At 41.2% G+C, this 103,084-nt stretch overlaps 3 protein-coding genes across 3 annotated transcripts; 2 read left to right on the plus strand and 1 right to left on the minus strand.

Moving 5' to 3' along the window:
* Window positions 1-1,999: 1,999 nt before the first annotated feature.
* On the plus strand, window positions 2,000-46,044 carry igdcc3 (immunoglobulin superfamily, DCC subclass, member 3). Its single transcript, XM_028402252.1, has 14 exons — window positions 2,000-2,066; window positions 6,355-6,660; window positions 29,057-29,201; window positions 29,286-29,416; window positions 29,891-30,028; window positions 32,387-32,545; window positions 36,060-36,225; window positions 43,104-43,351; window positions 44,122-44,286; window positions 44,535-44,723; window positions 44,839-44,943; window positions 45,227-45,362; window positions 45,456-45,666; window positions 45,903-46,044. Exons 1-14 carry the CDS (start codon window positions 2,000-2,002, stop codon window positions 46,026-46,028), a joined length of 2,292 nt encoding a protein of 763 aa, XP_028258053.1. The 3' UTR covers window positions 46,029-46,044.
* Window positions 46,045-78,797: 32,753 nt separating this feature from the next.
* On the plus strand, window positions 78,798-85,405 carry cilp (cartilage intermediate layer protein, nucleotide pyrophosphohydrolase). The gene is made up of 9 exons (XM_028401680.1): window positions 78,798-78,917; window positions 79,539-79,708; window positions 80,297-80,350; window positions 80,492-80,761; window positions 80,889-81,068; window positions 81,161-81,466; window positions 81,551-81,659; window positions 81,746-81,894; window positions 82,025-85,405. The coding sequence occupies exons 2-9, from the start codon at window positions 79,642-79,644 to the stop codon at window positions 84,382-84,384; spliced, it is 3,495 nt and encodes a 1,164-aa protein (XP_028257481.1). The 5' UTR covers window positions 78,798-78,917; window positions 79,539-79,641; the 3' UTR covers window positions 84,385-85,405.
* Window positions 84,637-89,066, minus strand: eif3jb (eukaryotic translation initiation factor 3, subunit Jb). The gene is made up of 8 exons (XM_028401681.1): window positions 88,940-89,066; window positions 88,704-88,792; window positions 87,110-87,167; window positions 86,924-87,030; window positions 86,724-86,820; window positions 86,188-86,358; window positions 86,014-86,087; window positions 84,637-85,829 (listed from the first exon to the last, which is right to left on the minus strand). Exons 1-8 carry the CDS (start codon window positions 88,950-88,952, stop codon window positions 85,701-85,703), a joined length of 738 nt encoding a protein of 245 aa, XP_028257482.1. The 5' UTR covers window positions 88,953-89,066; the 3' UTR covers window positions 84,637-85,700.
* Between the last annotated feature and the right edge of the window lie 14,018 nt (window positions 89,067-103,084).

The following is a 103,084-nucleotide window of genomic DNA, read 5'->3' on the forward strand; positions in this document are numbered from 1 at the left end:
ACTTTATTATGCAGAAAAATGTTTATTTAGATTCTCCCAGGCATTACAGTTAAAACTCTTGGGTGTTTTAATAGTTTGTGTACAATCAGAATCAGGATGCTTCTAAAACCTTCATTGGTCAATAAACCTGGAGGGTTGTTAAGTCTGTTGTTATCAGGGCTTTGTAGTCTCTTAGGTAGAACTGCTAACAACACACAATGATGTATTCACAAACTCACTCCACATCATCACATGACATCCAGTGGTTTTAATGTAAAGAGGTAATATTATACACTTGCACTAAGGTGTCAAAACGATCAGAAATATGTGGAGAAAAATGTTATAAACACTCAAAGCTGCACTTAAACATGCACTTGTAGTTCTTAAGTAGAGCAGTGTACCTCTAGCTCGCATCACAGCTTTTATATAATGTCTCATCAATCTGCTATTTGCTTCAGATACATTGTTTTTTTTTCAAAGGCTCACTAGTAACAATAAGACCAGTCATGCTAACTGACTCCTGACCTCATATCTGCAAAGGAGGATGCTCATTGATTAGGATTCTTACCCCCATCATCCTGTAACATTTTCTGTTTGTAACTAGTTGTTAATTTAGATTTAAAAAAAAAAACATCCTAGTATGATGTAGGATAAAATACCGGCACAACAGCATGTTTCAAAACAAACAATTATAGGTAAATGTCTGACTATTTTAAAAGTGAAATGTGTTTATTGTGGGTTTCCCTTTATTAAGGTGTCCAAGCAGCAATTTTAATGAAATAATATCATCGCACAATCCTGAGACTGGTCATGATGATAAAAAAAACATACAATAGATTACGGTACTCATTATTGGTTGTGACTGAAGTATATCTTAACCCACTGGGGGGAGCTCGAGTACAGCTAGACTATCAAATATCAAGGCAGAGAATTAATTAAGACAAATATGATAATAACATGGCATTAATTAATACAAAGCTGGTGCAATACATAATCGATGTAGCTTATAGGTGTGAAAAGAAAAAAAAGAGGATGTTACTTAATATTACAGAAGCCCCTGTAATACAGTTCACAATAGTCCAACAATATACATATGTTCCAGTAGGGGGCGATCGAGTACAACTAAAGCTCCAGCTCTTTATTGTAATTGTGTGTTAGAGGTCCTTCTTGTTTATTTATCATATCAGGTTCACTTGTGCTGAACTATAAGCTTTAAATAAAACGAATCCAGCAGGCACAGTATCATGTCCTTTACGTCGAGCCTGTAAATAAACTGCTGCCATGTGTTCAGTATATGGACAGAATGCTTTGTTTATGTTTACTATTTTTAATATTTAGTTCATCATAACGCCTCTTTTGTCAACTTTTGTTGAATCAAAGACAGGAAAGACCTCTAGTGTGAGTTTTTTTGTTTATTTTAACACTCTGAATTTGGGGTTAATAACCCAGTTTCGCTAACCATTACATCACAGTTGTGGCACTGATATTGATATCGCTTTTATTTAGTATTCTGATGACGATTGTTGTTCTAAACAGTGATGTTACTCACTAACCTATAGCTGTAGACGCAGTGATAGTATAGGGGCTGATTTTCCACTGACTTGCTGAAATCATGCGCTTTTTGCAGGTTTCTCATGCGTTGAGAGCGGAACAGTCAGCAGTCGGCTCTTTTGTTCCGAGAGCGCATACCGTGTGTGTGTGTGTGTGTGTGTGTGTGAGAGAGAGAGAGAGAGAGAGAGAGAGAGAGAGAGCGACAGGGAGAGAGAGAGAGGGGAGAAAGAGGGGGCAGTCTTTAGGATACAGCAGAGTGACTGTGGAGGAGAGAGAGTGGGATGCTGACAGATTCCTGATAGATGGTTTAAAATGGCGAAAGCTTGTTCGACCCCACCGAGCCACCAAACTGTAGCACCGTAGGTCGGAACATGTAGGAGCTGAGGCTGGATTTTCGCTTTTTTTTAAACCCCCTGTCTGTACACCTCACGTTGTCTTCTGCAAGTGCTGGAATATTTTCGGTGTTTAAATGGCATCCACAAGGCGCCGCCGCCTTGGTCCGTGCTTTTTGGGAATACTCCTGAATGCTTTAATAGGTAAGTGGCATTATCTTCTCATAACCGGCGTTTCAGTAGCTTCTTCGGGGTAGGATGCCTTTATAGAGGCACGGTCTCTGTCAGCTTGCGGTCTCCGGAGCATAGTGCATGCTGCAGGCAGCAGTGAGCGTGTTACTGGCCACTAACCCTGAACTTGGCCCCTCTATGCTGTCCGTTTGTGTTTGGGCAGTAAATGCCAGTGTGAGGAGCAGGAGCTGGAGCCCTGTGCACTGCGGAATCTGTTCCTGTGGGTTACACTCTGATACTGAACTGTGCTAAGTTGTGTTTTGTGTAAGTTGGAAGTGCTGTGAACTCTTTGTGCACAGTATGTTCTGGCTATGAGCCACTGGATGTGCATGATAACCACGTGCAAAGCAGGCAGCAACACTTTAGCAATGTTTTCATATTTGTTTTGATAGGATCCAGAAGAGTCAGAAGAATGCAAAGAATGCGCTACGGAAAGGTGTCCAGTTAGTGCCTAGAAAGTCACATTGTTGTACAGGAAAAAAAGAAAACTCTTCCACCTATTGACCTGCTTCAATATCAAAACAGAGATTTCGTTTCGTTTAAAGGACTGCTTCTAAAGTATATTTAGTTCCTGACTGGTCGGTCCTTAGAGCACACCCCTGCTGTGGCTGGGTAAAATGACAGTGGTTATTGCTCTGAGAATAGATTAAAAGACTGTGGTTATTGCCTGCTGGGGAGAATATTTGTACAGATTAAATGTCAAGACTGTCTCTCTCCTCCTTTTCAAATTTTCTTTTACATCCTTTTGTTCACAATGACAGACAGTTTTTCTCTCTCTCTATGTGGGGCCCCTTAATTCAAAGGCAGGAGAGAGTATTGAGTATTTGCAAAGCATACCACACAGGGACCCACAAAGGCCCCGCTGGAATCATAAAGGCTAGTACACAGTGGTTCATAACATTGTATAGTCAGGGGAGTGGGAACAACCGCTCTGTGATGGATGTAATACCAATCTATCCATCACATTAAAGAGCCGGAGCTCTTTCAAGTGCTTGGCTGCCTCAGAGATTAGATTCACATTAGATACTTTTTATGATATTTTAAAGCACTGTCGATAAGAGTGAAAGAAGCATTATGATGAATATCTGACATCTTTACAGATCAAGAGCGTAGAAGATATTCTAACATTCTAAAGATCTCACGATGAGCAACTTTGTGCTTGCCAAAGATATTATTATAATAGTTTGAGTTAGGTTGTGTGCTCCAAGCTCCAGAAAAAGGAAATTAACCCATCTTGTTCTGTTGAAGTTCTACACACACATTTCCCCATAACCTCATTTCTTCTAATCCAGAGTACATCTGTTTTTTTTATTATATTCATTATATTCACTTACAGAACTGGAAGATTGTGCAGCTTTACACCTACCATACTCGTGCACTATTGCCAAACATTGTTGTGTTGCACTCTTGCTGCTGTAACCTGCATTGCTAAGTACTGGGATACTCTTTAATGAGCACAAGCATTAAGGTGGCTAGAAAACAAGGGTATTGATTAATAATTTATCAAGTAGAAGCCTACAGGCAGGAATGCATATATCAATGCTGCATGCAGAGTCTCCCCCCTGGAAATTGAGCAAATATTGCTTTTTTAACTCAGAAATTATAGCCTTAATAAAAAGAAAGGGCTATTTTGTAGTTGCTCACTTTAATGGCTTATGTAGACTGAGGGCTCTCCGGTGTTACGTCCATGCAACACACTTGATCTAAGGACTTTTTTTTTTTAAGTCTATTTTATTTAGTCCTATTTATGGAGAACATATTGGTGGCATGCATCCTTTTCTTTGAAGACAACAACAACTCAACAACACACAACACACAAAATGATATTCCAAGCTCAGTCTAATTCACTCCACTTCTGACATAATATAAGTATAGGCTTTTTATTGTTGTGGTGATCCAAGAGAAAAAGAAAGTAACTAAGACTATTTTAAAATCTCTTTGTACTGTTTTTTCAAGGATATATTTTATTTATTGTACCACTCGGTATAATAAATCTGCCAACAATATTATAGAGAGCCATACATGTGATATGATACAAAGCGGATGTGTCAGTATCTCATTATATCCTCACCCCTCTACTTGCTAGAAGCAAGTGATGTGTTCTAAGCTCCTTTAACTCTGTCAGTGGAGTTCATGCCTGCTAACTACATCTGTCTGTCACTAGCATAGTGTGTCATCTTCACTTTACTGTTGCAGCAATAAAACTTAGTGCCAGCTCACCACACATATCTGTCAATAGTTGGTAAGCCCAGAGCATGAGCCAATGAGCCACTTTTAGCCCACACTGGTCCCTAGTCTTACAGGGTAATCCTACGTGTAAGTGTCCATATTGTCTGCGTGAAAGAAGCATAAAGTTGTGTGTGTGTGTGTGTGTCCTCTTTTGACCATGAAAAATCCACACAAGTGCAGATTCATGTGTTCCTCTGGCACTGCTTTCTCCAGCTGTGCTCTGCCCTTCTCATGCTGGATGCTGCAGCATTCACAGATGACCTTAACTGGAACAACAGAAAGTACAAAATCTTAAGTCTCTTATCAACACAACAATAATTTATGGATCCATTTAGAAGGATCATCATTTATTGTGTTCAAAAATATTATTCCTATAATTATCCCATATATTTCTCACTCTTTTTTATTACTTTCAAATTAGCACTAACCTATTATACTAACTACATGCTTTATTACCATTATTCACACTAATGGAAGAAACTTTACCTGAACACAAAATCTTTAAAGTTGTTGAATCCACTTCTAGACAATGACGTCCCAACACAATCAAAAACCTGCTATTATCCTGTTTGGTAAAAGGCTTGATAACATTGATTGATTCGTCAGCTGTGAAAGCTGAAAATTAAAACACACACAGGTCTATAAGGTGCAAAGTGCAAAAGACTTTATGCTTTTCATTCATTTTTTCTGAATGCTTTTAGATATATCAATGTTTGTACTAGACATCTGGCTACTCTGGTTTTAAATCTGATGTCTGCTTCTTGTTTGAAAACATGATCTTTATTGGAGCTCTGTGGCCAACATCATTTTAGATAGCAGCAACAGCAGCAGCTCTGGCAGCAGGATCACCATCTGCCAGCTAAGGGTTAAATATTTCTCCAACAACCCCCCCTTGTTTTTCACAAGTGGTAGCACTGATGTCTCTTTGGTCTCATGGCCATTTCACTTACCATGCTGGTTGAGTGTAAAAAGGGGAGGTGGAGGGGGGCTTGTAAGGAAAGGATAAAGAGAAAGAGGAAATGTTTCTTAGCATTAGACTCCATTTGTGATCTTCATGGAGGAGTGTGTCAGTGAATTCCTTGTATGCTCCTGAGGGGAAGTATTTCTCTCCTGGAATTTGAGGGATGAAGCCAGAGGTTCTCTGTTTTGACCCTTGTGCTTTGCACCCCTCCCTCAACTGCCCTCTCCGAGCACCCTCCCACCAGATTCCAGGGCCTGGGGCAGAGACTGGTAGTGCTTAGTCCATCAGCAGCTGAAACATGATACCATGAACCCTTGCTAAGCTCCTCTTTTATACTACCAAGTCAGGTCAGGCTGTTTACATCTTTTATTTATTGTTCTCCCACTCCCCCGGTCATTACTTTCAGGAACCACAAATACTGAAAATTAGATCTCAATCATTAAAGATTGGAAATTACGCACAAATACAAATCATCAATTTAATTAAGGCATCATTTGCAATGCATGATGATTTACATCATCAATTAAATCATCGTGTATTGATGGATAAATGATTGATAATGTTGAGTTTGCTTTCAGTTAACTGTGCTTATAGTACAAGAGTACATGTGCTCTGGGTGCAGCCCATTATGAATCCCCTGGTGACTGTTACCTGCGGGTATCTCGATCATGGCTTTTTATACAGGCATAACGCTTGGTAAGCAGCTATCAAGACATAACGTACAGCAAGGAGCAGCCATGATTTTAGATCAGTTTTTTGTTTTTTTGATCAGTTTTAGCTGCTGAAGTTGTGTTCCCTCATGACCTGAGTAGGTATCAGAATGAAGGACACCTAAAGAGATAGAGTGAGATAGATATACCATTTACCTGCCTACACACCTCTTGCAATTACAAGGACACTTCACTAAGAATTTGAAAAACACAATAGTGTTATAGTTTGGATTAAAAATTACCATTTACAATGCTTCTCATTGACAGGAACATTTTATGTAATAGAGTTAAACCATGACAGCTGAGCAGACTCCATCTGCTCTTCTGTTTTTTAAACTGTCATTTGTTTGTGTCTCTTCAGGTGTGATGTGCGAAGCAGAGCTCTCCTTTACCCTAGAGCCAAGTGATGTCACCGCCGTACAGGAGCAGCCCCTCATGCTCCACTGCCAAGTGGATGGCATCCCCCCAATTTTGACACAGTGGAGGCATAATGGCCTACTGTTAACTCAGGACCAGCATCATACCACCTTTATCAACGGCTCACTGTTGATCGCTCACTTCCAGAAGACCAAATCTGACGGCTCAACAGACGAGGGCGACTACGAGTGCATGGCCCAGAATTCTTTTGGGTTGGTGGTGAGCCGGAAGGCTCGCATTCAGGCAGCCAGTAAGTACTCAATTAATTAAATTGTCTCAGATAAACAGTTGCCAAAAAATCTGTTTTGCACCATCAAAATTCTGGTAAATCAAAACGTGCACAGCCAAGAAGCCATGATTGGCTCAAGATGCAGTCAATAGACACATGACATAAATTCCTGGCTGATGTGCTGAGCTGTGTAAAAAAATACTTGGATTATAAAACATAATGCCCATAATATGACTAATAATTAATTGAAAATTAAATAGCCAAATTTGACAAAGATACAATTACTTAATTACACTAAATGTTGGTATGCTACTTTGTATTGTCAGTAGTTGTGTGTGGTCTTGTCTACAGGTATAGATATATTTTATTCTTGGTGCCTGACTTACCAGAATGCACAGAAATCATGTTTAAACATTGCACACAAGGTTAATCACAACCACTTAAGTTGTGATTAAGTTGTGTTCCAAATGTAAGCTCTATAATTGAAATAGAGACTTAAGTAATCACAGTTTAGTCCAGCCCTAGTCTTCGGAGCACTGCACTGCATGTAAATGTACTTAATATATCCCCGGCTGATGAGTCATCTGAATATTTTACTAGAAGTCTTTGAGTGTAATGAACTTTCTGATGCTCATCCACAGTGCTGCTTAGAAATGGAAGCTTTTGAATGTAGCCTTGACAAGCGCCCATGCTGAGAGTCTCCAAGCTGCTTTGTAAGAGTGCACTAAGCTCAAAGCAACCCAGCAACCCGCTCACTGGTCCACATACATTTTCTTTGGCTTGACTACTGGATCCTCTTTTTTGAAGTCATTCTAATTCAACATTAAGTTCACAGCATTATTGTTATGCTTGATTTTCATTATATTATAGCAAGACAATCTGACGCTGTGTCCTCGTCTCTTCCTCGACTTACCCTAAATCAAAGGCATCAGGGATAAACACTCCGCGAGCAGCTTTAGTGATACAGTTCCACACTGTGCAGAGTTAAGTCTGTTTGAAGGTTCTGTTGTGTTTATTCTGTAACAGAGAAATGGACAGAGGCTCATGGAAGCCTGTTGATTCCCAGGCTATGTGTAGACAGGGTACTGCTGTGCTGTTGTGGCCAATACAGCTTTTGCACTCAGTGGGACAGGGAGGTTAGCATGGACGTCTCACTGGCCAAAGGGAAAAGTCACTTTAGCTCAGTGGCTGATGCTGTCAAGCACAGGCAACCTTTTATGGCCTCCCTAAAGGGTCTTTCTTTACAAAGGTCAGATTGGATTTTCTATTAGAGCACAGTTTTTATACTGCACAAGGGAAAAGGCAACACTATGGTGCTGCTGTTGCTTAATTGTTTAATTTACTTTGACATAGTGAGAAAAAAAATAGACTTCTACTGATTACTGGATGATTCCACAATGTTCAGTTATTATTTACAGTTTTCTTGGAATCTGTGAGACTACACCTACTAGGGATGTCCCGATCCGATCACGTGATCGGAAATCGGGCCCGATTACGTGATTTCAGACTCGATCGGAATCGGATGTTACCTCCCGATCAGGACTCGGATATATATTTATTAGGGCTGTCAAAGTTAACGCCTTCTGTGCAGGGTGGCTCTGTGTCCTGTAGTGTATGACTAGGCCTGTCGCGATAAACAATAAATCAATTAACTGCACGATAAATTAAATGGGCTCGATAGTTCTTATTTTTTAACTCATTGTGTAACGTTTACGGGATGTTCTGAGCAGACCACGGTCAGCTCGCTGTCTGCGTCGCCACGGTGCGTCACAGCGCTGCAGGGCTTGGACGTTACAGCAACACAGAGAGCTGTGAAACTGCACAACACCATTTCAACACATGCATACACACATGCAAACGCAAACGCGTGCGCACACAAGCACATGTGCATACAGGTGAGCCCACTCCCAGAGAGTGCGTGTTGTTTGGCTCTGTTGCTCATGACGTGCTAGTTGGTTTGACTTAACTCCATTGACTATGCTCAGATAAGCTATGGTAATAGGCCTACCACTACTCATAATAATAATATCAACATTAATATTAATATCATTAATAATAACAATAATAATGTTGATGATTGGGGGCCTTTCCAGTGTTAAATGTTCCTTAGAAATTAAAGTTTATTGATCTTATAGAGAATCTTGAAAGTATCGGATCGGGACTCGGTATCGGCAGATACTCAAAATCAAATGACTCGGACTCGGACTCAAAGGCAAAAAAACCTGATCGGGACATCCCTAACACCTACATAATAGCTACATTAGTGTGCACAATGTGTTGCACACTCAAAAGGGTATAACAGTTTTTTTGTAAATATTGTAAATAATAATTAAGCATGAATGTAGTTTCTGTAAAGACGGCTTATAAATATATCTCTACAGCACATTTCAGTGAGTATGGCAGGAATTCATAGAATGAATACACATTGTTTAATACAATCAAACCAGCTGCGATGCAGTTGAGTCATCCGTTTATGTAAAATCAGGCTTTGCAGTTATTTTGTTTAATGTTATATTCAGTAAATCCATCTTTTTAGTTCATGTTTTGTGTTCTGCAGGTGTCATCTTATCTCTTACTGTGCTTCTGAAAAATTCATTGAATGAATGCAGATTTAATGAATGAACCTTATCACATACCTTGTACTTGCTGAGTCAAGTTCACTCAAGTTCAAAATCATTTGTGGTTGAACTATATCCTGTTTTGGCTTTGTCCTCCTGCAGACCTTTTCGCTGACTCGTATTGATTAGGGACCAGAGGGTTAATATGGAGTAACGTACTGACCCCTGGCCTGTGACCTTTTGGTTTATGTTGAGCGGTCCTTCAGCATGGTGTTGAATGACTAAAGGCTCTGTTATGGCTCTAATGATACTCTGTTCCTGCTTAATAGAGTCTCAACCAGTCTCATCACTGAGGATATTCTTCAGTTGATGCTTCAAAGGGATTCACATGACAACTTCAGAGAATGAAATGTCCCAGAGTTATTTATCATTGGCCACTAACACAGTGACAGTGTTTGGAGGACTTAGAGAATTCTGCTCATCATAAGTGAAAAATAAAAATATTTTTTCCTCTTGTTTTCCTGAGTTTTGCAGTGAAAATTCAGTAAAATTGTAATACTTCCTCTGAGCCCAACACCTCAGACCCTGTGTCACTGCAGGCAACTGTTAAGAAGTATTCCCCTTTTATTCAAGCCTTAATTTGTCTGTTTAACTGTATGTTGCCAGGACAGTCACACTGGTCTATTTCATCATCTCCTAGCCCTCCAGTGTTTCGTACTGGGTATAAATTATGTGGCGTTTTTTCTTATGATGAGAAATGGCCCAAAAACAAGTCAATGTTCTCCTTTGCGAAGGTCAGCATGTGTTTGTTTCTCTTTCTGTTCCAAGTGTTTGTTAATGTCGATGCCCTCTTTGTGTTTTTGGGGTAAGTTGCTGTGTTACAGCTTTTCTTACAACAGAGCTCTGACTTGTACCACTGCGATGCGATGGGTGGTGTGATTACTGAAGCCTCTTTATAGCCCTCCCAGTGGATAAAGCCTCCATCTTACCCTTCACACTACCACCCTCCATAAATTTCACTTTTTATTTGCTTGACAACCATTTGTGTGAGCTCACTGTCGGGGGCTGGTGTAGGACGGACTCCCTGTTGACCCTAAATCGACAGTCGGTCTAGGAAATGCTTTTTTCCTCAGAAATCATACCTCTTTGATGGTGGGTTTCTCTTACTCTCTGCCTCTCTCTCTTTCCGCACTTTCCCTGGGACCTCCTCATTAGCTTAGGTTCAGGAAGCTTTTCATCATTTGGCTGAATGACAGGCTTGGTACAGTGGGCCCAGCCAGGGCTTCTGCCCCTCCCCCACAGTGCACCCGCGTCACCAGGCAACACACCACAAAAGCCCCCCTGTTACAAAATAGCTTTTAGGATCAATTGACATGACTAGCTTTTGTCCATTTGTCTGGAATTAATTGGAAAGAGTTGAAGCATTGTTTGAAAATATTGTGTTTCTCTGTCTCATTCATGTAGGGTTTAACCTCAGGGATCATTGGTAACAATTTTCAAACAGAATGCAAAGTGTGCTGGAAAAAGGCAGAAAAGTCTAAACATAAAGACAAACATAACAAACATAAAGAGAAGTGAGCCCAAAACAGTAAAAAATTCAATAAATTTTAGTCTAATAACTACAGACTGCCTCAGTATACATAATTTCCACCTTGTTTAATTCTGAAATGCTGAATTGTAATGCAGTTATAAAGACTAGCTTCTGAATGAGACTTTAATGAAAAAGAAGAACCCAGGGGGCAGTAAATGATGAAATAGGAGAAGACAGAGGAAGCCTGTAAAAGTGTCTCAGTTGTGAATTTTATTCCTCTCTGAGATGTAAATGTAAAAAAGACAAAACTCCCTGTAGAGCTGCTGAAGGTGCAGTAACATGCTGTAATTGTAAAAACTGTGTGGAAGCCTCGCCACGAGCAGCGACTCTGCATCAGAAAGCGATCAGAAAGCTTGGTGAAAGTGATTTATGTGTGGCTCCTGTTATTTAACATGAGTGTTTGTGCGAGTGCATGCGCATGGGGAACCCTTCCTGTCCCCACCCCTTTTAATGGCCTCCTGCTTGGGTGAATGCTGAAGCTCCGTCCCTGCATCTCCTTGTAGTTCCCTTTGTCTGCGAGCCAAACCCCGCCCTCGATCTGTCCCCCTCGCTCATACCCTTGCTCCTCTCTGCTTACTTGCCACGAAGCAAGTCATTTCTCTTGTCATATTGATGAGCCAAATATAGCATTGATATTTAAACATAAAGCCTCTATGGATTTTGTTATCATCCTGAAAATGGCAGTTATTGTATGCAAAAATGTATGTTTGGTATGGAGGCATTACTGCATGTATCCAATTTTTGCCATTTTATGCCAGAAAATAGATTTTACTGCTGCAATTCTTTTGTTGATTTCATTGATATTCCTGTCATGAAAGCATCACAGAGTATTCACATATATATTGACCTCCCCTGTGTCTGCCCTGCTCCATTCTTTGGGCAGGTATATGAGGGCTGATGATGAGTGTTTCTTCCTGCTGTGTGGTCAGCACCTCTTTATATCTGCCAGAGTGTCTATTGAGACAAACTGGCAGATATGGGAAAGAAAGGCCTTTTTTTCCCCCCGCAAATGATGAAGCAGGCTAAAGAGCTGTGACCTCTGCTGTGTAATTGCAGTAGAAACCAGTTATTACTGTACACCTGCAGACTAAATTCTCAGATCGTATTGCCTGATTATGCATGCTCTGCTTGAGCCGATTTAGAACTGGCAACAATAAAGAGAGTCTATTTTAGAGCTTATTTTAGAGTAGCAGTATCAGTATCAGTTTTTTTTTTTTTTTTTTTAGAATTCGAAGTGGGATCCTTTCCTTCTATTTGTGTTGTGTGCTAAAGCAAAGGCAGGGGGTAAACAATTGCAGATATTATTGTAGCTCTCTCCCTCTCCTCTGTCTATACAGAAGATGTTTGTCTTCTGTGGGTTGTTTTGTTGTGGAAATAGTATAAACAGCAATATTGAAAACTCCCAAATGACAACTATAGATATTTACATTGACAAATGCTTGAACTTGTCTAACTCTCCTGTGGATAAGGGGCAGGGTGAATCTCCATTATTTCTGTAAATGACACATCATTGACCTTGAAGCAGTGGAAAATCACCAAGGGATCCCACACTGTTCATAGCATGGTATATTGTCTCAGTTTGCTGTATGTCCTGGTAGGAAAACAATAACATTTAATGTAAAATCAGGCTTCAGTGGGATTTCTAAGCCAGTTGGTGTTCCGTAATTCCTCATAAAACATTACTTAAAACATTCATTAGTATGTATATTTTTTTGACATGGTTTATAGTGATGCATAAAGGGCAAAAATGGCAACAATTCCTCGTTGAACAGCTAATAAAACAAAATACACAATAGGAAAATACTTTTTGTTGTGCTTAAATCATAAGCTATGTTGACCATGCTTCAGCATATAGAGCTACAGCAGATTGTGAGGGATGAGCTACTGTGTGCCGCATCATAGGCACCCATATGGTCTAAAAATATCTCTCTGTGTAAACAGCATCTCCGTACAGGGAAAGATACACTAAGGGCGAACAGCTGGGTGATTCAAATATTTAACTTTTCAGATTGGCTTTGCCCTTATTCCATGAGACACACTTCAGCTGTGACATGCTTTCTGTTTTTTTAAGGGTGTTATCATAATACATAGTATTATGCTTCATTTAGCTCTTTAAAAGACAAACAGATCTGTGCCACAGTCCTTTACATGTAAGGGGAACACACAAGGTACACACAGGTACGTTTTACATGTAGCAAATCCACACACACACATGTGCAACCTTGATCTTGTTCTGTTTTGCCATTGTGCCAACTTTCTATCAGCTGCTCTCATCAGCTGTGTACACAAGCTGATCTTCCAGATAATGATCATTTTATGACATTTTTATACGGTACAAAGCAGGGTTAGCTTTGAAAACCTGAATCATATTTTCTAAACAAACACCTTACAGAAGGAACACTGGTTGAACACTAACAGTGCTAACAGGTCCTTATATTGAAGCTGTAAACAAAGCTGTTTTGTGTTCACAATACAAGTTCAACTTAGGTCTTCCATTCAAGTTCAGTGTTGGGATGGCACTGTGTGTGTCTGTCAGTGGATGTGTCTGGTTTCTATGTGTACATCATTCAAAAGGGGACTCCAGATATCTTTTGGACCACCCCAGCTATTCTCAAACAAACAATGAAATAAGGGGCCTTGAATTCCTTTTGCCCACTTTTAAGGCTCATGGGAGGAATTCCTGAGTAATAGAGGTGAAAGGTGCAAGAAGAGAGAGCAGAGGCCAGGCCAAAGGTTGGCTGAGGCAGAGCAGTTTCCAAATGTGTTTTTTTACTTCAGCCTAGCTTCATTAAGGTTGCACTTCAGGGTTTGAACTGTCGTGTAGATCAGAAAAAGGTAAAGGTTTATCACTGGGCAACAGGGAATTTATGTTATCATTAGTCCTGCCAAGGTTGGAAGCACAAAGGTTTGTTTTGAGTGTTTGTTGGTGTTCCTGTGATTGCAGGCTTGGGACTAGGGGCTTGGTTAGCTCTCACTACTGCCCCGTCACCGCGCTTCGCTACACTTAACAGAGCCTTTATAGCCAGAATGTGCAGTTAAAAGCCTTTACAGGGTCTGCACCATCTACCAATAAAAACAAAAAAACTCCCTCTTCCTGTCTTCCCCTGGCCATACATTTTGTTCGGCATGTGTGAAAATGTGTAATAGGGATACAGACAGACAACACGTAGAGCAGTTTTTTTTAAACAAACACACACATTTTTTTGTCCAGTTTTTTTTTGTTTGAGCAGGAAATATTTTTTTGCCAATAAGCAGAAGAGACTGAGACAAAAGCCAGTCAGTGATGGGCCGGCTGCAGCCTTACTTTGGGCCTCAGCCACCTCTACCCTCTCTGGCCTGTGTGTGTTTGTCTGTGTTGGGGTACCTCTCTGAGTAGAGCAGCACCTATTGTCAGTAGTGAAATGAGGGCAGTGGAGTGGCTGGGAACAGGCAGAGACTGTGGAGATGTTCTGCCTCTGGTGGCTCTGCTTTGTGACGGTGGCCTGAGCGTTTGTTCCCCTCACCGACTCAACTAGCTGCGGCTGAGGCCCCCTTTTGTCACTGCTGACTCTGGGTGGGTGTGTTTCCCCTTGCACTGTCCCGCCTCTTTCTTCTCTCACTGTTTCAGCATTGACTTAGAAATAGAGAGGTCAGAGGTCGTGAGGGGCTGGACGGTAGAGAGGGGGGGTTTATCTGGGAAACTGTGACCTTTTTGTGTGCACTAGGGCAGAATACCCCTCCCTTTATTTATTCTCCTCCCATTACGTTGTACCCTCCTCCAATGCTCAGCCTCCTGCTCATTCCCCAGTGGGGACCCATCCCCCTGTCTGATGGCCCCGGGGCAGTGTCAGCGACCTTGGCTTTGGCAGTGAAATAAGGTGGCCCAAACCTGCCACTGTATCACAGCTTTAATGCTGCCCTTTCCTAAACAAGCAACGCAGCAGTCTGGAGGAACAACAGCGAAATAAGCACATTTTCTCTTACTCAGAAAGGACATTTATTTGTCTCTGTCACATGTTTTCTGTTTTTCCACAATGGGCTTAATAGTTTCTGCGAATTGAAGTCAGCTTTATACAACCGTACTGTTCTTTATTGCTGGTGCTGCTGTTATTTTCAGCCATGTTTTATAATTGACAGGACAATTGATTGATGTTGACTTGAATGTGTGGCCACGCTGTATTTCACTTTCTTTCTATAATTATAATGATTATGATCTGCATTAGTGACACTTTTAAGCTATGTTGACAGAACTAAATCTAGCAGTACTCAGAAATATCAATTATCTGCTTTCCTGGCATCAATAAATGAGACAATTGTTTATTGACAGAATCTGTTTTTTGAGAAATGGTACTGTAAAGAATTGAGAAACCCAAAAGACTCCACTTCTGTATGTGTGCATTTAATGTTATTGTCTTTACTCTTAAATGCTGTAATGAGGGATTTTTGTAACAACATAAACTCATTGGAATCTACAGTCGTTTACTCTCGTGCACTTTGGGATGAAGCCCCAGAAGTGTATGGGGTTAAATGCCTGCCAGGCTCCAGAGTGTGTGAAGTCAGTCACCAGGGATAAAATGAATTCCTCAGGAACCAATTAAAAGAGGTTACTGCTGGAAAAGGATGAAAGATTTCTGGGATGGCCAATTTCCTTCTGACAACCAGTTTGCAGTGTCTGCGCTTTTAATTTGGAGAATTGAAAAAATGGACAACTTCAGGAGGACAGTGTAATATTTTAAATTCATGATAGTTGATTTATAAGAGAGAACGGTCTTGGACAAAATATGCCATTCCACATAAATGAACGATAGATGAAAGCAGTGAAGAAAGGAGTAAAATAGATGAAGCATGTGTTGGTGGTCTCAAATGATCTCTAGGCCCCTCTGGCTCTGAAGGCTGGACCTTGAACCAGGAAGGAACATTCCATTCCGATGCTGTGCCATGACCTCCTGACCCCAACAGCTTTGTTTCCAGGGCAGCTTTCGACAGGGAGCAGGGATGCAAAGCAACCGCAGTGGGCCCGCTTAGCTTGAAGAAGCACGCCTGTGCCGTTAGAACTTGCTGGAAAACTGCTCCCCTGACCCCAAGCTCATAATTCAACTCTGTAACATGCACATTACCTACGCTTAAGATCAAATAAATGCACTGACATGCACATGTGCTCAGGCTCGTGGTCAGTGACTGTACATGTAATACGTTGACCTGCCTAGTGTGCTGTACAGAACAGCAGAGCATGCACATTGTGCATTCTCTCAGCACAAAGATGTGCCACTGACACCTTTATTTCTCCCAGAAAGCTTCAGTGAAACATTTAATTTTGCAGTCTTCCATCATTTTTATGAATGCATCTCTTCTTTGCAGAAGTAGTGTTCATGTCATGAGTTAGTAAGTCGTAAGGCGGACCATTTCATTGCCTCAGCGTGAAAAGATGAAACATGATACTAGTAGTGTAATAGCCCTCTCCATTTTCCAGCATAGGCATTATTTGTGGGTGGGAAGACAGCTTTAGAGGGTTAGCTGGCTGATGGCGCGTTGGACGAGCCAGTGATATGTGCTTATGTCTGACAGCTTATGGTGGTGCCCCTCCCATCCACTACAAGAAATGGATGAGAGGAGAGCATGACGGGCAGAGTCACTGCTACAGGTTGCTTATATGTTTTTATGTTGCTTTACTCTAATATCTAGGAGTAGAAGCATTAATGTGACTGTTCAGTTTACATTCCAGGATGTTGACGTGGAAGATGTGAAATGCTTTTACAATATATCACAATATACTGTCAGTTTACGTTTACTGTAGCTTAATTAAATGAAAATAACAGGAAACTAAACCTGCCAAATGTCTTGGTTTCAGCTGAGGATTAAATGGCAATGAAAATAGCATATAAATCAAACAGCTGATAATCCTGACTGACTGACAGGAATTTGATTGACATTGAGCAATCATAAGAACAAAGCTTTTATTTCACAGACCCTTGATTTCACCTGGATTTTTTTTTGTCCTTGGAAAAAAAAAATATTATTACAATTCGCTCAATATATGTAAATCCAAAGCTCCTCTTTGTTTACACCAGCCCTGAGATTGGTATTTCATTATCTGATGGAGCAGATACACTGTTGAATATACTATCTACACAGTCTTTGTTTGCACACACTATAGGTAGCAGCAGAGACAAAGGGGTTTTCATTTCTCACCCACCGTCTTCTAACACTAAGTGGTTATGACAAGGCCTGCACTTGCTCTTCCTCTCTCTCCCCTGCTTGTCTTCCTCTCTTTTTTTTTATGATTTGGTGCAAGCTACACTCCATGCGGTGGGCATGGCAGGGGGGATTCACACATGTGTGTACAAAAGGAGCTGGGGGTTACTGACTGCATATTGCCATTAATTCACTGGGATTAGCCAGTTTGGAGGCAAGGTGGGGGCTGGGATCTTCGAAGTGAGCAAGAGGGCAGTAATATCCCTGGTGACCGCAGTCAGCTGGCAGCCTGAATGCATGGAAGGAGTGAGGGTGACAAAGAAACAACAAGAATAGGAGGCAGCTGTCTCAAGAAGAGATGTGGTGGTGACAATATCTTGACATTATAAAATGAGGTGAAGGCAATTTTCTATATACATTTTCCATATACGGCTGCATTATGGCTGCTCTCCCTGTCATTATCTTAAATGCCCCATGCTCCTAGAGGTCTGCTGTCACTGTAGCTGGTCTGTACAGATTCTCTATTTATCCCTCTGCCTCTTGCTTTGCTTTATGTTGCAATAGGTTTTAATCTTAGGCTCACACTCTGCTTCTGCTTCTCAGGAGTATCTTCCAGCTATCTTGTTGGTTGTGATTGATGTTACAGCATTTCTTCTCCCAGTAATTGGGCTGATATTTACTGAACAGAGGACCTGATCTTTTTCTACTCCCTCTCTCTTTATTTTCTATTTAGCCCAGTATATTGCAAGGTTCAAACGCGCCCACAACATCAACCATGCAAACCAAACCAACCTAACCACTTTCTTTAAGAAACACTATTATATTTTTACCTCATTCCTCCCTCATCACTCCACCTCCTCTGTCTTTAACACAATCACTAGCTCCTCCTTTGCTATGTTGAAGCCGTGCCCCCCACCACCAATGCATTGCCGTTTGCCACACACGTGATGGCACTGTGTTTCCCAGGATTGTGATTAATGGCCGCAATTCAGCCTGAAAAATTCCCCTGAGTGGGTGCCAGTTGGCTTACGCAGAGAAGAAACTCATTACTGCTGTCAGTTGAGCTGACGGAGCAGGGACGGGTGTGAGTGATTGGATGTGTGTCCGTGTGGGTTCTTACAAGAGAGAGAGAGAGGAACTAATTTCTGTGCATGTCAGTAAGTGCATGCATATCTCTTCACCTTTACTGTATATAAGCCTTTATGTGCGAATAAGTGCATCTGTGTGTTTTACACAGAGTGTAACAGTGACAGTGTGTCCCAGGGCTGGCATCCAAGTAACATGGATAATTTCTCAGAAATGAATGAGCCTCTCCAACTTAAGGTCTTTAATGGATAACCTGGGCATGGCAGTATCCTTTATTACCACCGTCATTCTCCTTCATAGCATGTTATTCAAAACATGTAACGTTGTCTCTTTCTACATATTCCTAGCATCCATTTACAGATACGATAGATTGTCTTATCTATGTTAAGGTACTGTATGTGCAGCAGGTGATTGAGACAGTTCTATGCTAATGGCAAATCTTGTTAAAGGTTTTCATTTTACATTCTGTAATTACCTGTCCATTCTTATTTATAAGCACGTGGCAGGGAGAGAGTAAAGCAAAAAGAGGTGGCTAATGAAATGAGGGTAAGTCTGCACAGTATGGATAAGCAGACGTGCCATTTTCTGAGAGATTGCAATCTACACACACTGACACCAAAATGAAGATTTGAAGACACACATAGCACATATGGAAATGAACTACATATGTAGCTAGCTCGGCTTCATGTAGATGCATTCTTTGAAATCCTTGCACCACTGTGACATACATGCATTTAATTTCTTAGTATACAATGCATAATGTTTGACCTAATATTACAATACAAATGTGTATTGGGCAGAGGCTGAGTTAAAGGACTGTTGATGCTAGATAGAGCCTTGGAGATGCATTTGCTTGTTAGTGCATGTGAAAAAACAGACAAAATAGGCCACTCTCACCTTCATATGCTGTTTGTCTTCTTTCTTTCCTCCTGCCAACTGGACAAAGAACATCTTTGTATCCAGCCATTGTCTGTCATTCTCTCGTGCCTTCTGTGAGAATCTGCTGTTGTTGTTCCCTCCCTTTCAATCAATAAGTGTTCAGCTTATAGGATACTCTCATCATAGAGGAGCGACAAACTGTTCTTGGAGGACAGCACACTCGTTGTTATCCATGTTTGTTGACTCAAACAATATGGCGCATGTTATTATATGAGTTCATGAAATTAAATGCAAAACTATGAAGACGTATGGATAAAAATGTGTGTATTGGACAGGCGGGCAACCTGTTACAGGCCCCCAAAGGTCGTCTTGTGCATTATCTTGCAAACAGAGGACAAAGCACAGGTGGTAGCAATGTATGGTGAAAACATAGATAATCTGACATCCAATCCTGCAAATTGATATGATTTTAATCCTTCATCACAAATAAGGCATGATAAATTATTCAATTATATGACCAGTTGGAAGAAAAATCCCTGTCTCAAGCTTTATTATTTATTTATATTGCTAAGGAACATTTTCTGCAGTCAGTGATTTTAAAGGCAGACAACTAGAGGGACCACATTAGCCACCTTTGGAGTGCAGAGTTAAATGAAACAGACAGCTCAAGATCCTGGACTAACAGTTGTCACTCTGATGATGGATTTCCTTATGTAAATATTTGACAGAATTGCATTTTTTGGAAGTTTTGATGTGAGGATTTATAAACCAGCTAGGACAGTAAGACAGATAAATTCCCAGTGGAGACCATACAGTGGAGGCACAGAGGACTGCCCTCTCATAAGGGCATCTCTTGTGTGTGTGTGTGTGGGATGGAGTGATGAAGGGGTAAGATTTACAAAGTCGTTTCAGACCAGTTTTCAGGGTGCTGTGAGATGCATTGGAGCGCATGGGCCAGTCCCGCCCTGCGTCTTTCAGATTTCCCGTGGGAGTGCCAGATGTGGGGTCATCCATCTATCCCAGGGTTCAAACCGACCCCCCTCAAAGTCACTGTCTGATGCATAGTTAACACTGCATGCTGCACTCAGAAAGCCACACATGTCAAGGTGTATTAATCTCAGAATTTTTAACTAGAGTCATATTCTTTTCATCAGCGAGGCGTGATCAAGAAAAAGCAGCACAAAGAAACTACATTTTTGTGGGGAAAGATTCATTTTAGCCTCCTCAGAATGGCCTCCCAACCCAACACTTGTCCTCTAATGAGGGGGAAGTAATGAGTGTTAGACTGAGGAGAATTGTGATGCCAAATGTCCAACCAGGTTGTTATTCAGAGCCTCTGCTGTCTGTGGGCCTCGCTGGCTTCACAAAACAAGAGGCGTGGACCGTCTAAAGAAGAATTTAATGGCATTTCCATTTGAATATAACTGTTATTTAACCCCAGATGTCTCTAAACGTTAAAAAATATTTCAAACTCTCATTGTAGGCTTGTACTTTTGTGCACAGAGCGTACAGTGAATGAGTCAAATGAATGACAGCACGTGTATATAAGCTCCTATGTACTGCTAGGATGACAGGAAAAGCATCTCATTTGAATTCTAAAGCAGATGCTGCGGGACTGGTGATATTAATTAGATAATGTGGCCTGTGGGCAACAAGAGAATGGCATCGAGAAGGCGTAGCAACAATCAGGTGTGAAAAAGGAAAGATGTCAACATCTAGTTTAGGGTGGAATAAATGCTCGGAGAATAAGAGCTTAGATTTGACAGTAAACATGAAAAACATCACAGTGATTGTGCTCAGTATTGTATAGTACAGCAGCATGAATACATGTGTGAGTAAACTAATAAATGCATTTGTGCAGTCCCAAGAAAAGTGCATTGCTTCCTGAAATGCTTATGAGAAAGGAATTTGATTTTAAGTAAAAAGATTTATTCTCAGCTGCCAGAAAGAGAGAAGGTGAGAAATCAGCAGCATATAGAGAGCCTGAATCCTGACCCACTTAAAAAGAGCTCCTTTTCTCAAAGTATCTTTTATTATTTTTGTCTGAGGAGAAATACAAGTTTTCTGCATGAATTAAGGGTTTTCTCTGTCTTGCTGTACTGGAATGAAAATATTACCTTTAAAAAATGGAAGCTCCAATGAGCCTTCCTACATCAAAACCTTATATATTTGTATTCATACTTTAGAATATGAACTGAGCCTCTTCTCTTTTAGCTTTTAAGAAAAAATGCTGAAGTTAGTTGAAAATTGGCAAGTTTAACAAGGAGGCTAATCTGCATGCAGTGTCCTTAATTAGGCAGTAATTTGACAAAGAGACAGAGGGAATGGTCACTATAAAGTTTCTTTAAGCTGAAGCTCTGTTAATGGGAGAGTATGCTCTTTCACTGAGCTGCATGTGTCCTTAAATCCTCTTTATCTCACGGCTCAGCTTTTTTCCCCCCTTATCTCTGTGCAGAAGTGAAAATGCCTCATGGTAGGAGAAATGAATCGTTATAAGCCATGTGTTTGCATAAGTAACATTCATGTGATAGACAGAAAGTAATGATAATAATAGAGCACAGATTTTTTGTAACACATAATGTCACAAGCATTTATGGCAAAAATGAATTTGTGTGAGGTTATGATCTCATACATGTCAAATGCAGCTCTCTTGCATGCCAGTGCAGCAAGCCCCTTCTGCACCACAAGGACATGGAAAGAGGACAGCCTACATAAACACTGCTTGCGTCTGTTTAGGTGTGATGTGTGAAGCAGAGCTGCCCTGTCAGCCTTGAGCTGAGGGGGAGTGTTGTTGTGCAGGAGTCAGCCCCTCATTCTCCATTCCCCCTGTTATGACACAGTGGGTGTGTAAAAGCCTACCCTTAAGGACTCCTTTATGATTACCTGAAAAGAAGATAAACAGAAAGCCGAATTTATACACATGGAGAGGGCAAAGGTCTTTTTTTGCAGCAACCCTTTAGCTGGGCTCTCAGAGAGGATGCACAGTGCACACAAGATGGACCAGTGGCCATGCAAATATAGTATTTCAGATTAAAAACTAAATTATATAAATGTATGGAGTGTGTGCACAGGAAAAAAAACTGCATGCAGCAGATAGTAATGCAAACAAATATGGCTTTATTAATGTTATTAAGCCTAATCACCCCTCAGTTCATATCTAGCCAAGTAATAATTATAATTTGAGGTGATTAGATTATTAACAGCCTCTGGTACTGTGTGATTAAGCCAAACACAGCAGTTCCTTAAGCAGAAACAAGTCAGTGCATGCTAAAGTGTCCAGCATTTACAGCAGGAATAAACATGTTCACATCCTGGTGCAAAGTAGCTTTGGTCTCAGGTAAAACTCACTTGTTTTAATCATATTAAGACACAAAGATTTTTATTGTTATCCTGCCATGACCTGAGTGGCACTTACAGTAAGATGACAGCTAAGTGTGGGAGGCGAATGAAGCTTTACTCGCCTCCCACACTGAGCTGCCATCTTTATTCACAGCCTTTGTGTTTAACCGTCCGGTTGGTTCTGGTGTTGACCTTGGTGTTGAGACTTAATGTAAAAATAAAAAAAGTGGGCAGACAGACAAGATGTGTTGTAGAGGTAAAAATATAATGTAGAAAACACAGTGTCGGGCCTAGGTCTTTGGTCTTTTATGGTCATGAGAGAACATGTGAAGTTGTTTAATGAGTGTGCAGTTTGTCCGTACATGACACAAAAGACCCGCTGTTTGTTCTCACACATCAAATCCCTTCGTAATTGCAGTCTCTGCATACACAAATACTTATTAAACACGTGTTCATTTTTTCAATTTAAACATAAAAGAATATAAACAAAGTGATAGCAACAAAGAGAAACATTCATGATTTCAAATAGATTCCACTTTTTATGTCACTGGTTGGTCTGTTATTTTAGCACTTCTTTCTCTGTTATCCCCTCCCAGTTCTTTTACTCTCTCCCACTTGTCTCTAATCTTACCCAAGCCATGACGGGCAATCATTTGAATAATCCCTTAATTTTCAGCATCTGTTGTGCTTTAATGGGTCCCTCTTTAATTAGGGTGTGTATGCTGAAGTGAGTGGAGGAGCCTAAGTGTAGAGATTTGGAGCTGCTGTGTAGGGCGAGTGGGCAGGGGTGGTTTGGAGGGGCAGCAGTGGGCTTAGCAGAGGCCAGAGGAATTGGGGGTGTGGTGCACAGTGGAGGGGGCTTAAGGTGGTGCAGGAGTAAGGGGTGTGGTCGAGGCACAGTACAGGGCACCAAGGGAGGCCCCCGCTTTGTCTTTTGGGTTGTGAGCGTAAGAGCAGGGGGAAAAAACAACTAGACAGTGAGCAGTGTGCCTTTCCCATCATACAGGACTTTCTTCTTACCCCGGTTTCTTCACACAGGGTAGTCGACCGTATGTGTTTACACTGGATTTTTGCAGTCACATCGGTAATAATTAATTTTAAAAAAGCCAAGAATACATACATATACATACAATACCTAGCTACAAGCTGTCAAAAGTGCATAATGTAATGTTGAAGAAGATGATCCTGGACTTTTCATGTGCTGTTTATTTTAGTATTGCACTGTTGGTGTCTGTACCTATAAAGGCTACTCACTTACCTTTTGCACTTGATGTGTGGGAGCTCCATGCATTTGTGCACCTGGCATAATAAACTTTCAGAGGCAGGGTCGATCAGACTCTGACAGCAAACTGCTTTGTTATGTCACATTAACTTGCATTAAAATGTTCAGAGGTTTCTGTTTTTCCAACAGACATGTTCAGTCTTTGGGTAAATGAATAAATGATAAGCATTTTTGTGAGTGAAAACTACTGTTGTGTAGCATTGCTTTTCCCTACACCTCCTACAGGGACCCCTAATAGCAGCCATCAATCTTAATATATTTAACTTTGTGCATACAAGCCCCACACTATTGATTAACACAACAGACTGCAGACGGTCACACCACTGGAAAGCCTAATGCAAACAAGCCTGCAACACAAGCAGGAAAAATGCATGTTAATGTAAATAATGAAATCATGTAAGAGGAGAAGGTGAAATTTTTATTTATGAGCTTAGCAGAATATACTGATTTGTGCTCACACTATATGACAACTGTATTTTTATAATAATACACTTCTTAGATGGCAATGCAGGTACTTTTTATCCATGCATAGCTGAGTTGATGGTCAACCTGTTGGATGATGGTTCCAACATGAGGTTGCAGTCATTTGTTCTGAATAACCAGAAAACTAAAAAAACACATGCTCATAAGGTTCTGCTTTATAAATTTTATTGCATGTATTGGCTGGAGTGCTTTTAGCGTAAAAATGATCAATCAGTTTGGTCCCTGAGGCTTCCTATCCTCATGTACATCTGAACATCTGCCACTTAGGCTCAGGTGACAGATGTGGCACTCAGATGAGCCTTTTTGCTCATGCAGGAAGGTGTCGCTGTGGCAAAGCATTAAAGGAGGGGAACTAGAGTGTGTCAGTGGAAGACAGAGTGCACCCCACGCACGTGTACCCCTGCCTTTCGTGGGTGATAAGCATCACGCACCACAAACCAGCAGATTGATCACAGCAGTGCCCAAGCCAGGGTATGGCGGGTGGAGGAAGAGGCGGAGGGGGATGCTCGTGGGGCAGCAAGCCAATAAAATATCACATCTGCATTAAAATGCCATCTCTAGGGTCCCCGCAAAGGGGCTGCTATTTCAGGGATGCCTATTTAAAGGCTGTTGAAGTGCGGGCTCTCCACACTGGAATAGCACCGTACACCATCTCCATTATTTATAGGCCTCATCTCTATTTTACTGGTTTACCGGGCTGGGGGTGGGGTGGATGCAGCAGTCATCACCACTGCTTGAACAACATGTGCCTAATGATGTCACAGACTTGAGAGGACTCATGGGGGTGGGGTGAGAGGTGCAATGAAGAGCTGAGCAAACAGTTGAAATGTACGATGGTGGACAGGGGGGTGGCTGGAGGCAAAGAAAAAGGGCCGGTGGTGACATTATAACATGGGGGTTCACTGAAGCTTTACACCATAGCTGCAGGTTTAAATGGTGCTGCTGATGTCCATCCCTCCACTGGCACCATTACTTCTGTCATATCAATGAATCATTCCTAGCACGGGAAAAAAACCCCATCCTCATGTGAGCACAGGCCTGTAAAAAAACAAGAGGATGTGCCTTCTGATTGGCCGAGTTGCTCACTGCAGTAGGAGTTTGGGTTCTTAATCACCTTGTTAATTATTGTCTGTTGAGTATTTGTGTGGGTGTGTGTTTCACAGAGTAATAAAGAAAAGGATCATTACTTTGGGCCATTAGGCAAAAAAGCAATTCACTTAGGGGTCATTCAAATAATCTCCATTTAATCTCCATTTCTTCATTGAATAAAAATGAGATACTCACATAAAAAAGCCTGTAAATCCACCAGCTTAAAGTTTAGGGGAACATGACTTAAAGTGTGGAATCGAAGGATAAGGAAATACATCAATATCGGTTGCCCTTTTAGCTTGTCATTGCCCCCAAAAATCCAATAATCAGTAGAAGTACATCTGCACTTGCATTCATGATTTATCCTTTGTGTGCCTTGGTGAGATTGTAGGATAAGCAGGTGCAGTTCCCACCTGTCATGTTAATTTGTGACTCCTTGAGAACTAATTGATGTTAAATGGTGAACTGCACAGCAAGACAGTGCCACTCAGTTTGACAGGATCTGATTGATAGCTTAGCCAAAAGTTTAAATCGCATTTCCCGTCCCTCATATTGCTCCCTCAGTCATTCTTCTTTTGTAGTTGTCACCAAGAAACTGTCAAACATATGTTCTCGGAGGAATCTCCTCCCTGCACTTGCATATGGATTTCTTTTTAGTACGCACCCCAACCATTCTTTCCTCCTATTGCAGTAATTAGACCTGCTCCATTTAAGCTAGCAGCGTCATGCTGGTAGTGGACAGTCTTTAATCATGTGTGAGTGTCTGTCAACACTTAGGAAAGGATGAGTGAAAAACAATGGCAGAACTGGTGAGTGTAAGCGCCTCATTGCCTCATGCTTGTCTGTCTTTTCTTTTATAGCGCAGGAGCGATCGATACGGTTGTGGGTTTCTGTTGAAGCAGCTCTTTGCATTTGTTTGTATGTATGTGTGAGCTAAATCGTGTTAGATTGACTGCAACCTTCAGCAATAAAAGGCGTATACACAGTGCAGAGTAGAAATGGCTGTCTTCCTTACAGTTAACAAGTTTTTTTCTGCTGTATACATTTATCTGCTCATGTAACCCTATTGTGATTTTTACAATTGTGTCTGATTTTGCGAGGGTTTTGGATAGTCGCAAAGGGTGTGGGCCTCTTGGAGAATTCATGTTTTATGCATGAGGGCCAAGGGTGGGGCCCGTTAGGGGGTTTGTGTCAGCGGACACACACACAACAGCTCGATCAGTGGACACCATGACTACTTGGCAGAGATGCACAAGAAAGCTCATATAGGCACTGCTCCCTCTTTGTTCTTGAGCATTCAATTGCCCCAGTGTTCCCAGTGCACATGGACAGTACATGAAGCAGTGTGCATGTATGTCTCAATTTGAGACTGTATTCTGAGACCGTACGCCTCTTTGATCACATTCATCACTCTGTCCTTGTGTTTTTTTTTTTTGTTTTTCTTGGTCTGAAGGATTTCTACCCATTTTGCTACACCTAACCTTCCTTCATCAGCAGTGGCAGTGCCTTCAGGGCTTTAATTCAATGCTAAGCTCACTGCCAGTCTCTGCCATGCACTGCAGGCTGAGCTAGAAAGTATTGCTGATTGTTTTTGTCAATATTATGTCCAGAAAAGCAGTGAGAGAACCCATAAAAGTGATCCTATGGTCCAGCAGTCATTTGAAATATACAATAATAACTTCTGACAAGCTTGCAATGATTTTCAATGTTTTATAGTTTTATAGTTTTAATAAATTGAACATTTCAAGAACTCACCGGTCGCTGTGGTACAGTAAAAAGGAACAGATGAAGATGTACTTTGGTGATAAAATATTACTGATGTTCTCTGTGACGTTTAAGCCTTCTAAGCTTCACAGTGAAGTTGACCCTAAAATGTTTTATGGGCAGAAGGTTGTGGGTCCCAGGTGAAAAAAATTGCAGGTGGGCCCTGGAGAAAGGCACTTAGGCAGAATTACCTCAGTAAAATGTACAGCTGTTTAAGTGAGGCCTTAAAGTCAAGAAGAAAATTTTAAAAAAGAGCCAGAGAAAAATGTCAGGCAAAAACCGATCTTATCTATGCCATTGTACAACACGCTGCCTCTTCTCATGGAGAAGTCATTGCTCACTAAGAGGAAACTGTCTCTATATACTAAATTAGCACGGTTTAATTTGTATTAGAGCTCCATACATCCTTTCAGAGATCTAAGGTCAAGTCGTGTTGGAGAATGCCACACATTTCATTAATCCCTGAAATGGAGTAATCACAGCATTTAACCACACCACAGTACAGCAGCCACACTGGTCTAAAGTACTGCCACTCTGTATGGAGTACTGTCTGTCACACTCTCTGCCTCTCTTTCCACTTGTCTCATTTTGTGGTTTGGTTTCATTTATTTAACTGCACAAGTGTTCTAATTCAACTCTGTACAAAAATGTAAAATAAAGCATGAAAATATTTGCTACAGATACAGCCAGTTAATGTATGTGAGCTCATTAGTTGCTGGGCTAAATAAAGACAAGAGGAAACAAACATTGTGAAGAAAAAGACATTAGTAGAAGGACAGACTGACAGACTCTCAGACTTAAAAAGCCCTCCTAGTAGGTGCTTGCTGCTTCCTGTTAGTAATGAAGGGTACATGTTGGAGCAGGAGGTTATGAAATAATAAGGAGACCGTCCCTCTTGTTATGCTAACAGTGTTCAGATAAGTCCTCCTTCGTCCAAGTTAATTATGGTTGACATTTAAATGAGTGCACTTCTGTTGAAGAAGGTGGGAGAACTGTGGAAGAAGAGGGCCTCTCTCTAATTGAGTTTGTCGCTGGCTCCACCTTCGATGCCGCCTTTGTTCTGTGGGGAGTAGATATGTGAAGTGCAGCTGAATGAGGCTCTCTATAGAGATACTGATACTGCTTTTGCTGTATGGTACTGAGTGTTGTATGTTGTCTTTGTCTCTACTAACATGCATTTTAAAAATATACCTGCCCTACAAATTAAATGTTAACACATGGCAGGAAAAACGTGGCTGCTCAGTACTTTACATGTGTAAGGATCGGATCCACTGGTGTTGCTGATGACTGTACTGTCTCACACCAGGATACACCTTTGAATCATTTTTATGGTACATCAGAAATGTGCTTGTAACCAACAATCACAAAACTCATACTTAATTGTGACCCCTGTGGCCGTCAAAGTGAACTGCAGGTAGTACCCTGTTGCCTACATGTGCACCCAGGCCTTTAGTTTGACAAGTTGGTTACCTCACACTGGTGCGCTATTTTATGTCCTATTGTTATGCTGTTTACCTAAGTATTAGTATCAAGACAAAAAGTCTAATCTAAATTGTAAGTTAAGAAGCCACCAATGGTTGATCCATGCTACACAAAGAAATGGCAACTAGTTAATTGCATTGCTGTTGGCTGTTGGCTGTTAGAAAGCAGTTATTGTGCACATTTGCACATGGGGGTGGCTAAGACACCACATATCACATCACGCTTTTTACACAGTGGCCAACAAACATAAATGTGTAACTGGGAATCACACTTCGTATCAAAACTGCATTAATCTAATCAGATAATGCAGATAAACACTCATCTATGTAGGGAATGCTCTCTGCATATTACTTACAGTTTAAGTTACTTTATATAGCTGGTAGATTACAGACGAAAATGACTCTATCCAATGCCTCATTTGTCACTTTTGTTGTTCTGTAGATACAAATTGAAACACAGTGCGTTTTGATGATGTCTGTGGTTGATCTAAATATCTTCTTGTTCTTGCGTGGATGTCTCAGTTGCTTTTCTCTCTTTATGTAATCCCAGAGAGACTCTGTGATGTTGCAGTCTGTGAGGGCCTTACCATCTGTTGCAGAACTCCTTGTTCTTTTCTGTCAGCAGCCAGGCCTGTTGCTTTGTAGCTGTGTTGTGATGTGTTGACCTAATATTCTGCACTCCCTCCTTCTACAGCCATGGCAGACTTCCATGTCCAACCAGAGTCAGTGCATGTTGAGGAGTCTGGGGTGGCTCGATTCCAGTGCCAGATCCACGGTCTGCCAGAGCCTGTCATCAGCTGGGAAAAAGACAGCCGTCCGGTGGACACCAAGGACGAGAGGTTGGGGCAAGCAGCATGTCCTTAAGCTTTAAACAGAAATGACCTCTCCAGTGTTTTTAAAGTCTTGTTTTCTCTCTCTTGTAGGTACACTCTTCTGCCCACAGGTGTTCTGCAGATCACAGGAGTGCGTGAGGAGGACAGTGGAAAGTTTTGCTGTGTTGCCCATAACAGTGCAGGAGTTAAACACAGTGCTGAGGCACTCCTAACTGTTTCAGGTTAGTATGTTGTTCATCTTGTTTTAATTATTATTATTTATTAACTGATGATACATCCACTATAAACACAACAGTTTCAGCTTTGTTTGACAACATCAACAACCTGTCATGTTTTAAAGCACCTTGAGACTATTCTGATTGTAAAAAGTGCTATATAAATAAAATTGAATTGAAAAATTGAAGTGAATTGAATGTCTACACTCTGTCTATGACTGTTTTTGTCAAACAGAGCCACTGTCTCACTGTAGATTAACTTGTCTTAAAATCTGTGTTCTCCCTTGTGCTTCCCATCGCTGTTTGAATACAACCACTATCTACCCAACATATTCCCAAGACTTTCCAAACCTATTGTCCCACCGTCTGATCTGAGAGATACAACACATTGAGCTAATGCACTCCAGAGAAATCCAATTAAAGGATGCCATCCATCATGCTCATTCCCATCTAGAATTCCCCTCTCCTTTTTACTTCCAGGCACTCAGTCATCTGTTTACAAAGAACCTATGATCTTGGTCGGTCCAGAAAACCTAACCCTCACCGTACACCAAACTGCCATCTTGGAGTGTGTTGCTACGGGATACCCTCGACCCATCGTGTCTTGGAGCAGACTAGGTGAGCAACATTCCTGATCAGAGCTGCATATTGAAGAGCTGTGAATGATTTTTTTCATTTTGTGTGTCTTTGTAAGGAATTGCGTGTCACTGAGCTGAAGTGCAAAGTATATTGTATATTTATGCATGTGTACTCTGCGTCCTTATGTGTGTTCTTAGTGGCACAGTTGGCTCTGTCCTGCATTGTGTAATGTGAATATATTTGATACAGTACATCTAGTTTGTATACATGAGGCAATGGGATTCAGCCTTAGGGCTAAACATTATGTTCGACTCGGTGTTGATAAATGCATGCTTCATCTCCTCATGAAGTTGAACCTCGTTGGAAGCACTGGAGTGCCTCTGAGTAATTGCTGTGAGGTGCTGAGACAGATACGATTAGTTTTCTCCTACCTCCATGTGCAGTTTTTTCCTGACTATCACTCAAAGTCTGTCCTGACCAATTTTTCAATCTCGTATCTGTTTTCTTTACCTATTATCCAATCTGATTTGCTGTTCCAAATGTAAATTACTGCCCCTCCCAAGCAGTTGGGCCTAATCAGATTGAGAGTATTGCCTTACACAATGTTGCCAGAATGAAATGCTAACACGATGGGATTTGTATGTATTAGATTACAGCAGGGAGGCTGGGATAAGCTGCATAATGAATCTGAGAGTTTCACATCAGTCACTCCTTAATGCCAGAGTTAGTTTGCTGCTATTCATTGAACAGCACCGCAGCCTGCTAGCTTGTGCTCTTTCTTTTCTGACACTAAGTTAATTAGTGTCTGACAGAAAGAAACAGATGGAGAGGCCTACAGAGACAATAAGAAAATATAGAAAAAGCAAGAAAAGACCAAGGCTGCTGCTGTTGAGACAAAAGCGTTGGCCTTTGACTGTTTCTTCTCAGTCGAGCGAGTTAGTGATAATGGAAAATTGCAGAAATAGCAATAAAATGCATCATTATGGCAGTCGCAGAATGAAACAAGTGCTGGACAAGTTGGAGTGATTTATTTCACCTCAATAACTTGTCATGATTAATTGCACATATTGTCTTTGTCACAATTAATTATCAGTTAATTATCAATAAGTTACATATGGTTGAAATTAAGCTATACGGCATTCATTATAAAAAAATCTGTGTAGCTCATCTTCTTGATTCAGTGCAATGGCAGCCACTGAGAATTCAAACTTACTTTAGGATTTGTCTGATCACTTGTAATAGATTTAACAGTTCATATAATTACTTTAAAAACATGTAGTTAGATGTGGTTGTTTTTTGTAGTGCTGGACTAGTGATTATATTAATAAAGGGCAAAACTCATCTTTCTAAATTACAAATTATACATGTAAGCCTCAGAAAACCATGGTCTTTGTTTTCAAATTCAGGTGTCCGTCTCATTGTTAACAGGTGTATCTCTATGTGTAATGATACTTATGTTGTCTCAACTTTTAAAACAAGGAAAAATAATCAGAACAACTGTTGGCATATGGTTTGTGTCTGTTGCTGAAGCTCCTTTCTCTGAATGTGTGTCCATCAACTCCCTCCCTCCCTCGCTTCTGGCCTTTTAACACATCAGATCTGGACCATACAGGCTCACAGGCTGCAGATGGAAGTCTGGATTAAAATGCCCCCTTGGCCCCATAGCTAATATCAAAGGCAGACTGAAGTTATTGTTGGGTTGACACTACAGATATGGGAGCACAGGCAAGTGGGAGCTTATCATGTAAGCACAGCAAGAGCAGAGAGAAGGCAGCTATGGATTGTGTAAGAAGATAGGAGATTAGAAGTTGCAGTTAGAATCCTGGGTCCCAGAGCGACGGCTGGAATATCTCCAGCAAACCTGCAGCTCTGTTTAAAGGCATATAAAAATATTTCTGTCAAGTGTTTCTGCCAAGTGTAAACATTAATGAACTGAAAATCGATTAAGGAGAAGCTGCATCTCAAATAAAAACATTAATTTACTGTAGAACCTTCTACAGACCTGTATTGTCAAATCTTGTTTGACCCTAGTGAAATATTCTCTTTTGATATCACTATCACAAGGTCCCAGTAAAGAAAAAAAATGCAGCCTGTACACCACTTCAGCAGCAAACACAAACTCAGTGACCTTTCTCTCTCATACTGAGAGCTTCCTCACAGTACGGCTCTGAAAATCACACACTGTTAAAGCAGGGGGACAAAAATAGTACCGACTCTAACGGCTTGTGGATGAAAACTTGCATTATGTTTAATTAGGTGTTTTAAGTCCACTCCTATCTGTATCTTAGTACACACACCCAGCTAACATAAGCACATGTACATGCACACACCTGGTCCTTTTTTGCTGCCCTATATAAATTCTTTCCATCCTTCTCCACTGCTCTGTTCCCTGATTAGACGGTCGTCCCATTGGAGTGGAGGGAATTCAGGTACTCGGCACAGGGAACCTGATGATCTCAGATGTTGGCGTACAACACTCAGGGGTTTACGTGTGTGCCGCTAACAAACCAGGGACCCGTGTCCGAAGGACAGCTCAAGGACGTCTGGTGGTCCAAGGTAAGTTCTAGATAAAAGGAATGTGCTTTTTCTAATGCTGCAGGGTGAAGATTAGAAAAAACTAAAGGCACTTAAAAACAGATATGGTAAGTTGATAAACGCTCAGAATTCTGTGGGTGGATCGAAGTGGCAACATGATTACTGTCGCCATGACTGCAACCACCTCCACCTCTAAACTAAGTAAACCAATGATTCTGCTGTGAAATGCATGCTTTGCTAGTGTACCACCAATAGGCTTTAAGTAGGTGGTCCTTAATTGGAGCTTAGTGGGTGGCACAGGTCATTCAGACTTAATGTTTAGCAGGATTTTCACGTGAGGAAAAACCAAAGCACACCATAGACAGAGTCAATGGTTGTGCTAATATTGTCTACAGATGCACTTCTTTAGTAAGCAAACATCAGAGCACTAAATTCATTCATTCATTCACAGCATGTGTTTTGCTGCAGTTTTCACCAATGGTGGCTGTTCCACATAGGCCAAGTTTTCACACCACAGGGCACCACATGTGAGCACATCTTTTATAGCAAATAATCTTTCTCCAAAAAAAAGGAAAGAATTCAGGAGAACAAACATTGTTTTTATCAGGAGGCCTGGTCAGCAGTGTCCATGAGGATGCCTAATAATTAGAAAAGGGGAGTGTTAAGTGCCAGGAGTAGGTTTTCAGACCAAGGTGGCACAAACTGCATACTGTGTTTATGAATGTGGACACCACTGGGGGATTCTATGCAACCTTCAAATATTAATTAGAGCACATAGAGACACACAATATATGAGCTTCTTCTTTACCATGTCCAGTAACATAACATTCTTTCATCATAGAACACGATTAAACAAAAGCGATTGCAGTGTATCTTGTAACTTGATTACACATTTAAAAGGCATTCTGAAAGGTTGGAGGCCAAGAATATACAAAAACAAATCATCTATAATGCAACAAGCAGACAGGCGACTATCCCAGTGTAAATTGTCAGGAGTGTCAAGCCCACAGATGCACCATTTATTTATGAAAATGTGCTTGTTCTCAATGGACAAACCTTACGATCTCTCTCAATCTCTGTGTAAAGCCTCGGATCAGAAAAATATTCTATACTATTTTCTCACTGATAGTAACCCTGCAACAAGGCCAACTCTCAATGTCAAAACAGGACAAAGCAGCTTTTGAGAGCAGATAAGTTTGCCGAAGCTTATCTTAGGTAAGAAATAGGACATTTTAATAACATTATGGCCAAAAATTTCTTGTTGTGTATGTAGAGCTAGCCCTGGGGTTCTGTTCTCTTCTATTGTTCTTTTATTTTATTCTTGGCTGACTTGTAGCCAGTGCCATGAAAGTGTTTGACCAAAAGAATGACTCCAGGTGTGGGTGGCCCTGTGCATTAATTGCCACCGAGCAGGAAACATCCAATGTGTGCCTCGCTTGCACATTGATCAGAAGGGATACACTTCGCTTCAGCCCATAGCAGTATCGATCCTAATCAATATTTCATTTCTTCTGCCTGTCAAGTCTAAGACAAGTCCTTACCCTGGCAGAGACAAAGGCAAAAAGCTGTGGATGTTAATTATGTGTCAATGTCTTTGGTGTTTGTTATTGATTTGCAGAAACAAAGGTGCACTGTTAACTCCATAGAAAGATGTGTTAGAGCTGTTTCATTAGGAGTAAAAAGTGTTGCACCATGTGTCCTTGAGGAATTTGTCTATTAGTGTATGGAAATAACACCTCTGTGAACATCAAGATTTTCAATATCTATTAATTCAAAAAAAGGTGTTCAGCAGTTCAACTCCAAGTTAATTCAGATAAGAGTACCTACAAAACAACAAATGCATTTATGAGTTCATTTTGGATCCTTTGAGGCATAAAAAGAGAGCTAAGAGAAACAAAGGCAGAAGAAAAGAGTCAAACTGTCCAAGCCAAAAGGGAAAAACAAGAGCAAGATGAATGGCTGGTTCTGATGATCTAACCCACACCCTTACAGGTGCAAATCAATATCTTCCCCAGCTCCCTCTGACCTTCACCTTTAAGTCAGCCCTCAAAGAACACAGTGAGCGAGAAGGAGACAATGAAGCTGGGAAAGAGAGAGATAAATGAAAGAACCATCTCACGCTGTCAGCTGCCTCCATTCAAGTGCCTAAGGGCCCCTTAGCTTTTCCAGTGGGAGAATGGAAAGGCTTACATTGAAAAAGTGTCAGACAACATTTTGTCCATTAGGGTGGGAACAAGAACAGTACGACAAAAAGCAGAAACCAGAATTAAATTGGACAAAAGGCAAAATATGAGCAGTGTTGATAAGAGTGGCTGTATTCACTGCTTAAGAATAAATCAGTCGACTGCTGATGCTACTATTCCTCTTTACTACTTTCTATTGTTGATCAGGTGTATTGTTAGTGGCATGATTCTTTATTACAGTAACATGGACACTGCAGTCTTTTGAAACTGCAAACAGGAATGTAGCGTAGCTATAAAATGTATTTTATACAATGAATGAAAACGGACGGAAACGGCTTGAAGGTGATTGTAAAGGCGTGTATCTTTTTTTTGTCTGTGCCTTATGGCAATACACTAATCTGACAAGCCAGAGAAGTACTGGAACTGTATCACCTGACAGACTGAGCACCAGTCTTAATGGCTGACACATAAACAATAGAATAGGGCCCAGTGATGAGTGAGGAGTGACAAGACTGCCCTCAGCCTGAGGGGATAAGCATATGATTATGGAAAATAAAAGGAACAATAGGAAAAACTGAAATGTCGAAGAAAAAAAATACACAAACACACACACACACACACCAGCGCAAAGTAATTTATGATTAACATTGGTGTGTTGCCACATTGATCCAGATATTTTAGGTGGATTTTAGGTGAATTGTCTTGTGTTCAAGCTTTCTACACTCTGGTAATATACTCTGAGATGTGATTACCATATTTCAGTGTTAATATGGGTATAAATAATGCAGGGTAGCACATCAGTGATAACCATTGGGACAATAATGAGAGCTGAGGAGATGATACAAAAGCAAAAGCACCAAACCAGGAATTAAACTCCAGCAGATGTAACTTTAATTACTCTTTTGATTTAAAACACAATACCTGCTCTGCTAACAGAGCTGTTTTATACGAATAATTGACCATAGCTGTGCAGCCAAGCATCATGGGATGAAACCAGATATGATAAAACTATTAACCACACTGCTTTATTTTCATGTAAATGTGTTGCTGCTTTAAAGCCAATTAGTTTAAAGAAGGGCTATCGGTGAGCAGGCTTGTCTTACTTTACCTTTCTCCACTCTCTCTCTGTTATTTGCCTTTTATATGCATTGATCTGTCTCTCATAATCCTGCTAATTGACCCTAAGTTATAGATTTTCAAAATTATTTATAACATACACCTACCCTGGGCTCCAACAGTTTTCTTCCATTCTTATCCGCCTCTTTCTCTCTGGATTTTTTTCTAAACATTTTAACTGTCTAGCACTTGTGTGAGTAATTCCATTCCCTGATTTTTTTTTCTTTCTCTTTCAGCACCAGCAGAGTTTGTTCAACCTCCACAGTCCATCGCCCGGCCTGTTGGCACCACCGCCATCTTCACTTGCCAAGCGCAGGGTGAGCCAGAGCCCCAGCTCACCTGGCTAAAGAATGGGCAGATTCTGGAGCCTGGGGGACACGTCAAACTCAGGAACAACAACAGGTAAAAAAAAAACCTGGCTTGTATTCATGTGTAAACAGATTCATACAAGTGAGGAAACAAAATAACAAGGCAAGTTTAAAATGTGCTTTTCAAAGTGTCAGAGGTATTCTACACTCACTGTATCCTGGAGGCCAAACCTTCCTTCACATAAAATACCACTTTTATTACCTGGAAAAATCCTGCACAGATTCTCATTAAAATATATCTCATTACCACTTTATAACTGATCTATAAAGTGATACAGTATCTGAGATAACCATGAGAGCCATTGTGCAACCTTCACTTATTGCACGCTGCCAATAATACAATGCGGCTTTCCTGAGCATGACAGCACTCACAAACTTGGACACAGCTCATAGAAGTAGAATGGGTATCTGCATAATTAACAGCTGCCTGAATGTGATCATCATCACATCATCAAATGTTCCATTTTTTTTTGTCTGTTCCTTTAACACCGCAGCTGCTGGGATTCATGCCTGCCAAGGCTGGAGCCGCAATTTATTTGTGCCTTTGTATGTGAGCAGTGTAATGACTGGATGCTGGATGCTTTCCCATGGCATTCCCCAGGAATGTCATGAGGAGGCGGAACCAGTGTCTGTAAGGACCACATGTTGTAGAAATGCTTTCATTACAGTCCTGTATGTAGCACTGCAGATGTATCTTTGGGATAAATTGTCATTTTTATACCTTTTGTTGTGTATATTCAGGAAATTAGTGAATATAAATGTGGGGTGATGCAAAGTGTGTTGTGCTGTTTTTCTGCACATGGTTTTGAGGCATTACATGTGGCTATATGCAAGTTTCCAGCCTGTTGTGCATGCTGCGGGGTGGGTGATGTAAACTGCTCTACTCAACCAGCAAATGTATTGCGTAAATTCCATCATGGACTGGTGCACGCGTAAGGTTCAATTTTCCGAGTTGACTCTAGCAGTCATGAACGTTGTTATTATTATTATTCATAAAAAGAAATATGAAGTGAGTATATTTTAAAAATGAAATCAATACCTGCACTCCATTGCAGTGAGTGAAGGGAGCAAGCATCACTCACATGTGCCGTTCCACTCCCACTCCACTCCACTACTCTATATTAGTCAGGGAGATGGAACGAGGGAGTAACAAAGCAGGAAAGAAGAGAGGGAAGAAATAAATGAGAGGTCAGGCTTGGATGTATAAGAAAAAAAAAATAGCTAAATGAACGGGTGGCCAAAAGAGAAATGATGAGTCGGCAGGAAGGATAAATGAAGAGAGAGAGAGAGAGAGAGAGATAGAACGGGTAGTCAGAGCATTGCAGTGTTCCCACTTGCCACCACTCCGATCTGACCCGCTATAATATGAATCGCATGCATCACAAACTCCACTCTGTGATTGGTTAAGGAGGCAGGCCTCAGTTTGAGCGCTACCATTAGCTAATTACCTCATAAACTCAGCTGGTTGACCAGGAAATGCAGTCAGCCATTTAAAGAACACAGCAGCTTGATGTGCATGTATAGAATTTGCACTGTGTAGCTGTTCAGTGGGTAGATAAAACACATTACAGCGTCGCTCATTATGTGTTCTTACGAGAGGTTTGCATACAGTATAGGTTATGTGTTATCTTAAAGAAAACATAACATGTTTATTTTTGCAAAAGTGCAGTAAAAATCACCTTGTTTGTTGGATCAACTAACTGAATAATAAGCAAATTGTTGGATGTTGATAACCTTGGACTTGTTATCTAAAAACCAGGCGACAGTGAAAACACTAAACTAAAACAGTTCAAATCCTCTATACTGCAACAAGGTGTCTAAAATCATGTGTATCCACCATTTTTGTTGTGTTCTCCATGTCCATGTCCACAGGGGGGAGGGGCAACCACAGGGTGCAATGGTGCTATCAATATATAATGAAACACCACCAACACCCCAAACACACACACACATGCTTTTTTACACAGTATAATCTGATTTTTTTTTTCTGTATGCAAACTGAACATTAATTAATACTTGTCAATTTCTTGTTATTGCTGCCATACCTGATGTTTTTGTCCGTTGTATGGCATATATCTAATGCATGCTGTGTCTGAGAGGTAAAACCACGTGTTGCCACATGCCCCACTGAGCCACAGAATAGCCACCTGGTAAATTTTAGTTGTGAATGAAAGCGACTGGGCTGGAAAATTCACTGAGATGAGATTTACCTGAGGCCCAAAAAGCCATGTGGTGTGTTTTCCAGCATAGTGGAGCTCCTGACAGGAAGGAAAATTATATAGAATCGGGCACAATTTACCTCCTGAACCAAGCAAAACAAAAGTAATGATATTCAAATGAATTCAACACCTCCAGGCAGCACGATTACTCTGCTTTTTTTATATATATTTATACTCTATATGATAGGGGAAAGCTCGGAAGCAACAAACCAAGCAGAGAGATTTTAATTAATGTGTGTGCTTGGTATGACTGCATGTGTGTGTTTGTGGGACTAAGCTACACACACACACACACACACACAGAGGTTTCTCCTCTCAGCTATCTCTCATGAAGCTGACCTTCAAGAGCAAACCGGACAAGGGAAGGAAGGGGAATCGATTGTACATTTCATTCACACACACGCATGCACACACATTAATCAAAAAGCAAGTGAGTCCGTATGTGCACAAATAGCCCTGTGGTGCATGTCATCATTCATTTTGTGCACACGCATAATCAAACATGAAAATTCAGAAGTCCGTCGCCCTTATGCTCCTCATCCTGTGCACACACTTTACACACCAAACACACACAAGGACAACAAAGCAATGTGAAAGATGCAGTGATGTCAGAGAAGAGTTGATTGGCCGCTTCTGTAAACAGGCATTACTGCTCAGTGTGTGTGTGTGTGTGTGTGTGTGCTCTCCATCTCTCTGTGACACATCTCAACAGATCTTGAAACACACACACCTGCACACTGAAGCACCCATACACACACTGTCAGGATTATTGTTAGCCCATTTGTTATCGGCCTCTGCTGACCAGGCTCCTGTGGAACATGCTATCGTGGCTATTTGAAGGTTCTGTAAGAGAGCTGTTGCTAATTATGTGTAAGGACTCGTCTCATTTCTTAAGTCTCTAAAGCTGCCGTGTATGATCATCCGACATGCACAAGCTGTGATCTCACATCAGACAGCCTAATAATGGTGAGGTTGAAAGTCTTCCCTTATTGTTTTTAAAGTGATACTGTAGCTGATGATGAGGAAAATTAAATCCTCCTGCTTCGTGGTGGATACAATTTGATTATATTTAAAACATTTCAGTAAACATAGCACCTGTTTAAATGTGTATGTGAGTCATATAGTAAATAAAAGGACCATGTTTTGTGTGGTTGTGAGCACTGTGGCGTGTTTTATGATTAATGGCAAAGGAACAGACTACTGCACAAACCTGGGCATTTTCTACCAGAATCCTTTCAGAGCGTTTTTTTTTCCTTCTCCATTCCTTTTTTCCACGTTTTTTTCACTAAGACCTGCCTTTCTTGTTTGCAGCCCCTCTCGGTGCCCCACATCCCCCTTCCTGCCCCCATTACACAGAGCTGGGGCCTGGGCATTGGCCTTGAACTCTGACCCTGCCTGTAATCAGTCATATCCCTGGGCCCTTCCCTCCTCTCAGGCCAAAGACAGCTCATCACCCCTCCTCTCCCCCTTCCCCACCTCTTCCTCCTGTTCTCTCTTTGTCCCCATATTTTTTTCCCCTTTTCTCTCTCGCTGAATCCACAATGGCCATGCTGGCTTTTGATGGGGTGCTGCTCGGAGACAACAGAGAGTAAACTTAGCCTTAGCTGCTGAACAACAGAGCCAAGGCCCTGCTGTCAACCATCCTCCATCCTGGCACACTGCCGTATCTGTCAATCTGTGAAATGACCTTGAACTGATGAGTAAATGATGGTGTCAACCTGTCAGGACACAACAGCTTGGTTTTGGAGCTCATTTAAAACGAGCAGCCAAAATTCAGGCCATTCACTTCCAATGTTTTTTTCTTTACTGTCACTTGGGCTTTTCCTTCCTGACACACTGTGTAGATCTTTCTTCTCCTGTTGCATATTTATGCAGAATGACTTATTCTATAAGGTGTGAAAAAAACATTATTGAAGAGGTCCTTTTAACTGAGTGTTATTTATAAACATCTTAACTGAGAGCCATACTTTAAATAAGAGAAATCTCTCTGACCTGAGATTTAAGATGTTTATTTAGACAAAGAGCTGTGTAAATACAGCAGTAATTACTGCAGATTACTCTATTTTTTTCAATAAACCAAAGAAGTTTCTTTTTTGATTTGATGTTTTGCTTCTGCTATCTTTCTTAAGCAGTATCCATGTTTATATTTTCAGCTGCAGCAGCAGAATAGAAATGACTTATACATGCTGAAAACATAGCTTTTTTCTCATCATTTTGTTTAGTCTCGTACAAAAACATGCTGCAATTGAACCAAAACACTCCTAAAATAAAGGTAAAAGTATAAATGAAATGCAAGATTCAAAGCAAATATGCACCACTACTCAAAATAGTGGAAGCTGTAAAGGATGTTTTGACAGCAGGTGTGGCATCTCATAAGCTACACATCAGTAGTATCAGACTGTCTGTGTCTATGTGATGTGTGTACATACTGTATGTGTCTCTGTGGACACTCCTGTCCACAAGGGACTTCTTGTAAAATGTCCCTCCCTGTGGACGAGCTCATCCCATGCCTGGTGAGTTATGTATCCCGGGGGACTCTTTGTAGTGGTGCTGGCGGTAGTGTTTTGGTCAGCCTGCCTGTCTGCTAACACTCCATCCATCGCTGATATGAAAGGCTGTCAGAAATGTGACGGCTGAGTAGCAAGCTGAGGGCAGGTGACTGCTGCCACCTCAGAGGTCAGAGGTGAGATTGGCTCAGAGAGGGTGAAATACGACAGGCTTCTGTGACCTGATAATTATCCAGATTGAATCCACCTGGCAGACCGGAGAGAATAATAACTTCTCCACCTCGCAGTCTATTCTGACCCAGATTAGAGATGTACAGTAACTGTATCCCAGCACATCAGTTTTGAAAAGGAAATGGGATGATTCAATTCTCTATCCTATCATCTGACCCCAAAGAACAACCCCACCATACACATACACCTGCCTGACAAATCCATCTTTGCAAACCATGCTGTCTGTGATATGAGGCCAGTGCTCTCGAGAGCTGAAACACCACTTTCTTCATGTCCCATTTCACAGGGCCAGAAGGTGTCCTCTAGCGATGCATGTTCTGACTGACAGGCTGTTCTTTCAATAAATTGGCTTTTTTTCCTCAATGGATTATTTCTTAATAAATGTTGATTTAATACACAGAGGAGGCTTCCTGTCCATCAAAGAAGGAGGGCATTGTGCTCACCAGGCTCTGACAAACGGCAGGTGACAGATTAACGGGATGCAGCAGGATACTGTGAACTCCTGTGGTACTCAATTCTCCTGTTAAAACTTAAAGCACAGCACAAGAAACAGAGACCAGGCCCTTTTCTTACATTTAATGCCTCTGAAGGATGGACCATCTTGAATTGTACTATCAATCATTTCATATTTCTAATGTGTGTTGTCAGTTTCCTCCAGCACAAACAACATTGTAGCTTAAATACTTCAGAAATGGCCTTGGTATGAAAATGACATGAAGAATCGATGAAATCCTCAGGCTCTTATTTCCATAGTATGCTGAATGTTTTATTTTTCCTTTTGCCTGTAGACAAGCGAAGTGTGAGGTACAATTGTATAAAAACACTTACTCAACACACACACAATGCTCCCTTATGTCTTCTGTAACAGAAGACAGGCCAGGTGGGAGGGAAGAGACAGAAGCAGAAACATACAAGATGAGGACAAAGAACAAAGCGGCGGAAGAGCCATAGGTTCCATAGGTGTGTGAATACATGCATACAGTATGCATGGACAGATGAAAGATTTCACTGAAGTAGGCAAATTACATTTTTTGAAACACTGAAATAGATTTATTGACTCCCTTCGGGGTTCCAATAGGAGACGGATCAGTTTGAAAATATGTGCTTTGCATGAATCAGATTCTCCTATACATCCTGCTGCTGTCTATTGTGAGCGTGATGCATGCCGCACGTCTATCCTCGCTTTCCCATAACTCAATCTTGAGCATAAGATCTTGACATAATGTCACATTAATCTTTTGTGCTATATGCAGTCCTTGTCTGAGGTGTTAAGCAACCACATTAAACGCATTTATTAAAGCACTCTACTCCTCGCATTTTTTCCCCATAGCAATTACATTCTTAATTCACAGTTTCTGAAGTCTGCCGTTACAAGTTGTTTAGCAAATGATAAACCAAGATTATAAATGTTTATGTTAGCATATCAAATAGAAAATGTTGTAGGCGTTCTCAGCAGAATACTTAAAAGAATATTTAATTTAAGAAGTAAACACAGATGTCAGTCTTACCGTCTTTCAGGATGGAACTAGTTAATAGTAGATGTTTTCAAATCAAATTAATACCAAAGTCTTGTCAGTGTGACCTATTTGACATAAACGGCCATAACTCTTACGCACATACCAACTGTGAGTGATCCCACAAGGTTAGATGACATTCCTGTCATCAGGGGCACTACATCAACATGATGGATGTAAATGTTCATACCTCAGTGCTCATGACTCTGCTGCACTTTAAAGTTTGTACACAGCAAGATTTATATAACCTTCAACAATCATGGCTTTCTATCAGCCTAACTGCACGGTCATAGAGGGAACAGACCCAATGTGCAGTGTGAGTTCTATGCAGTTTGAATGCAGACTGATGTTATTTGATATTATTTTAAACTCTTAGCTCTTATGTCAGAGAAATAAAACCACAGTTTTCATTGTTTCCTTTACTTTCTCCTCCTCTCGCAGCACACTGACAATATATGGCATCAGCCAGGACGATGAGGCGATCTACCAGTGTATCGCTGAGAACAGCGCCGGCTCCACGCAGGCCAGCGCCCGGCTCACTGTGCTCTGGGCTGACGGGCTGCCCGGTGTGCCTACCAATGTGCAAGCTGAGGCCCTTTCTCCCACCACCATCCAGGTGTCCTGGAGGGAGCCCGATCAGAACACTCAGGATATCATCGGTTATGTGCTCCACATCCGCAGGACCGCAGGTGAGACTGCACTTAAGATCCAGAAAATTCTAAGTAATGGCATGCACAGAATCACATGAAGTCAAGGTCAGAGAGCACGCCAGGTGTGATAGGGTTAGGCAAATAAGGGGCCAACATAAGGGGCTGCAGCTCACATAACAAAGAGCAGGTTTTATGGTTAATAAATTACTGAAGTATGTTTTTTGTTTCTTCTATGTGTGGACTGTTGCTGTTTGTGTGTGCTCTGTGTGTGAGAGTCTCGTAGCGCAGCTGATGTCCTCCTCAGTAGTTCTATTGGATGCATAATTAGGGGCCCTGGGGGCCAACCAATAGGAGCTGCTGTAATTACCTTTCCAGGATGGCATGGCCCAATGGATTGAGGGGCTGGAGGTGGATAGTGGTTATGGTTGGGCTTCTGTGAATTAAAAGCAATAAAATGCTTTTAACACATCCTGTATAACTCCCCGTTTACTCCCTCCTTCTCCTCACCCCACCCCTGCAATTCACTCAACCATTGTTATTCAGACTCCGAGGGCCAAACTACATTAGCTATTTACAGCAGAGCTGCTTTGATATAACCAGTGAAATGGGCAATAACTACAAATGATGACAGAAACGGATTGTATTTGTTGTTTCCTCTCTCCACATTATTTTCCATCATTTTAATGCCTGCCCCTCCTCTCACCCATGTTTCCTTTCCTTCTCTACGTCTCTCGTCTCTTCCTCTCTGGTCCTTTTCAACCTTTGCCTCCTTTTTTCCTGCTACTACTCCTCCATCATTCTTCCCTCAGACCCAGTGGACATGGAATATGAGGAGGCTGTTAGTAAGGTGACCCTGCAGCAGATCATCCGGGACCTGGAGCCTTCTACGAGTTACACTTTCTACGTCAAGGCTTACACATCCCACGGGGCCAGCAAACCATCAGAGAGTGTCACTGAGAGCACTCTTGGGGAGGGTGAGCTGGAAACATTTTTCACCCATGGAAAAAAACAAGCATCTAGAGCTGTAAAAGATTTGTGCTGTTTACTGAGAGGAGATATTTGAGTGCATAAACTGCATGAAATCAATAAAACACAAACATTTACCCTGAAGTTACCTCCATTTTAATACTAAAGGTCAACATACAATTCCCAGTGCACAGATACAAAAACTGTCCCGGTTACTATGTGATTGTGCAACTTGACTTTTTGTTTTGCCTTGCAGTGCCGGCTCCTCCGTCCCTCTTTACAAAGGTGGTGAACAGCAGCGTCTTACAGGTGACATGGGAGTCCTCGTCCAAAATGGGCCAACATCAAGGCTTCAGGCTGTATTACAGAAGAGCACACACGCCGCTGTTTACCAGTCCCATTATCTTCCCCCGCAACGTCACCCAGTACAACATCACTCATTTAGGTAAGACATGAGCCACAAATGACTGCTGGGTGCCACATCTTTTCATAGATTTGAGGCTCAAAAGTGTTGCTATACTGACCGTCCTTCTGATGTTTCTGTCTCCTCCTCTGTCTAGATTCCTCACTGGTGTATGAGATAAAGCTTCTTGCATACAACCAACATGGAGACGGGAACGCCACTGTTCGATTTGTTTCACTTCGGGAGGCGGTGGAGAAATCTGGTGATTGCCTGAATCCTCTAGAGCTCAGTGAATAAAAGTTTCATTCTGTAGTTTATGTCGACTGTACTGTACGTGTCCACTTCCTGCAGACCTCGTCACTCCATTAGCTAGATTTGATTTTAAGGTTTTATTGCTTTGGTTCCCCACCTCACCTGGAGGACTTGTTTTGCCCTGTCTGTCATTCTGAGTACTTTAAGTATATTTAAATCTTTATATGGAGATTTAGTGCAATAAGCAAACTAGCTTCTCTTCCCTAATGTGTGGTTATGGTGTCAATCCTCAGTCTTAGATGACCCATGTGACTGTGTGAAAGATGAACAGAGCAAAACATCTACAACAGGCATCATAATCGGCATTCACATCGGAGTTACCTGCATCATCTTCTGTGTGCTCTTCCTCGTCTTCAGCTACCGCGGCAGGTCAGGCCTGACGTAAAGTGCACTGAAACCATTAACAAAGCTATAGTGCCATAGCGCAGACAAGTGTTTCATGTGCGTTTGTGTAATCCCCAGGTTAATGATGTGTAAGGCGGCTCAGGCCACCCCCCAGGCAGGGCACAGCGCTGTGCTGGAATCTTCCTCCTCTTCCCAGGGGGCCTCTGGGCTAAACCAGTCTGCCAGGAGAGAGATGGAGGTCAATGGAAGCGCAGCAGGGAAGAAAGTGGTCGACAGCAACGAGCTTGAGAGACTTTTCACTCAACCCAACACACAAGATACATGCATGGTGAGTCGAGACAGTGAGAGCACGAGTTTTTATATAAATATTAGCTAATCTAGTTGGACTTGTTTAAAACGTATAATCTAGACAGGTGTATGTGTGGCCAGGTTCTTCTGACCACATCACTAACAGACACATTATACATGCTCCGTGCTTCTGCTGCATGCTGCCCTGCCTCATCTATGTAGACCACAACTCTTATTGAAGTCATTAAACACACTTGGTTTAATTCAATTTTTCAGTCCGACTCCTTCATGCTGAATGACACCCAGCTGTCTACGATACCGCTGGATGAGTTCGCGGTGGAGAGGGAGACTCAGTTCCAGGACCATCCTGCAGCAGGAGCGGCTTCACAGGACCAAGGCTAATCATGTATGAAGGCCAACTCACATGACGCTATCCGGTGTCCACGTAGACTCTTCTCTCACTCAGGTTGACAACAGGTTTCTTTTCAGAGTAGTTTTTTTTTCCTTTTTTTGTGCAAAGATTTTTGTTTTTTTCATCAGTAATTTAAGAAGTTCTGGAGGATCTAGGACTGGGTGGCAGAGCGTTTTGGGCCATGGCAGTTTGTAGCTACACAGGCCTAATATTTTATTTTTATTTTATTTTGAGATTTGTTTATTTTCTGGTCTTGGGCAGCACAGAGAATAGGGGCCCTAAAATGTCCTGTTTCCATGTTTCTGCTCTCACCTACCAATGATTTCACCTTTGCTCTCACAGCCTCAGCCTTCTTCCAGGGATTCGATATATTCTGTCTCAGGACTTTGTTTCAGTGATATCAACACTTTTTTTAATGAGTTCTCGGCCTTCATACAGGTACTAGACTTGGCTGTGTGAACCTTACGATTTAACAAAAACCTACCTCAGCCGGAATGAATGTGTTGCGGGAAGCTTTTAGGGACTTTAACCTTCCCCTGTGCTCACAATTACTTTACATGTGGAGAAACTGGTTTGAAAACATGACAAAATCAGGTGCCGCTCTACCTCAGATGTCAAGACTCGTCTCTCTTCTCCTGCTTGTCGAAGTAAAACGAAAAGTATCCAACATAAAGCACTTCCAAATGCTGAAATTAATGTTCTACCTCAAGATAACAATGTTAATGTTGTCGCTGTTGTTGTTGTTGTTTGTCTGTTTATTGCATAATGAGAAACCCTCTTTACCCCACCCTCTGTGAAGTCCTGGCTTCCCTGTCAATGAATATGGTGTTTTATAGATACAATGTCGGTACCTCATGCAAGCTGACAGACTGATGACATGTTGTATGACTTGCAGTGCTTTGGGAATACTATGAATTATGCTGTCGCATCGTGTGCTTTTCCCCCCTAGATTTGATTTCATTGCAAAGATCATAATACTAGAGCTTCGGATGAATGAAAAGTCCATTAGAGATACACTGCACCACTAACCTCCAGGACTATTTACAGGGAATGATATGTGATATGTTCAATTGGACAAGAGGCAAAACACCACTATACACAGACACACCAGAGGTATGTAAAATTGGCACTGTGATTGAATTCTGCATGTTAAGATGCAGATATGTTTTATTGACGGAATGAATGTTTTCATACGCATAAAGTGGGATGTATGGAAAAAAAGCACAAATGTTAACAAAATATCCCAAAATATTAATTTATGGTTTATTGAGTTAAAGGAATAGTTAGATATTTTGCAAAATGTGCTCAGTGAAATGAAAAGAGCGATACATTTCTCTATAAGTTAGCTTAGCATGTATGGTACACCATATAACCTTCCCTAAAAACAATAATTTTTGTGTTTATATTCAGATTAAAGAAACAAAGTACAACAAGCCAATCTTTAAATAGTAGTTATATCTCATATCTTTACTGCTAAATATGAAGCTACAGTTAGCTTAGCCTCTAGCAGTGATTGCTAAATTTAAGGTTGTTGGTTGGCTTAGAGCTGTTGTTTTAGCACATGAAGTTCAAAAGTTTGAACTTCAGAACTTTTCTGAGGTTCTAAAAAATCAATCACAAAAGTGGAAACAACCAAAGTGTAAAAAGGACAATTTGTAAGAGATAATGAACAATTAAATCAGAGAGATGTATTAATCTTTTCTTATAATTTGTAAATGAGTCCATTTCACCAACATGTTTAACTATTCCTCCACTTATATTAATCCTTAGCAAAGAAAACAAACAAGCTATTTCCCCAAATGCTGAATTAATTCTTTAAGTTGGCAGCAGTGTATCTCTAAACCTTTTTTTCCATCGCTGCAGTACCTTATACATCACATTACCTCCCCCCTTAAAAAAAAAAAACAAAATAAAAGAAGCAGTAGCCTTTTTTACACTTCCGGTGCCCAGTAGACGTGTTGGTCGCTTGTCTGCTGTTACTCTTCCCAAAACCACAGTTGCTGCTCAGCCTTCTCCCTCCTTGTTGAGACTGACTGCTTAAAGTGCTTCAGGAACACAGTGCTTATAATGTGACCGCAGACAGACAGCTGACAGAGGGACACAGACGATTGCTAAACACAATCACAGGGCTTCTCTCTGCAGCTCTCTGCTCCATGTTGTCACATACTGGACAGGACTTGCTTTGATGCATTCTGGTTAACCTACCTCACCCTGTTTTTGGCCTTTCTCTCAGGTCTTAATGAAGTAAACATGCAGAGTAGAAACAATGAAGTAGAGTAAAATACACATAAAGATATATATTATATGAATGTGTAGGTATTTCAATTGTCTACACATGCTGGACTAAGTGAACACTCAGACACACATATGGAGGGAGAAATCTTAGGATCTTTATGTTGTGCACTAACTATTTAAACAGTTCAAATTCTTTCTTAATTTCTAGTGGATGTGAATGTGTAACTTTGTTTTTTTCCACCGGTGTTTCACTTTATGTCCTCTGTGCAACGTTTGTCCATGAATAAAGTAAACTTGAGTAGATAGTGGGTGGCACTTACAACTCCTGACATGCACAGATGATTAGTTTATTGATCTCCCTTTGTGGCTGATCCTGATATACCTATACCACATGTGTGTTATCGTCCAAATACTGTTAATGAGAAGTCAAAAGAACTTTTAAGTGTTAATTCTAAGTGTGTGATAAGCGTGAACTTCTGAAAACATTTTCCACTTTGCTAACGGATTAACAAAGTGGCTACTATGGAGGAACAAAAATGCCCAAATCAGAACTAAATAATTGACTTAATAGATAAAAGAAATCAGTATTTCTATGACAAATGCATCATATTGGATTTAATTGAATTTCAATATAATTTCAAACACTGCAGGGTCCACCTTCATCCACAGAGACAAGCTATGTCATGTGTCAGCTCATTCTTATGATATACTCACATTTTACTTGTGTATTGTGATTAGTTGTTGCTACACAAACATCATATCGCCTCCTCATTCACAACATTCCACACAGGAGATGTATGTGTCCCCACAGCCAATAATCACCTGCCATTTTAATGTCTTATGCAAATTCAGCATTATGCGCAGTTTTTTTTCTGTTTTTTTAGTGATCTCCTTAGAGCCAATAATTTTATGCCTTTGAAATTAATTTGTTTATGCTTATTTCTCTGCTGATGTTCTCTTGTATTTAATTGTACACTTTGGTGTTTATATCATGTTGCAAGTGTTGGAAAAAAAATGGTAATTGTCAAAATAGCAGAACAAAAGCCAGACTAAAATGTCTCCTCTGTGTATATTTATTAACTACCAATGTGATGTTTCTCTCCAGGGCTGTTTCAGCCTTAATCAGTGTTTTACCTCTGTTGAGAGTAATTTCACTTGGGATGCAAGTGGTGTTTTCCTTCCTTTCTTCCTTCCTTCCTTCCTTCCTTCCTTCCTTCCTTCCTTCCTCTGTCCCTCAGTGTAATTTAAGGTTAATCTCCTCCTGCAGGAAATTGCCCACCCCTGTGGATGTGACAGGTTTCACTGTCGAACCTGATTCACTGGGAATGTGGTGCAGTGATGATCATGTTTACGTGATTAGACTTTGATAGGCCAGGTTGCTGTATAATATTAGAACTTGTGTGATGTAATTCCGTCAGCAGAGGGGGAACGGATTGTTCCTTCGCTGACACAGTCAGTGTGATGGGGGCCTTTGTTTTACATATTTGACAGTCTTGGGAAATGCTCAACCACCAAATGTTGCTGCTGTTAGTTAGTCAGCATCCTTCGCTCATCATTCAAAAATCCTGACCTTTGGTCAAGGAGAGTGTGTGCTCAGGGACCCTCTGATCCTTGTGTTTTATGTATCTCAACAAGACGTTCTATTTTCTGACATGTCACACAAAGAGGGCATCCTAGACTGACCATGTGCAGGGTTTGTTCTAAATTGAATACGGGGCTGTATGTAGCTCTAACTACATCTGTATGTGCCGCTATCTCTCCCTCTCTCTTTTATTGTGCATTAACTAAACACAGGAAACCAGATCAAGTCAGAAGGGCAGAATTTGCTCAATCTGGCTCGCCTGACATCGTATGGCTGTAAAATGTCTATTATTATTATGAATGGGAGATCTCTATGGACATTTGGGAGGCCTGGAATTTTCTGGTTTTCTAAAAGCTCATGTCTGATGCAGCTCTTATTGAAATAACCTTCAAATGATGTGCTACTGATCGTTTGACCATCTGATATGATTGTGAATTGATTACATTTCCAATCCATTTATCTCTGTGGTGTTGACTCTGAGACCCCCCCAATGACTGTGGATGTCAAATAATGCTGAGTTTCAAGATTTTCTAATTTATACTCTTGTCAAATGGTGATTTAATGTAACTGTACTTTAATGTTTGAGGTCAGTATTATATTTTACATACTTTACATGAGCAGATTGATTCCAGTGTATTTAAAGGTAGCAGGCACAGGGACAAGCTACAGTATAGATGTGTGAGGTGTTATTTTAGCTCAGTTGCAAAGTGTTAGTTAATCCTTATTGGACTTGTGATGGTAACACTGTGATATTTAGCCAAATAATGGCAAGAATAATGTTGTGATCTCAGTATGGTACTATTGATGGTCCTGTCCCGCAGTGTCAGTCAATCTGTTTTGATGGTGTGTATTGATGAAAATAGGTTGAGTGACCTTTTTCCAAGTCTGTGTTGCCGTCACTAGTGTCCGATGATCGCCTCATCCTCATCCCATTCCCACCAGTCATCCTCACATGAGTGACTCGGGGTGAGGTCTTGTCAGTCCTGTTACCTATACATGACAAGTTGTCTTCATTTTCTGTCACAAGCCATCTTCGCTCCAGGAGAACGTCTGTTTTGTATTGATGTTGTCAGCACGAGCTAAAGCCTCTCACTCACCTTTTATTTGACCACTTAAATGAGAAAAGACCTTCTGAGTTGAAACTGCTCTGCAGGTGTGTCCAAACACCCCCACCCCACCCCCACGCCTGTCCTGTGAATTCAGCGTCAAACATTAAAAGTCGAGACCAGCTTCTCAGTAAGGACACCAGTGTTTAAGCTTGCTACCATGCGTTCCCATTTTGAGCACCACGCAGCAGATGTGCTTTGTTATTCACAGCTTCCATCTTGGAGCACTGCAGGCTAAAGAGAACTCATAGGGAAAAATGATGCCAATATATTTGTCAACATATCAAACTATGTAGGCGTAGGAACGTATGACCCGCTCTTGCCCAGACTTGCTGGTTTGCATCGAGAAGTTTTTTTTTATATGCATAAAATGGGAAAAAGTGATTTAATCGTTAAGGCTGCAAACTAAACTTTGTTTTATTGATTATAGAATGTAAACTTCCTACATGTTGTTTCCACCTCCAGTGGTGAGACGTGCAGAGAAATTAAAAACATCTAGCAGTGACATTCAATCTGTGTTTAAAGCCCAGAAACTGGTGCATTACCCTAGAAACTGTGCTTTACTTAAATATGTATGTAATCTTATTTACACATTACTCAAGCACAGCATTAAAACAGGTTGTAGAACATTAAAGATCAAATTACATTAAAACATTTATGTATTTAATCTAATTAGTCACTGTACTGTTGTTTTCTTAATACAAACATCTGTTCTACTGTTCTACTAAATCTATGAGACCACAGCAACGGGCAAGAGTGGAGAAAAGCTATCTACCAGTCTTCTAAGCTGCATTTTTTTCACAATACAGGTCATTAAAACAACAAATAAATCTATGCAGTTTTATTTTTCTTAGTCCTGCAGGGTTCAAATGTGAAGCCAAAAACCACATGTAGGTACTGTACATGGCCAGTTGTATAAAGTGTGTTACCTGTATTTAAGTTTGAAGGAAAGGAAGGGAGCGTAGATCTTTAAATGTAGCTCATGATCATTCATAACCATGTCTCTGTCTGTCCGTCTGTCCTGTTACGTGTCTGTCTGCAGAGGTCACTGCCGTCTCCCCCGCGGTTTAATTCAGGTCAACATGAGATGATTTAAGTTTTGTTCTCAGAGCATTGTCAGGGATCACTACTGTTATGTGTCTACACTCTCTCTAGACCAAGCTGTCACAGCTATAAATTATGAATCTGTATACATATCCACATATACTGTATGTACTGTATGTGTGTATGTATATGTGTAAAAAGGCAAAATAGACCATTTCTAGTGGTTTGTTTTGTTTTAGGGTCCATTGTGCAACACTGATTGAAGAAAAAAAGAACAATAACAGTGATAATAAATGAGTTCTAGTAATAATATCCACAGAGTGTGTCTGTTTCATTCTGTGTGTGTACCTGTAGATAAGAAGTGTAATTAATGTGTGTTTGGTTGCTGGCTTCCTGCAGTCTGATGCAGCAGATCAATGGGATGCCGGCTTGTGCTCTCCCTCCCCACTCCACCATCCTGTTCTCCTGTTCAGCACATTAAGTTGTGGCCTCCTGGCCAGACAAAGAGTACTGAGCACAAGGCCCAGAGTTCCTGGTCGATGAAGGTTGGTGCCAGACTTCTAATCACTGTAAATCCCAATGCATGACTGCACTTTGGAGACAAAGGGGAGTCCAATATGAATCAACCTTCTCTTTCTATGCCTCTTTTTGGTGCTCTCTCTCTCTCTCTCTCTCTCCTGGGTATGACAAAGGGTACTCCAACTTTATCTTTTTGGCTTGTTTTGACAGTCATTCCAGTTGTACACAACATCTCTAAGTGTAGTGAAGCAAGAAAGAGAAGCAGTCCATCCATTAGCTGTAGACACATAGAGGGTCACCAGGGACTGGAGTCTATCCAGATCAAGGCAGGAGACACCATGGACAGTTCACCTGTCCATCACAGGATTAACAAAGAGATAAAACCCCTCAGTGTTAACCTAACCAGCATGTGGTAGGTTGCAGGGTACAAATACCTGTTAAAGTGAGACTCAGTTTTTATCAGATAGATTGAAGGCAGAGCTGTTGTTACTCAGGTGACACTATTTCTCTCAGAGAGCACACTACAATGCAGCCTAGCTCATTTTTGTTAAGTTCACAAATCAAACAAAACTCGACATAATCCATAATTCCTCAATGCAATACTGAATGCGGTATTTAGAGTTGTACTGTTGTAGCAATTGTCTCACAAGACACGTTGTGTCCCACTTCTTCACGCAACAATTGATTTGGCATCCAGAGGTGCATCAAAATACTCCACCCACTATTACCTTTCACACAGAACAGTGAGGTGTGTTAACGGGGTCCTACCTTGAACAGGCTGTATGAAAAAGCTGCTGTATGGATCAGTAACAACCAAGCTGCCAAAACAAAGGCATTGTGTTGATCTTTGAACTGCTTCTTTAAGCTATTCCCGTGCTACCTGTGTGTTTATTTTAATCTGCTGGGTTTACAGTTTCATCTATAGATTTATTACATTTCCAGGTGTGCTCACTTTCAGTCTTACCTCCTACATAGGTTTACATAATCTAGCCATTGCATAATGGCCTTTTGACTTCAGTGAATCTGTTTAGATGATCAATAAAAATATTGGTCCAAGCTCAAGTAAGCTTGCTTTATACAGTATGTATATGTGTATATGTATATGTGTATATATATATATATATATATATATATATATATATATATACTGTAAATATATGGAGGAAGGTAAGTGTTTTGTATAAGGTTGCAGTAAAAGGGTGTGTTTTCTTATTTATCTTAATAAAGAGACACCAGCAGAGGAGTTTTTTACAAGCAGCCTCTTTTTCTCTTTCCTGTGGACACACACACATACACACACACATATATACAACAGTCCAGACTGGCCATGCAAAGCAGTGAAACTTTATCCCCGGCTGGACCACCTCAACTGGGCCCTGGCTTCTCCTGACCCCACAGCATTTTAAGCAAGCTGAGAAAGGGGACCTCAGTTTCCCAGAGAGAGCCCAGAGGAGGCTGAGGGGGGGTGCAGCTGTCTTCTGGCTCCTCACACCGCACGCCTTTTAGCGGCTCAAAGGGAGTAGTCAAGGGAGAGGGAGGCCAGAGGTCAGAGCAGCCAACTTTCATACCCGCCTACCTCTGATGTTACCAGTTTTTTTCCTGTTTTCCCTCTTCTTCTTTTACTGTTTCCAGATTTCCCAGCCGTAACACACTTCCCAGGTGACATCCCTCCTCTCACGTCGCAAATAATCAAAACCATCTTGTCAGCTCCTGTTTCTTTTTTAAATTCTATCCCCTTTGTGTGATGTGTGTGTGTGGTGGTGGTGGTGGGGTGGTGAGATTAAAGAGACACTCATTCTTTGTGTGTCTATGGCCTTTGCTTAAAAACACCATACTACACAAATAAACTTTAGAATCTGTTGTGATGATTCACATGTTATATAATTTGATTCTTTTGCATAAACATATTGTATATAAAGAATGCCATTGTGTACTTCCAGTCCAGTGCTACACATCACGTAACAGATGCATGTCTACCTGTCATAGCTCTCTGATGGTACTTGATGGTTGTGTCATAAATATGTGGAACAGCCATCAATACAGCTGCCTATTGTTGACTGTCTGCTAATGGTTAAGAGGAGACACTGTTAAACCATCGCTTTAATCCAACAGCCCTACTGGAGCTGGCTAAGGAAACAAAAAGGAGTCTGTTAAAGTTGAGGGAAACCACAGTCATTTAATGCATTATATATATATATATTATATACTTTTAAGCAACTTAGTTGAAATGAGACTATATAGACTATAGAGGGTCATGACAGTATTGGGTAATCATCAGGCTTGGCACTTCATTTCTCAGCTCTTCTTACCTCATACTGTGTGCAAGTGTCCTTGAACGAGAACCTGAACCCCATTTGCTCGTTATTGTTAGCTCATACGTTGTCGCTTTACCCCCAACAGTGCAAATGAGAGGCAAATTGCTAAATGCTTTGGATAAAAGCGCCATAAAAACGCAGTCCATATTTTATAAGGTGCCTGATATGGAAGATCTGCACATAAATTGCCTGTTGTATAATATGCACATACATACATACTGTGTTTGTGTGAAGGCCTGTGTGGTTGAAAAAGACAATATCTTGCTGCCACTTCTGGCTTTCCTGTGCTGTTGCCTGTGGCTCCAGTGTAAGATGGAGTGTCATGTGGTGGAGGGTGACTGATGGAGAATGTGCGCATTAACATGCTGAGGCCACAGGAGACGTGGCACTGAAAGCATTAATGGAGTGACTGTTTCTGAGAAAAGGAGGTCTGATGTGATTGCAATGTGTGCCGGGGGAATCGTTCAGCAGGAGCTGACCATGCAGGCTGTATAGCTGACCTTATAATACATTTATATGTATTTGAGAGATAAATCGGGTGGCCTTTTCTTTTGGCAGTAAGTGTAGGGCTCACATGCAGTGATATGTAGTCATCATCTATGACAAGTTTCTCTTCATTTATCACTCAGACACACATGTGTGCACGCACTTTGTGTTTGAGCGACTAGCTCGATGGGCACCATGCACAATGTACCCAAGCGCCCTCGAGAAAGAACGAGGAGGGAGGAGGGTAAAGAGTGGGGGGAGGAGGAGTGGCAGAGATATCACATCCCCTGTGTGCATGGCGGCAGTGATGTGTAGAGCAGGACAAAGGAAGTGAGGAGGGAGGGACGGCCACTGGAACGGAAGAAGGTGTGAGGCAGCTTTAAGAAAGAATACTGAGGAACCTCAAGGTAGAAATAAAACCAAAAAAGGGAGGGAAGGTGGTACAGTATATGCTGCTTTGAGGTTCAAACTACAAAACTGAAATGCATTCTCCCATATATAGTGCTGTGCATGCTTCTCCAGACTGCAGCTGCTCAGAGGATTTAACTCATAGAAGTTCTCCTGCATAATGTTTAAACATTAGAACCACCATCAAGTGTAGAATATTCCCCCAAGAATAAAGTGTGCACAAATTGCTTGAAGAGGCACGAGAGAGCCCTGCAGCACTTTCTGATTTTTCAGCTTGACATGTACAGCCTGTGGAGAAAGTATAAAAAAAGTGTTCACTGAGCTCTCAGGTTTATCCCAGCAGACACTGCTGCTGTTTTAGGCAACATGCTGATTGCAGCTGTGAACTAGTGGTCACTTGGTTGGTGGATTGCCATAAAATTCAGTTCATAGCCCCAAACAAATGCTAATACTGAACTGCACAGATTATCTGAATGTCACCATAAACTAAATTTGAATTTGTTAGTGGCTGCAATGTCCATAAAAATCCGGACAGTTCTTGCAAATTTATTGTGATGATTTATTTATTTTTTTTATTTTAGATACTGTATTAATCCCAGAGGGAAATTCTTTACAGCTGCTGCCAAGCAGTGTCATACAATGACTAGCAAGGCGCGCCACAGGCTAGGGTGAAGTGTCTTGCCCAAGAACACACAACAGTGACTAGGGAGGAGTTGGGATCGAACCACCAACCTTCCGGTTTCCGCCTCTTCCTCATATTCGCTGCTTTTTCCTCTTCTCCTGTTTGACTCTTCATCGTCCTGCCTGTTGCTCTGTCCCTGTACGTCTTCATCATTAGCTTCTCATCCTTCTATTGGACACACCCGCTGAAGGACTGTAGCTTTGTTCTGACATTTACGTGGCCTTGAGGACTTGTTGTTTTACAGAAAATGAAATGGAGAAAATATGGTTTCCGATGTCTTTTTCATTGACTCAAACATTTTGCGTATTTATTTTTAAGGATGTGATTCCTCTGCTTTTTGCCAAAGTCAGCTTCCTGTTTCATTGCCCTGAACAGAGAAGAAGCGTCGTAGGCAGCGTGAAACAGCAAATACAGCAATATGTCCTTATCCATCAGAGGAGGAAACATGGGAGAGCAGACCCCGCCTGCACCCCAGCCTATCCTGCATCTCTCTCCCCTCCTCTCTCTCTCTGTCTGTTTAATCATACAGAGCCATATGGATGTGTTGTATTAATTAGACCCCAGGGTGTGGTCACACTCACCGGGGGACTGGAGTGACTCTTGTGGTTGCTATGCTGGGAGCAGAAATCTACCTTCCAAGACAAAGTAGGATGGAGTGTGTTTTCTCAGAATGAGCAACAGCTAAGGTCCAATGATGAATGCTGAACAAATATGGAGGAAAATAAATTTAATAAAACAATTACTTTAAAGCACACAGGGACAATGTTTATGCTTATTGTATCACCTTCATCTAATTAAAAAACAATTTTCTTATTATTAATAGTAAGGAACAGTTAACAACAGTTAAGTAGTACTTGTTTTTGGAAGGTCTTACTTTCCTCTGGTTAGAGGAACTAGGGTTTAAAATTGTTTATTTTCTATTATGATTGTAAATCACCACTCTTTTCATCTGTGCATAGCAGGTGAAGCTCATATCAGCAAGCATTGCTCAAACTAATGTTTTATCCAGTCCAATCCAATCTGATTATTTTATATTATATATTATTATTTGTCTGTGTATCTTTAAATATTAAGGACACTTACTACACATGGTGTCTCACAACATAATGTAGCATCTACCACCCGCAGCATCACACCTGTTAGGCAAGAGTTCAACTTGCAGATTATATAAGCTTGGCTGCTTGAGCCTTGCAGGGGTTAAAAGAGCAAACTCACCCGGGAATAAATACAGCGTGGGCTGATGGTTCTGTGTATTTGACCCAGAGAATAAGAGAAAATGCTGGAGGAAGATACAGCAGGAAGAGAAAGCCTAGTTTCAGTTAAGTGTCATCCATCCCTCATCAGGCCACCAACAGTTAGGAGGAGAAAGAAAAAGTATTCAGTTTGCAGAAAGATATAAATAGAAAGAAAGAAAGAAAAAGAAGCAGTGCTGGTCCTGTGTAAAGAAGCTGACCCTCTTCCTTGTGTTTAGTGACCTTCTGTATTTGCTCGAGCTCTTAGTGTTTTGAATTCCTGTCTCTCTCTCCTGCTGAGGGACCCCTCAGACCTGGGTGGGCACCAGGGCCAATGGTTTGGCTGGCAAGGTGGGCCGCTTGAAGCAAGGGGCCAACTTAGGGGGGCATAATGGGGAGCTAGTGGGGGGTGGGGTCGGCTTAAGGGGTTGTGGGGAAAGGGGCAGATGCGGGTCAGTGTTTGCCCAGCTGTCCCCTGGGCAGTTGAAACGGAAAAAAGATTGTTAGTGGAAATGTGTTATTCAGTAGATCTAATTTATAGAACAGACAATGACTTCAGGTCTGTGATGAGTTCCTAAAGTAACAACAGAACATGAGAATAATTGTCACCTTGTAAGCTTATCTCATCTGTTCCTTATTTACACATTCAGCAGATACAGATCAATATTTTCATTCATGCCATCTGGTGCAGCTCCTGAAAACAAACTCTGACCATCTAGTCCTGGATGTGTCCGTTGGCTGATGCTGATGCTCCTTGTGTAGGAAGCAGGCAGTCAGGATCGGCCTTTATGGACTGCTGAAGGAAAAACAGTGAAACCAAAACCACTCTGCAAAAAGTTGGAGGGTTTGCATCATAGGGACCAGGAGTTTTCTCAAGAGTAGGTGTAGACCAAAAAAAAAAGGGAGGAGGAGTGGCAGAGATATCACATCCCCTGTGTGCATGGCGGCAGTGATGTGTAGAGCAGGACAAAGGAAGTGAGGAGGGAGGGACGGCCACTGGAACGGAAGAAGGTGTGAGGCAGATGATGGAGTCACATTCATCAGTAAAATCCACAGTTTTAATGTAATAGTGATGATGTGAAGGACCATATTTTACCAGGTAGTCTTGTTTAGATTCTCTCTCTCTCTCTCTCTCACACACACACACACACACACACACACACACATATATATAGCTCGCTTATCTTGCATCTTAGTTTATCTCAAGCTCAACCAACATTACACATCACTAATGTGAGTCTCATTAACCACACAGTGTCATAATGAGACCACAATCTGTAGTAAGATTGTAGATCAACATCAGTTTATGAATGTTTGCTTGTCTGAGTACAGAGTTACAGTCATGTAAAGTCTTGTCCCTTGGTTTATTAGTGCCTATTTTGTGTCCACTGCTCTGATGTTCTTCTTTTTCTTGCAAACATCTGCAGTCCCTATTATCTTGTCAGACCTGCCCTCCATTACTCACCTGCCCTTCCTCCATGCTCAGAAGACCCATGAGAATTCATTTCCTCTACTTTACCACATCCTGTGAAACATGCAGGCAACATGCAGTTAATTCTGTACACAAGCATGAGCCTATTCATCAGTTTTGTTTCAACCTTTTCCATCAATGAGTTTTATCTCTCTCTCTCTTTGTTGGATTTGTTTGATGTCCACCACTAAAGCATTGTCCAAACTTTATCTGCATCTGTCCAGGTTCAGAAAAACAGTAATATTTCATGTATACAAGGTCTTTGATTGAAGTTTTAGGACCACAGAAAAACAATGAGCTGAGCTTATTTTATTGACAACAAGAACACATAAGCAGAAGGACCGGCCTGAGGGTCCACTTTCATCCTGTGGCTCACCAAGATTGGATCATGCGGTATGATTGCATTGCTCTCATATTGCATCATCACCGGCAGCATGAAGGATAGTCGTCCTAATGGATGGACCTCTTCCTCCTGTGCAAAAACACAGGTCCTATTTCTGAGCTTCGTGTGATCAAGGGCCAGGTTAAGGTGAAGAGATGAGTGGACGGGTGTTCATAGATGGAGGTCACCGCAGCTGCTGGTTTGTCTTATCAAATCAGTGGGTTGGTATGGTGGAGACAAAGTGAAGGTCAGGGTTGCTTTTGCTGTTGGAACCCCAACCCCCCTCAGTCAACCTCCATTACCGCCACCACCATCACCTCCATATCCCCCTGGTCAATGCCTTTCTTTACCAGTGACAGCTCACTCAATAACCATTATTCTAAACTGGACATGAAGTAGGTGGACCCAGCTGGACCACTAATCACACAATCAATAGTTGAACATAAAATAACAGTAAGACACCAGAGGGATCTATTAGTATAAGAGTGTAACACTAGCTGAATTATAGAACATAACAATAATTAAAAGAAAATCAGAAGAGTGAAGGTGCAGCAGCACACATTATCAGTGACTCAGCTTCAGGTATTCTTCATTTTAAAATTGCATTTTTGTCTCCAAGCCTTTTTCTGGCCTCCTCTAATTGGGATCTACTGAAACTAACTGGCCTTTGTCCTATTATTGCAGCCATTACAGGGACTGGCCTTCCCTTTGTTGTCTCAGCCTATAGGCACAATGCTATTGGTCTGCATGCTTGGTAAGGTATGGATGACGAAACACACAGAGAGAGAGAGAGAGATGCACACATTCACTCTCACAATGTGGGAACATCAAAATCCTTTCAATGCACAGGAAAGAAAAGCAGTGCCCCTTAATGGTCAGAAAGAGTCACTACACCTCAAATTTACCCCACCATGCTGTCAAGTACCATCATAAAAATATGGCACATTAAACCGAGAAGGTTTTTCTTAACCAGTAGAGATTGATTTATTTATTTTTTTCAAACAAAATCTGTCTTGTCTTTGTATCTTTTTGTTGACCACTGTTTGGTTGGAGCTAACACCACCCAGCAATGGGTGAGAATTTTGGAAGAAGAAAGCTTACATTCATTTGATAGATGATGACCTAACATAGCATGACTACAAATCTGAATCAGCATTTTTATTCCATCTTGATTTGCCATGCAATGGAATAATCTCTCCACACAGTCAAGACAAAAATCCTTCATGTTGGGTGTGTGTGTGTGTGTGTGTGTATTGAACCCCAGAGGAAGAGACCATCTAGGTCGTCGGGACGGTGATTGACTGTCTTGCTGAGTATTGCTGACGAGGGTGCAGTTTCTTTACTATGTCAATACAAACAGACCTGTATCTCACTGGCTAGATGGACAGCACACACACACACACACACGGTCCAATTGCAACAACCATAAACCTTGAGGGGCAATCAGTCATCCTGTGCTGCATATTGCTGTGTACAGTAAACCAAGTAGCAATAAGGCTGTCAGAGAGACACGAGCTTTCTCTTCGTGGTGCATATGTCTTTGTCACAGCATTTAATACCCCTGCAGCTTCCTCTTCTGCTTGTAGTTTGTGTGTTCCACCAGGGCTTTGAGGGGATCAGTTTGGACGCATGTGTCCATAAGCTCCTGCATCTAATCAATATCTGGGGATTTGTCAACACTCCCCCGAGAAGCTGCCTGGCATCACCCTGCCCCCATCCTTAACCCCTCCTACCTGTTACGTGTAGATGCTTCTTCTGAGCTATAAATCGACCGCATGTTCTTATTGATTTGGTGCAAATGTGGTTTAGAACATTGGTTTTGCGTGTCACAACAGTGGTTTCTGTTTTTTCAGTGCGGTGGCTTCAATTTCAGCATCACAAAGATCGTTAGAGTTTGGATTCACTTGTATGTAATGACTGCTACTTCATTAGTGTCTCTTGCAGAAATGTGGACATATGCCCTCAAATTTAACTGAGAATATTCAGTATATTTATAAAAGTCACTGAGCGTTGTTTGGCTTTAAATCTCTCCATGTGTGCAGTAAAAATGATTTACCAGAAATCAAACAACCTTGAAGGGTCTGTGTGCAAACTATCAAGTGAAAAAAGTGTGAAAAATCAAATGATTATGTCTGGAGAGAGGAGAATAAGAGATGAAGGTTATAAAGGTCTTACTTGATTACAAGTTATATTATGGCAGCAGATAGCTACAAAGCTCTAACATAACACTATGCTCCAGCCCCCTCCTGTCATGTGAGCATGTGGATTTTTAATTATTTGTGCAGTCTCTGTCTCCCTAAACAAAGTGTGGGTTGTTGCCACTATCCAGCACAACTTGTTTAAAAAGCCACATGTGATGTTTTGGGGATCATTAGAGATGGAAAACTGAATGTTGATATCATTCTAAGGGTCTTTTTGTGTCTGTATGTACTCATAGATGTGTTTGTCGTGAAGAACAGATGGTGATCTCAGTAAGACTTTCCTTGGGGATGAAGCAGATAAAAACAGTAGCAGTAAATAAAAATAAACTCTCCAGTTGTTTCACTTACGGCTGTCATCGTCAGTCTGGTCCGGATGATCTGCTGACTTTTCCTGCTGCATCTCCCTTATAGACCTTTTTCTGCACTATTCTCTTATTGTTAAGGTTAGCTCGAGTGTCACAGTAACAGGAAAGCCTTTTCTACAAGTTGATATTTACCTCCTGTCTTTCTCTGGCTTCCTGTAACCTGTGTTTGGCAATACAGTGACACCAGATATCTCCTCAGTTGCTGTGTTGGTCCTAAAAATGTCAGCCGTCACGAGCAATTAAATGACAGCATACACAAATATTTATGCATGGATGCAATTAAGGATATGGTACATGAATGCATGTGGTGGATGGGGAGGGTGAATATTTGCACTGGGGCGAATTTCAATAATAAACGAATAGATACGTTGAGTTATGCAAGGAACAGCGATTGTCCCTCCCCTCACATCAGTTACAATCACATTGAAGGTCCTCCACCTTTATTCAATTATCATAACTATCTCCTGTAATTTACATGCACACACATAGAGACAGATCTTGAATAATTCATTATGCATAACGTTGGTAGCAGCGTTCATATGGAGATGGGAGGGAAGGAGGAAAATAGGAATTCAAAGCTAGCCGACTCTACTTGTTAATTCTCAGCGTGCATAATTAAATGATGCACGCCGTGCATAATCTATACAGCAGCAACATGCACTACAGAGGTGGGATTATTGTCCACTGATTTAGGTCACATTCTAGTTCCTTGGGGCTGTGCAGTTAGATATTTACAATACTACACAGCCCTCCTCCCTCCCAGCTTTATTATGTGAAATATGCTGATGTTTGCCACCCCTGTAGTGTTTTTCACATTTGCATTTCAATAGCTGAGGAGCCACATATAGTTTCGGGAAAGATAATGCCTGTCAAGCACATGGCAATAACACCGAACAAGGCAGTCTTCTGATTTTTCCACTCAGGTTTTGAATAGAGTCACTTAACAACCAGAGTATATCCTGCAGCACACATGCACAGTCTGCTGCTGCTGCTCAGTATGTATGAGTATTCATAATTACAACGTCTTCAATTAGTCACTAATGTTTCACGGTTGGGTTGAACATTGACTTAAATGTGCCCGAGGATTTAACAAGTGTGTGTGTGTCTGCGTGTGTGTTCTCTTTATGAGCACTCTGCTGCTCTTCTTTCAGGTGCTATGATCTACACTGTTCCCTCCATCCTGAGCACCTTTGTCACTGCAAGTTTTAAATATCCGCCAGAAATTACATTTACACACAGATAATTTTTTTGTTTTTGCATGCATTGTGAAGTAAACACAAAGGTGTAATCTCAAGGTGTCGTGATCCCTTGTTGAGTTGGTTATCTTAGTGTCATTGTATTTTTCCTGGTTTATTTTGCCCAGTTTTGGTTGTTTCCTGTTTTATTTTGAAAGTCTTGTTTTCCTTGTGTATTCCCTTGTGGTTTACTTCCTCTTGTGTTCCCTCCATTTGTGATTACTTACCCCGCCCTGGCTGTGTTCACCTGTATATTGTTACCCCTTGTGTCATTGAGTCTTGTGATCCCCTTTGTCCTTGTCAGTCTGTACTGTGTCCATGCTGTGCTCTCTGTGTTCCTGTTGCTCCTGATTACTACCTGTGATGTCCTCATGTTGTTTCCTGTTGTGTGTTTTCATCATGTTGGTTTCAGTTTTTGACTCCTTAGTTTGTACTTTTGTGGTTGGTGAAAGCTCTCTTTCTGTTGGACTTGTTGGTTTTTTCGTGTATCCGGTAGTAAGTAAGTATTCGGTAATAAGTAAAATATTAATAATGGTACCAGCCTGTGTTAACCAAACTGATGTTGTGGCAAATTGTATTCATTTATTATGTTAGCAAACACGGCCTCTAAATTAGGAATGTATGATTTATTTTTCTCCTAATCATAGCTGGAATTGAAATGTTTGTGTGTGCAGATGCACAGGGAGCAGAGGGAGGCATTTCAGTCAGGTTATTATTGTCTGTCGAAGGTCTGCTGAAGGTCATCGCATGGCCGAGCAACAGATCTGTTCTCCCTCTTTCCCTTCCCTTCCCCCACCTCGAAGTAATGTCATTCAGTCTCTTGTGTCCCTGCAGGACTAGCCGTCCCCTCCTGACTTCCATCATGCCCATGAACAGGACACCGCTTGGATCAATTCACCTTCTGCCCTTCATCTGCACCACTGAGACACTAATCAAAGAGGAGGGGTTCCATCATCCAGGCCTGCACAGAAACCGAGGTATTTTTTTTAAACCTCCCTCAGCACCATTTATGAAATAAAAGTATTGGAGAATTTATGTTGACTTTTCAGAATGTGAAACACAAATTTCGCAGCCTCTTTTAATGAGGTGTCAAGGATATTCTTCACTGTATGCTGCTTAATGGTGCGCCTGGGACCAATTAGGCTGTCACTGTCACAGCCCATCATTCACTCATCAGTTTTCAGTCACATCACTGACTCTCACAGGGCCTAAATGAAAAGGCTATCAGTGTAATTTCACAGCATCATTTAAAAAAAATTTTTTTTAGATCTATAAAGCTGATAAACGTTGGGTTCATCACATTAAACAGTCCTAAGTCCTCTGTGTACAGTGTAAAATAATCTTTATTCCATAAGATTTTTCCAAGGCCAGCAAAGGTTACCCCATCAGTCCCTAAGGTAATAAAGGAAGATCTTACAAACTGTGGCCTGTGACAATTGGAAATCCATCATGATTAATTGATCGGTGCAGTCCAGGGAATATAGCCTTGTCGTAAAATCAATTGGCCCAGACCAGAGAAGGACAGGAATTGACCAACTAATTTTGGCTCCTCATCTGCTGAGTTGCAAAGCCCAATAAAAATCTATTAGAAAAATTAAAAGGCAAAAAACAAAGGCAAAGATTAATTATGCTCTGGATTTTCTTAACTGTCTGTAACAGCAGGTCGGTCAGGATGCTCTTTAAGTAATCATGATACTTGACCACCTGACATGTGCCTGTGATGATGGACAGATTTATCCATCAACACAGCTGGAAGGAATAGATGTCTAATGTTCTTCTTGAGAGTAGGATCCATCTGATGTGTCCTGCTGATGGATGGACAGATGGTCTGGGACAAAAAAAAAGAGGACAAGAATGTGGAAAACAAGACGGGAAACTGGTGTGTGCATACAGTTAGACAGTGTTTAATAAAATGTTTCCCTGTCAGTGAAAATATGCTCCAGCAAACAGGCAAAGTCAATAGATCCGCTGCTGTTCTACTTACAACTGACAACTGATTTAATGAGGAAAAATTGTGTCTGTTGACGCCCATGGATGACAGTCAAAAGACCTTCCTCAGAACAAGGTGAGGTTGAGGTGGGAAATAATAAGAGTGGACACTTAATTTATCTGTGGCGCATTTCATTAGAGGAAGCTTAATGTGTTTTATATTAAAATGCACATGCTGTACACACGTGTGCTGGAGCAGACACATATGCAAATGCATAATAAGAGCTTCGGTTTGAATCTTGTTTCAGTGCTTCCTCCACACATCATCATCATCATGTCCTCTGATACTCACCTGGTCTCACTGCATTTATACCTGTGTTCCTGTCTGCCTCCCTTCTGCTCTGTCGGCACTAAGTGTGATAAAAAAGTCGCCCAGACCATCCACACAAGATGAGATCCTAAAGTATCGATATCCTTGTGCTAATTGCTTCATGCTTCCTGCTTCTGTGCTGATAGAGGTGTTCAGGACAAATGAGTCTTTAACACAGGATCTTCACAGTGAACACTGAATTACAATCGTTGCTGAAGAAACCATTAACTTTAATCAGTAGAGGTTCATCACTGCTGACTAATGATGGGAATTACAGCTCTATAGAGGGAGCTGGATCTTAAACTCTGCTCATCTCTCAGAGCTGTTTAAAAGAACCACATTCATTTGTTGACATGTCTTTTAATGTTTTGGATTTGCAGATTTTTACTTTGTGTATTTGCCTCATTTCCATTGAAATGCTGCTGTGTTTCAACCTAATCTGTCCACATGTGTACACAGACATTGGTAAATTGTAGATATGAAAATCAATCTGAGTAACAGGTGCTTCATGTTAATTAAGTAGTTGTAGTAAAAGAGTTAGATAATCTGTGAATATATCCAGTAAAAGACTGCCGCTGTCACTTCAGGCAGTTCAGGCTTTGTTCACCCTTTGCATCATCATCCCATCCACAAGTGGACAGCAGCAAGGACACATGAGTAGTGTATATGGGGATGTTCTGTTGTTTTAAGGTTCCTTCTGAGCAATCATTGAGGCTCAAATGTGTTCACATCTGAAATATGAGTTCATTAAACAGGTGGATTGTTGTGTTTTCCCTTTTCTTGATTTCCTATGCAATCAGAGACTCTAACAAATGAGCCCAGTGAGGCTTAAATGAGATGTTTGCTCCTGTTTTGCTTTGTACAAAAGTTTTTTTTTCTCCTTTAGCAAGAACCTTCGGCTTTTACTGAGCATAGAAGACAAACTTACCTCACATTGTGTGGATCTGTTTCAGTGGATACAGAGGTAGGAGGCCAAAGGGCAGTGTGAGGAGGTGAACAATGGGGGAAAAGGAGATAAAGCAAGGAGGGAATCAGGGTCAAAGAGGTGATGGTAAGTGAGATTTACAGGCTGTAGTTTGTTTGAGGCCAGTGTCCACGCTGCATTCTGACTTTGGTTGTGTGGCTGCAGGGCATTCAATCAGTCCTTATAGTGCCTGACCGATCCACAGACACAAGGACAAAATGAAAAGCTTTGAAAGTAATCTCCTAGATAATAGACTTCTGCTCTGTCCAGAGGTGAATCAATGCTTTGCTGGACCAGGCAACCCAGAGGAGAGACATTTTCCTGCTTCCTCTCCCAGAGATGGGACCACTTGCAACTTAACCCCATCTATTATCAAGACCCGAACATAGGCAGAGCAGTCCAATGGCTTCCATCTCTGTCTCTGTGATATTACTGCCCGTCTGTACTTCATCTTTTCTCCCTTCACTGTGCTGCCTCTCTCTGTTGTACAGCACAGAAAGATAAAGAGGGGTCACCCACTCCCCTATGAGAGTTCATTATCTTACGCAGTGAGGGACTAAGAGACATAGAGTGGTGTTCGCTAGGGGATCCCATCCACAGCGGGGAATTTCTTTAGGCTGTAAAGAAAGGCAGAAAGGATGCTGGTCCCAAAAAATGCAGGTCAAGAGTGTCAGACACAAAACACAACATGGTATTCATTGCATGTAGACATCTCCACAATGTCTAAGAGGAAAGAGAAGTGTACTTTATTGTACTAGCAACTGTTCCAATGTTATGGAAATGCTCGTTTAAAAAGGTGAATTGTAAGTTTTGTGTCCCTTAGTGGTGCAGCTTTCTTGCCGTTGCTGACATTCAAATAGGAGTGAAGCTGATCTCCCCCTGCATGTGTGTCTGTAATGAGTTAGGGCCTGCGTATTTGTGAGGAAATGGTGTGTCAGTGAATGCGTACAGGCCGCTGTTTGTCCCCTATCGGTATGCTGCCAATTGTCAGACTGGAAGCTGCTCTTTCAAATCTTCAACAAAAGGCTCTTTCCCAAATGTTCACTCTGTGCAGATACACTGCTTTCCTCTTGAATGAAGCAAAGCTAGCAGTGCAGAGACAAAGCGTGGATAAACAGGGCTTTATCAACTCATGTAAGCAGAACTATCTCAAGAGGTGTGAAGAAAGAGTGAGATCCAGAGAGAGGTAGGGGGGAGTATGGGAAGAAAGCGCGCCACTGTAAGTAGAAAGAGGGGAAATGTTCCCATAGCCAGCGTCCTTATTCTTCCCACCCGGACGGGTATTATGGTCTGGAGAGGAGTTCTGGCTGCGTCCCGTGTGGTCGCTGCTACAGTGTGACCCAGTCCAGATGGCCTCTTCTTTTTCCCCTCCTCTGTGTCTGCAACACAGTGACAGACGTGCAGCATAGCTAACGGCCCACTGGGAGGATAGAAAGACCAACATGAGGTGTTTCAAACCAGCAAAGAGAAACCCACATGATTACAGACACATTACTACACCCAAAAGTAGATAATATTTATTTATGGGGTGAAGATAAAATGAATCATGACATGAGGGTTAGGGCTGGTACAAAAAACAGTGTTGGTCTCAATAGATATCATTTCTCTGCAGCTTTAAATAGGTGAAAATACAGTATAGCCTCCAATTGCTTGTGCAGCCTCATCAGAGTGCAGATATTTAGCTTCCAATTTCACTAATAATAAAGACAAGGAAACAACAGCTGCAGTGTAAAAACACAGTAACTCAACCTATACTTAACATAACTGCAACATAATGGAGGTTAAAGCAACTGCATTTGAATAGCACATTACTTTGGTCACATTATCATGACCAGTTCAGGACAGGTTCAGGCCCAGTATAGGAGACATTGGTCTTTTTTATCTACACATATTGACACAGACTTAAAACATATCCACTTCTGTTTCACCCTGTCAGATGTGTGGTTGCTGCTGGCCTGCATGTCTCCCTCTCTCTTTCTCTCTCTGTATATATTGTCTTGTTGCTGGTTTACTGGAGCTGGGTTTTTATCAAGGAGCTAGAGGCAGCTGCCTGCTTTCTCAAGGTTATGTAACACGTCTTGATAGTCTGGAGGCTTCCTTCTTCCCTGACAGCTCTTCTGTGTGTTATGTCTGAATTTTGCTAACTTTGGTCACATATATGGCAGAAGACTTATGAACAGATTTCTGAATGATGGATTTCTAGGATGAGGAAGGAGAAGAAAAAAACATCTTGTTTCAGTTTGTAGAATAAATGTTTTATATTGCCAGAGTAAAATGGTGCAATTCACCTTACAGATAACCCCCCACACATCCATCACTTAGTGTTTTTCTGCTTTGTTAAAATGCCGCCCAGTTCTCGTCAAACCTGAAGTGATGAAACTGACACAGAGAGCTTCATCATTACAGCCTGTGACCGACCGTGTGACCGTGAACTTCCGTCAGCCACCTGCTCCTCTTCTCACACTCCTCAGGGCTCCACCATTCCACCCATCCAGTCTATCTAACCCCTGAACACCTTGGCCCTCCTGCAGACCTGCTCCTGCCCTGTGAGTCCTACCTCATCTATTATCACTGACAGACAGGCGCCACACTTCAATACGCAGCTTGTAACAAGCTCCCAACAACATATGGGATCTCCTCAGTCCCTCAGATCACCCTGTGTTCTGTCGTCACCTCTGTCAGCCATGCTTCTCCATCCGGATACACTTCCTATTTCACAGAATGTATTTTTTTCATCAGCTGTGCATCACTGTTCACTGCATTTCATTCACTGTCTCTGATCCATCTCACAATTGTCTGTTCTGCTGAAGTAACTTTATACTGTATTACTGAGGTTTTGTGAACACTGTTTCGGTACTTTATCCCTATAGTAACCTATACTGTGCAGCGTGTAATCACTTCTAGAAACCATCTTTCTTATAGAGTGACACAGGAATTCCACAGGGTCCTGCTCTTGGCCCACTTCTTTGTACGATCAGGTGTTAAATTGAAAAGAGAAACAGCATCAGCTGTCTCTGGAAGAAATCCTAAACATACAGGAATAACTGGAGGCTGTTGTTTAATGTCCTGTTCCTTTTTGTGGCTTGGTTAGGTGTAGGCAATACAATTACTTTACTTGGTTTAGTTAGGAAACTCAGCAATTACATCTTTAATCAAACCCACAAATTATCACAGTTAAACAGACAGCTGAGTGTTTTCCTCAGTTATTATCTAAAACCTTGCCAGTAAAAATCCTTTAATTGGATATTATGGCCTATGCTCCGACAAAAGAAATGTGATTTTCGAGTCATAATTTGTTTTAATTTCTTTTCCTGTATAAAGGCTGTGCTGCACGGTGACCCGCAGTTAGCACCTTGTATCCTTTCTTGTTAAACACATTGACTGCTGGAAAGACCTTATACCATCAAGCTAAAACAGAGGACAATAAGGAAAAACAAATCTGCCACATAAGCTTTAATTGGGTAATTAGAAAAAGCTAGATGAGACATTTAGTGTCCCTGCTGGGAGAATTGCCCATTACCCGGTGATTTTCTCAAGCACGACTATTACTTATGGTATGTAAAGGCTCTATGCTGCAGTGACCAGATAATTACATCCATTAGTCAGGACTGGGTGGCCAGTCCACACCTGGAAAGACATGGACACACACAGGAGAATACACACACACATACACTAACAAACACCCTACACATGTTTACACTTGGATGTAGCAGTTTCCAGTTGTTACTTACATCCCAGAGCTTCACACACTGTTTATCGCCTCTAATCATTTTAAAAACAAACGATTGATTCTTCAAGCTAACAGAGAAACTGTGTGGATTTTTTTTATTTTTCAAAGAAGGAAAGGCGTTTCCTCCTCCTACAAACATTTCCACTGATAGGTTATGCCAGTTTTGACCTTTAAAGTCGTCTGCGCTAACCTTTAAAAGCCATCATGTTTAATGTTAACCCAGACTCTCAGCAGAACAGCTGACTGGCCATGTACATTCACTCCCAGCAACCTTTAGTTTTCTGCAGAGCTCCAAGTCTGAGTTCGGCTGGGAGTGAAGTGATTTTTACTTGACTGATGACGCATGAGCCATTTCATATGAGTGAATGGTAAAAAAGAAACTGAAATCCCTGCCTAACAGTGACATCTGTTGGATAAATAAGAGTGTAACATGTCAGTTTGGCATTGTTTTGGTTGTAGTCACACCTCAAAAACATAATGTGGTCTGGAAAATGAATAAGTGTGATTAAGGAGGTACAGTTGTATATTTAGAAGACACACTCTGATTTTAGTCTTTCCAAACAATCTTTTAATCAGGACATAAAATATTTCCTGCATCACTGGTAACCAGGTACTGTCTGTCACTCCAACACACTGAAATGCTCCACTGGTGCATTTAAAGCTGAATCAAATTATAAGCATTAATCCAGATTTTTATTTCTCTGTGAAAATGTCTTCTATTATTGTTTGGGGAAGAAAACTAACCGGCCACTAGAGTGCAGTAACATCATTTGGGACCTTAAAGGATTTTTTTGACAAAACATTAAAATTTTGCTGCATTTGTTTTGTCCAAATGTTACCTTTACAGTCCTTTACAGAACATCGAAAACCTGTAAAAGAGATTGTGATACACAAGGATTTTGTGTTCTGAGGCAGGTCTAAACATAAATAAACAGAGTGATTAAAGGTAATGAATACTCATATCTAATATTGCTGATGTGGGCTGAAATTACATTTAAGACAACAGCTTGTTGTGTTTGTGGTGTATGGTTAGTTCATGTCATGTCCATGGATGGAAATAGAGCTCTCTATGTGTGTGTTGGAGCATTTAGGAGTGATGTCTTTCCCAGCCTCAGGTTTTCCTGCTTGCACATAATTACCTGGCAGCAAAGGAAAGCTTTGTGAGTTTGGCTCTCCAAAAACACGTCCTGAACTCTTGAACGAGCTGTGGAAGTTCAAATTATAAACGAAGAGGGGATCAATCCTCATTCAATTATCTAAACATTAGAGACTAGTTTTAATTGTAGAAATTTTAAAAACAAAAACTCAGACAGAAATGAAGATTCATCCTCTTTTGTCAACACGTCATAAACACGTTGTTTTTCGTGTCAACACACATAAATAAGTCTGTGATAACATTCCAGCCAAAATCAGTTTTTACGTTTGCAAATGTTTCTACATGCAGCTGCAGTTTTTTCTAAATAAAATCAAGAGTAAATGTGTCAAAGGATAAAGCTGTGTTCCAATCTGCCTATGTTAGAACAATAAAAATACACACACACACACACACACTGTCTCCATCTAGTAGCCAAGTCTGTCCAATTACAAACAGATGTCAATTCAAAGAGGACACAACATCCCAGCAGCCTGTTGTTTCAGATTGATGATTAGCACTCTGCTACAGTATGTAACACTTAGATAATCTTTCATGTATGGTCACGCAGATCAGCGTGCCAATATTACAGCCTGCAATTTCCTAAAGTACCCTAATTCAAAGCAGGACTCATGCAGTACTTTGGTGTGACATAACTGGTGTGTAAAATATGTCCTGATGAAAGGCCAACACCAGACTTAAACATTACCAGGTCTGAACATCTTAGAGCTGAAACTCGAGCTGAGCGTTCATTTGTGTTGTGAAAGTTAATAATAATCACCGTCCGACAGGGACTATCGGTTTTCCACTTCGGGCCAGGCTGGTTTGATAAGTCTGATGAAGGAAGGAACTGAAGGAGCTCCCAGACAGTGATGTCATGCATCTTCAGAAAAGGTGATCCACTGAGGTGGATTTTGTGTTACACTGGCAGCTTCACTTTTGTAATTCACCAGTGTCCTCATCCCTGCTCCTCTGTTGTTGTGTGACTTTCTGTTGTTTTGAGTCATTTTTTTTGTTTTGTTTTTACCATGCTTTAGTTCACTCCCTGTCTTATTTTGAAGTTCTAGTTTCCTTGTGTGACTGTCTGTTGAACTTCCTCTTGATTACCTGCCCTGCCCTGATCATGTCACCTGTGTCTTGTTAACCCTTGTGCTCCCTTTTCCAGTTTGTCCTGTGTTGTTCCTGTGTTTCAGCAGTTTCTCGTGTTTCTCCTGAGTTCTTTATCCCGGTTTGTTCCTGTTTTCTTCTATATCCCCATTTGTTTGTTAGCTGTATTGCTTTTCATTGAGTTTTAAATATAACCATGGCAGATATTATGTACACGTGAAAAGAATAGTGAACATTGTTCACTTTGAAGCATTCAAACCATTTTATGTAGCACCCACTCATGACTTGAGTTATCTTTAGGCAGTTTACATACAGTTGCCATGAGGTCACAACCTTACAGTGAAATCCAGCAAAACCTTTTAAGTAACAGTGGGAGGAAAAACTGCATTTAGCAAGAAGAAACCAGCAGACTCAGGGTGGGCGGCTATCTGCTCAGACTGCCAAGGGGAACGCAGAGATAGAAAAGATGAACACACTAGGGAGTTTGGTGGACTCATAGTAGCTGTGGTAAATGTGTGAATGGTGTAATATCACAGATTCTGAGCTAAAGCATTGTGGACATGTGTTAATGAGGCATAAATGGCTGAAGTACAGTGAAGGGGTAATGCTAAATTCCAGTAAAGGTCCAGAGGAAAGCTCTGAGGTTTCACACGAGGCAGCTCGGCCTCAGTCTTTCTCCATCCACTGTTGTTCTTGGCTGGAACATGAACAAACTGTTTTTTCACTATTTTACAACCTGCAACAGTTTTCCTCATCATGCAACCTGGAGTTCCTGTACAGTATATTGATTGTTCTTTCATGATAGTGAGCACGACAGTGAGTCTCATTCCCATCATTTTGCACAGTTTATTCACCAGGACTATAATGTTGTGAATGAGTAAACAGCTAAACAAATTAACCTGATTAACCTTTAAATGATCTAAATTCATGTTTAGAAGACTACACACGCTTTTTTCAAAATATGTATATGTAATTCTGAAAGTAGCAACATCTGTGACTCTACCTAATGATAACAACATTACTGTCAACAAATAAGACACAAATTTAATTTTAACCGCACTGCTCCTCAGGCACTGCACACAGCAGCACACGTCTGTGTGTGTATATATGTGTGTGTGCATGTGTGCGTGTGTGCAGGCCTCAGTTAACAGCTAAAAACATATGGACAAATAAATATTTTCCAAACTGCTTTTCCTATCTCTGTTTAAAACATCCAGTCACAGCCACAGTCACTGCAGAGACAGCAGAAGAGTATAAAGACAACAGATGATATCAGAGGAAGACGAGCAGACGAAGGTGAGGCTGCAGAGAGTGTTTCACAGGCAGCATTGCCCTCCCCTTCTCTTGTCTGGTTTCTAATGTACAAATGTTCTGCCTGTGAGTGAGTCATGTGACTGGGGAATAGTTCCCTGTGCAAGTGTGGTCTGGTTTTGTACAGCTTCTTCTCTTTGACTGTTAAGCTGCTGGTAAATCGAGCCAGGTTGTGAATAACTGGAACCGTATTGAAAACCCATGATGGCATGTGTTTCCTCCAGCTGTGACGGAGTGTCCTGTGTTTGACTCAGCTTAGAACAGACAGCATGAATAAATGATTCTCTTCACATAAATGTTCACCTTCATGTTGTAAGTGAACGGCTGCCTCTCTCCCTTTTGTTATTGACAATGACTTTCATTGTCTATAACGAAGACAAACCCAGTGTCCTCGAGCTGCCTGAACATTTGTCTTTATTTAAGTAATAATGACGGATATATGTTGGTGTGTTTTTAGTCGTATGTGTTATGTATGAAAATACAAAACAAGCAGTTATAGTGTGATCAACAGTTTCTAACTTCAAACTGTGTCAGCTCACTGATACAGATTTATTTGCAACTGATACGTGACTAGAGATATTTTTATGAGCAAGTCCCTCAGTATATTTATGATTTTAATAACGTGAAGACAATTTATTTTTTTTTAGATCTTCCTCTCCTGAGTCAGCTCCCCTCATCCTGCAGACCTTTAGCTCTGTGGGTCTCCAGAGGTCTCCCAACTACAGTCCAAAAAGAAAATGGACGACCTCGCTGAGCACATACCATCTGTCTTCCAGGTCAGTCCCACATGTTTCTAATCTAGCCTTTAATTCTGCATGTCTACATGCTTTAGTGTGCTGCAGGCAGCATGGAGAAAGTGCCATAACCTTTGAATGTGCTCTCTATATTATGTGTCAGCAGGAAAAACACATGTCCTCTCCCTCTGCTTGTATCCGGGTTAGCATGTCTTTACCATCATGTCAGTGGAAACTTTCTTTTTAGTATCCAGCACAAGAAATGTCATTCCAAACCTTCTCTTCTCTTTTTCCTTAAGAAATGACTTTTTTGTCATGTCAATATATTTTTATTGGTTAAAGTGAGGATGAGAAACCTAATTGCGCTGTCTCCTCTAAAATGTCCTCATTATTGTAAGTATGTGATCACATACACATAAAGCTATTATATCATTAAGGTGGTCCAAATAATTAGAGTGAAGTAGCTGCCCCTGAAACCAGTCTCTGATTTATCATTCATACATCAGTTTTACATTCACTGGAACCAAAAAAAATACAGCGTGAAGAAATATTCATTAGTCCTGAATGAGCAATCTGTCAACCTTGAGCCTGATTGTGCTGCTCACCTCCTCTTCAGTTAATCACTAGCAATAAGCACCTCTCTCCCGAGCAGTGTCTGTTTAATCTTCACTAACATTCCAACTATAGAGACACAAACCTTACAATTTTATTTAATTTATTTTGACTTAGAGTATCTGTTTTTGATGGGGTAATGTATATAGATAAAGAAAAGAACATGACGGTGTCTGTGGAACAAACAGTCCTGCATTTAGTGTTCTGGTGACGGCTGGTTAAAGAGTCTCTTGTAACAGAGACCAAGATGCATGAAACATTTCTCAAGAGCTGACAGGACAGTGAGGAGACAGAGGTTAGACCGGGAGCACCGGGGGGGTTGGTGTTGGTCCCTTTAATGATTCTACCAGTGAAAATATGCAGAGCAGCTTCTGCTACTGTCATTAGGGGCCCGGCGTCACAAAAGAGGGACGGAGCGCCTGCCTCTACTTCCTGTAGGTCTGCTCAGGAAAAAAGGAAGTGATTCAGACTCCAAACCTTTCAAAACATTAAGAAGTCAGTTGACATATTTGCCTTAAGGGCAAATACTTCATCTTTCAGTGCACTACTCATACAGCGTGGATGGAAATGTTTCTATTAGGCTGAAGGGAGAAGTTTGCTCATTGAGAAGGTGCTGAATGGCACATCGAAGAGATTTGTCAATCCCAGCCAAAAATGACTGGTTGGTGTTAAGATTAGACCGAGATGACCTCATGTGTCATCTACTGAATGCACCATAATGTTAAGTCATAAAAAATGGTTTTGTACATACATGTTGGAGATAAAGTCACCTAAAACTCCTTTAAAACTGTATGCAAATTAGTTGCTCACACTTTAAATTTGAAAAATTAAAAGTGTAGAATTTGTACCTGAACTGTCTGAACTTTGACCTTGTCCCTGTATCACGCTTCACTGGTTGGCTGTATTGTTTTGACTGTAGAGGTGGGTGGAGTTCATGCATTGTTTGTTTATTTCTTTCCTGAAATTGGCTCCAGTTTGATAATTGATGGTGCGGTGATCAGGATGTTGTGAGCTCATATAACAATGGTTTATAGCTGCCAATGAAAACCTAAATATTTATCATTATAAAGGAATGCATCCCCGTCAATATGATTTGCAGCATGTGGTAATTATATTTTCCTCAACCACAAATACTGCAGGTATTTACAATAACATGTGTTTGTAAAAAGAATTATCCCTGTGTATATTTAACTAAACAAATAATAATCTGCCTGCTGTAAGCTCATGACTTTATCACAGACATGCAGAAACTAGTTCTGCAGCAGCAACATGCTCAAAAATACAAACTGAATTTAGATCTTTTTTTCAAAATAAACGTAGCACTGTATACGTTCACATAGGTTAAAACAGCCAGGGATATCATTGTTACCTTTTGCTATGGTTATCAAATAAGATATTTAAATACACATCATGACTTATTTTATCATGGTTTATATGCTAAATCTATCTCTTAAAATGTAGCACTTCATAAAATAGCAGAGAATAGCAGTGAATGAACTGCCTGACCCCTGACATAAATGCAGGTGCAGCACAAATAACTCAAAAACATAATTTAAAAAGGTGGAAAGTTCCATTTGTTTGATCTTAAGGGATGCAGGTATTTAATTGCGTGTTGATGGCAGATGTTGCCAGAGGTCGAGTGAACACCAGCATGATGGCATTACAAAGGGCAGCTTGTTGAAATTATGTCGAGATTAACATCACCTTCACATTGATAAAAATCTCATTTGATGTACATGCCACAAACCTCACCAACATGATTTAAGTGTCTGGAATTCAGTTATTGATGTTGTTTTGGCAGGACTAGGACTGTGTCCTCTTCCGTTGCCTGGAAACCACACCTTGTGTGTTTGTGCATCCATTCTCTCACTTTCCTACCCTGACATCATTAACCACAACCACCTCTGTCCTCTTTGTTTAGAAAGACATAAAGTGTTGTGAGGACTTAAAAGAGTGCCATAAAGTTGTCCTCGCAAAACTGCTTGTTGGTTAGGAGTGCAAAAACACACAGCTGCAGAATGCTACCGTCCAGTCTGTCTGAATGTAATGAAAACAACAGTCTGACATCTGGAGCTGGTGCAATTAACTTTCACAGTATTGATGCAATTAGTTCTGCATTAGTTTTTCATGCTCATTTGACCATGATAATGAAAGTTTGTGTAGTATGATGATTGCAAAGGAGGCTGTTTTCCCAGCAGTCATTCTACCAGTGTACTAAAAAACAGAATAAAATCACCAAATTTTACCACTGCACGTGAACTGGTGGAAGGTAAACATGAAGTAAGCCACCAGTCATTTTCCCCCCTTCATCTGGCCTAAGAACTGAGAGAAGCTTCACAGGAACAGGTTGTGTTCTTTCCCACCTGGGTGTTCTTTGCCTTGTAATTGACAGCGATGAGGTCAGCTAATGAATGTTGTGTGGAAAGACAACAGATACTGTCAACTTTACAGCATGTCCAACAGACATGACGGATGCCCTGCATCCTCCCTGTGTGACTCTAGGTTTGGAATAAAGACCCTCAGATAAATGTTAGAATAATAATAAATGAAATGTTGAATCTTCTTTTTTCTCCAGCTTGGAACAGCTTTCATCCCAGGCTGTGCACATAATTTCTTTTCCCTGGCACATTCTTCAGGTGGACGGAAGGGTAACACTGTCACCACACTGCTGGCTGTGGCCTTCCTGTATGGAGTTTGCACAGAGGGAAAGTGCATCTTAGGTTAACCCTATAAACTCTGGTGTAGTGTACTTAGTGTACCTCTCCTCCTGCCCTGTACAGGACAAGCTGGATAACAAAATGAATGGATATTTTTTACAGGTTAAACAAATGATGGAGAAGTAAACATAATCATTAAAAGCTGCAGCAAATATGTTGCAACAAACCTGCTACTGTACATCCCGAAACAGTAGAAATGTCTACGTGTGAATTCTGTGCAGCTAGCGCTGCATCATCAGTCCTAATTGACCACAGATTTTTTGCTTGTTGTTTACATGGAAAATAGTCAGGAATAGAGCTGAAGATTGTGAATAAGTGCAGGTAATATTAGGGACTGGCTTAACTCAAAGCTTTATCTTTAACCACAAAATTAACCTGAAACAAAAAACAAAAGCAAAGCGACACTAGCACCCTGCAGTGGATGTGAAGGTTTACTGCTACTTTTTAAAAGTACTTTTGAGTATTTTAACATCATCTCCTTCAAAAGTGTTTTTTTTTTGTTGCTACAAAAGTTTTTTGGATTTACTGTACTGATATTAAATGTACTAATTTATATAAGAACTTAATACCCAGTAGAGAGTTCATCTGCAGTATTAGGCTCCTTTTGTCATGCATGCAGGACAAATGCCCAATTTGACCCGGTCTGCATTGATCTTGGAACACAAGGTCAGTTTATTAACAGTAGCATTTGTTACATGGGCCCCCTGACTGTCCTTCTTTCATATGTAGCACTATCTAATAATCATTTGGTGTCACGGTTATACAAGGGAGCTGATAAATGATGAGGATAATAGTGCAATCAAAAGACAGTGTGGCACACTGCCGAGAGAGGAGGGAGGGCTGGCAGAGACGTATAAAAGAGAGGCTGAAGGAGTGTGTTGAACCAGAGTGAAGGACAGAAGTGGAGGAGAGAAATGTGAAACAGGAATATAAGGGAGTAAAGAGGGACATTCCTGTATCAAAATATAGAGCCAGGAGCTCAGAACCAAGACCGTGCACTCAATAAGGAGGTAAGAAAAGATTAGATTACTACACAAACTTACATATCACTCTATATAGCTAATAAAAAGAGGTATCAACGTCTTTTAATGTAACTGTATGAATATATTTTAAATCATTAAAATGGCAAACTTTAGTGTTAAATATGTTTTAATGTGAACTAGGTACATTACAAGAGTCTTTATTTCAGTCATATATAACAGTTGCATAATTATAATATTAAGTGTTTGCTGTTCTATCATCTTTAAAGCAGTGCTGAAAAAATAATCTGCCATGTACATGTTTGTCCTTATTTAGAGTGCACAAATGCAAACCTTGTGTTAGAGAGTGGGTGTTTGGATTGTGTAGCCATTGTTTCAACAGTGGATGCAGAAATGTTTGAGTGTTCCCCTGATGAATGGTGATAGCTAACACAGATGTGTAATCTGAGTTGGGGGGGGGGGGGGTTATCCAGCAATGTTTTTTCACCCCCAAACCTCAAAGACCAAAAGCACAACATATACTAAAGGCACATTTTATTCCAGATGTGACCTGTTGTTTCAGTCGCTTTATCAATAGTTTTAAACATGTTATTGTCTGTTTGCATGGGTTGAACACTGGTAACATGGAAAATATTTTAAATTCTTCTGCAGGAGTTTCTGCTCCTGGACTTCATCTTTTGTGGAGTACCTGGTGTGAAACGCACATTACCGGAGGTTAAAGTTCAAGGGTCAGACGTGGCGGCAGAGTGTGAGAATGTCACTGAGGCCTCTTCTCATCCTCCTCCTAGGAGTCACAACAGTCACTGTTGTTACAGCTCAAGGTGGGACTTTCACAGAAATGCTGACACTCCTGTTTTTACTTTAGGTTTTAAGTAAAAAACACTGCACTCATACAACACATATAGTGAAAGGTCACCTGTAGTGGAGCCTGGAAATGTAAAAACATTAACACATAGTTATTTGTTGCAGTGCATGATATGCATGAGACAGGCTGATGAAATAGAAGCTCCACATCTCAACATGTGTTCATTCATCTTAGATACAATTTAATTGATCTGTTTTTTCTTAAATATTTTTATGATTATGTTTTTATATGTAGTTTTAAACACATTTTCAATATCAGTCTTACTCACTGTGTTTGTTTGGGCAATCTTTGTATTGAAGGAGTACAAAGCTGCGGTGTCAGAATACTTGATTACATTCTCAATTTTTGATTTTTGCAGAGATGTTGAATCTGCTGAGAATGTATTACAATGTATAAATATGAATCTATTATGTCACATAATATACTCATTTTATTTTATTAATATACTCATGAAATATTAATATAATATGAGTACATTATATGATGTGTTCATATCACACAAATCCTGTTATAGGTTTTAGGCATCTTGATTTGTCCTTTGCAGGATCATGGAGAAGAGACAACAAGGAGTCTAGACCTGCTGTCTTTCAGTCAGAGGGTAAGTCTGTAACTTTTTAAAAACGAATACATGTTTTAATTTGTAGAAAATTGACTTTTATTTATTTATATTCCTGAATTATAATCATGTATGTAGAAACAATCGTTAATGGCATTTTTTGTGTGTCCACTCTATGTCTAGACAACTACGAGTGGACCACATGGTTCAATGTTGATCACCCTGGAGGCCGTGGAGACTATGAGCAGCTGGAGGCCATACGCTTCTATTACCGCGCCAGGGTTTGTGAAATTCCACGAGCAATCGAAGCCAGAACCACTGAATGGGTGCCAGCCCGTGAAACTGGAGAGAAAGTCCATGCAGACCCGACCGTGGGGTTCTGGTGTCTCAATGAGGAGCAAGGTCCAGACCGCAACTGCTCCAACTATGCAGTCCGTTTCCTCTGCCCCAAAGGTTTGGTCACACACAACTTTAATATTCATTGTGGACATGTTTTTCAAGTCACTTTCTGGTGATGCAGATAAGTAGAATGTACCCTGTGAGTATTGATTTGATTAGTTGTGCTCTTTTCTTCTATTAGACAGCAGTGTGAACACACATGGTACCTGGGGTCCATGGTCTGATTGGAGCCCATGCCCCGCCATCTGCGGTCAAATGGGAGTGCAACTTCGCTATCGAAGTTGTCAATCAAGCTTGATACCTTGCAGTGGACCTAAAATAGATGGAAAAGCATGCAATGGACCAGAGTGCCCCAAAAAAGGTGGGCTAGGCCATATAACCTTATGAAATAATGGAAAAGATACAAGTAGAAGCGACTCATTACCATTGTTTTGGTTTTATTCTGCTCTTTAGAGTGTTCACTGCAGTGTGTCGTGGGAAAAGTGAATGCTGATTGTGACTCGTGCATGTGCGAGGATCACATCTTGCTGGGGTCAGTACGGAGTGCAGGTGGCCTCATTGCTGAAGGCGCTACCATCCTTCGCTCTGGCAAACTCCTCACTCTTACAGATCACAACGGACATTTTCGGATCCCTGGCATCTGCCCGGATGGCAACACAACTCTGACTGTCACCCTGCAGGGTCACTCCCAACTCAATGTCATCGTGCCCACGAGCTCTGAACACACCTCAGTCCTCAGTATTCAGCTAAAAAGAACTGGTAAATTTAAAACAAATAATAATTTAATTGTATGTGCAATTAGTATCCGGAGCCACTGATGTGTTATTTAATGTCCTTTGTTAGAGAATCTTCATGTGTTGACCAACCCTGACAGCAAGGCCAGGAGGGAGGGACAGAATGCTGCCTTCTGCTGTAAGGTGGCAGGAACGCCTGAACCAGACAAGTACCAATGGTATAACATGTTATAGTGAAATTTCAGTTCAAAGACAATACAACTGTAAAATCATGTAATGCTTTTAATTGTGCTTTTTGCCTCAGGTTTCACAACAACACCCTCATGGAGAAGCACTCTGAGAGCACATTGATCCTGAAAGATCTTCGACCTGAGCAGGCTGGGGAGTACTACTGCAGAGCCATCGGTCCATCTGGGGCAATTAAAACTAAACCAGCTACTCTCAGAATCTTAGGTGTGTTCTCTGAAAAGTAATGAACCCCATGTTAAATACACAGGACTGTAGAAAAATGTATTTTTTTTTAATTAAATGTGCTGACAAAATGTTGAAACTATATATATTCATTTATTATATCTCAACACAGGTAGAGATGAACATTCATGCAACCCCAAGCCTGAATCCCACCTCATCCGCCTTCCACATGACTGCTACCAAAACAGCACAGACTCATTCTACTTTGATGTGGGCAAGTGCCCATCACGTACATGTGCTGGACAGCTGGATAATGGCATCAGGTGCAAAGACAAAATAGCTTACTGCTGTGGTGTGGCAAAAATGGAGGAAAGACAGTTAACCTGCCAGGGCTACCAACTGCCTACCATGGTGGTGACTGAGTGTGGCTGCCAGAAATGTGTGGACACCAAAGCCATTGTGCATGGTAGGGCCATTGCTGCAGACAATGGTGAGCCAATGAGGTTTGGCCATATCTTCATGAATGGAGTCAGAATTAGCCGCACAGGCTACAAAGGTACATTCTCTATCCAGGTTCCTCCAGACACAGAGAGGCTGGTGTTAACGTTCATGGACAACATGCAGAAATTTGTCAACACCACAAAAGTACTTCCATTTAACACCAAAGGTGGCGCTGTTTATCATGAGATCAAACTTCTAAGGAAGAAAGCTCCTGTGACCATCAGCTCTTCAGAAACCAACACATTGGAGCTTGGGGAGGTAGAAGGCCAAGAGTCAATGGTCCAAATCCAGATTCCTCCTCATTCCTTCTATAAGGAGAATGGAGAAGTCTTCACAGGGAACGTCAATGCTAGTGTAACATTTCTTGACCCCAGAGATGTCTCCACAGCTGCTGCAGCTCAGAGTGATCTCAATTTCATAGGAGATGAGGGTGACACCCTGCCACTCAGAACCTATGGCATGTTCTCAGTGGACTTCCGGGCAGAGGAAGACAATGAGCCCCTCAATGCAGGTGAAGTAAAGGTGTTCCTGGATTCCGCTCAAGTAAAGATGTCAGAGCACCTCAGCACCATGAAGCTGTGGTCACTGAACCCTGAAACAGGCCTGTGGGAGGAGGAGGGGAGTTTGCAGATCGAGAGGAAGAAAAGAGGCAAAAGAGAAGAAAGAACCTTTTTAATTGGCAACATGGAGATCAGAGAGCGGAGGTTGTTCAACCTGGACGTCCCAGAGAACCGCAGGTGTTATGTGAAAGTGAGGGCCTTCCGCAGTGAACGCTTCATGCCCAGTGAACAAGTGGAAGGGGTTGTTGTGAGTCTCATAAACATGGAGCCCACAGCTGGCTATTCCTCCAACCCACGTGCCTGGGGCCGATTTGATAGTGTCATCACTGGCCCCAATGGAGCATGTCTCCCTGCCTTCTGCGATGAACAAAAAGCTGATGCCTACTCTGCCTATGTCATGGCCAACCTTGGAGGGGAGGAACTAGAGGCTGTCTCTTCTGCTCCCAAACTCAACCCCAACCTCATTGGAGTGCCTCAGCCCTTCTTAGGTAAACTTAATTACAGGCGGTCTGACCATGAGGACCCCAGAGTAAAAAAGACAGCATTCAGGATAAATGTGGCAAAACCGATTCCCAACGCAGCCGAGGAAGGTAACGGACCTGTGTATGCATTTGAGAATCTGAAAGAATGTGAGGAGGCCCCTTTCAGCGCAGCACACTTCCGCTTCTCGAGAGTTGAAGGAGATCGCTATGACTACAACACAGTGCCATTTAACGAAGATGATCCAATGAGCTGGACTGAGGATTACCTCAGCTGGTGGCCTAAGCCCATGGAATACAGGGCATGCTACATCAAGGTGAAACTCATCAGCCCACATGAGCTCAATGTAAGGTCCCGCAACATGGGTGGCACCCATCCAAAGACGGTAGGCCAGTTATATGGCCTCAGAGACACTCGCAGCATCCGTGACATGGACCAGGCAACTGTTTCAGCTGTGTGTCTAGAGTTCAAGTGCAGTGGGATGCTGTATGATCAGGAACGTGTGGATCGTACCCTGGTGAAGGTGATCCCTCAAGGAAGCTGTAAGAGAGATAATGTCAACACAATGCTGCAGGAGTATCTGGTCAACCACCTGCCCCTAGCTGTCAACAATGACACTAATGAGTTCACCATGCTGGCACCTCTTGATCCTCTGGGCCATAATTATGGAATTTATACAGTGACAGACCAAGATCCCCGCACAGCCAAGGAGATTGCACTTGGGCGTTGCTTTGATGGCACTTCTGATGGTACATCTCGGGTGATGAAGAGCAATGAGGGTGTAGCATTGACATTCACCTGTGGAGACCGTGAGGTGACACGCCAGAGTGTCTTCCAAACAGTGCAGAATTCTCAGGGTCAGACAGTGACAAGTGTGGTGAGAGGAGAAGGCAGGCAAAACCGACGAAGACAGAGAGCCAACGCTCCCCGCAGCAGTCGTAGACGCAGTACCAGACATCCAGCAGGACGGCGTGCAGAGGCAAGAAGCTAAACACTGGAAGTTGAGGCTCTGCAATGGAGGCCAAAATCCCCCCCCCCCCCCCCCAAGTATGTTACTGAAGAAAACCAGAGCTGTTTCTGGAGTCACACATATTCATTGTTTTTCCTCACTGCATTTTTAACTGTACTGTGGTACATATTTACTTGAAACTGTAAATAGAGTATTTATTACGCAGGCCTTAAAAATCAGTGAGCTCATTCAAGTTTCATAGAAGTTGTGAACAAGAACAAAAACACAACTAAATCTTTTGACCAGTGATTTATTAAATTAGATGCTTTAAAAAACACTGCAGGTGCTGTATCTTCCACATTGTATGTATCCAATTTTCCGTGTAACATTGAAACTGGTCAATTGCTAGAAAAGAAAAGGAGAAGTAGCCCCTTTCAACTAACTGTAGCCCATATGAAGTCATGGTTGGGTGAAGCCCTCGCTCCTCATCACACTTGATACAAGCCTGCAGAAGCAACGATTAGGAGACCAGTTGTTGCAAGTTAGTCCACTTGCCTGATCCATATTTTTTCTGCATTAGTAGAAATCAAATTAGTAAATTACATTTGTCATGCACAAAAAAATACCTATACGGACTCTTTGCTCCATTGTTTCATGGATATTCCAGAGATGTATCAAGAGAATGGCTGTGAGGTTTTAAAGTCACATTTATTATACTTGTCTATCCCTTTTATCTTACAGCGAATGTCATGTGCTCTCTGTAAAATTACAACTACTACTTACAAGTCGTGTCAGTCTCAAATCACCCAGAATGCAACCTTTTCAGAGATAAAGATAAATGACGTAGTAATTGTTCTGCATTTGGCAACCAGTTATAGATACTATATACACTTGCCTGTAAAAGAACCTCTACAGGTAAGTGAGACCTATTATATACATGACATTCTGGTAAGAATTTGCATAGAACCTTGTTGTTTCTATGTCACTACGTTTGTAACTGCAATACTGTATCTGCCATTTTGATGGGAGCAACATTTAATAAAAATGAGCTCTGCAAAAATCAGACAACAGCAGTTATAATGTATTCTGCATTGAAAGCTGGGTCACCCAACAGATACCACATGATTTTGTGTGTGTGTGGAGGCTGAATGAGACAGAGAAAAGGCAATTCCATATGTATGAACATCTAGAGTGGTGAGACTGGATGCTCCCTGGTATAGTCCCTCTGGTCACTGAAGCGAAATGAAGGGGGCAACACATAGTTCAGATTTTCCAGGATGGCACTGGACAGCATGAGAAGGTACAGCTGCATTTCTGAGGGTTGGGAGGAGGAAAGGGCAATAGTGATGGAGCCAGTGTCACATGAAGTCCTCATAGTCTTGGGCGTAGCCACCATCAAACTCTGCATAGTCAAGGTCATCTCTCATCTGTGCTTTCAAACCACCTCCGGGTACGACGCCTTTCTTCTTCTTCTTTCCTTTGTTTTGCTGTGAAAGCAAACAAAAAAGGCAGAACCATTAAAAAAATGCATTGTATGACTGAATGCTTCCCCAATTGGATCTGAATTCTCTGAACCACGCAAAAAACAAGTATATACATGAGCACCCCCTACTGAAAGTAAGCTATGATGAAACAATATAAGCTGTGAAACAGAAGCATGTAGCCACTTACTTTTTCTTGTTTCTGTTTTTCACTAAGTAGAACTGACAGGGAATTACTGACTTTCTTCAGGTCATCTACTTCCACTGCAAGAAGAAGGATTAAAAAACAGTTGTTGGTCAAGCCTGCTTCAATTGAAATGTAACAAGCCAATAAACATAGTTTAGTAAAGAATGCTGCTCTTACATGAAATACAAAGTTCCCGAAACAATGAATCCAAGAAACTTGAATAATGCACAGACTTTTCAAACTGGGATATCTTTTCTTTCAGCAATTTTTCAAACTCTGTGAAGTCTTCTTTGGAGGATGGACACATTGCATCAATCCCAGTGATGCTGTTTGAAGTGCTGCTGACACCTGAAAAACACATTTAAAAAAAATAGGGCAGTTTGAGGTCACTTATCACACAGTCATAGATGCCCTACTTTGATGTTCTTGTTCTCATTTATATCAAAGAGGCTGATTCTTAACAGTGCCGTAGCTGTAAATTGCATCTTTATTGGTGACTATTCTTAAATGTTAAATGTTCTTAAATCTGGTCACAAAGAGTATTGTTTTTTTTGTTTTGTTTTTTAAATGATGTGTACTTATTTGAGAAGGCTGCATCTACATCCAACAAAAACAATTTAATGTGTCACAAACATAATTCTTAAGATGGTTTAGATGCAAATCTTAATGGGTACAAAAGGTAATATAACTTATATATTTCTTTTCTGACTTACCAAAAGCATCTTTTGCTAGCTCCAAGTCTGCATCTTCCTGTAATTTCTTCACTCTTAACTTTTCTGCAAGTTGTTCTTCAGGAGTGAGCTCTTCTTCCTGTAATACCAGAGGCCAACATTAAAAATTATTAATAAAAGACATGACAGTGAGGTTAACAAAAGTTCATACATAATCATAAAGCGCAACCATAAGCACTTACTCTATCCTGCAACTCCCTCTCCTTCAGCTCCTGTTGTTTTTTCTTTAACCGATTTTCTTTCTCTTTGATCTTTTCACTCAACTTTTTCTTTTCAGAAACCTTTGTGTCTGGAAAAACAAGTAGAATAATTTTAATATGCAGAAAAATCAACATACATCATATCGAGAGGAAACGGTATTTTCATACCGGTTTTCTTCAGCTCTGCTTTTTTCTCCTCATCTTCATCCTCATCATCCCAGTTATCCTTTGAATAAAAAAAATTGTGATCAAAATTAAATAATAATAATGCATGATATTTTTTAAGAACCCAGATTAACAAGTCTCATTTTCACAAAAACATTTCATTTGCAGTGTAATATGATTAAAAGCTTAATGCCATTCACCTGTTTGAGAAGCTGAAATGAACAATCCGTCAATATTGTTCATCAAACAGTCAATATGATCACTATCAACTACAACTTGTTAATTCTCTGGCACTACTGATTACTTCATTCTAATCTGTACTCATGTGTCCTATATAATATAATATAATACTTTAGATACGGAAACCTACATAACACCTTGAGATCTGAACTGTAATCAAACAGTATCCACATATCATTATTTATTATGTATCAAACAACTTTCCATTCATTGTAAAACTGGACATCTTACACATACGTATACACAAAATGAAGGTGTAATTTGAATAATTAAACACTAAACACCTGTTACTATGTTGACAAGCAGGATTGGATTACAGCATTGATGCTAATAAAAACCAAGGATTCAATGCTATTAGTTGTAAACTTGATCTTTTTGTACCCTAATAGTGTTTGCTTTCAAAACCGTTTTGTCCTGCTACCTGACAAAGACCAGTATTTACTATAAAGTATCTGAGACCATCAGTTTCTTTAGATCGGATACCACCATATGTGACAGAAAACTGAACAATTGAAGAGGCCTCTGCCAGTATTTTCCACGGTTCAATTATCTGAGGTTTCTGGACAGAAACCGTGTAAACATTCATGCAATACACCTGAACTGCAGTATCATCTGAACAGCAGTTTCCTTCTGCCACACGCCTGTTGTAAAATCGGAAAGTTCCAGGCCTAGGTCTTGGCCGAGTTGAGTCATCAACCCAGATGATGATTTCATCTGATTCAGGCTAAACTTGGTTAGCATGCTAACACCGCCTCATGTTGAACGCGACTCACGCTATGAGAACTGCACACAAAAGCTAATCTTCAACAAGTCTTTTTAAGTGTGATACAACAACCACACATCTCCCACATATTAAGCTAACGAGGTTACCTAACACTGAAGCTAATTTCACAAGCCAGCTGACAGGGAAGCTAGCGAATGTGGCCCGGTAAGAGTTTAGCTACAAGCTAAATTTAGCCCGGCTATCCTAGAATTGCATCGCCAAAGGTTTATTCCAAATCAGAAGAAAAACCACGAGCATTCAGGAATGATATTTAATCCACAACTGTGCTAACATTAAAGGCAATAATAATGGCGTTGAAACCCAAAGTAACCTTAAGTTAGCCGAGTTGGGAGTTATTACAGGATGTCTGCTGGAGCCACATGAGTTAGCCGCCAGCTAGCACAAAGCTAATACAGGCTCGGAGGTTAGGATTGACAGGCAGCCAGAGAAACGGCAACGGTGAAGCATGGCATCACAGCCGGGCCGATCATCCACTCTGCCGTCAGCAAGACACTAACCAACTCACTTTACAAACGGGGGCTTGTATATGAAATACGAGTCCACACCGTACGAATGTTAGGGACGATATTTCACCTTAACGTCTTCATCTTCGTCTTCGCCTTCCCATTTGTCCAGACCTGCCGCCTTTTTAATCGGCTCCTCCGGCTCGAAGTTCTCAGCGTCTGTAAAAACGACAACATGAAATTCATTAGGCCAATCCACATCTAATGACTGAGTATGGCAATAACGAGAGTGTTGTGCTCCTAAAACAAAGACTGCGACAAGTGTATGATGTACAGATAGCTATCCTTCCCAACTTAGTTTCTCACCCCAGTCCGCCATGTTGGCTGTGTTGGTTGTGTTTGACAGGCTCGCAGTGGAGTCAGTGCTGCTGCCCGTTGGCCACGTTCAGAAACTGCTCCCACCTTCTGGACGTCACTGCGAGCTCATCTGACGGCTCCAAGCAGCGTGAGCCGGTATTTTATTCGTCTGAACGGTACACATAAGGCGGAGGAGGGTTTGTACCACAAATTCAATTACAAACGCATTTATACTAATGTTTAGTTTAACGAATTATTACTATATAAAACACAAACATATTTAAGTAGGATAATCTTATATCAAAATGAATTAAGATAGCGTTATATACATTTTATATCGAAAAATAATGCATGTCTCTATAGCTGTAAACTACTTCTAGTAAGTATGTTATCTAGTAGTATGTTATTGTTCTTCACCCTCTTCTTCTTCTTTATTCTTCCTTACCAGGCTCTCAACGTTGGATTGTTTTTTGAGGTCTCTTCTGCTGTTACCCTGGACAGGCTGACACACAGAGGCATATAAAGCTTTGAATTGCTTTGATTCTCCAGCAGTTCAGAGCAATCCTTCACATCAGCATTCAAAGCAATGCTTCAGCTGCAGCAAACGTTACATATCAAAGCACTTTAAAAGTAGCGAATTATTTCAGGTATTTAGCTATTTATATTATATTAAATTGTTGTCAAATTATTGTTTTAAGACATTGTTACAACATTTTAGAAAAATACACTATATTTTTACCTTATTTGATGTAAAGTATATATTAAGGCACTGATAATGAAATGAAAATGTGTGCAAACACTGCAGATGTGAGCTATTATTGGAATACCAAAAGAAAAAATGTAAATATAATTATAAAAAAACATAACTTATATAATTACTTTTACCTTAAAAAGCAAAATAAATATAAACATAATATAACAACAACACACACACACACACATAGACATATAAAAGGATTCGAACAGAAGCATATTGGTTGAATTTAATCATTTAGGTCCATATTAATCACACCAAAAAGGGTGCACACCAATAGAAATCTCACAGCAACAACACACTGAAATTGATCAATTCAATCAGGCCTTATTGATCATTATATCTATATCTATATCTCTATAAATGTAGCTGTTACTCTGAAAACACACAATAAGCTTCCAAGAATGTTCAAATCTTTACATGTTTAGGTTGCTTCTCCTAAGAAGGACCTATCGGGAGAAGAGGGGTTCATATAGGTTTAAAAAAATATATAAATAACAAGCTTTGAATTTACATATGTTAATTATATTATTCCTTTGGTTTCTTCTGTGCTGGATTTTGATGTCAAGGTGATTATTTGCACAAAATAAATTACACTGAATAAATAGACATCTTGAAGTGCTGCTTATTTCACAGAGGTGTGGTTATTGCACAGATACATGAGGACATTTGGTGGATGAGGAGGTCTCCCAATCCAGCTGGGGGTGAGTGGGGTCATGTGCCAGGGCCGCGCAGGATGGTCAGCAGCATCAGCAGTCCCAATATGAGACACAGAGGGCTGTGGCTCAGCGCCAGCCCCAGTGACCTCCCTGCAGGAACACAGTGAAACCAGTGCAAATGTAGAGCCAGGCAAAAGTATGATTCCTGTGGATTATCTGTCTTTGTGCATCATCACAAATACAATGTAAAAGCTGACAATGAGCACTGTCCCTAACATCACCTAGAATGGTCAGGCACAGGTGGTATTTTGGAACAACTATTAATAGTTACTGTTTGTATTTGTGTAAGTAAGCCAATAAGAAGCTTGAAACTCCTTTCAAGGTCTGGCCAGTTGCTCAAATGCTAAACTCCAAAGGTCACTGTGTCCCAGGTTTACACCACATGCCAATCTTACTGCAGAAATAAACTGCAAAAGTTCGGTATTTGAACATATCATTTGAACCTCTCACAGGTACAATGGCAACAAAGCACTAGAGTCAACACAAATAACCAGTTATAACTGTCATCTTTTCTATTATATATGTATATTATAAAACTCATACATTTTTTTATTTGCATTCTAATTTTGATTAATTTAATTCCTAATGCATTGAGGAGCTGTTTAAAGAGAATATATACTGATAAAACTGTGTATTGGAGACACCAGAATTTCAAAGGTTTCAGTGTTTTACCTCTAAAGTCTACCGGCCGGTCCTCCCATGGTGTCAGCACCATAGATAGAGCTGTTCTCTGAACGTCTGACATGGCTGAGAGCTGCCCCTGAGTTATTGCAATGGCCTGCTCATAGGAGAACATGCTAATCTGTCTCTGGTTAAATGCCACCTTTATGAGAAAAAGATAAAACAGAGATAGAATTATGACATGATAAATAATCATCAAAAGTACAGCACAGATTACTACATTTTCACTTGATATCACTTCAAGCAGCTCTGAAGTCCTAAAACTTTTGAAATAAACTGTTGTTACATTAACTGGATGTCAACTTACTGCAAACTTTTCAGGTGGTATCATTGCGATAGCCATAGGTGTGATTCCATCAATTTGTTCTTTCACCAGAGCTGACATGGCCATGTCAGGAAGACCAGCTGGAAAACAAGCACGATCTTTTAAAGGGTGAAGTGCAGCAACATGTGGATGAAGATTCTCAGTCATCCAGGTCATTTTCAAAAGGTTGAAGTGAGGCAATTGAAGAAATCAACAATGCTGCTCCTCCAGAACTACTCCTAATGTCCAGTTGTCTCGCCTCAACCTTTTAAATGAAGTGCAGCAAGAGGAAAAAAGACAGCAGCAAGAAAATGGCTGAATACTCGTAATGCACCATTACCTGCCAAGACTCCGATCTCAATGAACACATCAGTCCCCCAAGAACTCATGACTCCAAAAGCAAACCTGTGGGACAGCAGCTCAACAAGAGCCTGCAGCTGCTCTTCTGAGCAGGACAACCTCAGCCGACCCAGCCAGAGGACGGCCTTACTGCAGCCACAAGGGGGAGACACAACACAAGCAGAGAGTGAATTCAAAACATCAAGCTTGGCTAGAAAAGTACCAGCTTTGAAAGTTTCTACTCACCTGAACTCTACAGCATTAAAAGACCTCATGTCTGTGGGGTTAGCTCCACACACGATGTGTCCCAATGCCACCAATGTGCTAGAGTCGAGCTGGCTTGGACTCTGCCTGGTGGAGTTTATCACGGTGGTGAATAGTGCAGCCAGCTAGGAGAGTGAAGATGGAGACATGAATACAGACTGTTTATCAGGGACACCCAGCTGAAGCTAATGCGGTACAGAATTGCTATGTTAGCGCTCACTCATATTGAAAGCAGCTACCTGTCTGTTTGTCCAGATGCTGACACCCCCCATTGCAGCAATGCTCCTCCGCTCCGTCAGTCTAATTGCGTTCAGCTCCTCTACTGACAGCTCCACCGCTATTCTGCCCAGTTGAGAGATCACAGACTGGGAGAGGGAGGAGACAGGGCCGTATATCTGCAGAGGGAACCAGTAATAAAGGTGAAACTTAAACAAATCTGATTGTTATTATAAATGGCCTACAAATAATTCTCACCCTCTTGACTCTCTTGAGCACCTCACTGCGTTGGTAGGATGCTAGGTTAGGGTCATGACCCATCAGCTCCAGGCAGTTGGAAAAGGCTGATGTTGACATGCTGGTCAGACTGCTGGAGGTCCAGGCGGATGGAGCTGTGGTGCGTAGAATCTCGCAGGTGGGAACCATAGGAGCCGCTGATGGAGGACACAGACACAAATGTGGGATCAGGAGATGCTGCTGATATAAAGCAGCGATCAGCTGTTTCAGTCTTGGCTAATAGAGAGACAGAGTGGAGGCACAGACATTATCTGTGGCATCAGAATAATTTATACAAGTCTGTAATTTATGCAGGACAATTTATGCAAAAGCTCTGATGCAGACTAAGGATGAGTAAAACATTCAGAGGGAAAATATGAAAATATTTTTGTTGGCTGGAACACTGGCTGTTATTTACTGAGTGTAATGAGAAAAATATGTGTTTATTTCATGTATTTTATTTGCATATGATTAACATCTATTAAAGGAACAGTGTGACACTGGACATTTGAAAGTTGCCTGTCAGCTTCGGAATGTTGACAGGACTCCGGGAAGTATATGTGGCCAAGAAATAGTTTTGATTGTTATTTACAAATTTTGTGTCTTTTAGGCAGATCCAGGGTACCGGTATGTTTTCATATATAATAATAATGTGTTTTTGTTAAAGGTTCTCCTGATGTGTGTAGTCATGTTCAAAAGTCAGTACACTCATTGAATTTTGTTTTTGTGTAAAACATAATATAAAATCATCTGATTGTAGTGGGTCTTAGACAAATATAACTTTAGACAAATAACCTTTTCACGGCACAAAAATCCAAGAGCTTCACCTCAGAGCCTACAGGCCTCACCGACCATGTTAGGCGTTAATATCCTTGACAGCACAATTAAAGTGGACTGAACAAGTACAGTTTGTTTTGAAGTACTGCCAGGAGAAAACCTCTTCTCTATAACAATGCTCACTGCAATGTCTGGTGAAAACACTTCATTTAGGCAGAAACATCTCATGCCCAGTGTGAAGCATGGCTGATGATTTGGGCTTGTTTTGCAGCCATAGGACCTGGGAACCTTGTAGCCATTAAGTCGACCATATATAGCCCTTCTGTATACCAGAATATACTAGAGGATATGCACACAAATCTATCTCAGACTGAATTGGCTGAAAAATAAAAGTGTAAACCTAGTCAAAGTCCAGACTTCAACCAGATTGAAATGCTGTGGCAGGACCTTAGCCCCAAAACCTCAATAAACGTATGCAATGTTGTGTAGCTGAATTTGTTGTGGCCAAAAAAATTTAACTACGACGTTGAGATAACTTTGTATTATGTTTTGACACAAATATATAAATTAAAGGAGGGGTGCCAGGTTTTGAACATGACTGTAACATGTCCCCTTAAATATGATTCTAGAATTAAAAACTGATGCTCACGTGACAGAGGCTGCATCTTGAGGAAGCCAAGGAAAAACTGCAGGACAAACTGCTGCTTTTGGAAAAATGTTTTCCTCTCAGTCTCATCCAGACAGTTGACCCCCACATCCCCAAGATTCCACTGGCGATGGCTCATAAAGAGCTTCTCTATGCGGCCCACTGTCATCAACACCTGCAAGAATACACACAAATAACGACACACTCATGGCTTACAGGAAAACAGGAACCTCATCACCTGATCCTGACACCTGCTGGAGATGTGACACCTGAGGGGTTCCTTTACAGGCTTTGTTGGCCTAACCTGTCACATGGGATCAAGTTCCAATCACAAAACCTGACTGTGGATTTCTGGACTTTGAGTCAATCTGGAACCTTGAACATTTACAATTCAGTTTGTGTCAAGTGTTCTAAACAGAACATTTTGTTGGTGAGGAAGATAAGCAATCTGGAGTTCAATGTATTTTCTTGGATATAAAGATGTAGATACAAAACAATTAAATTAAGAAATACCAGGTCTCAAAGAACATTCAAATAGTGTAATGCCAAATGCAGTAAAACACTCACTGGGGAAATCTCCTGTAGTATGGCATTGGGAAGGAAGAAGAGAAACCAGTCCACCTGACTGAGTGTTGTCTGGTTCCAGTTCTGGACTGGACTGTGAGAAAACACAAGAATATTTAAACATCTTTAAACAGTGTGGATACATATCTTCATCTATATAGTTAATAAATTTCAACTTTTACATTTCAGAATTAACCCTAACCCTCAAAAACACCTCATTAGCTTAAAGCTATTATACATTTTATACTATTTCATCTTTTTTTAAAAGATTTTAGTCTTTTAAAAAATAAATTAAATGTTCTAATTTGTTTTTAGTGAATAATTTGTTGCATAAGTTTGGTGTACCCAAAGGCAGCAGGTTCTTGGAGGATACGAGCTACAATCTCCATCTTGCTGCTGTAGAAGCAGAGCCCTCTGAGGAAATCCAGATTTTGAGTGAAGAAGTTGCGGTCCACCTGAACGAAAACCTCATCCACCACAAATGGTGCCATGACGCCCAGTGAGCGAAACTCCTCCTCTGTGAACACTCCTGTGTACATGCCCTGCTGGGAAAGAGCCCACGATGAAACATCTACTCAACAGTTCTGAAATCTGTCAGACATTTAACTCTGAGATTGTCTCTTTTTTAAGTTTAACAATTACTGATTATCAAAAGACAGGGTTCCTGTCAACAGACTAATTGTGTTCCCTCAATAAAGGTTTTAACAGTATTTCAAGGCCAAACAAGAGGAAGATAATTACAAACATATTTTAAAGTTTCATCTTTTTGTACTTGGCAAAGTGAAAAGTGGTAGTTGTACTTACCAAACTCTGCAAAATTTTATCCACCAGCAGCAGCTGCTTTGTTCTAGACAGCATGAGAAAGTGACGAGGGTTCTCAATAATCATCTTCCTCATCGTGTCAATCTTATCTTTTGAGTACTTCTTAATGGTGCTCACCCTGCAGGCACAAACACACAGGAAGGTTTTTCAGTTTGACCAATCGCAATCGCTTACTAATATCAGCTAATCCATTATCATTTGTTTCAATCTATTTTTTACTTTACTGCACAGTACTAAGGAGCAGGTCTGTGGGCTGAAAGATATAGTTGAGTGGTATTTTTACATAGCCATCAGTGCATTGTACCGATTTTTGTGTATATAAACAAGTTTTGACTCACGGCAACGCCAAAGCAATCTCAATTCCAAGATCTTCAAGCAGGTCTGGGAAGAACTCGAACTTCTTCAGCTCGTCAATCACACACTTTTTCTGTCAGAACAAAAGATGCATGACATCTATATGTTTCAAATGCTTAAAGAAAGCATTATTAAAATCTGATGCCTCGCAAATATTTGTGTTTTTACCAGTGAGGTGTGAAGAAAACCATGCTGATTTCGCAGGAAGGCCAAGGTCCTTCTCAATGCTACTGGTGACGGATCAGCCTGAAAACGTTCCTGTAAGACCTTACAGCTCACACCCTGACCCAGCGTCCCCAGACTCCTACATATACAAAGAGAACAGCATCAATGGCTGCTCAGAGCTACTCTGTAAAACTGCAAAGTTGTAAATACTTACAGAAAATCTTGTTTGATGAGATTTGGGTTAGTGTCAAGCAGTTCTTGGAAAAGAGCCATAGCCTAATGAAAGAATGGAAACAAAATGTTATGCAGTCATAGCACGGAGGTACAAACAGATACTTTGTGGCTTTCTTTCATGTGATCAATGGCAATTTGATATCTCGTGTGTGGTTTGAATTCACAGGAAAGTCCATTCAGAGTGTCTATGATGATGACGTCTTTTGCTTTTGCTTCTCCCCACTAAATAATTCAGCAGCTAATCAAGGTATTGTCATACACACCTTCACATGACAAACAGAGGAAGCAAATTTAATTAGAGGATGCTCATGGACATCAAAACACAAAGTAAAAGTTGCAAGCTCAGTGTTAGATATATATACGCAGAACAGTCGTAGTTGATTACTGAATGCTTTTCTAATCCTCTTTGACCTTTGAGAATAATATAAATCCTCAGCTGACTGTGTGATACCTGCTGTGTGTTCCATGATTTTGTGGATGTAATGGAGAGTTTGCCCAAGAGTGGGCGAATCCTGGGTAGGATGCTGAGCAGAGGTGTGCAAGAAAGCAAAGGTTCCACACTATCCAACCAGTTGACCACTTCTGGGAAACCCTGCATTGAAGAGAAGCCAATTAATTAACACATGGAACAGTGTTTAACCTGTCCTCTACATTATATGAGCTGAACTACTGAAAATATGTCTTGTACCCATAGTTTGCTGGCGATGGCATTGGCTTGTGGGGGACCAAGGCCTTGTTTGTGTGGTGGGCAGAGGTTTTGTGTGCGTTGGGCAATAGCGTTCAGCAATGGCAGCAGCCTGTCAGAGGTGAGAGTCAGCAACGTTTCTGTCTTTACTCCCACAATGAGCGAGCCGAGCTCATTCAGCTGGCCTGGGTTAAGCTGTGGAGAACAGAGCGAGGGTCGGAAGACAAAATGAAAAAGAGCTTCTCATTTCTATATTTTAACTTGTATATATTTACAAATAACTTACTGTGTTGTTTGACAGCAGCTTATCTACAATTATGGAGGCCTGGAAGACAAACAGAACAATCAATTCACATCCATCTGTTCTCTCTTAATTGGACAGTGTTTGTCCTGGTGGGCTACCAAACAATGTGGAGGTTTAGGGATCCTCTTCAAGACTCCTTGTGATATATAAGACCAAGACAGCAGCTGTGAGGCTGAGGTATAAGTAAAAAGGCTGAAGCTTAGGTGATATTTGAGAGGATAGAAGCTTCACAGCTGCTGAGAAACCCAACCATCTAAAACAACTACAGGACTGTGCTGTGAAATGGACTGAATAAACCTCCACTCACTGACACCTGACCGCTATATTCAATCAGAACTCAATTCATAATAAGAAAGATAAATGTATAGTGCTGAATATACTTCTCTACCTGTGTAGGACTGAGTGACAGAGAGTTAATGGCAGGAAGGACAGCAGCCAGCTGCGTCGCTGTGAGACCCTGCAGGAAAGTTACACCCACTGAGGGCAGAAGAGGCGCAAGCTCTGTCAGGCGACTGGTGCTGAGCAAGGATGGAACCTGCAGCTCTGTGCTGTTCAGCAAGACATTTGAGACCTGAGAAAAAGAAGCAGAGTAACACGTCATAAATACTCTTTAAATGTAATTCATACAGAGAGTACACATCTGAAACGGACAGTGAAAGAACAACACATTAACTTCTCAGTTCCTACCAGGTAGCTGGGCAGACGGAGTCCTCTGCGTGTGCAGTTCATGATGATCTCCTGGATGACACTGAAGGCCTGAGTCCCTTTGTATATAAGGAGGTCCTCCGGATCTGCCAGGCATGTGATGCTACCCAGCCTAGAATATGAAAAAAACAGTAAGTAACTCCTGGAACAACTTTCAAAAGGCTGGTTTTGTCAGGTTTTATCCAAGTAACATCCAGTAAAATACAGAAAGGCTGATGGTGCCCGTGTGCTGCTGTTACCAACCTGATAAAATCCTCAGCTGTCAGGTTCCTGTAGGTCCCGATGAGGCTGCGAGCTATGAATTCCTGCTTTAGAGGAGTGAGGGTGTTTCTCTGCAACACATCCAGCCCATCCGACAGCTGGATAAACAAGATGACAAAATAAAGAGCATTTTTGTTCAGTGAATTTAAAAGATCTTATTTCATTTGTGGTACATGGCTGGCATATTTACTGAGCATTGTAGAAGGCAAGTAGGTTCATCTTTAAAATGTATATGTGAGCATAAAGCTCAGTAAGTATGTGACTTCTGGTCACTCTTTACTTATTGAAAATTAGTCATGAGCATATGACACATATTGATTTTGACAGCAGAAAGAAGAGTCTGTGCCTCTTGTTGACCAGTATGTGACAGCTCTACTGTGTCCTGAGGCTAATCGAACAGAGGCCTGCCTTCTCGGGTTTCCCAGCCAGGTGTCAGAGCTCAGAGGGCTGTTACCTGAGCAGCTGAGAGGTGTTGGAAGCTCTGGAAGGGCAGGTAGGTGATCAGGTTTCCAGTGTCCCTGATGAGTGACTGTTGACCTCTGGTGATGTTGGAGGGGGGCATAGCATTGCTATACCACCGGCCAAAGGCCTGCTGCTGTTCCAGGGTCATGCTACACAAAACTTTGTTAATGGCATCCCTCCTAGAAACAAAATATTGCTGAAGTTAAGTTTCAACGTTTGCTGAAAAGTTGTTGTTGTTGTGTGGTTTGTAATTGTGTTTTCAGCTGTGTAAACGGCCAAGTTAGCTGGTTCAACCTTTTTTTCTATTCTCAAAAATAATAAACTATTTTTAGATGTAGGGAGGGATATAGAGGCTTGTTTTAGACTGCTTTCAGCAGACAATAACACATCACTTCTTACAGTTGCCTGATGCAAGATCAGTGAGGTTGCATAATCATGAACCATTGAAATAAATCATGAGCTTCATGACAAATTTATTGGTTAGGAAGCTGCGTGACAGTATCTATTATCCACCCAGAAGCATTCATTTAAAAGTACACACAAAGTGTGTCACCCTTTCTAAATTCTGGCTCAACTCCTACCTGCCTCTAACATGTGATACACTGATTTCAACAAGGACATTGGAGTATACAAACCATTTTCATCATTCACAGACAAGAGATGTGATACTGCTGTTAGAGTAAGTTACACAATAATCATTATTAATGAGATTTAGGTCATTAGAAATAACTAGCTGACATCATTACCCCGGTTATAGGTTTTAAAATACATCTTGGGTGATCAGATGGCAAGAGGAAATTTCTAGCTAATGTGTCACAATGTGTCCCTAACAAGGATAAAACAGTAAGATACATAATCAATGAAGAAGGAGATCTGATGTAGAATACCCTGAACATGTGTTAATGTTCTTGGGAAGGAGATCTCCCTTTCTAGTGACTTGTGACTTAAGCGGTAATACCACCTTTTTATTTAGTAATGCATTATTAAGCGCATATAACCAGGTTCCATAACTTACACATTGCTGTTGTGCTGCAGGGTGGGCAAAGTTTGGATCTCAGCCGGACTCGCTGCAACCAGCAGGGTAGACAGCTCAGGGAAAAGTTTAGCATCATTTACCAGGTGAGCCTGGAGCAGCACTGATATCAGGGTGGATAGGTACTTATCAGACAGCTGGTGAACAGAAGCAAACGGTGTCAGCAAGGAGGCAGCACAGTGTACAAGGTAAAAATAAAGACACAGCAGTGAAACAGAGATCCAGGAATTCAGGGAAAAGGCTGAAGAACATGGTCCTGTGGGTTTTACTGTGTGATAGTGTGCTGACTCACCTGCAGAGTGTCCTTGTTGCTGTTGTAGTACTGAAGGATCATTCTGATTGTGCTGATGTGAGCTGCATTTAACACTGGCTTCAGGTTGCTCAAAGGTAATTTAAAGTACTCCTGGACATAAAGTTTTAAAAAAATGAACACATATTATAGTTTGCAACTTTAAATTAGTGGTTAGAGTTTAATTTATCTTACCTTAATAAGGAGCATTTCAGTTTTTGTTGCTTCTCTTTTTGTCAGCAACAAGTTGGTCAGTACAGTCTGAGGACAACAAACACAGGAAATCAACAATCTGTGGACACATTACTGTAATTGTTAAATCAGGGGCAAGCCAGTAAAGATCACACCCAGAGGAGGAGATTCATCATGTCGATATCGATGACAGGGGTGTAATTGGACACCAGCTGAAGGTTGGCTGTACACTGGAGGTTAACTGCTATATAATGAGACTAATGGAAACCGATATGATGAATAAGTAGATAGGTTATAAAGTCAATGAAGTGTTATAGGCAAAAACAGATTGAGACTATCTGAATAAAAGATGAGAATCTGTGATCACACTTTGCTTTGATTAATCCTCAGAGGACAAAAAAGGTGTTAAAATATGCTTCATTAGCTCAGTGAAAACAGCCTCCTGCTCATTCTCCAGACAAAAAACAATAACACATAACACATCCTCTGACTTGGTGATTAAAAATAAGAAGACTGTGTGTTTGAGGCTCCCTTGTGTGTCTGATTCACATAGAAGCCAAGTTTTTAGTCTCACAGTTCTTTTCCACCCTCCACTAAATATGTGGAAAAATTTGTCAAGTAGGGAAATTCAAAAATTAGCCTAGAAAGAGTTTAATGCACTGCAAGACATTCAAACAGAGCAGCAAATTAAAAACAGCTCCATCGGTTCAGAGCAGAAACTCATTACTAAATTGAAAGGCTTCCAGGGAACTTAAAAGGTGACAGACTTGGAAGAGGCACAGTTTGTCTTTAATGCAGTGCTACTTTTGCATTGTGTTAAGAAACTGTTTTAATAGCTTGTCATATTATACCTTAGCCTTTGCTTACCAACCAGGTTCATCACCTCTTACAATCTCAGAAATCCTTTCTATCGTCTGTTTATATCAATCCTGTATAAGTAGTTGCAGCACTTGTTGTTTTCTTATGTTTGTAAATTTTTTTTAAAAAACTCTGAGGTACAGTACCTACCCCAAAGCATTGCAGCAAGACCCTCTTTTTTTCAGCATCATTTTCCCTGTTGAGATAGTCGACTATGGACTTGAGCACACTTGAGCTTATGGTCTCAGTGATGTGCCAGGACATGCTTTGGACCTCCTCCAGGATCAACAGGATCACAACAGTAGTGCTGACGGCCTGATCCAACACTGTTGCCACAGGTGGAGTCAGCATATCCACCACCCTGGGCCTTATATTTTCCACCCAGCAGTGCACTATCGTCTGCAGGACCATGTTCTGAGTAGCACAGGGTTGGCAGGCAGTGGCCAGGTATGCAGAGCAGCTCCAGTTGAACTTTTCTGCCACACTTTTTGCTAGACAATAACCAGAGCCTGTGGTGGTGCTGTTGTTTGTGGTGGTAGTGGTGTAGTTAGTGTAGGTGTTACACATGCTGCTCACCCACGAGCTAGAAGGCTCCCGGGACAGAATAAAAAGAAGACCAGCATTGGTGCAGATAGATGAGACAAAACTGGCCTTATCACGCTCCCAGCACAGAGCTAGTAGTGCTATATCTGGAGGGGAAATGACCCAGCTGGAGTACTGGCACTGCTCAGCCGGAATGAATCCAGTCAGGCGATCTCCTCCTTGTCCACCACCTCCATCAGGTGATACCCCAAGACTGGAATGGTTGGCACAGTACTGTATAAGCCAAGCGTTGTCCTGATTGGTCAACAGGTTCTGGAGGATTGTCACATTAGCACAGACTTTGGAGGTAAAGTTAAGTGGGTCAATCTCAGCGCAGAGGGCAAGCTCTGTCATGTCAACGATTATGGGACGTGTCCACTTAGAGTAGTTGCAAACCTGGATTAGAGATAAAAAGGGGGGGTTAGAATGTGGTAATACAAAGACTGTACTGCTGGTAGATGCTACCATGGTACAATACCCACCTGTGGTGGGACAGTGATTTCCGCTATATCTGTGCAGACTGATGTAAGCCATTTGTTCTGTGGGTTTTGCAGCAGCCTCTCAAACACAGCCGCCTTGCAGCATACTTGCTCCTGAAAAGCCTGCTGATCGTTCTGCCAACAGAGGCCGACAACTGATTCGTCAACCTCGCGCTGTCCCCATGTGTTGTAGTCACACCAGCCCGCGATGTTGAAGGCCTGAGCCCCTGACTCAGTGGGTGGTAAGCTTAGAGACGTGTTACAGTGCTGTTTGAGCCAGACATTTTCCTGTTTACGAAGGAGGGCATTTAGAAATGTTTTGTTAGAACAAACCTCTTTAGTAAAACCACTCTGATCGAAGAGGATGCACTTTGACAAAACATCTGTGGTTATTTGCATCACATCATTCCACTCTGAGTAATGACAAGAGTCTAACTGTAATGAAGTAGAGTCAAGGAATGGTGACGGAGGTGGTGCGTTTGTGCAGTTAGGCATAATCGGCCAGTTTTCTGGGTTGGAAATTAAAAGCATTAAAAATCCAGTGTGCTCACAGATCAGATTGGTCAGTCTGGTGCTGTCCAGGCTCATGCAGAACTCCAGGAGGAATGGGTCCACTGGGACTGTGGACTGGTCGAGCCACTGCTGATAAACACAGAACTGACTCACCATGTACCCCTGGTCAGCAGTGGAGTTAGCACAGTATCCATACAACCAGCTGTTCATCCGGTCCAAAAGCAGCTTCCTCATCAACACAGCATTGTTACACACCTGCCTGATAAACTCGGCGCGCTCGTTATCACTGCACAGTGACACAAGGACAGCATCCACCATGCTGTTTTCCAACCAGCTGTTGTAGTTGCAGGCGAGTTGTTTGAGGTTGTAGGCTTCTCTGGCCACTCGACGAAGTGCAGACTGCGATATGGAGAGAGGCTCGGACACAGGGGTGACAGCAGGTAAAGGCTGTGTGTCCCCAACGCTGCAGTCAGATGACCTGCTGACGAGTGGAGATACCACAGCTTGAATAATATAACACATGTTGCTCCATGCCCTCTCTATTTGGTCAGGACTGAGGGAGCTCAGGGCCTGGCAAAAAGTGAACACAGACGTCGACGATCCCACTCCAGAATTTGCGAGTATGTCAGCGCACATTGTGTCATTAAATGTAGCCACACTGTGGTGATCGCACTGG

This window comes from Parambassis ranga, chromosome 3 (assembly GCF_900634625.1).
Source record: "Parambassis ranga chromosome 3, fParRan2.1, whole genome shotgun sequence".
NCBI classification, from domain to species: Eukaryota; Metazoa; Chordata; class Actinopteri; family Ambassidae; genus Parambassis; species Parambassis ranga.

Bases quoted from the DNA above. Each gene is read 5' to 3' on its own strand.
- igdcc3 (XM_028402252.1), top strand. From the start codon at position 2,000: ATGGCATCCACAAGGCGCCGCCGCCTTGGTCCGTGCTTTTTGGGAATA. The intron at 6,661-29,056 runs GTAAGTACTCAA...CTCCTTCTACAG, and splicing joins GGCTCGCATTCAGGCAGCCA to CCATGGCAGACTTCCATGTC. The intron at 44,944-45,226 runs GTGATTGCCTGA...GTCAATCCTCAG, and splicing joins GGAGGCGGTGGAGAAATCTG to TCTTAGATGACCCATGTGAC.
- eif3jb (XM_028401681.1), bottom strand. The intron at 86,821-86,923 runs GTAAGTGCTTAT...CTGGTATTACAG, and splicing joins AGAGGGAGTTGCAGGATAGA to GAAGAAGAGCTCACTCCTGA. The intron at 86,359-86,723 runs GTAAGTCAGAAA...TGTGTTTTTCAG, and splicing joins GCTAGCAAAAGATGCTTTTG to GTGTCAGCAGCACTTCAAAC.
- cilp (XM_028401680.1), top strand. From the start codon at position 79,642: ATGTCACTGAGGCCTCTTCTCATCCTCCTCCTAGGAGTCACAACAGTC. The intron at 81,467-81,550 runs GTAAATTTAAAA...GTCCTTTGTTAG, and splicing joins TATTCAGCTAAAAAGAACTG to AGAATCTTCATGTGTTGACC. The intron at 81,660-81,745 runs GTATAACATGTT...TTTTTGCCTCAG, and splicing joins GAACCAGACAAGTACCAATG to GTTTCACAACAACACCCTCA.